Here is a 110,155-nt window from a genome sequence, read left to right on the forward strand (position 1 = left end):
TATGTCTAAATCTAGGTTTTTCTTTGTTTCAGTTATTTTATTATTTTTTTTGTAGAGTTTTTATAAAAATTTATTTGAGTGAAACAGGATATACCTGGAAGCAAGATCTAAACAGAAATAAATGTTTCAGAGAGCCCTAACTGGTTTGGCTCAGTGTATAGAGCATCAGCTTGTGGACTGAAGGGTCCCGGGTTAATTCTGGTCAAGGGCACATGCCCAGTTGTGGGCTTGATCCCCAGTAGGGGGCAGGCAAGAGGCAGCATTCAATGATTCTCTCTCTTCATTGATGTATCAATTTCCCTCCTTCTCCCTTCTTCTCTGAAATCAATAAAAATATATTTTTTAAAAAATGCTTCAGATAGTAACAGTTGCAGTTTCTTTTATGCATTTGAAATTAAGGAGGAATCAGGATGAAGGGGGATAGTCAGGGGGAAAGGGGCACATCTGTAATACTTTTAACAATAAAAATAAATTTAAAAAAGAAAGAAATGAAGGAGGGAAGGTATGAAAGATTATCAGAAGGTAGGAGAAAGCAAGGCTGGGGAATCTGGTTACAGAATAGTTAAGGTTATGTGCTCTCTGGAGAGTGGTCACACTTTAGAAGGACAGGTCTGTATTGGTGGTCACATATTTTAGAAGTAAGGTCTGAAAAGAGGTATTTCCAAGGTGCACAGAAGCAAAGGTCAGGGCTTGCTTGAGCAAAGATAAGTGTCTAACTAAAGAAGTTATATGTCTGGGGCATTATTATCCACCATGACATGCCTAGTTAGGACTTCATGATCAGATCACCCCGTGAGCATTCTTTTCATAGAACCCCCTTTTTCATCCACAATATTCTGTACCATACACATCTTGTATTAGATATATGTATGGGGAATGCTTTCTGCCTGTCATTGCTTGCTTTTTCATTTCTTTAATGATACCTTTGATTAGTAGAAATTTTTCATTTTGATAAAGTACAATTTACTATTTAAAAATTTTTATGGTTATCATTTTAGGACCCTCTGAAAATGGTAGAATAAGTAGACATATTTGGAATGAATAAATGAATAAATATTGAAATTGTAAACAGAGCCATGGACAGATGGTATGATGGATGCTATGTTCTGAACCGATAAGAAGTTGTCTTATAAAATCATTGATAAAATGAAAATCTTGTTGGCCTGTGTGAACCAAAGGGTACCGGGTTCAATTCCAGTCAAGGGCATGGACCTCAGTTACAGGCTCCTACCCAACTCAGGCCCTGGTCAGTTCTCCTGCAGGAGACAACCAATTGATGTGTTTCTTTCACATGGATATTTCTCTCTGACTTTTCCTCTCTCTTCCATTCTCTCTATATAAAAAAAAAAAAAAAAAAAAAAAAAAAAAAAAAAAATCAATGGAAAAATATCCCCAGATGAGCATTTAAATAAATAAATACTGCTGAAATTGTAGATATATATATAAAAAATATATATAAAAAATATATATATTAAAAAAATTTTAAAAAATAAAAATAAAAAAAGGAAAGGGAAAAAAGTTACCTTTTAAGGTACCTGTTGTGGGTGATTTGTTTCCTCCAAATTCATATGTTGAATTCCTAATCCTCAGCACCCCAGAATGTGACTGTATTTGGAAATAGAGTCTTTAAAAAGGTCATTAACTGAAAATGAAGTCATTAGGGTGAACCCTAATTTAATATGGCTGGTGTATTTATGAGAAGAGAAGACTGTGACAGGTAGACAGAGACAACATGTGAAAACAAAATGGCCAGGTGCAGATCAAGCTTTGAGGCCTTGGAAGAAACCAAACTTTGATCCTGGACTTCTAGCCTCTAGAACTGTAAGAAAGTGAATTTGTGTAATTTAAGCCACCTTGTCTTGGATATCTTATTATGGCAACCTTAGAAAATCACTGTAAGTACCTGTCTGAATCTCCTTAGAAAAGTTTATTTCTGTCTCTGCCATTCCCCTGACACTTCATTAATATTAGGAGTATCGCCCAAGTCACATGATATTATGGTTTAAAATGCCTGTTTCTTCTACCAGACTAAAGCTGTTTAGAGTAGATACAGAAAGTGAACATTTAAAAATATATATATTTTTCTTTATTTCAGAGAGGAAGAGAAACATCAATAATGAGAGAGAGTCATTGCTTAGCTGCCTGCTGCACATCCCCTGCAGGAGATTCTCCCTACTGGGGATCCAGGCACAACTGAACCCAGGTCCCTTCAGTCCATAGGCCAATGCTCTATCCACCGAGCCAAAATAGTCAGGGCAGAAACTGAACACTTTTGCATCTCCTAACACATGGCATAAAATCTGGGGCTTGATGGTACTCAGTTATTATTTGTTCCTCTGGATTAAATAAAGACATCTAAAATATAATTATTTCATGGGCAAGGCTTTCTTGGAGGAAATAGCTATTCTGAAGATTGTGGACAAACAGGGCCACCTGACAAGCTCAGGGGAGGCCTGTGTGGCAGTCTTGCAAACTCAAAGACCTAAAGTAACCACAGAAGACGGTCTGAAATTAAACTTGAACTAAAACCAGTTATGGTGGGCAGTTATGTCCTAGGTCACTATCTTCACTGACAAGGTCAACCTTTACCTTAATTGAGTCTACCTGTCTTTTTGCATGAATTATAATACACCCTTGAAATGTCTGGGTAACTTGTAACTTTCCTTTTGCTGGACCCCTTGGGGCACAACCAAATATGCTGGGTGCCAGGACAGATACCACTCATTCCTTCATTATTATGTTAATTGTTCCTGCACCACCTAAGTATGTGTCCATCATTTTACTTTTTTTTTTAAAATATATTTTATTGATTTTTTTTACAGAGAGGAAGGGAGAGGGATAGAGAGCTAGAAACGTCGATGAGAGAGAAACATCGACCAGCTGCCTCTTGTGCACATCCCCTACCAGGGATGTGCCTGCAACCAACGTACATGCCCCTGACCGGAATCGAACCTGGGACCTTTCAGTCCACAGACCGATGCTCTACCATTGAGCCAAACCCGTTTCGGCCATCATTTTACTTTTTATCCAATCCCAGAGGTCCCCCTCCCCCGCTATGTTTTATCCCACCTACTTAATCTATCACCAATGAATTTCACGTAACCCACCTATGTCCCTCCTTTGACTGCAATATACAAATACAGATGTAACCCGACATTCTCCTCGGGAGCATTATCTCAATTCCTTGAGATTCTGTGTCCTGGCATATGTTGACAGTTTGGCTCAAAGAAACTCACAAAAATTCTTTACAGGTTTCAATGTTTTTGTTTTGTTTTGTTTTTTATGTTAACACATAAAGTAGGAGAGAAAACCAATTTTTGTAAATTTCTATTGATAAAATTTAAAATATAACAAGCATATCTCCTTCTTCCCCCAGGTTTGGGGAATAACATTTAGTCTAATTTAGGGTCAAAATTACTGCTCCTGTCTTCATGTTGATTATATTTCTGTGCTGATCAAAAATGAGTTTTTATATATCTCATCTTGGAAAATGTTTTTCACATACATAGGTACCGCAAAATACTGATATCAACAACCAAGCATTAACTCTATGGTTACTTATATTTCAGTTTCAAGAACTTGAGTCCTGTAGTCCATGCTGAGATTTTGCTTCATCTCTTTCTATACACCATTGCCTCTAGGCCCTACTTTGTCATTGCTAGCATCAGTTCTACCTAACAGGTAGTTCTAGATTCAGCTTCAATATTGGATCTCCAGCCAAAACCGGTTTGGCTCAGTGGACAGAGTATTGATCTGCGGACTGAAGGGTCCTGGGTTTGATTCCAGTCAAGGGCATGTACCTTGGTTGCAGGCACATCCCTGGTAGGGGGGTGTGCGGGAGGCGGCTGATAGATGTTTCTCTTTCATACATGTTTTTAGCTCTCTGTCCCTCTCCCTTCCTCTCTGTAAAAAATCAGTAAAATATATTTTTAAAAAATATTAGATCTCCACTTGCCAAAGGACCAGCATCTGTCCTTCCTATACCAATGCCTACCTGGTTAACTTTCTGCTTGCAAGCTACGCTCATCAATCTCCCTGTAGGTTTTTTCTGCCTTTTCCTCATGATGGGTCCTTTTTTTGTAGTTGGCTACCTGCCCAGGCAATCCTCCTATGTAATTTGAGATCTCCGTGCTTTGATGGACTCCTTCCTGCCGCTGGACCTGAGCCTAGTCTCTGCCTCACTTCCACCACCACCCTCAGTGTGTCTTGATGCTCTGAACTTCCCCAGTCTGGCTTGTCCAACTCCCACCTACCTCTAGTGCTCCAACCAAGAAGGGCAGGTTTATGAGACTTAAGGAAGCAGATGTTGGCAGGCCCCTGGGGCTTTTCTCAGACAGCAATGAGTGAGTTTTCAATGCTTTTAGAAACGTTTCTTGAATTCAGTGGACACAGCGACGTGGTAGAATATAAAAAATATTTATGATTGGTGAAGGGGTGTAAGGTAACAACCGTAATTGTCTTTCAGAACACAGATGGTCTAGGCCATTAAACATTAAAAAAAATGCAGAGTGGAGATTTCAGAACCCAGAAGGTACAGTTCGTTCTAAAGTTAAGGGGAAAACAATTGTGAGGCTTCCGAGACTCAAGCAACTTAGAAAGTGCAGGTTCAGATCCAGGTGACACAGGCAGTCTATTTCAAAGTCTAAGTTGCATGGAGGGCGTGGGTTTGGCTGGTGTCCAAGGCTCAGGTGATCTATTTATTAGGAATAAATTTCTAAGACTTGATGGACTCAAAAGAGGTTGGGGAATTGCCATAACAGAAAATATGAGCAGAGACTGACAATACCAACATCTCTACTGCACCTCATGTAGGTTCTTTGAGATTTACTCACGTCAGGACCTGAAAAACTAAGGTATTTCTCCATTATAAGAGAAGTTATCTGAGATTACCTTAGAAATGAAGAATTTGTAATCAAGTCAATTAACTTGTGTGAATCAAAAAAGATAAGACTTTATCAGAGATTCCATGACTTACTAATTTAGTGTTGTTGGCATGCGTGTGTGTGTGTGTGTATGTGTGTGTGTGTGTGTGTGTCCTCAGAGATGAAATGGAGTGAGCAATGTTCTAGCTGTGAGGGAGGTAATAAATTATATAGTAAAAACATAGAGCCAGAGTCAGTGGCACCCTGGTAAACAGAGCTGGCCTAGAATTCAGTGACAGCAACACCTGCAAGTGCTGCTACAGTATCAGATAACAAGCATTTTGAAGTCAAGGTATACAAGTTACTACAGGAAATACCAAGGCAAGAAGTGGAAAATCAGGAAGTCAGTGAGAAACCCAGAGAATAGATTCTGGAAGTCCAAATAAGGTGGAGAGGTCAGAAAGAGGCCACATCTTAAGAAAAAAGGGGAAAATGGGAGAATTCAAGGAGTATCTTAGGGTTTTCCAGAGAAAGAGAACCAAGAAAGGAAATGAGACCAAGAGAGGGAGAAGAATTGGCTCGCTTGATGGTGGTGGTTGAGCTGGCAAATCCCAAACCCACAGGACAGGGCAGGTTGGCAGGCTCGTGCTGTAGTCTTGAGGCAGAATTTCTTTTTTCTCTGGTAAACTTGTTATTGTTCTGTTAAATGTGTTTTCAGAGAGGGAGAGAGAGAAACATCAACAGCGAGAGAGAATCATTGATTGTCTGCCTCCTTCATGCTCCCTACTGGAGACTGAGCTGGCAATCCAGGGATGTGCCTTGATTGGGAATTGAACTTGGATCTTTTGGTTAATAGGTTGACCATCGAACACAAAGCCACACTGGCCAGGCTGTTATTGTTGTTAATGCCTGCAACTGATTGGATAAGGCCTGCCCAAATGATTGAGGATAATCGCCTTTACTTATTGTAGATATGTGGACTGACCTGACTACATATGAAACCACTTGGAGGAATATTTAAAAAAAAAAAATTTGTGCTCGATTTAATGACTGGCTACTAGACCCTAGCCAAGTCCACACACAAAATTAACCATTGCACAAAGGAAGATAAAAATAGGAGCACTGGGAACCAGAATCAAGGCAGACTATAGATAGATTGTCATAAATGCAAATGGGCAATGAGAACCCAGAAACCCAGAAAAATGGAAGGCATGTGTCAGATGACTAAGCAAAAGCAATAAATTTTAGTAATCTCCTAATTTTCAAATTGTAATGTAAGCTTGATCTTTCTTTTAAAACAATTAGTATGACACAACGGGAGCAATAATAACAGAATACCCTGAAGTGGAAGCCTGAAGACCTGGTGAAATCTCACTTCTGAGATACCACTAACCAAGGTCTTGGGCAAGTGATCAGGTACCCATGGGATCCTCTAATCTTACCTGTAAAGTAAGCAAGCAAAGTGTACAGTCTGACTTAACTACATATGAAATCACTTGGAGGAATATTTAAAAATCTAGAGGCCCAGTGCACGAATCGTGCACTGGTGGGGTCTAGCCAGCCCGCCCCGATTGTGGCTGATGTGGCTAGGCTGGCCCCGGGGGAGGGATGGGAGGCCATGGGTGGTTGGCTGGCAGCTCTGCTCCCTGGTCAAACTCCCAGTTGAATTCCCAGTAGAGGGGACAATTTGCATATTAGCCTTTTATTATATAGGATACTACTGCCTTTAAGCAAAACTCCAGAAAATTCTAATTCAATTGAAGTGGAGCCTGGACTTGAGAACTTAAAAAATTTATTTAAGAAAAAAGAAAAGAAAATAGAAACTACTTGGGGTGCTTCAAAATTTATCCAGTGTAGAGAACCACTTGCCAAAGGTATTCAAATATATTTTTGTTTATTTGTGATTTTTTTATATGGAGGAATCTTTTTTTTTTTAAGTGCCATGACAGGGTATCAAACCAGTGACCTTTAGTTCCAGATATTGTGATTGTTAAAGTCCTGGTAGTCCATTGTGTGTGCAAGGAAAGAAGTTTGCAAGACCCTGGATTAGATTATCTTTATGGAATCTTCTAGTTTTATTTTATTTTATTTTTTAAAAAATATATATTTTATTGATTTTTACAGAGAGGAAGAGAGAGGAATAGAGAATTAGAAACATTGATGAGAGAGAACCATCGATCAGCTGCCTCTTGCATACCCCCTACTGGGGTTGTGCCCGCAACCAAGGTACATGCCCTTGACCGGAATCGAACTTGGGACCTTTCAGTCCACAGGCCTACGCTCTATCCACTGAGCCAAACCGGTTTCGGCCGAATCTTCTAGTTTTAAAATGGATTCCTTCTGCTGTGGAAATACATGCAGATGCTTTCTCTGGTTAGGCCTGTAGGTGTAGTTAGTGGAGGAATTCTGGAACAAGGAAGTGAAGGGGGAAAGAGTAGCACAAACCCTCACAGTCATAAAAGGAAACAAGTCTCTAGCCAAAACTGGTTTGGCTCAGTGGATAGAGTATCAGCCTGCGGACTGAAAGGTCCCAAGTTCAATTTTGATCAAGGGCATGCACCTTGGGTGCGGGCACATCCCCAGCAGGGCATGTGCAAGAGGCAGCTGATTGATATTTTTAGCTCTCTATCTCTCTCCCTTCTTCTCTGTAAAAAAAAAAAAAAAAAATCAATAAAATATGTTATAAAAAAAATAAAGGAAACATGGCTCTGTGCTACAGATTTTTCCCTAAGGAAGAAACAACAGAAAAAACTCCAATTACAGGTAAAGGAATTTATCATGATTTTTAGAAATATCCTTAAGATTTGTACATCACTGCATATTAGGGTAGAGCTTTCCCCCCCGCCCCCACTCCTTTTAGAGTCAGAATAGTTTAGAATGGTGTTTTCCAAAGAATGTACTGAAGCCTACAGTATTTTTCTAATTTTCACTTTAAAAAAAGAGTTCTCAAACTCTATTTGACCAAGGAGTATGTCATAGGACTAATGTTTCGTGGAAGTGAGAGAGATAGAGAGTTAGAAATATCCATGAGAGAATCATCGATCAGCTGCCTCTTGCATGCCCCCTACTGGGGATGTGCCCACAACCAAGGTGCATGCCCTTGTCCGGAATCGAATCCGGGACCCTTCAGTCCATAGGCTGACGCTCTATCCACTGAGCCAAACCGGTTTCTGCTTAATGGTCCATGGAATCACACTTTAAGAATTGCTGCCTTTGGGTCATTCAAATTGTAAGAACTTAACACCCAGTATGTACTAGAACTCTCTCTGTGCTGCTAGTACTTTAGCTTCTTTCATTGTAAGTGCACGTATCTATAGAAATAAATCAGTAGCTTGTTTAACTGGTTAGTAAAAATAGACTTAATATGGGGAGTTAAAAGACTTGCCTTCCAGTTCCTCTCTGGCATCCAATAATTATTTGCTTTGGGCTATATAAGCTACATAATTTAAATAATCAGATCTTTACTTTATTCATCTACAAAATAAGGATACAATGTTTGTAGGGAATGTTAAATTTGACATGAGATAATGTGCATAAAACATGCCAAGCTGGGAACCCTGTAAAATGCAAGACATACGTTAAGTACCGTACATAGTGCAGCAGAGTTGGAATTCCTACTATGGTTAAAGCACATTATTAACGTTAGTTTTCCACAGCGACATAACGTTTATGTAAATACTGAAACTCCCTGGAGTTTCTGAAATGTTATCTGAAATGTACTGGAAATAAACTTCCTTATCTCAACACTATTGTTATCACAACTTCTCCCTTCTCTCTTGATTGTCCAATCACTAACAGGCTGTGATCTTCCCAAACAGTTAAAAGTCAGTCACTCGTAGCTCCTAGTTTCTCTTTGGCAGACTAGAGAAAGGGAGGAGTAATCTGTTTCTGCTAAAACAAGTTTATGCAGCCAGAAGTCTGGATTCCCTGCTGACTTTATCAATGGAAGAAACTGTTAAGAAGAGCACTGTTAAGAAATATAAAATAATTTGTATTGTAAGTACAGTTTGTTTCTTATTTTACTTTATTGTAGCTGTGTCAAATGTTCAATGTATACTCCCTATGTATTTGTGTTACTATTTAAATGTAAAGTTTGAAGTAATTGTGCTCAGTTTTAAAACAGCTCTAAGGCAATTAACATTTTTAATCACATTTAACAAGTAAAAAAATTTGAGCAACAACAAATGAATATTTGATCTGCCTAAAAAGTGGGGATCTGTGGCAGAACACTTGGCAATATTTCTTTTAGGATGAATACAATTATTTCCCAATTCACATTTTTATTGCATGAATAATTTAAGACCAGAATTAACTAGAAAGTGGGAAGTTAAAATTACCGTATCTTATATTCTTTGCTGAAAAAAAGGAAAAGAAAAAGCTTTTCTTGATTTTATTACACTTTCTTTCCTTTTTTCCATCAAACTTTCAGAAAAAGGGGAGTTCCATCTGTTGCCTTGGTTTTCTCACGGCTCAACCATTCCCTGTTCTCTAGTTTTGCTTTTTCTGTACTGAAGTTACCCTCCAAAGTCCTGTTCTTTAGTCTTTATAACAATAGTACATAGATATTGCTGATTGTTTTCTTTTGTTTTCAATCTATATTTTTTATTGATTTCTGAGAGGAAGGAAGAGGGAGAGATAGGAGGCAGAGGATCAATGACTCTCTCTCATGGCTCCTCTGCCTCCTGCACACCCCTACTGGGGATTGAGCCCACAATCCGCCTTGTGGCCTTGATCAGAATCGAACCTGCGACCCTTCAGCCAGCAGGCCAAAGCTCTATCTTTGAACTAAACCAACTAGGGTTGATTGTTTTCTTATTTTGAATTATCCTTTCTTTTTGCTTCCATCATGGCATTTAAATTCCCATTTTATTGACTTCTTATCAGCATTCTTGATTGACCTTTTCTCAATGTAAACAGTCAAATCCTATTTATTAAATATCTTTAGACAATTTCACCTTTCATTCTTTTAAATGTGATATTATCAACAAAATTCCAAGTAAGGCTCTAGCTCTGATCTCTCCCTGAGTTTCTGTCACACAATTTCAACTGCCTGCTTGCTGGGTCCTCATTCCTAAGCCAAAACCAACTGCATAATTTTCCCACGCTTACCCTGCTTCTGTTTTCCCCTAAGTTCCTTAATTTAGTTTCTTAATGTCACCACCATTCTCTGTCACTCAAGCATTGTTGCTAGAAATAAATTAAACAATGTGTATAAACATTGAACCCAGGGATAATAATGAAATTAATTCTCAAGGTATTTTATTTATTAGTTGTCCTTCTGGGAACGTTGGAGCAACTCTTTTTAGCTCTTATGCCATTCATTGTATTTATCATATCTTATAAATTCAGGAAATTATAAACTCCTTGGGAACAAAATTTACGCATATTTTACACCCCTTGTATTCTTCTATTGGTTTATTAGTACATATAATAGAAGCTCAATATTTTGTAATCACAGTTTCAAACATACCCTAATGTTTCCAAATTTTAACATGTTTCATAAAAAGTGTGTTTTTTTTTAGGGTGTCTACTGTTTCCAGCACTCTTTATTCAGCCATGCTAAAGCCAAATGTTGGATTCTCAGTAATTTTTGGAGTCCCTGCTCCACTTTGTAAATAGCATAAGATGTTTAAGATATATACACACACTTCAATATCAAGAAGCTTACTCAGAATCACATAATTAGAATAAATAGTTATACGAGATTAAAAATGAACCTCCTTATTCTCAAGGGGCTTACAGAACAATGAGGAGAGCAAGCTATAAATATATAGAGCAAGTACAAAGTCAGCTAGGTGGTGTTCATACCAGCAAGTTTGAATTGCCAATGACAACAGATAAGATGTACACAAAAAGGTTACTTGTAAATCTATTATGAATGAGATTTACCACAGGACAGTTTCCCAGTGTTTTGTTTCTTTGTAGTATTCCTCAATGCCTCGGTCACTGATGGCTTTGAGCATCATAACAAGGGACCAAATGCTAATTATTCTATATAATAAAAGGATAATATGCAAATATCGGAACAGAAGAACAATGGAACTAACAATCAAAGCATAATATTCCAATGATATGCTAAGGCTGCTTAACTGCTCATTATGATGTACACTGATCACCAGGGGGCAGACAGTCAACTGGTCAACCAGTTGCTATGACTTGCACTGACCACCAGGGGGCAGATGGTCTAACTGGTAGGTTAGCTTGCTGCTGGGATTGAGCTGATTGGGACTGAGCAATATGGGCCGGACATGCTCTGGAGCCCTCCTGTAGCCCCTCCTCAGCCTGATCATGCACCGGTTGGGTCCCTCAGTCTGGCCTGCACCCTCTCCCAATCTGGGACTCCTCAGAGGATCTCAGAGAGCCAGTTTCAGCCCAGCTCCCAGGTCACTCCCCTTGGGAGGGCACCTGATGCAGGGCTCATGGCTGGTGAGCACTGCTGTGGGAATATGAGTCTCTCTGGATTGGGAGTGATTGGGTGCGAGCCCGAAGTTGGCACAGTGAAGCCAGGATGAATGGGAGTGGTAAGTGGGAGCTGCAGGCAGTGCTGAACTGCAGGTTTTAGCCCAATCCCAGCAGACCACTCAGAATGACCCCACCTGTGCATGAATTCATGCACTGGGCCCCTAGTATATAAATAGGAAGAGAGAGGGAGAGATAGAAACATTAGTGATGAGAGAGAATCATTGATCAGCTGCCTCCTGCACACTCCTCCCTGGGGATTGAGCCCTCAACCTAGGTATGTGCTTTGACCAGGATCAAACCCGGGACCCTTCAGTCCCCAGGCTGATGCTCTATCTACTGAGTCAAAACAGTTTGGGTCCTAATGATATTTAATGACTGTTTCTGTTCACCTTTTCCTCTGTACAGGAAAGAACACCTGCTGTAAGGTTAAATCGTTTATGTAGGTCTTCATTAGGTAATAAAATTTAGATGTGTATGTGTGTTTTTCCCCCATAAAAATGATTTTAAAATAGTGTATTGTAGTATAAAACAGCTTCCTATGTGATCTGTACATCTGTTGTATTCACAGTCTTTATTCATACGCTCAGTGGGGGGTGTCCCTCAGCGTGGCTTGTGCCTCTCGCAGTCCGGGAGCTCTCAGAGGATGCCCAACTGCCACAGAGCCAGGAGAGGCTCCCTCCACCGCCACTGTGCTAGCCAGCCATGAGCCCTGCTTCTGGCTGAGCGGTACTCTCCCTGTGGGAGAGCACTCACCACCAGGTGGTAGCTTCTGCATTGAGCATCTGCCCCTTGGTGGTCAGTACATGTAATTTTGACTAGTCATTCCACTGTTTGGTCAATTTGCATATTAGCCTATTATTATATAGGATACATTATTCAGGCTCTATCATCCAGCATGCTAACCATTAGACTTAGTGGATGGGGAAAGAAAGGAGTAGGAATTATAGAATTATCTTTAATTATATAACAGTTTAACTCTAATCATAGCATAAAGTCCACCACATGGAAGAACTTTGTCAGCAGTAGTGATAATGAATGATAACACACAATCTTTGGTCACACATCTCCCAAGTTACCCTAAATCATTTTTGTTTGAACTGAAGATCAAAGCAGATTACATGCCAGCTAATTATGTGGACACTGTATTTTTACATGTGCTAAATATCCTCATTGTTCTCTGATGGACAGAGTGGGGGAAAGACTTGCACATAGGAATGAGGTAGTTAACAATTTCACATTTTGGAAGGTTTTTAGATAAATAGTCTTCACTTAGGTATCTAGATGAGAAAGAAAAATGGGCAAAGGTAAATGGCTCCTTTGGTTTCATGCGGTTCACTCGATTTGGGATGAAGCCAACTGGGACAAATGTGCTTACATTTAAAGATTTGTAATAAATGGCATTTTAAAATTCTTCCCAACCCTTTCTAATGATCAGGCGTTAAATAAAATTATGTACCTCTGCCAGGGTTGGATATGTATAACCAGAACACTGTCTGCCCTTAACATTCATCGAGGGAGGCGGTTATCTGGATCTTTGCATATATATTTTTAAATTATAAAGGTCACTTTTCATTTGTTTTTTTCTTTTTATAATAGGTTCTTCTTGCTTTGCTGGTCATTGTGACACTTGGATTAGGCCTGAAGCTTGGGCTCACACAACGAGACGAGCAAGGTACAGCCCTCAGCATTATTTCTTCTTTCTCCTCACCTTCACTTGTTAAAACATGTGCTCTCCTCTCCCCTGAGTCTCCTCTCTGCTGCAGGTAGCACTCGCCTCGCTTCTCCTTTTCCCGACTTCCCTTATCTGGAACCCACCCCTGTGTTTAGCTTATTCTGTCAATGTTGGACTTGACCCTTTGCCCTCCTTCCTCTGCTTCTTTGAGAGTCATATCATTCCAGTGTTTCATCCTGACTTTCCTTTATCTTCATAGAGGACTTTGATATGAATATCTAATAATGAACTTGGCCTCAAGTCTTCATTGCTCTCTTCCCAGCAACTCCTGTCACCTTTCCTGAATCTTGATGCCACAAATTGCAATTTAATGCAAGAGGCATATACTGTATATACTAATCTCTGAACAAAATCTCTAGTTCTTTGACTTTCTTCCTTCTTTTAGTATACACCTACTGGCCAGCTTCCCAAAGTTATTGTTTCATATTCATTTCCTCTTACCTCAGTCTATCAGCCCTCATGTGGCCTCACTCCCTTCTCCCTCAGGGCATCGGTTTGTAACTCAAGCTCCTCTTGGTCAGTGTCCCTCACATGCTCATCCCTCATTCTTGCACTACACTTTCTTCTAATCCTCAACCCTGGATATTTTTCACCATTCTCTGCTCCAATTAATGCACTTTTTATGGGCAATGCTTTTTCTAGTGTGAGGTTTAAATTTTTTTTTATATATATACATGTATATAATTGATTTCAGAAAGGAAAAGAGACGGAGAGAAAGAAAGAAACATCAATGATGGACTCTTTATTCTGCAGGCTGACACTCTATCCACTGAATCAAACTAACTAGGACTAATGTGAGTTTTTAAAGTAGTTTTTCTAGTTTGAGTTTGTTCATACTTTTTACATATTCTTTAACAATTGAGCACTGACTATCTGCTAGGTAGAATGATTGCTCAACCAGTCATTATGAGGTACACTGACCACCTCCCTGTCATTCCTTCCCCTCTGCCCCTGCTGCAGGCTCTGATCCCCCTGATGGCAAACAGGGAGCTGGGGATGGGTGGTGGTGGGTGGTGGGGCCAGTTGCCAGCAGCCAGGGAAGATGGCCCTGACCACAGGCCAGGCCTAGGGATGGTACTCACACACAAATTCCATGTGCTGGGCCTCCAGTAAAATATAAATATGCAAAAATATGTAATACGATTAGGGAAATTGCTAAGGAATAAAAAAAAGCTTTAAAGAGGAATATTAATTATTTTTGAGTCAGGCTGGGGTGGGGCATGTGTGTGCAATAACTTTTAAGCAAAGAGCTGAAGGAGAACCAAGATATTTTGTTAAAAGAACATTCCAGGCAAGAGAAAATAAGTGCGAAGCCCAAAGCAGTAGCTTGCCTGCAACTTCCATTTCAAGAATGACAAGGTGAACACTGAGCTAGAACTAAGAAGACTAGAGGAAGTGTAGTCATACATGAGATCAACCAAAGAGGAGCCAGGTCAAAGAGGGTTTGAAGGTTAAAGTATGGTCTTCACCTTTCATTCCGAGTTTGATAGCTAGTGATTGGAAGTTTTGAGCAGAGGAATGGCATGGTGTGGCTTGTTTTTCCAACATTACTTAGGCTATTATATCATTAATAAGTGGCAGAGTGAAACCATGAGAAGCAGAGACCTATTAGGAAATAACTGCAATAATACAGACAAGCTTTATGTCTTGGACTAGGATAGTTAAGTAGTAGCATTGTAACTGGTGAGCTATGGTTGGATTTTTTAAAATATATTTTATTGATTTTTCACAGAGAGGAAGAGAGAAGGATAGATAATTAGAAACATTGATGAGAGAGAAACATCGATCAGCTGCCTCTTGCACACCCCCTACTGGGGACATGCCCACAACCAAGGTACATGCCCTTGACCAGAATCGAACCTGGTACCTTTCAGTCTGCAAGCCGACACTCTATCCATTGAGCTAAACCGGTTTTGGCTATAGTTGGATTTTGAATATCTTTTTTTTTTTTTTTTTATTTTTGACACTATTACCAATGTTCCCCATTTTCTCCCTCTTCGCCTACCTCTACCCAGTCTCCACCCCATCCTCCCCTGGCCTTCACCACACTGTTGTCTGAGTCCAAAGGCTATGCATATATATTCTTTGGTTAATCTCTTCACCTCCTTTTATCCAGTCCTTCCCTCCCCCTTCCCCTCTGACATCTGCTAATCTTTTCCATGTATCCATGCCTCTGGTTTTATTTTGTTTGGCAGTTTATTTTGCTCATTACATTCCACATATAAGCGATATCATATGGTATTTGTTTTCCTCTGACTGGCTTATTTTGCTTAGCATCATACTCTCCAAGTTCATCTGTGCTGTAACAAAGCTGCATAGTGTTCCATAGCTTTTTTATCTGCTCCTCTACCGATGTGCACTTGGACTGTTTCTAGATCTTGGCTATCAGGTAGATAGATTTTACTGACAGACTGGATATAGAATGAGAAAGAGAGGACTCAAGAAACCGGTTTGGCTCAGTGGATAGAGCATCAGCCTGAGGACTGATGGGTCCCGGGTTCGATTCTGGTCAAGGGCATGTACCTTAGTTGGGGGCACATCACCAGTAGGGGGCGTGTAAGAGGCAGCTGATCGATGACTCTCATTGATGTTTCTAACTATCTCCCTTCCTCTCTAGAAAATAAATAAAATATATATTTAAAAAAAAGAATGAAGTTAATATTTTTTCATGAATATCTGAAAATATGGCATTTTCATAATTAGTTGGGGAAAACTTTAGAATAAGTTGGTTTGGGAAGAATAATTAGGAGCTCAGTTTTGGATATGTTATATTTGAAGTACTGGTACCTACTAGGTATCCAGGTAGGTAGTTGGATATATGAGTCTGGCTTTAGAAGGGTAGTCTTTTTTTTTTTTTTTTTTTTTTTAAACATATATTTTTATTGATTTCAGAGAGGAAGGGAGAAGTATGACTGCAGGCTGACGCTCTATCCACTGAGCCAAACCAGCTAGGGCTAGAAAGGAAGTCTTAGATGGACATACAGTGTGGTGATTATCAGAATCATATGTGGGATTTAAAACAATGTTTGGGGGTATGCTAAAAGGACTGGGAAGAAAAGAAAAGCAAAGCACAGAGAACTAGGAAGAGAGTGGCCCAGAATATGGAGGAAAGGCACATAATTGTTGTATCCTGGAAGCCGAGTATGGAAAACTTTTCAAAGGAGGAGAGTGAATGTAAAAACATAAAGGCTTTTTATGTAAATGATACACAAACTTTTTTTCTTACTTTTTTTTTATTGAACATTTTTAAAGATTCATCTAAATTTCTATGCATGCATCAATTCATATGTGTCTATCTATTTACTATGCAGTACTTTTTGACTTGTATCCAACATGTCATTTGACTTATGCCCTCCCAAGTGCTGGAAATTCAGGTTGACTTTAGTACCTTAATTCCACATAAATTCTTCAGGTTCTCTTAGGCCTGCATGAGGTTTTCTTTGTCATAAATTCAGGAACTGAATTCCTTTGCATTTTAACCTGGGTAAGTAGTACCAGAAGATAGCTTTCTAGCCTACCTTACCTTCACCACACCCGATCAGTTAGTTCTTGAAATGATCCAGCTCTCTCATTTTTGGCAGTGTAAAGGTGGATATAGTGATACCATTTATTTTAATTTGTTGCTCTACCCTGCTGCTCTAATTAGTGTTGGTTGTTCTCTTGGTTTGTTTGGTGTATTATGATTGGTGTTTCCATAGCCTCTCCATTGTGCTAGATCTTGTTATTTTGGGATCTTTACTTCTGTTTTTCTTTTTTTTTTCTTCTCTCTCTCTTTTACTGCTTCATTTTGCTAAAAAAACATTCTTCATTAGCTTTCTAAAATAGAATGTGTGCAACATATAACTTGAGTTTTGGATAATCTAAAGACGTTTTTATCATCCTAATCTAGCGCTTGATAGTTTGGCTAGATATTGAATTCTAAGATGAATATAAATTCTTTCTGGAAATTTAAAGACATAGTTCCCTGTCTTCTAGCTAACAGTGTTGCTTTTAAGAAATTTGATGCCATTTTGACTTGTGATTCTTTATGAATTTGCTCATTAACTTTTTTTAGGAGCTTCCAAGATTTCTTTATCCCTTGGTTTGAGTTTTGCTCTGAGAAATTTGGTGGGCAATTTTAAGGTAATAATTTTTGCTTTACAATTCTGAGAAACTTTATAATATGATTCTTTAATAACATCTATATTGTTTGTTTTCACTTTTTGGTACTTCTTGTTTTTTTAAAAAAATATTTTTTATTGATTTCAGAGAGGTAGGGAGAGGGAGAGAGATATAGAAACAATAGTGAGGGAGAATCATCAATTGGCTGCCTCCTGAACACACCCTACTGGGAATCAAGCCCACAATCCTAATCAGGAATGGAATTGTGATCAGGTCAATGGTCAACTACTGATCCACGATGGCTGGTAACTCCTTGTTTTAATGTCAACTAAATAATAGCCTTAATTATATCCGCAAAATCCCATTGCTATGTAAGGCAACATATTCACGATCTCAGGAATTAAGGCATATAATCTTTTTAGGAAACATACCTCTGCCTGCCACACTTTTCTATATGGATTTTTAAAAATCTCTGCCCTTATATTTTTATTTCCTAGAGCAGCATGAATCTTATGTCTCTCTCTTTTTTTTTTTTTAAATGTAACTTTCTTATTTCATGGATGCAATATTTTCTCTTTTCCGAGGATCTCAATATTAGCTGTGCATGTGTGTGTATATGTGTGTGTTGTTGCCTTTTCAACCAAACTTTTCTTTTTTGTTTAGATCTTTGTCTCCCCCCCCCGCAAAAAGCTTTATTGTTTCATTTGGTCTAATACATGGGAGAGGGCTTCAGGATGGTTAAAAGAATGGCTAGTATTTTCAGGGAGAAGCTCAGGTAAAAGACAGACACCAGGGGGATGCAGAGGGGCCCCTCAAAGGCCTCTGGCCTCCACATGCTCCTAGTCCTGCTTCAGGGTGAGCCTTTCGAAGAGATCCTTGCTCAGCACAGCCCTGGGTGGCAGCCTGCACAGGTGGGTCAGGTGTCGCCCATCTTCTTGATGAGTTTCACCTCCTCACCCCGGAAGTGGTTTTGCAGGAAGTCCCAGAGCTGAGGGTCTGAACCCAGGGCTGCAGCTTCACAAGGGCCTGGTTCAGGGTCCTCTCCAAGGCCAGGGCGGCTCCCTTGGCGCCCTGAGTTTTGCCCACTCCTCTTGGGGAGGCTTTGGCAAGAGGAGGCGGCCACCACGCTGCTTTTGCATCTTTAAGAGACACTTAGTGCCCTCAGCTTCTTCTCCATCAACTCTCAAAAGAAGTGGCCCACGCTCTCAAGAGCTACATCATTGGTGGAAACAGAAGCCCAGAGAGAGGTAGGTGTGGGAGGCCACAGAGGCAGGCTGGCCAGGTGGTTGACCGCAGCCTCCCCCTCGGTGGAATAATGGATGAATTAGGGAGCTCATGGTTGTTCGGCAGTAAGGAGTTAAGGTAGAAAAAAACAGTGTGTTGGCTGGTGCCAGAGGTGGTTCTGAAGGTGATTCTGGATAAAATGCAGGAGAGTGGCTGGAGGCTGGGAGAGGCGGCGTCCCTGGGTCTGTTCCTTCGAGACCGATCTGGGACTGCTGAGGGCACTGCGTGGTCTTTGTCTTTTAAGGTGGATTATTATGCTATGCTCAAATGTCTGATAACTCTCTGTTTGGCATTGGAGAGTAGGGCTTGTTCATCTTTTCCCATCATAGCCATCCTCTATGTCTACTGTCTCTATTCCTCCTAAATTCCTCCAGATTTTGATCCTTCTGTTCTGTAGTGGGAATAGATGTAGTTACTGTTCCATACCTACACTTTCAATCAATTCCACTATATTCTAGCTTTTGCTTGTCCCTTCTACCCTTATCAAGTGGCACTTGGTGTCTCTGAGTTTGGAACCTCAATGGAGTAGTGGGGAAAAATTATTTATTATTTATCACTGAACTTACAGATCATGCAATAAAAACCACTTATTTGTCTGTCTGTCCTAGTCTGTGCTACTTCTTCTGTGTTCTTCCACCATCTAGCTAAGAGATGGTGAATAACTTCTAAGCATCGGTCTCCTTATTTCCTTCACTCTACAGGCAGCTGCAGGAAGAAATGCTTTGATTCTTCATACAAATCTCTGGATGGCTGCCGGTGCGATGCGGCGTGTAAAGACCGAGGAGACTGCTGCTGGGATTTTGCAAACACCTGTGTGGAACCAGGTATGAATTCCCAGCATAAATTTATTATTGTGTTGGTTGTGCTATCAGTAGCATGCCCAAATGTTCAACTATTGTATATTAGTTTGCTAGGACTACTATAGCACAGTACCAGTAACTGGGCAGATTAAACAACAGAGATTCATTTTCTCAGAGCTCTGGAGGCTCAAAGTCCACGGTCTAGGTGTTAACAGGGTTGGTTCCGTTTGGAGGCTGAGTGGGAGAACCCATTCCATGACTCTGTTCTAAGTTCTGAGAGTGGCTGGCAATCTTTGGAAGCCTTAGGCTGTGACAGGAAAACTCAAAATTTTACCTTTATCTTCACATGGCATTATCCTTGAGTTTTCTCAGTCCCCCTTGGTGTGTTTCTGTGTCCTAATTTCTCTTTTTCCTAGGGACATCAGTCATACTAGATTAAGGCCCACCATAATGACCTCATTTTAACTTAATTATCTGCAAAGATTATTTTCTAAGTAAGATTGCATTCAATGTCATGGGGGTTAGAACTTTCATTTTTGGAGGTGATGGACACAATTCAACCCATAACACTTGGTATACAGGGTCTGTTATTATCCTTCCCCCTTTTACAGGGATAAGCACAGAGTCCAGCCTCTAGTTAATGGAGTTTGAGGAATAGCCATTGTCAGCAGATGACATGCTATATAATTACATACCTTTCAACTGGAGTTTTGCTGTGACTTAAGTTTGTTATCTTGTTTAGTTTCATTTGTAGTCATTCTCAAATCTCAGGGTGCCTAAGAGTTACTAGGAAAAAGTTACTTGGCGATGCTGATGTCAGAGTTCCGTAGGACACAACTTGAGAAAAGCTGTTCTCAAGGTGGAAGAGGCAGTCTGCAATGTTTAGTTTTCTAAGAAATCATGGAAGATGGGGGGCAGGGGTCTAGTGGTTAAAGGAGAGGAAAGATTAGAACAGTGGAACTCCTACCTATTATGCCCTCTGAAAAGGCCAAGAGGAGGAGGAATAACTTAATATAGGTAAGCTTTGTATTCCATTCACCTAATCTCCAAAAATCGTTTCTTTCTAAATATTGGGGAATGGAGAATGTGATGCCTAAGGAAGCACACAGTGGTCACCTATTCAGCATATTTTTCTAAGCTCAGGGCTATGTTGATTTGAGTCACTGTTCCCTGGCAGGGTTCACTAGGAAGCAGCTTCAGTCCAGCCTTGTTGTTCTTGGCCCTGGGATTTATTGAAACTGTTTCTCATACATAAGTGCTTAGCCTGGGACAGCCCCAGCGGCATGGTGGAAACCTGGTCTACTATGTCTGTCACTCTCAGCTGGGAGGTTCCCTGACTTGCCTACGTTCTTATAGACCTGACTGTGTTCCTGTTACTTCTGTTGTTCAGAGTTCTTCCAAACTCAGAGATGTATCTGCTAAGTAGAGCAGAGCTACAGCTTATAAAGCTTGAGTACTATCTGCCAAACATGCCAAATGAAGAAAAGTGGTGGATTGCCCTTTATCTGTATTATGTATTTCCCCCTCCTCCTCCTCCTCCTCCTCCTCCTCCTCCTCCTCCTCCTCCTCCTCCTCCTCCTTCTCCTCCTCCTCCTCCTCCTCCTCCTTCTTCTTCTCCTCCTCCTCCTCCTCCTCCTCCGCCACCGCCGCCGCCTTCTTCTTTTAAAAAATTGATTTCAGAGAAGAAAGAAGAGGGAAAAAGAGATAGAAACATTAATGATGAGGGAATCATTGATCAGCTGCCTCCTGCATGCCCTCCACTGGGTTTTGAGCCTGCAACACAGGCATGTGCCTTGACCAGGGATCGAACCATGACCTCTTGGTTCATAGGTCGATGCTCAACCACGAGCCTGGCCAGCCAGGGTTTTTATGTATTTTCATTGATTAATGCTGATAAACCAAGAATTTGATTGTGCAATAATACAGGGAGAAAAGCAGGGAATTTATAATTTTGGTATTGAGTACTTACAATAAGTTAAAGGCTCAGAAACAAATTGTGTTATTTTGCAGCTCGAATATGGACATGCAATACATTTCGTTGTGGGGAGAGCAGACTGGAATCCAGCCTTTGCTCTTGCTCAGATGACTGTTTGCAGAGGAAGGACTGCTGTGCTGACTACAAGAGTGTGTGCAAAGGTGAGCAGAATTTGCTGACCCATTTTCCTCTGTGAGATTAGTGACCCTAGAGCTGGCCTAGGCTACAAAAATTAAAACAAGTCAGAGAAGTACTCCATATAGAAAAGAAGACAAAATGTGTTCAGTGTGAAAACAACAACAACGTGGTTTGTGCACTACGGAGAAAGGGGGCTCTAGCATAGACATAGGAACGAAGAGAACGCTTCCAGTTTCATATTTGTCTGTAAGGCGAAGGTCTTTTTCAGTCCCTGTCCCGGCCCTCGGGACAACAACAGGGGCACGCAGGAACCACCTAAGAGAATGAAACAAACAAGGAACGCGAAAGAATGAAGGCAAGACAAGGTTCTGATCAAGCCTCAGTTTTATTCTCTGAAATGGCTGTATTTATACAGCAGAGACAAAGGGGGGCAGGGCCGCCTATGCAGGGGGGGTCTTTGGTATGGCAATACAGGATTGACTAATTGCCAGAGGCGGTGTGACATTCCAAGGTGCAACATTCCAAGGCTGGGCTATCTAGGGGGGAGGATCAGGAAGGGGAAGAGGCAGGAAGACAGGAGATGCTAAGCCCCAGGTTAATCTTATCTTCTGGCCAAGCCCTCAGGACACCTCATAACTTCTGCTAGAAGGAACTTAATTCTATTTCCTTAAGACTGAGTTGCTTGCCTCAACTCTGCAGGCTCCCAACAAGTCCCATGGGACTAAGCTAGACATAGTTGTGGTTTGAGACATTATATGGCAGATCCTATGGATAAGACATCATAAAAGAGATGACTTGGCCCAATAATCAGTTTGTTAAACCAGTTATTATTATTACTAGTAGCCCTGAGCATGAATCTGTGCACCAGTCAGTCGCTGCTGCCCTCCTGTAGTTCTAGCTCCCCAGCTCCCCCGATTCCCCTTCCCCCACTCCCCGTTCATAGCTTGCTTTCTGCACCCTTCTGTAATCCTCCGCCTCCCGCTTTCTTCCTGCCCTGCCCTTTTTCATAACACCACACCGAACTGCGTTAACTTACACTTTGTAATTTTTAGGCAAAAAAGTGATAATTTTTGAATTCTGATATTTTTTTTAATAGGAGAAAAAATTTAAAGTAGAAACATTAACTATATAATAACTTAAAGAAATATAGGTTTTTGTACTAATAGTTCTTACATAAAATATAATTGAAAATCAGCTAAAAAGGGCAATCAGAAAGGAAAATATAAACTTGAAATGGAAACTGTTTTTAAATAACAATAGTTTGATATTTTGACATAGAGTTTGATGGAATAGATATTGTATCATTAAAACTTTCTCTAAATTTACAAGGGCAGGTGTAGTTTCTAGTTTTCTTATTTCTCTATTAAGTTCACTGACCTTATTGCCTCTGACCTCCATATTCTCCTGTCTTCAAACCCAGTTTTGTAACTCTTAACTGTTATCCCAAGACTGAGCCTCAGTTCATGTGGAAAATTTTCCCGTTGAGTTCATTGCATAATATTACACAATTTCACAGAAAGAAAAGTGATTGTTAGAAGCAGTGTTAAAGTTTATCATTACCACTAATTGGGCAGTGTTGAAGTTTACCATTTCCACCAGTTAATCATTTTAGTTTATTTTTTAAACAAAAGTAAATGTTTTCTTACTCTAAGAACGAACACACTATATTTAAAGATGTTAAGTTAATCTTACCAAAGTTATACACTCAGAAAATTATTTAGGGGGATTTTAATAATTTTTGTGCACCAAACCAGCTGGTGACTTTTTAAGTTTAAAATTAAAAAAAAAAAATTTATGATAAATGTCTAAATACAAAGGAGAGAATGGTATGATGTTGTCCCATATGTTCATCACCTAGCTTCAGCAATGATCAACTCCTGGCCAATCTTGTCTCAATGACACAGTATAATTTGAGAAAAGGTAAAAACATAATTTCATGAGAAAAAGTGAACATGTCAAAGATTTATTAAAACATGAATGAGATAACCAACTGGGATGTTAAACTGGCTCAAAAAGAGGCTAAGTATATATGAGACAGAAAGAATGCTGGAAAAAAAATGAGTAAAACTGTAACTTTAAAAAAATATATTATATTTTACTTATTTTTTACAGAGAGGAACAGATAGGGATAGTTAGAAACATCAATCAGCTGCCTCCTGTACACCTCTCATTGGGGATGTACCTGCAACCAAAGTACCTGCCTTTGACTGGAATCGAATCTGGGACCTTTTAGTCTGCAGGCCAACACTCTATCCACTGAGCCAAACTGGTTAGGGCTAAAACTATAACTTTTGATGGGTCAGAAATGATTTGCATTTCTACAGAACAATTTAAAAATTTTTTTTGTTAATTTTCCCCTGAGGATTTTTCCATTTATTTTTAGGGAGAGTGGAAGAGAAAGGGAAAGACAGAGAGAAACATGGATATGAGAGAAACACGTTGATTAGTTGCCTCTTGTATGAGCCCTGACCAGGGTACATGCCCTTGACCAGAATCAAACCTGGGACCCTTTGGTCCGCAGGCCAACACTATCCATTAAGCCAAACCAACTAGGGCTACAGAACAATTTATTTGCTATCAAACAAGAATCAGATATATTGCCATTAATGCTCTACCGGTTAACTGCTATCCTTATTGAGTTGTAAATTGAATGGTTAAAAACAAGCTAGATAAAGGTATTATTAGTATACTACTAGGTAATTGGATAACCCATGTGTGAGCTTTTTAGATAATTTTCAGTGTGATATTAAAATGAAATTTACTGATCAGTCTTCCTTGTACCTATTTCGCCTTTTGCCTATTTTCAAATTTCAGATTATTATTATTTTTTAAATAGGTTTTTAATTGATTTTTATTTATTATTACTAGAGACCTGGTGCACAAAATTTATGTACTGCAGTGGGAGGGGAGAGAGTATTCCTCAGCCTGGCCTGCACCCTCTCCAATCTTGGATCCCTGCAGGATTGAGTCTAACAGGCAGTTGAATGTTACTTTCCCAATCTGGGACTGCTGGCTCCTAATTGCTTCTGCCTGCCAGCATGATCACCCCCTAACCACTCCCCTGCCAACCTGATTGACGCCTAATTGCTCCCCTGCAGGCCCTATGGCTCCCAACTGCTCTCCCCTGCCAGCAATCTTGTGACAATGTGAGGGCAGCCATCTTGTGATGACATGGGGGTGGCCATCTTGTGAGGGCATGAGAGTCAATTTGCATATTACCTATTTATTATATAGGGTTATTATTATTATTTTTTTTAATATATATTTTCAGAGAGGGAGAGGGAGAGAGAGATAGAAACATCAATGATGAGAGAGAATCACTGATTAGTTGCCTCTTGCATGCCCCCGACAGAGGATCAAGCCCACATGGGCCTGTGCCTTTGACCTGAATCAAACTTGGGACCTTTCAGTCCTCAGGCCAATGCTTTATCCACTGAGCCAAACCAGCTAGTCTGTTTTTATTGATTTTTTAAAGAGAGAAAGAGAGAGGGAGAGAAATATTGATTGGCTTCCCATCTCCTCAGGCTCTCTCCTGGGATCAAGTCTGAAACCTGAGCATGTTGCCCTGACTAGGAATCAAACTGGTGACATGGAACAATGCCCAATCAACTGAGCCGTAATGGGCAGGGTTGGGCTGTTTCTCTTAACAAAATACACTTTTTACTTCCCCCAACCCTTTTCCCCAAATTTTAGATTATTTTGAAGCAAATTTTAGAGTTAATATAATTCATCTATAAGTATTTTCAGGGACTAAAAATGAATTTAACAAAATTACAATATCATTAACATATCTAAAATACAGTTCATGTTAATTTGCCATCAGATATCTATTGTGTTCAATATTTTCTGATTGTCTCATAATATTTATTTAAAAGCTCATCTGAAGTATGATCTAAATACATTCCATATATACTAACAAGCTGATACATTTCAAGTCCTTTAAGAGTACCTCTTTTTTCCCCTCTTGCAATTTAAATTTTGAAGAAATTAGGTAATTTGTCCTGCAGAATTTTCTATCTGGGTGTTGCATATTGCATCCTCTGTAATAGGTATCTTATCACCTCTTTTATCCCCTGCAAATTGGCAGTTAGAACGTGAGGATGGTTCAGATTCTGGTGCAATTTATTTATTTTGCAAGTATACTTCAGAGATGGTGTGTAATTTCCATCAAGAGGCACATATTGTCACCCTAACTGGTTTTGGTCAGTGGATAGAGTATAGGCTTGTGGACTGGAAAAGTCCTGGGTTCATTTCCAATCCAAGGCATATACCTTGGTTGCAGGTTCAAACCCCAGTAGGGGGTATGCAGGAGGCAGCTGATTGATGTTTTACTCCCATCGATGTTTCTAATTTTCTATCCCTCTCCCTTCCTCTCTCTAAAAGTCAATAAAATGTATTAAAAAGAAAAACAGGCACATCTTGTCTGCTTATCTTTCTTTGGGGAGATGTTAGCTATTGATGATCATTGCCTAGACCCATTAGAGTATGCAAATGATGACATTCATATTCTATTATTTATACTTTATTAACTAGCTGGAATGCTCTATAAGCAGAAACATCTATGGAATAAGAATTTTTAAGTTAAGATCTTTAAAATTAGTTCAAGTTCCCCCAATTTATATCAATTATTATCATTGGCTATTTATCTCTTTAATGATTTCTTTTCTCTCTCTCTTTTTAGAGTGTATATCTATCTTAATTAAACTTGTTTTTCTAATAGAAAAATAATGTTTTTGAGGGTAAAACCATTATTGATAAAAAGAAAAAAAAAATTGTCCCTTTTCTAAAGCTCAAGGAATTCCCTTTGTTTTTCTTAGTAAAGATGAGCTTCCTGGTATTCAGTATAGATCATTGCACTGAGCAAATCACTAGAGGCACTGACCTTGCCAACATATGAAATAGCACTTAACATGTTCTGGAAGAATTTTCTCTTTGGAGTAACACAAATTGTAGTTTGGAAAGATCATGTCCATTAAACATTTGTTTCTCTTTTCTTGTGGTGTGGCAGCAATCTAAAGATTTTTATCTCCCGCTTTTCAGGAGAAACGCCATGGGTGAAAGAACAGTGTGCTACAGCCCCGACGCCTCAGTGTCCGGAAGGGTGAGAATGAGGGGACATTTTCTTCCTCTTTAACAGGTGGCCCGTGGGAATGTCACTAAGGGGCAGGGTGGAATTTCCTCTCCTCTGTTTATATTTCAAAACAAAAAAAGTTAACATGAGATTGGGTTTCTTATGACTCAAACTCAAGTTCAGCAGATTTCATGTGAGAATTGTCAATAAAATAACGTCCCGTCTATGGAAAAGTTTTATAAGTTTATTTGAGCCAAAAGTTTGAGGACATGACGGGAAGCAAAATCTCAGTGGATTGAGAAAATACTCAGGAGAAGGGCAGTTTTGCAACTTATTTTATATATTGGAATCAAAGGAGATGTGAGGAGAGTTACATGAAATCCACCAGGGGTAGATTAAAGAGGTGGGAGGTTTGGATAAAAAGCAAAATGGAGAAACACATACTTTAAAAAATATTTATTTATTTACTTATTTATTAAATACCTACTTTTTTGTTTCCATGGGTGGGTGCAGGGTAGTTAAAAATTAACATTTACAGCACATAGCGCTGGTATGCAGGAACAAGGCTCAGTAGTCTTGTTCTCTGGGGCCTGTGGTTATACAGCCAGGGATCTAGGACAGAAAATTACTCTGAAGGTATTTTTTTCAAAGATATTTATCCTGGATGCTTAAGAAGAGTGGACAGGGTTCACTTAAGGCAAGGACTGACCTTTGCTAAGGAAGCTGTATGTCTGGAATGTGACTACCTGATGAGACCTGCCCAGTTAGGAATCAGTGATCAGACCATCCTGTGTGGCTACTCCCCCATAGCTTGTCAGGTTTATTACATAGCTCCTTTTCTATTCATTTAATTAAATCAACGTCTTGACCTCATAGATGTTTGATCTTGTTCTGAAGCTGCAAGGTTATTGTGATAGCATATTGATAAACACATTAGCATGATGTTAACAACGATAAAAATAAGTATTTTCCAATGCAAATTGCAATATATTTTAATTTCTTAATGATTTTTCTTTACATTACAGTTAAAACAGTCCCTTTTTTTACTTTTTGAGGCATAATTCACAGACATTGAAATGTTCACACTGATGTGTACAGTAAAATGAGATTTGGAAGTTCAGAAACTAGTGTAACTCACAGGTACAGAATATTTCCAAGATAAGAGACTATTTCCATCACCCCAGAAAGATCAAAGTCATGTTCTGATTTCTATCAGTACAGATTCCTATTGTTAATTTTCTTATAAATGGAATTATACTGTGTGTTTTTTAATATGTTATTTTTTCCATCATTATTTATCCCCCTATACTTATACTTTTCCACCTCTACCAACTCCCTCCCCATTTTTGTTGTTATTTTTTTGTGTGTGTTTCTTTTTCTTTTTTGTTAATCCTCACCTGAGGATATTTTTCCATTGATTTTTAATGAGAGTGGGAGGGAAGGGGTGGTGGGGAGAGAGAGAAACATCAATGTGAGAAAGACACATCAATTGGTTGCCTCCTGCACATGCTCCTACCAGGGCTGGGATTGAGCCTGCAACCAAGGTGTCTTTGACTGAAATTGAACCTGGGATCCTTCAGTCCACAGGCTAAAACTCTATTCACTGAACTGAATCGTCTAGGGCTGAAACTATTATCTTATTTTTAGCTGCTATCAGCATTTTGAATATTTTTTATAAGACTACTAGGGCCCTCTCTCTCATCTAGGGGATAAAATTGTTTTTCTTTTGGCGGGGGGTGGGTATGAAATGGATAAGTAACAGAAGCCAGACATACCAAAATACAAACTAAATGATTGTGTTTGTACATAAGTATAAAAATGGGCACAACTAATATATGCTGTTGGATTTCAAGATACTGATCAGCCTGGGTGGGGGTGTGGTTTGTGACTAGAAGAGAACACAAGGGAAGGATCCAGGATGCTGGTAATATTGCTTCTTGTTCTACATGATGGCTACACAGTGGCATTCAGTTAGAAACAGTTATAAACTATACATCTATATAATGTGTCTGTATATGGAATCCATGTAAAAATTTTAAAGTAAAAATATATTAAATAAAAAAAAAAAAGACTGTCTCTGGCTCTAATCCAAAAGTTATCTTCTATAATTTTTACTTAAATACTGGTCTAAAAAGAGATTATAATGCTTTAATATTAATATCCTGAGATATTAGAATAGTCAAAATGTAGAACTTTATTTATTTTTAACTTAGCTTTATTGTTGGAAGTATTACACATGTTGCCCTAGCTGTTTGGCTCAGTGGATAGGCCTGCGGCTTGAAGGGTCCCAGGTTCGATTCCAGTCAAGGGCACATGCCTGGGTTGCGGGCTCAATCCCGAGTAGGGAGCATGCAAGAGGCAGCCGGTCAGTGATTCTCTCTCATCATTGATGTTTCTATATCTCCCTCTCCCTTCCTTTTTGAAATCAATAAAAATGTATTTTTAAAAAAGAAGGTATTACAGATGTCCCTCCTTTTCCCTCCACTTGACCCCCTCTATCCTGCTCCCATCTCCATTCCCAGGCCTTCACCCCTCTATTGTCTATATCCCTGGCTTATGCATATAGGTTCTTTGTTTAATTTCTTCTTGCCCTCTCTGCCCCCTTCTCTCTGAGATTTGACAGTTTGTTCCATGCTTCCATGTCTCTGGATCTGTTTTTATTCATCAGTTTATTTTGTTTGTTAGATTCCACATATAAGTGAGATCATGTAACACTTGTCTTTCTCTGACTGTCTTATTTTGCATAACATAATACTCTCCAGGTCCCTGAATGCTGTCTCAAAGAGTAAGGTATCTTTTTCACAGCTGCATAGATTTCATTGTGTAAATATACCTACCACAGCTTTTTATTTTATCCACTCAACTACAGGATGGGCACTAGATAAGTGGACAGACAAAATGTAGAACTTTAGAATAATAAAACATCTCAAAAGCTACAGTTCTTAAATTTGTGTCATAATTATAATCAAAAGATGGTAGAATAATTGTAACTTCTCATGTGCCCTAGACTGGAATTTTTGAGTGTGAGTATTGAATTCAGTAACCATTGCCTTTGTCTCCTTATCCAAAGCCAGGACCATGAAAGGCTGACAATATAGATCCATTTTCTGGTCATGTGCTGTTAATGCTTTGCTTGCTTTCATGCTAGTAACCAGTATTGTAAAAACTACATTTAATTAGCTCCAGGTATATCTATTATTATAAAATACTAAATATACTTAAGGTGACACAGTGTACTAATGCGTTATATTTTAATGATTCCAATGTATTGGGTGAGTGGATTGGGATTAAGTTTTAAGAGATTAAGTAATTGCTTAGGGTTAAGAAAGTAGTAAAGAATGAAGTTGAGAATTAACCTTAAGTCTTTCTGAGGCCCAAATCCTTTCCCCCTCCTCCATAGCACAGTACTTTGTCATAAATTTTAGGGCTAGAGAAAATTCACCCATGATATACCTGGGTGTCATAGTTAGCCAATGCCAAGGAATAAATGGAAATAAAGAAAGCTGGTCAAACTGATTTAAACTCTAGAACTCAAAGGGGAGTAGATCTCAAATTGAAAGTCCCAGATAATTTATGTAATACTTTTTTTTTTAAAAATATTGTCTATTATTTGAGACTACTAAAATACCTGAAGTACAAATAATTAAGGGAAATAACAATTTTAAAAAATAGAAAGGGAAACTTGACCTAGAACTATTTTTTCCTTTAAGAATTTCTTAATTTAGAGAACAGAAAAGTATTTTTTAAACAATCATAATAATGATCTAATTTTTTGTTTTAGATTTGATCTGCCACCAGTTATTTTGTTTTCCATGGATGGATTCAGAGCAGAATATTTACAGACATGGAGTACTCTAATGCCTAATATTGATAAAATGAGTAAGTCTTCTAAAACCGGAAGCATGCAAATGATAAGGACACCTCGTTAGTCACTCTCTAGGTGGTGCACCTCTTTCTTACCTTAATGTTAGTGGTTTGTCTTAGCTTGATTCCTCTCAAGATCCTGATAACTTTGCTACATCATATCTATTTTCATACTTATTGGCTCCTACTCTCTTTTTTGTAGCATGTTCATCTCTTTGTTTACTTTAGATTGTTTTTTTTTTTTGTATTTTTAAATATACTTTTATTGGTTTCAGAGAGGAAGGGAGAGGGAAGGAAAAATAGAAACATCAATGATGAGAGGGAATCATTGATTATCTGCCTCCTGCATGTGCCCAACGAAATCTGAGCATGTGCCCTGACCAGGAATTGAACCATGACCTCCTGGTTCATAGATCGACACTCAACCACTGAGCCACACTGGCTGGGTTTGTTTTGTATTTGAATATATCTTTTGTCTCAAAACTGGTGTTTGTTAGACTTAGCAGAGATATGATTCTGAAGAAGTCTGAGTAGACTGGACAGTGCCAACACATACCAATACTCCAGCAGTGAATAGTCCAGTATCTATATCCAGTTCTTCAATCTAAGTACCTGGAATCTGGCTCTACCACTTACTAGTTGTGAGATCACCCACCTTACCTATTGGTATCGTCTTCTCTTCATCTGTAAAATGGTCATTTCCTATCTGATAGAAATACTGTGAGATTTAGATTTTCTTCTTTTTTAAAGCTGAATAAGTCCCACTTTTTAAAAAAACCTATTTTACTTTGTTTGTTTTGTAATTCATTTTTCTGCTATAATCTTTTATTTTTTAAATTCTTACCTGAGGATATTTTTTCCCCACTGATTTTTAGAGAGAATGGAAGAGAGAGGGAAAGACAGAGAGAAATATTGATGTGAGAGAAACACATCGATTGGTTGCCTCCTGCACGAGCCCTGACCAAGACTTGGGTCAAGGAGGAACCTGCAACCAAGGCATATGCCCTGGCAGGAATTGAACCCAGGACACTTTGGTCCACAGGTCGGCGCTCTATCCACTAAACCAAACCGGCTAGGGCTTTGCTATAATCTTTATTGTGTTTTTTTCTTCTGCTGACTTAGGTTTTGTTTGTTTTTCTTTTCTATTTTTTTGACGTACAAAATTAGGCTATTTGAAAAAAAATTTTTTTTAATGTAGGTGTTTATTACTATAAACTTCCTTCCTAGTACTACTTTTGCTGTATCTGTACAGTCTTCAGCTATTTCACCTACTCATCCATTTAGTCTTCTGTTCCTTCTTGTAATTCATAGTTATTATGGATATATGTTTACCCCACTTATATTTTCAAAGTTTTTGATTGGTACTTAAAAAATGTCTTCTTAAGGAGTAACCAATGCAAACTATATGCATTAAAGGGTGTACAGTAAAAAACAACCACCAACCACCACCAACAAAACACCCTTATTTTTCTTGATATTTTTATTTTTTCTCTGCAGAAGCAACTACACTTACTGATTTATCACGTGTTCTTTCAGAATTATTCTATTCAGTCACACTTTAGGTCCCTAACGTCCGGAAGAAACAATGGTAGGAGATCTTGTTTTCTGTGAGTTGTTCCTTAATAGCTGGTCTGAGACTATGGATCATTAGCAGGTGTGTCCTGTTTGAGGCATTTGAACTAGGGAGGTGTCATGTTTTCACGTTACCAGTTTAGTTTGTATTTTATTTATACTCTGTGCCTTTGGGTTTTTAAGAACTTTGCCGTGTCATTCATGTTTCAAGGAAATAAGAACAGAAACTGACTGTATCTCTGTTTATTGTATGATTTTTCTCACCACTTAAATTCTTTTAGTTATAAGTGGATTGCATTTTATTTCATTTCCTTGTATGACTTCTTAACAACATTAAAATTGTCTTTCCCTGATTGAGGACAATATTTACTTATTGGCGTTAGTGACTTTTAAAAAGTCTTTTAATCTCTTTTTATATTATCCCTTGTGAGTCAGTTTCTGCAGTAGGCCTCAAACTTAGGTACATCAGAACCACTTAGGGTGCTTATTAAAAAATGTAGATTTTTTTTTGAGCTCCCTTTTCTTCACTTTCTACCGAGTCCCTCATCCCCACCAAAGTCCTATTCAATAGACTTGATATGGATCCTAATAAGGTTCTGAAGGAGGAAATTTCTGGATCGTACTGGAAACCCTGGAATTGAAGTGGGAAGGAGATTAACTCCAAACATATTTGAGAAAACATTCGTTATTTCAAGCTGCAAAGTTTGTTACTTTCTGGATAACCATCGTTTTCACTTTTAGTTTTAGCCTAAAGAGAACCGTAATGGCGAAGCTCTCTTTTAGAGTTAGTGGACAGGATTTTAGGATGAAAAGCTTTTCATCTTCTTGTGTTTCACTGCTGCAGAGGAAATGGCAATGCTCTAATACTTCTGATGTCCTTGCACAGAACGTTTGCACAGACAGAAAACAACAGAACAATTGAAAGCAAAATTAATGCCATGCTTTGTGGAAAACAGATGACAGGAAACTTAGCTCACCAAATGGAAACTACTGAAAATAATAAGCAGCCAAGTGAGCTCATTTTGTAAACATGCTACATGGCATGGGCTGATGCGTTTATACAAATCAAATTCCTTTTCAGTTACCTCCTAGTTGTGTTGACTTTGGCTATATTGGATACTTTACATGTAAGAACTATTAGCTGAGATGCAAATGTTATATTGAAATTCTAATGTAATGGCCTGGGTTAGGAAGAAGGGAGCAGCAAAAACAATGCTGGCTGTGCATCATTTAAGGTGTGTAGTAATAGCTGAGGGATTAGCAAGCTGTGGACCATGGGCCAAATCCAGCCTACCCTGCCCATTTTTGAATGATCTGCTAAATGCTAAGAATTGTTTTTCATTCTTTTTAAAAATATATATTTTATTGATTTTTCACAGAGAGGAAGGGAGAAGGATAGAGAGCTAGAAACATCGATGAGAGAAAAACATCGATCAGCTGCCTCCTGCACACCCCCCACTGGGGATGTGCCCACAACCAAGGTACATGCCCCTGACTGAAATCGAACATGGGAACCGGAATCGAATTGAGTCTGTAGGCTGATGCTCTATCCACTGAGCCAAACCGGTTTCGGCTGTTTTTCATTCTTAATGGTTAGGCAAAAAGAAGGGAATATTTTGTGACATGAAGAAATTATGTGAAATTCAAATGTCAATGACCATAAATAAAGTCTTATTGGAACACAACCATGCTTTTTTGCTTAAGTATTGTCCATGGATGCTTTTGGATCTCAAGAGCACAGTTTGAGCTGTTGCAATGGAGATGATAGGGACTTGCAAAGCCTAACCTATTTATTATCTGGCTCTTTACAGAAAAATTATTTGACTTATCTCACCCCTCTCCTAAAAACGGAGATTCCTCGGAATTGAGGAATTATAGCTGTCAGAATTTCATCCCCTTTCCATCTTCAATCCACTCTAGCTAGTTTTCTATTTCTCTGGAAAATTTATGTTCAGATTTTTAGTTATCCAAAAAAAACAGCTTCTTAATTTCTCACTATACTTTGTTGCAGAAACATGTGGAATTCATTCCAAATACCTGAGATCTGTCTATCCAACCAAGACCTTTCCAAATCATTACACCATTGTCACGGTGAGTTCTTGGCCTAGTGGAAGACTGGCAGGTCCCAGACAGGCAAATGACCACACCACCAGACATACTTAGGCAGGAACTGCATGGAGGAGCATACATTTTACCAGCACATGTAGAGATGGTTCATAGCTTAGTTTGGGTTAAGAAAGGCCAGTCTGAGGCCAATCCAGTGCTGTGAGGTGACAACTATGAATGACTGCCCAGGCATTAGGTTAGCTCACCTTTACCATAAACCAGGTAGCCTCTTGGGTGTGAGAAATAACGTTGTCCTTTTTTTTTTTTTTTTTTTTTTTTTTTTTTTTAAATATATTTTATTGATTTTGTACAGAGAGGAAGGGAGAGAGATAGAGAGCTAGAAACATCGATGAGAAAGTCATCCACCAGCTGCCTCTTGCACACCCCCTACTGGGGATATGCCCGCAACCAAGGTACATGCCCTTCACCGGAATCGAACCTGGGACCTTTCAGTCCCCAAGCCGACGCTCTATCCATTGAGCCAAACCGGTCTCGGCAACGTTGTCCTTTTGATGAGCCACCACCTATCTGAAGGTCTGCTGGGAATGACAGGCTATTATTGAGGGCAGCCACTTTGATATGGGAAAGTTCTTTCTTTTCTTTCCATTCTATGTAGCTTGATAAAGTTGTGGTTTCATAAGTAAATTGATATTGACTATATCTCTTTTGATAAAGTAAATAAATTCTCTTCAATGTATGAAAAGATATAAATGATGAAAATGAACTCAAAGGAAAATTAAGTTATTTAACATTTGTAGATTTAAAGACTTCTTAAGGAGACCTCAGCCTCAGTCTTTATTGCCAAAGTCATAACTGTCTTTAGTACTTTGCATTCAGTCATTTAAAAAAAAATCTTATTCAGTGTTTTATTTTTTAAATATTTTTTTATTGATTTCAGAGAGGAAAGGAAAGGGAGAGGGAGATAGAAACATCAGTGATGAGAGAAAATCATTGGTGGGCTGCCTTAAACTAATTTAATATTATGTTCTGAAATACTTGAAAGTTGATACAATGCATGGGATATTATAGAAAATGTGTGTTCAAAGATTAGGGCGAGGGTTTAAGAATACAAGCCATATACTAGACTTACTGGGGTGAATACTTTATAAATTATAAAAATATCTAATCACTGTATTTTACACCTTAAACTAATTTAATATTATGTGGGGGAAAAATAAAGAAAATGTGTGGAATGATTGAGTGAATATTTGTGATTGGATTGAAGGAATGATTGGATTGATGGATGGATAAGAAGGAAGATGGATAGAGTCTTGGAAGGGTCTTTGTTAATGTGCTGGTGACACATTTTCACCTATTTAGCCAAGATATTTGATACTTAAAAGCTTCTGTGTAGTAAATTTTTTGACATCATTACCAACATAGCCAGTGGCTAATCCTTATTGTGGTATAGGAAACCCTAATTAACAAACAGCTATTATTGTTTCTTTTTAAAAATGTATTTTTTAATTGATTTTAGAGAAGAAGGGAGAAGGAGAGAGAGATGGAAACATCAATGATGAGAGAGAATCATTGATCAGCTGTCTCTGGTATGCCCCCTACTGGGGATTCAACCTGCAACTCAGGCTTGTGCCCTTGTTGGGAATCAAACCTGGACCCTTCAGTCCACAGGCTGATGCTCTATCCACTGAGCCAAACTGGCTAGGGCAACAAACAGCTATTAATCTCACAAGAATTATATTAACACCATCAACACAAACCACCTACTTAATATCATTCATTTACTGCTGTATGGTAGAAATATATATTTGGATTCATATTCAGGGGTTTTATGTTGAAATGTATATGATATTTTTTTCCAAGATATGAGTTATAGATTTTATGCTATTTCAATTTAAATATGTGCTTTATTAATGTGTTGGTTTATCTTAAATCTTTTTTTTGAAATTATTATTTTAGGGCTTATATCCAGAATCACATGGCATCATTGACAATAATATGTATGACGTAAACCTCAACAAGAACTTTTCACTTTCTTCAAAGGAGAAAGATAATCCAGCTTGGTGGCAAGGGCAACCAGTATGTAGCAACCGCCTGGGGCACTGAAGTAACCTCCATATCCCATTGTGACAGTAGATCTTCTTTTTTCTCCACTTTGCACTTCACATTAATTCCCTAATCCCTAAAGACAGGGGGTGGGAAGGTATTTAACCACTGTTTATAACATTCCAAGTATTTATGATTGTTCAACAAGATTTTGTTGAATCTTGGCTGCTGTATCAATTTAGAAGTTACTTGGAAAGATTATCTGTTAATTTTCCCCCTCAGTCTGTTTTATATTTATTTATTTATTTATTTATTTATTTATTTATTTATTTATTCATTCATTCATTTATTTATTTTTAAAAACACTTAAACATTTATTTTATTTTGTTATTATTTTTAAATATATTTTACTGATTTTGTACAGAGAGGAAGGGAGAGAGATAGAGAGTTAGAAACATCGATGAGAGAGAAACATCAATCAGCTGCCTCTTGCGCACCCCCTATTGGGGATGTGCCCGCAACCAAGGTACATGCCCTTGACCGGAATCGAACCTGGGACCCTTTAGTCCCCAAGCCGACGCTCTATCCATTGAGCCAAACTGGTTTTGGCTGTTTTATAATTTTTTAAAAGGGAAAGAGAAATGATAATTTACCAATTAAAAAAATACCTTCTTCCTTACCACTACATTTATTAATATTTATGTTTTAGGTGGATTCCTGGATAATTATGTTTTTTAACTGCTATAAATTTTTAATAGTTTAAATATACTTTAATAACTAAATACAATTTGAGGCTGTTAATATCATTTAGTTTCTAATAAGTGGTACCATTTCTAACCAAACTGATTATCCCCTTGACTTCTCCTATACTTCTCACTCCTTATAGATCTGGCTGACAGCAGTGTATCAAGGCTTAAAAGCTGGTACCTACTTTTGGCCGGGATCAGATGTGGCTATAAATGGCTCCTTTCCTACCAAGTATGCTGCGTACAACGGGTTAGTGAAGCACTTGCAGATATAACCTTATCTCCACAAGAGCGATTAGATTTTCTTTTTTTCATTTTCTGGTTTTAATCTTGATGCTAATTCTATTCTTTCAGTTTGGGGGTCCCAAATCTTGAAGTCATCATTAATTCTTTCTCTTACATCCCTCATCCAGTCTGGCAGTAAATACTTGTAGCTTTAATTCAAAATATGTGCTGTCTGAGAACTTTTAACAACATAAACACTCTGGTTTGAGCTGTCATCACCTTTTGCCTGAATTACTTTGATAGCCCTTTTATTTTTAAAACATATTTGTATTGACTTCAGAGAGGAAGAGAGAGGGAGAGAAACATCAATGATGAGAGAGACTCATTGATTGGCTGCCCCCTGTACATCCCCCCCCCCACCAGGGATAGAGCCCACAATCTGGGCATGTGCCCTGACCAGGAATCGAACCAGGACCTCCGGTTCATAGGTCATGCTCAACCACTGAGCCACCCCAGTTGGGCAATGGTAGCCTCTTTATACATTTCCCTGCTTCTATTCTTGTTCCCTATTACCTATTTGAAATCTATCAGCCAGAATGATTACTATCAATAGTACTTACAAAAAAACAAAACAAAAAACAAAAAACAAAAACCCATACAGGCTCAGTTAAGACATTCCTTTATACCCCTGTTTCACTCAGTGTAAAATCCTACAAGGCTCCACCGGATATGAACGCCACTGTCCCTCACCCCACCTCTCAGAACTCCTCTCTCACTACTTCCCTGGGCTCTCACTGTGCCTAGCCACGCTGACCTTCTTAGTGGGCCTCCACACACCAGGCTTGCTTCTGCTATTGGGTCTGAGCTGGCTGTTCTCTGTTTGAAGTAATCTCACTCCTGCATAGCCTGGTCTCTCACCTCCTTAAAGGCCATTGTTCAAAAAATTACCTTCTCAGTTTGTCTTGGCCTGATCACACTAAGATTGTAAACTCCAAACCACCCCACCCCACATTCTCAGAGTCCTTTTTTTTTTGCTGTCTCTCTCATATTCCATAAAATTTTAATTTTATTAAATCATATGTCTTATGTATTAGGTCTGTTGTTTATTACTTAACTTCCTCCAAGAGAATTTAATCTCTGGGAAGAAAAGCATTTTTGGTCTGCTCGCTGATAAATTCTCTTCAACATGAACAAATTGTGTTTGGCAATAGGAGCTTCATCTATAAATGCACAAGTGAATAAAATAAATAAAAATAAACAAATTAAATGAATGACTAATCATTATTGGTCTTTTATTTTAGTTGGGGGAAAATTGAAGGAGACAAAGATGAGAACGGAGGAAAATGATATTTGATTTATAGTGAGGCAGCTGTATATATGGTTATTGAAAACAGGAATCCCTTTCAGTAATACTGCACCCCTTTCAGTATTTTGATCATATTTGAACACAAAATGGATATCCAAAAAATATCAACCTGCCTTTCTGAGTAAGAATCTAGTGGATTATTCTTGACTTGATTAATTAAAAACAATTATTTACTCTACTTTGCAGTAGCGTCCCGTATGAACAGAGGATCTCTACATTGTTAAAATGGCTAGACCTGCCCAAAGCTGAAAGGTAACATCAGGGATGTGGTGGCACAATGGGATACTCATGGGTATAAAATGAAATTATTTCTTTACTTTAAATGACCGCTTTTGAAAAAGAAAATACATTTTCTTTAAATTGGCACCTTTTACTTTTTAAAAAATATATTTTTATTGATTTCAGAGAGGACGGGAGAGGGAGAGAGTGAGAAACATCAATGATGAGAAAGAAATTCATTGATCAGCTGCCTCCTTTACATTCCTACTGGGACTGAGCCCGCAACCTGAGCATGTGCCCTTAATTGGAATAAAATCCAGGACCCTTCAGTCCACAGGCAGACTCTCTATCCACTGAGCCAAACTGGCTAGGGCCCAAGACAGCTTTTAATGGCAAGAACAAGACAGATTTTGTTGCTGAGTCAGACCCATGCTTGCATCTGGAAGGTCTTATTTCATTCCCATTTGGAGAGTCTCCCTGCTGAGGTCAAGTGGAACCTCTGGACCTGGATGAATGTAAGGAGCCAGAGAAAAAGAGAAGAAAACTGCCACAAAGTTCCAGATTTACCACTGTTCCAGATCCAACCTATAAGTTTATTCCAAGTCAATAATGTCTTCCTCTGTTTCAATTTTACCCTTAGGCCCAGTTTTTACACACTATACGTGGAACAGCCTGATTCTGCAGGACATAATTTTGGACCAGTCAGTGGTGGAGTAAGTTTTTTGGTTTTTAAACATATAAATGTCATATCATTTAGCTCTAACTCACAAAATAAAATGGTGTTCTTTAACTCCCACTGAATGCAAATAAAGGTATTTGATGTATATACATGTGGAGATAAAAATAGTTAAAAGTTTGAAAAGGCTATCTGCCTTATTAACCATACAATAGATAGAAAGGTTATCTATCACATCAACCATATTTTGGCTCATTTAGCAAACACTTATTGAATGCTTAGATGTAGTACTGTTATTTCTTATAATGAAAACATCAAGGCTAGATATTACATCTGCCAATATAATATGTTTTTTATTTTTTAAATATGTTTTTACTGGTTTCAGAAAGGAAGGGAGAGGGAGGGAGAGATAGAAACATCCATGATGGGAGAGAATCATTGATCTGCACAGATGATTTCAAAACTGTGGAGAGTTTTGCAGCAGCAGAATGCCTGGTGCTGGGAGAGCACAGGGGTGGACGGGCTCTTGGTGTGGTAGGGAGGAGTGTGAAAGGAGACATAATTATGCCGTGACAGTAGGTAGAAACTGACTCTCACCAGAGTGTAAGGTCACCCCAAGAAGGAGGGTCAGGAAAACATCAGAGTTGATGGATTTAGCAGTTGATAAGGATGGCTTGAGTTCAAGTGCTGCTCTGTCTCTTATTAAAGGGCGGGCCATGAACATGTTATGAAATTCTTTAAACCTCCAATTTCCTGGTCTCCACAACTAGATGTTCCAGTAATACCACTCATGAATGTTTGCTGTGAGGATTTCATGGGGTAATGCACAAAAACTCTTAACAGAAATTGGCTAGTGGCATTCTTTATTAAAAAGTAAAAAAGGGAAATCATTGTTATAATAGTACCAAGAGAGATAAAATATCCCCCCCTCCCCAAATCCATGGCTATTACACTTTCTTATTCATGGCGGGGGGGGGGGGGGGGGGGAGGGGGAAGAGGGGGGGAGACAGACAAGATAAAAAGTTATTCATTTAAAACTTGTCATTTCAAATTTATGTGAAAAAAAATGAAAAAAATAAAAATAAATAAAACTTGTCATTTCAATGTACTATATTGATAAAGTGTAGAAAAATTTAAAAACATAAAAGAATATGGGCAATAAAATACTCCATTTCACTATTCAGAAACAACCACTGTTAATAATACCTTGATATGGTTCTTTTTCATTTTCTGTCCATGTGTATGCTTACTAAGAAATGCTAACTATATATATTAAAAATAAAATCAGGATTAGGAATATGTATTAGTGTGTATGTATACAATTTGGTTTTAATTTTTTTATGTTTGACATTGTAGTGCGAGATTTTCTTATGCCATTGTGCTTTTAAAACTATTTTTTAATGGCTGTTGAGTATGTCTTCTTAAAGCTGTGGTGTAATTTATTTATTTTTGTATTTAATGTGATGAGTATCTTTGTATGTAAATCTCTATTTCTACTCTAAATGTTTATTTAGGACAAATGCCCAGAAGTGGAATTATTAGGTTATAGGACATGCCCCCCTTTAACTTTCTGATTACACATGGTCTTATTGTTACAAGATCTTCCAGAATGTGTGTGCATATTTAGGTTCCCATATGTTGCTTCTCACCAATACTGGGCATTGTCATCAAACCTCTGCAGCTTAGTAATGTTTGTTGAGGCTGAACATTTTTCTCAGATATTTACAGAACAGTAGTTAATCTTCTTTTGTAGCGAACACAATTTAAACTTTTGCCTGTTGAAATGTAGGGAATTGATATTTGGTAAACGTGGTAAGCCAGGCACTGGTCTCTGATGTTCTATTTAAAATACCAGCAATTTCAGAGAAGAAAATGTGTTTTATTTTTATGTGATTAGATAATGATAAACCTTAATTCATGAAGACAATGTAAACTTCTTTTTTCTCTCCCCTTAGGTAATTAAAGCCTTACAGTTAGTAGATAACGCTTTTGGAATGTTGATGGAAGGTCTGAAACAGCGGAACTTAGACAATTGTGTCAATATAATCCTTTTGGCTGACCATGGTATGCTTTTTTTTTTAATTATGTTTATCATTGATTATATCTTACAAAAAGAGTAGTGACATTTTAAATTTTCTAAGACCTGGAAATTGCTGAATAAGGAAATAAAGTGTTTTAGATAGGCTTTGATGAATAGAGGACTGAAGTTTAGTTTAATTATTCTAACATTCTTTATGAAAATCCATTCATACACTTTTTTTTTTTTTTTTTGTAAAAATGGAGTTAGTAGTACTTAATGGATGTGGTTAGACTGTTATTCATTACTAAAAAGTGTTTTTGGGGAATTCTTATCAGGGGGTGATTTGTTCAGATAGATTGCCTATGTTGACTAGTTATACCTTGCCCTGTTGTTTTGTTTTCTTTTTTTAGTTACATAAATAGAATTCTATAAAGTCCTTGTCCCTTCATATTTGTCTACTTGAGGCCAACTCTTCAGAACAGCTGCTATACCCTCTGCCACTCATGCAATTGTAGAGTACCTGGCATTCAACATGTTTTTCAAGTGCTTACTTAATGCCAAGTATTGTATTAGAGATGATGTATTTGAAAGTACAGAAGGCAGACATGGACATTTTTCAGATGGGCTGGTCCTGTGGTTGGCAAACTGTGGCTCGAGAGCCACATGCGGCTCTTTGGCCTCTTGAGTGTGGCTCTTCCACAAAATACCACGGCCTGGGCGAGTCTATTTTGAAGAAATGGCGTTAGGAGAAGTTTAAGTTTAAAAAATATGACTCTCAAAAGAAATGTCAATCGTTGCACTGTTGATATTTGGCTCTGTTGACTAATGGGTTTGCTGACCACTGGGCTGGTCAGAATCCTCTTCTCTAGCAGGGTACTCAGTGTCCTCCAAAGGGTACGAAGGAGTCAGGTTTGGGCAAGGCGGGGGGGTAAAGGAGCATGTCTGTGGAACTTATTTATATTTTAGAACATTAAGATAAAATGAAACACAGTCGTAATTTATTTTTAAAATTTCTAAAAAGATGCCCTAACACTTCGGCCTATTGCTTTAAAATTAAAGGAACTAGCCGAGACCGGTTTGGCTCAGTGGATAGAGCGCTGGCCTGCGGACTAAAAGGTCCCGGGTTCGATTCCGGTCAAGGGCACGTACCTTGGTTGCGGGCACATCCCCAGTGGGGGGTGTGCAAGAGGCAGCTGTGGTTGATGTATCTCTCTCATCAACGTTTCTAACTCTCTTTCCCTCTCAATTCCTCTCTGTGTAAAATCAATAAAATATATTTAAAAAATTAAATTAAATTAAAGGAACTATTCTAATAAAATTAGATAAATATAAATGTAAAGAATGAAGTATTAAAAATTGAAACTTAGATATAGTCTGAAGAATCTTCAAATGAGTGGCTTAACTACTAAATTGTTTCTAGAGGACATGCTGCTTATATAAATTTAAATAATACACTTAGGAAAAGTGAACTTCCTCTAGCCCTTATTCTCTTTATGTATTGTTTCATGAAAATGCATATTACTTTTTTATTTTAAAAAATATCATGTTGCCTTAGGGACAAGTCAGATATTGTAAAATCTAATTTGATTCCTACAGATAATTTTCTTTGAAATTACTTTAATTGGTCCACATCGAACAAATGATCTATTTATAGTTTCTGTACAGTCTCCTCTTATAAAACCTTCTCTTCCTCTGCCAGGACATTCAGGGTCTGCTATTTTTTTTTTTTAAATGTATATTTTTATCGATTTCAAAGAGGAAGAGAGAAGGAGAGAGAGGTAGAAACATCAATGATGAGAGAATCATGGATCGGCTGCCTCCTTCCTGCCCCATACTGGGGATTGAGCTTTCAACTTTGACCAGAATCAAACCTGGGACTCTTCAGTCTGCAGGACAACACTCTATCCACTGAACCAAATCAGCGAGGGCTCAGGGTCTGCCACTTAGAGTATAGTAGTAGAGTAATCTGTGGAGGCTTTCACTAAAACTTGATTTGAGATCTTTAACATAAAATGTCTCCTACTTGATAGGATCAATATAAATATATATGTATATATTTAATTTCAGGAATGGCTCAGACTTATTGTGACCAGGTGGAATATATGACTGATTACTTTTCCCAAATAAACTTCTACATGTATCAAGGGCCTGCTCCCCGCATCAGAACTCGTAATATACCTCACGACTTTTATAGCTGTAAGTATAAAGATGCCTATACAGGGGGGAAAGGATAAAACTGTATAACCATAGCCTCCTAGTCTGAGGATGTAGGGTACTACCAGGCCTGCTTTCCCGACTTCTTGGGAAGACTACACAGAAGCAAATGAGAAATTTCTTCAATTAGTGTATACAGTCTGTGGTAATACCCAATATTTTTACATTACAATAATATATCTATTCCATTCTTAAATGCTAAAATAATTATTTTCTTGAAGCAACTTTTCATTGAATTTTACCAGATCATAGTCATTAATAAATGTCTGTCAAATTCACCCGAGTTGTTCACATTTTATGCAGTTATTAAGAATCCATTGTAATGTGATTTATATTTTTTTTCTTTTGAAACAGTTGATTCTGAAGAAATCGTTAGGAACCTCAGTGTAAGTATACAGTCTCCTAACACATATATTTAAATTAATGTAATGTCCTTAACCTGGGTGTTAAGAAATTTATATTCTATATTTCTGAGTCCTAAACTTCTGTCAGTATTATTTTACATGCATACAAGTTGCTTTTATTTTAGTTGTTTTCCTTTTGGAGTTGACATCACTACAGAAAATTAGTTTGGGATAATGGTGGCACTGACTCCTAGCTTTCACTGAATGGGCTGATGTTTCCTTCAAAGTGGCCATGCTAGTGAGCTTCAGGCAGCATCATCTTCCACATTTTTTTTTTTTTTTGTGGGGGCATTAATATTAGAACATAGTGAATCATAGAACCCTACAGATCATTTTTTACTGGTCATAAAAATCATCTCTACCTTTTAAGTTTAACTGCAACTGCTTTTTGTTGGTTCCCACATCCCAGATTGTAAGAAAATAAAGCGGGGCAAATTCCAGAAAAATTAAAGCAATCTGAATTTTTCAAGGTAGAATTATCTATACTTGGAAAGACCTGATGGTCTTGTGTGGTAGTTTTAATAGTTCTATATTTAAAGCATATTAATAAATATATGTATAGCTACTATATCCATGTATTCTAACTATTATATTCATAAGTTTACCACTGCTTGGGATGGGGCTAAATATTTTTAAAGTATAGGTGATATGCAATTAGAGAACAAACTGTCAGGATGAAATGTGAATTATTATGGATACACCGGGTGTAGAATAAACTTACTATAACTTATGACCCATTACAAGTTTGAAGTAGGAATGACCACCAGAGCAGAAATCCTTTAGATTGTTAATCACTACTTTTTTCTCCTACACCTTCAAATATTCTGATCCTGAGTAAGCATGCAAGACTCTCTCACCCCCTACTGGTGAAGGACATACATGCAGAAGGACATACATCATGATGATTGGACGGGCAGTTGAGAGTTCTTTAAATTTGTGGATTCTTTAAATCCATATATTGTTTTCCCTTTATCCCTCACCTCATGATCTGTATAGCTGAAGTCTTGCTGGTAAGATGAGGAAGGGAAAATCTCAACTAATTCACTGATGCAGGGGTTCGGATGTCATAGGCTTTGGAAATCCATTACATGGAATGATAGATATGGAGTAGATCTGGAGCCCTGAAAAAATAGACCATTTTTACACAAAGTAGTCCATTATGTCCAGGAAAATATTTCTTGTAGTAGTACAATACCCCAAGTACTGATGTTTCAGGGCCTGTATTGAGCTTATATTGGACAAACATAACCAAATACAAACTGGCCACTCAGTGAATTCAACCACATTCTGGATGAAAGACAACAGCATCAGTTTTTTTCTTAGAATAAGCAACCAAAATTTCATCTCAACTCTAGTGTCTTCATCTGAAATTCTCAAGTGCAAAAAGTAATAATGTACTTCTTCATGGGTTAGCAGTGTACCTCAATTTTTCTCTGGATTTATTCTGACTACATACTCATCCAGCTAGAAAAGTGTGACTTGTCAAATAATCTGTGGTTCTTATGAGCACATTCTAGTCCCTTAAATCTGAGGAAGCTGCACACTCAGCAGCTGCCATCATGTGTTTGCCTGGGAGTTACAAAAATGCTGGTTAAGGAGGAAGTAATAATAAATGGAAAAGCAGGGAAATAAACCTAGAAAAGATAGCAAAGTAAGCAAGAAAAAAAAAGCTGACAAATATCTGTGCAATAATTTTTTCTCTTACCCCCTTCATTCTATAACATATTTTGTTTTCCTGCTTTCTATACTTCTTCTAACTTTTTTTGTTCATAATGCCTTGTTTTTCTTGTGTAATTTGAGCATGAGATAATAGTGACACAGACTTGAAATATTTATGAAATGATTGAGGCTTAAAATAAATGAGAAAATAAAGAAGAAAAATAATTTCCTCATGTCTGTGTAAGAAACATCCAAATGTGTAGAAACATCCAAAAATGACAACAGTTGCTAAAAAACAAATTCTCAAGTGCCTCAGAGAATAGCAGGGTTGACAGTTTCATTTATGCATTTGAAATTAGGAGGGAACTAAGGATGATTGCAAAAAAAGTGGTAGAAAGCAAAGCAGAGATTGGATCACAGGATAGTTAACAAGGTTATGTGTTCTCTTGAGGGTGGTTTTGTTGATTTGAAAGGTGTGGTAACCTAGATGCACAAGAACAAATGGACAGGGCTTGCTCGAAACACCTTTTGCTAAAGAATTTATAAACCTGGGGAATAACTACCATCATGACCTACCCAGTTAGAAATTTATGATTTATTACAGTATCTCTTATGATCAGATCACCCTGGGAAGTGACTTTCTGTAGAACTCTTTTTGCATTCATACCTATATTCTTTACCTGAGTTATTTTTCTCTTCTCAAAAAGGTCATGTGGGAGAAAACGTTTCTTCATAGTCTATTTCTCATTTCCTCATTTTTAAAAACATAGATACCAGTTTGATTTTGATTTTTACATGGTTTTGAAATATGCTAGGTACAGCAGCAATAATTAAAGAAACAACATTACTTTCCAATTTGTAAGAAATTCATGAATATTTTGCAAATAGGGAGACTACTAGATATCAAAACCTACTGAGTTGATTTGAAAGTAAGCAAATGTGGGTGATTTAAAGTGTAAATGAGTCAATTGTAAAGGGATTTTTGGTGCAATTAAAGGAATTTTTTAAAATTTTACTCATTCTACTAATATAGTATATAATTTTCATATGTAATTTAGACTCAAAAGTACCATTCTAAATCTAGACTTATATTTATTCTATCTCAAAAAAGGAAAGGAAGTTTATGGTGTGTAAAGATAAAAGACATATAAAATTTAGAATATCAAATAATATAATTTATATCACATTTTAAATTGTAATCTAAATATTGTTGCAATAATAAAAATAACATTTAGGGAATGAGACCACATTGATAATAGGTTTAATATTTCTATTGTCTTAGCTAAGCTTGACTCTTGTGTGTTTTTTTATATATTTTTATTGATTTTAGAGAGAAGAAGGGAGAGGGAGAGAGAGAGAAAGAAACATTAATGCTGAGAGAGAATCATGGATCGGCTGCCTTCTGCATGTCCCCCTATTGGGGACCAAGTCTAAAACCCAGGCATATGCCCTGACTGGGAGTTGAACGGTGACTTCCTGGTTCATGGGCTGATGCTCAACCACTAAACCACACTGGCCAGCAAATCTTGTTTTTAAAAAGTGCTTAATAAATTGTTGAAATAAAATTGTTGCACTGTTGATGGGAATGAATTGGTGCAACCACTATGGAAAACAGTATGGAGGTGCCTCAAAAAATTAAAAATGAAACTGCCCTATGACCCAGCAATTCCACTTCTGGGTATATAATATTTGAAGAAACCCAAAACACTAAAAAGAGAGAATATATGCACCCTATGTTCATTGCAGCGTTATTTACAATAGACTGAACCCAGAACTCCTTCAGATGAGACTCTGAAGAAAACTTGGAAGCAACCGAAGTGCCCATCAATAGATGGATGGATAAAAAGGTGGTGTAATATAATGGATAAAAAGGTTGTGTCCCAAAAAATGTACACACACTTTGAATAATTATTAATTCCAATGGACTAAATCTGAAAAGAAAGAATCATTAATTCAACTATGAGATAAAGGTTTGTATACATTTTTGGGGACAACCTATATAATGGAATATTACTCGGCCATAGAAGAGTGAAATCTTAACCATTTGCACAGCATGGATGACACTAGAGAGTATTGTGCTAAGTGAAATAAGTCAGAGGTAGACAAATATTACATGATTTCACTTATATGTGGGATCTAAAGAACAAAATAAACACATGAACAAAATAGAAACAGACTTATAGAGACAGAGAACAGACTGATGATTGCCAGATAGGGAGTTTGGGAGCTGAGTGAAAAAAGGTGAAGGGATTAAGAATTACAAATTGGTAGTTACAAATAGTGTTGGGGGTGTCAAGTACAGCATAGGGAATATAGTCAATAATATTGTAATAACGTGTGGTGCCAGGGAAGTACTTGAAATATTGGGGAAAACCGCTTTGGAAAGTAGATGATAATCTGACCACTATGCTGCACGCCTGAAACCAATACTAAGTGATTTTGAATATAAGCTGGAATAGGAAAACAAAATTAAAAAAATTGTTATCTGTTTTTCAGTGCCGAAAACCTGATCAGCATTTCACACCTTATTTGACTCCCAATTTGCCAAAACGACTACACTTTGCCAACAATGTCAGAATTGACAAAGCTCATCTTTTGATGGATCGCCAGTGGCTGGCTGCGAGGTTTGTGTGTCCCTTTACTTATAATACTTTTAACAACCATCTTTCAAGATAAAGTTTCTTGACCTTACCCTGTTATTGTGATCACGTACATTTTTTTTTTTTTTTGAGCATGACATTTTCTTGACCTTTTTATATGCTACCCAGCACTTCTGTATTTGAAGTGGGTGTTATTAGGTCACTGATTTTAGCTTCCTAATCTTCACGATATAGATGAGAATGAGGAAGGAGGCTGAGATGGTTGATTGATTATTCCAGAGACTGTCAGTACCAATACATTCTAACCCTCCTCCCCGCCCCCACCCCCACTCCCAACTGTGGTCTCCTTTAGGCAGCAGACAGTATATAAAGGTGATATCAGTTGTCTTCCAGGCTGGCTCTTTAAGATATTTGTCATCTTTGTGGTTTTTGTAAAAGAACATATTTATGGCTGTAAAGGCAAGCCAATGATTGGCTGTTGCATTTTTTTTCTAGTTATTGTAATTCATGTTGATCATTAAGCCTTTGCAAAATATGTGTTTTTAAGGAAAATAAAAAATCATTCTGAATCACTACATCCCCAAATAACCAATTAATTCATTGATTTAGCAAGATGTTCCTGATACTTGCTTGTGCCTGTTTGGGCATTTGAGATACAGAAATGATTCTCGCTCTCTTGTCAAATAGAGAAGACTGATCATTAGCCAGTAAACAAAAGATACACACTTTCTGGTAGTTTAATGTTTCCCATTCAAAAATTTTATTCCCATATTTTTTCCAGGCATGTAAGTGGATATAAAGAGAATCAGGGTCATATTATGTTGTCTGGACTATCTTATTTGTTGTATGCTACTGAAAGCCAGGGGACATGCAGGGGCAGTGAGAATACTGTGGTTGAAAGATGTTAAACAAAGAAAGAAGAGATGAACGGAGACGAGGGAATTGGGCTCTAATATAAGTGTGTGCAGGATGAACAACTGGAGATTTGGCCTAGCGAAGTTTAAAAAAATATAAATATATATATATAGATAGATAGATAGATAGATAGATAGATTTTAGAGAGGATGGGAGAGGGAGAGAAAGAGAAACATCAGTAATGAGAATCATTGATTGGCTGCCTCTTGCATGCCCCCTACTGGGGACTGAGCCCACAACCCTGGCAGGTGCCCTGACTGGGAATCAAACTGTGACCTCCTGGTTCACAGGTCGAAGCTCAATGACTGAGCCATGCCAGCCTAATTTACAAGGTTCTAGGAAACCCAAGCAGGTTCATTGCTAGGCCAGAGAGTGCAGTTTCACACCTGGTCACTAGATGGCGCCAGCCTCTCCCTGATGTTAGAATTTCTTAACCTTTGTGTGCTTCCATACCTTGGCTGAGAACAGCATTTTCTAAATTTTAGAGTCTAAAAGAAGGATAAAATGTGTGAACAAAACGAAGCTTTACTAATATTAAACATATAGGATTATTATTAATGTATGTATGTAACATATAAATAAATATATGTCCAAATGTGGGTAAGTTCTCCAAATTGTTATTGTTGGAAATATGAGATCAAAGAAGTTAGGAGACCAAATGGGAAAGGGCCCATCCATCCCACAGCATGGCCTATGGGTTATAGAAGGAGAGTCCATCCAACAGAATATCTCTAGAATACCTCTAGAATACCTGGGTATTTCATGCACAAATACCCAGGCTCAAATGATGAGCTTTGTGTATTTAATAGCCAGCAGCGTGATGTAAAATAAAAACAGCAGCAGGAGAGTTCAAGACCAGGCTCTTCACCTAGCTTCTTGTGAGAACTTGGGCAAATTAATATCCCAGGACTCCGTTTTTCACACCTGCAGCCCAAGATGAGCCTGGTTTTATTATTTATTATTCTCTTGCTATTAGCACACCAATTAAACTAACGTACATGATAAAAAATGCTGAGTGCAGCCCAAACCAGAACAACCCGGGAGTCTCATCTGAAGGAGTCCTAAGGATCAGTCTGTTCCCAATGCTTAGCACCTGAGTCTCCGGATACCTGCTTTCTTACAGTATGCATCTGTAGCTACAGTCTTCAAAGTTGGGTGACTAGATTAGACTCCCATTTCAAAATTATTGCAAATCTTATCATTTTAGTGTAATCTAGTTTCTTCATCTTCCTCCTCCTCATCATCCTTATTTTACCCAAAATGTGTTATGTTTTATTAATTTGAGGAAACCCAATTATTTGAAACTATAGTTGAAGTGTTGTGAAAGCACCCTTTCAGAGAGACACAAATAGTAACTCTTTATTGGGAATATTTGTTGGAAATTAGCCTTATATTTATTAGAAGCTGACACATGTGTCCCAGGCACCTTTCTAAGAAATGGAAACAGACACAGTTCCCACACTGAAGATCTTGGCCCTTGTTGGAGGGAGACAAGAGCTGTAATCAGGTGTAACAACTGCCGCACCAGGAGCAAGTCCAAGGCACGGGTGTGGCCTGAGAGGCAGAGAATGCTTCCTGGAAGCACGATTCCTGCTTTGTGTTTTGAAGACTCGGAGTGAGCTAGGCTGGATGTTGCCACACACAGCGGTTCCGCCCTGTGTAGCGGTGCAGTCTGTGCATTGCAAGAGGCACTCGGCCAAGAAGATGGGTGCAAGCAGCTCACCAAGCCCTGACATGGGCTGGAGCTGGAGGAGGAAAGAAATATTTCCCTTTGCTGGAAGGCACCTGTCTGCTTGCCAAGCTCTGAGCACTGCCAGGCCTTGTCTTCTCAGAGGTGGTTCCTTCTATAAATGCTCAGCAGCAGTGCAGGGGGCGAGAAATGGCAGAAAGAACTAGACTTCAGCAATTGCAGGTAATCCTGTGTAGCTAGAGCACTGGGTGGACTGAAGCTGCCTTCTGCATGTAGGACCTTATCTGTCATGACGAAGGAGTGTGACTTTGACCCGGAAGAAAGAGGCCACTGGTAAATACCAGGTGGCTGGAGGTGAATAGAGTGGGACTCACATTTCAGAGAGCTCATTGCAGCCGCCCTGTGGAGGAGGATGGTCAAGGGAGTGGCAGGGAGGCCAGTTGGGAAGAGGTGTAGGGATCAGTGCTTTGGTCTATAACAGCCCCAAGACAGGCTGTGGGGCAACAATGGTAATGCATTATTAGGGAAGTAATTTTAGTGAACTCATAACTTACTAGGTAATACTAGTTCGTCACATTCTGTCCCACATTTGTGTTCATTAAGACACAGATTCCATTGGCAGCAGTGATAAAGAGCATTAAACAGGATTAGGGCTGTGTGTGTGTGTGTGTGTGTGTGTGTGTGTGTGTTTATAGGAAGAGTCTGAAGTTCTGAGTCACATAACCAATTAGGAAATTTGTTCTGATCAGAATTAATAAGGATCTAGCTTAGCAGGATGGCAGTAGAAGTGAAAGGGAAAATGTGGAAGATACGGTGGGGAGAGATAGAAATTGGCAACTGGGTATCATGAAAAGAATCTTGCTCGTTTCTTGATTGTGTCATTACCCAGCTGTGGTGGAGACCTGGCCTCGATCTCAGCTTTATTAATTAGACATGAAGGAGATTAAAAAGAATCTGTTCCAAAAGATCTTAGATAGTACTTGGAAGTTGGGCTAAATTATGACACATAAAATCAACTCATCTTTTCCAGATGACAGCTTTCATCTTCCCAGAGCCAAATTAATGGTTGGAAACATAAGCAGAATAGTTAGAAGAACAAGTTTCTAAAGTTTTCTCTTGCAATTGGAAATGATGCTTTTTCAAGCAATATTAAATATATATATTTCAGAGAGGAAGGAAGATGGAAAGGGAGAGAGAGATAGAAACATCAATGATGGGAGAGAATCACTGATTGGCTGCCTCCTGCACATCCCACAGTGGAGATGGAGCCCACAACCTGGGCATGTGCCCTGGCTGGGAATTGATCTGTGACCTTCTGGTCCATAGGACAGTGTTCAACCACTGAGTCATGCTGACTCAGATCAAACAATATTTTTTATATTTTGGTTCTGAATAAAGATTTGCAATACTTACTGAAGTTTTCTAATTGAGTTGGGTTAGGAGTAATATTAAGATTACTCCATACAGATTTTTCATAGATAAAGGATTACTTTTAGAAAATTTTACCAATTACTTGGTTCAAAAGACCATTTCTTACTTTCACTAATGAATAATCTAGAATTCCACAGATTATTAAAACCTTAATTATTACTAGTCAATAATCTATGCAGTAAGGATAGAAATAGTTTTTAAACAGCTTTTACCTTAGGCCAACCATTTTGTTGGAATTAACTAAGGTAAGGACACGGCAGGGCACTTTACAGTAATCAAACATAAACCCCTTATAAATAAGACTCCTCTTGCCTCCCCATTCCTGGTGGTACTTAACCTCTTCTTTCTTTCATCTATCGGGTAGAACTGAGTGTGGCCTGCTCAGTGTTGTGATTTACTTTTTTAATCTTATGATTTACTTTTATTTAAGCTGTGTGAGAGTCACATGAATTTTTTAAAAGTTGATTTTTAAAGATACAAATTAAAGTCCTGCTCTCAGCTGATCCTACAATTTAAAACCAAACAAAAAGATTGTGTGTGTGTGTGTGTGTGTGTGTGTTCGTCTGAGGAATGGGAGGTGGGGAGTGGGAAAGCAAATTAGAGAAATATATATTTTTAAATATATTTTTATTGATTTCAGAGAGGAAGAGGGAGAAAGAGACAGAAACATTAATGATAAGAGAGAACCACTGGGAACTGAGCCCACAATCCGGGCATGTGCCCTTGTCCGGAATTGAACCCAGGACCCTTCAGTCTGCAGGCTGACACTCTATCCACTGAGCCAAATCAGCTAGGGCTATGAGAGAAATCTTTTAAGTATGTCTTTCACTCCCCTATAGAGTTCTAATTTGAACCAGTATAAAATTGTTGCTTTAAAAAATCAAAGTTTATTGATTGCTGTATCATTTTCAATATAAAAATTAACTACATATAACATTATTGATACTGCTCAATTCAAAGATTAAAATACAAAAAAATTAGACAAAGAAACAAATTGAATTTGAAAAGTCATTTAAGTAATAGAGCGATAGTTTATGGAAGAAAATCCCAAAAGTTAAAAATAAACTCTGAATTTACAAAATATACTGGCTTGTTCTTACCAAGTGTTATAATTAACTTGCCTTGAGTATTCTTTTTTTTTTTTTTTTTTTTTTTATTGTTTTAAATTTCTGGGTGTTTTATTTATTTATTTATTTATTTTTTAATAAGTTTTTATTGTTCATATTATTACAAATGTTCCTTTTTTTCCACCCCCCACCATTGCTCTCCTCCACCAGGTTCCCACCCCACCCTCTGCCCTTTCCCCTCTCCCCATTGTCCTCATCCATAGGTGCATAGTTTATGTTCAGTCTCTTCCCACGCCCCCCTCTCCCCTTTTCCCCAAGAATCGTCAGTTCACTCCTCTTCCATACCTCTGATTCTATTATATTCAACAGTTAATATTGTTCACCAGATTTTTTAAATTTCCTTGGTTTTTAGATTCACTTGTTGATAGTTACGTATTTGTTGTTCATAATTTTTATCTTTGTTTACCTTCTCTTCTGAAAGAACCCCCTTCAGCAATTCATATAATTCTGGTTTGGCGGTGATGAACTCCATTAGCTTTTTTTTATTAGTGAAGCTCTTTATCTGGCCTTCGATTCTGAGTGATAGCTTTGCTGGGTAGATTATTTTTGGCTGTAGGTTCTCGCTATTCATCACCTTGAATATTTCTTGCCATTCCCTTCTGGCCTGCATGGTTTCTGTTGAGAAGTCAGCTGACAATCGTATAGGTGCTCCTTTATAGGTAACTACCTTCTTTGCTCTTGCTTCTTTTAATATTCTCTCTTTGTCTTTTGCTCTTGGAATTTTAATAATGATGTGTCTCGGTGTGGTCCTCTTTGGATTCCTTTTGTTTGGAGTTCTGTGCGCTTCCTGGACTTGTAAGTCTAATTCTTTCACCAGGTGGGGGAAGTTTTCTATCACTATTTCTTTCAGTATGTTTTTGATATCTTGCTCTCTCTCATCTTCTGGGACCCCCATAATTCTGATGTTGGTTCGCTTGAAGTTGTCCCAGAGGTTTCTTACATTATCTTCAATTTTCTGAATTCTCTTGCCTTCTAGCTTCTGTGGAGGAGTGTCTTCTGGCTCTTTATGTTCCAAATCTTTGACTTGATTCTTGCGATCTTCCCTTCTGTTTTTAGGACTCTGTAAAATATTTTTTATTTCAGACAATGTATTCTTTATTTCTTGTTGATCCCTTATCATTTCTTGTTGACTCCTTATTAATTCTAGTTGATCTCTTTTCATATCCTCATAGGCCTTATCCATCTTTTCTAGGAAATTCTTGAAAAACCTTGTAAGCATAGATTTGAACTCTATATCCAGACGCTTTTTGTCCTCCATTTCTTTCATTTGTGATCTATTTTGTTGTCTCATTTCGCAGTTACAGATGGGAAGGGGTTTCAGGGTGGAGCCTGCAGCTTTGGCTTCCGTCAGCCCCGCCCTATGCGGGTCCTTCAGTGCTCGCTGCTGCCGGCACCTCTGAGAGAAAGGTGCCCTCTATTTTCGCCTGCTGCCAAACAGTCAATGAGCCCGGTATTGGGGTTCAGTTCAGTTGGAAGTGGAGTTGGAGGTGGCGTTTAGAGCAGTCTGGAGCCCCAGTCTCCTTCCAGTCAGGGCAATCCCGCGGCACAGCAGACTGTCCCTCTCTGCGTGCAGTGTGCGTGCCTCCGGGACCTCCTTTCGCCTCTCCCCAGGGTTCTGCCTTACAGCCCGGCTCCCTATGGCTGAGCCTGAGTCCCCGGGGTCTGACCTAGAACTGGGGTTCAGAGCAGTCGGGGGCCCAGCACAGTCGGAGTTTTATCTCCTTTCCGCTAGGAAACGCCCGCCAGGCACTCAGCCTCCCTCCTCTCCGCCTGCTGCGTCTCCGTACCTTGGGCTTTTCCAGCTCCTCCGCGCCTCCTTCTGGTTTTCTCCTTGCTTCTCGCTGTAGAATTTCCAGTCAGTTAACCTTCCTGTAGTTCTGGGCAATGTCCGTTTTATATTTTAGTTGTATTTTATTGAAATTGTTGTGTGCGGCTGCGGCTAGGTGTTCACCTGGGCGCAGCCATCTTGGATCTCTCCTTGCCTTGAGTATTCTTTACACATGCTTTTATTTTATTTTCCTAAACATCTCTTTCATAAAATAGGAATCAATATTTTTTTCCAGCTTTAGCTGGTTTTGCTCAGTGGATTAGAGTGCCTGACTACAGATCAAAGGGTCTTGGGTTCACTTCTGGCCAGAGGTACATACCTCCATTTCAGGATCCTCCCTGGCCCAGATCCTGGTTGGGGCTCATGCAGGAGGCAACCAATCGATGTGTCTCTCTCACATCAATATTCCTCTATCTTTTCTTCTCTTTTCCACTCTCTCTAAAAATTTATGAAAAAATATCCTCAGGTGAGGATTAAAAAAAAAAAAAAAAAAAAGATGTTTTTTCCAGTTCCAAAAAATTATTTATAAAACAAAGTAACATATTAATCAAACTATTCTTAATAACACAGGCACTAATGTGTAAATGTACAGGGAAGTATGAAGACAAATTCTTATTTTTATTCTATCCCTATTTTATTATTCTTTGTCAACGTCAGAGTCAAAGGCTTTTGACTTCTCTTTGTAGACCCTGGAATTCTCCTTCGTTCTCTTCTACCATTCTGTATGTTCCTCTGGGTTATGGATTTGAGCATAAAAATAACTATATTTATGCTGTTGTTGACAGAAAACATTACTTATATAAAAGCAGAAGCTACATAAAAATCTACTAAAGCCTGCCGAAACCGGTTTGGCTCAGTGGTAGAGCGTCTGTCTGCGGACTGAAAGGTCCCAGGTTTGATTCCGATCAAGGGCATGTACCTTGGTTGCGGGCACATCCCCGGCAGGGGATGTGCAAGAGGCAGCTGGTCAATGTTTCTCTCTCATCGACGTTTCTAGCTCTCTATCTCTCTCCCTTTCTCTCTGTAAAAATCAATAAAATATATTTTTAAGAAATCTACTAAAGCCAAGTTTGCAAACAGATCTTATGTTGACAGATTGATCAGAGTGTAATAATATTATTTCTTTATAGGAGTAAATCAAGTTCATCCTGTGGAGGAGGCACTCATGGTTTTGACAATAAATTTAAGGCCATGGAGGTAACTTGCTGTTCGTTTGTTTGTTTGTCTGTTTTTGTGTTTTGTTTTTTTGGTCAAAAAATATTAATTGAGCACCTTCTTTGTGATAGGCAATGTTCAGGACTCCTGACTATATCTATAAACAAAACAGATGAAGATCTATGCCCTCATGAAGCTTTCTTTGTAAACAGGAGGTATAGATAATTGGTGTAATAAAGGAATATATTGTTTGGTATGTTAGGGGATAAGTGCTTTTGGAAATAAAGAAAATACAATATAAAGCAGAGTAGGTGAAAATTGGGGGTGTTTCATGATGCCATGGGGGCAATATGCAGCTGTAAATAAGGTGGAGAGGAAAGTTTTATTGAGTTGACATTTGAACAGAGACTTTAAAAAGATGAAAAAAAGAAAGAAACTTTTAAGGTACAGGTGACCCAGGCAGAGGAAAGTGCAGTGCTAAGGTGGCTAGGGGGGAATTTGTCTGATGTGTTGGGGGGTGTGAGAGCCTTCATAAACTATTATACTGTGGCTGCAGCTGATTGGAGAAGAGGTGAGAGTTCAGTTGGACATGTTAAATTTAAAATATGCATTAGACATCTAAGTGGAGAAATTATGTAGGCAATTAAAGAGAAAGTCTATCCAGAGATGAAAATGTGAATTCTAGATATAGAAACTGTTTAACAGAAATGTGACCAGATAAGATCCTCAGAGCTTAAGTGTAGACAGAGAGAAGGACCAAAAACTAAGCCCTATGCACTTTTACTTGAAGAGCTTGGGAGAAAAAGATTACCAGTAAAGAGACCTGGAAGTAGAATCAGGGAGCAGGGAAGACAACCAGGAGCATGTGGAATTCTAGAAGCCCAGGAAAGAAACCGCTCCTGAAAGAGGAAGGAGTCCAGGAGTAAGTGTAGCCAGTATTCCCCCACAGGTCAAACTTGATGATGTGTGTGTACTGATTGTCTTATCTAGTTCCATTTGTAATACACACATCACATCCACCTCTCTCTCTCTCTCTCTCTCTCTCTCTCACACACACACACACACACACACACACACACACACACTTCTAGCCTCCTTTCCAAACAGAGAAAAATGTGTTAGGCTCTTTATGAATCTACTTCCTCTTCACATTGTCATGATGAGTTATATGTTTTGGTATATATTTTTTAAAACCTCTGGAGACAGAGCGCTTCTCTATCAATTAGGGCACTATTTGATAAATAAAGTTAATTACTTCAAGAAAAATCTATACTTCCAATTCTCTGCTGATTAACTTAGAAAATTATATAGATTCCTGTGACCAGAAAAAAAAGCATTTATGTATGCTTGATACGTTCTTCTAATTACTTGCAGTCTAAAGCAATTAGGTTTGTTATAAATAATGAAATTAACATTACTTAAATAAAAAATAGATCATTTCACTCTAATAATAAAAGAGATAGATATTTGAGAAATCAATGGATTAGTACAAGTTGTGCAAAAATGTAATCCTCAGGAACTTCAACATTTTTGTCAAGTATTAACATATTTGAGCAATGATAGGGAAGGAATATGAAAAGAGTATTTAATGTCATATGATGAATTTCTAATTTATATTGTCCAGATGTAGGATTGGGCTGGCTTTGGTTGTCCAATGTTGCTTATAGCCTCCTGGTCTGTTGACATATGAGGTGCTGTGGAAGTAGTTAGCTTTAGAAAAAGTTTACATAGTATGGATTATATTTTATTGGGGTTGAACAACTTCCAGGTGGAAATAATATAAAAGTAATTTTTAAATCTGAAAAAAAACCCACCCTCATGGAGGTGTTAATACAAGCACGAGAGCTGTCACAAAAGACAATTTTGTCACTTCCAACATCTGTTTTTGAGTTTACATTGCATCTAGTAATAATAGAATTATTACCACCCAGGCTATCTTTTTGGCACATGGACCCAGTTTTAAAGAGAAGATTGAAGTTGAGCCATTTGACAATATTGAAGTCTATAACCTAATGTGTGGTAAGTACACCTACATAAATTCAACAGAAAAATTTGGCTATAATTTAAAATGTATTTTGAAATTGTGCTAAATTGAATCCCAGAGGTGGAGGCTGTGCACTCTATAGACAGAAAGGAGGAAAAATGAGAAAGAATTATTATTCAGAATTATTCATCCTATAAGTGAATTCTTTTTTCCCCCCTTTTTTCTTGTAATGCTAAACATTAGATCTCATACCAGCTTTTGTGTTAGTTAGGCACTAGATGAAAATTGAATAAAACTTAGATGAATAAAATGACTCAACTTTTCAAAGCAGGAAAAATACACTTAGAGACGCAAGTATTTTCTTACAATTATAAAGAGAATGTTTCTGACATAAAAGGAAAGTAAGAAAGTCCTATTTGGATAGACACTTATAATTAGTTTTAGGGAATCTAACCTACATTCCTGATTACATGCTTACCTCAGATCGTTGTATTAACAAAATATTTATGAAGGCAAGGCAGTAAGTAAGTTAGCTTTAAGAAATCAGAAATAAATATGGTCACAATGCCATTCTTTAAAAAAAAATACATATTTTTATTGATTTCAGAGAGGAAGGGAGAGAGAGAGAGAGAGAGAGAGAGAGAGAGAAAGAGAGAGAGAGAGAGAAGTAGAAACATCAATGATGAGAGAGAATCATTGATCAGCTGCATGCACACCCCACAGTGGGGACTGGGGCCCCGACTGGGGCATATGCACTGACTGGGAATCAAACCACGACTTCCTTGTTCATTGGTGGATGCTCAACCACTGAGCCACGCCTGCTGGGCGACACTATGCCATTCTTAATCTTACCAAGGCCTATGGTAATGGAATCTGACTTAAAAACCAAAACATGTCCATTTAACAATAACGTGTCATTGCCTTAATGATTAAATTTTGGGTCCCACGCTGACCGTGGTCAGGGCTGCTGGCCCTGCATGGGGAGCGTCTGGAGAGAGATTTGGTTGTTCTCAGCAGGAGCCACTTTAACGCGATGCTTGTAAACATAATTTGTGTATGTTGCTTGTATAGAAAAAATTAGAGAAAGTTCTCCAAATATTAAGCAAAACTCATTAGTTTAACTTTAAAAAAGTACCTGTCATTAGAGAATCTTCACATAATTAAGTAAGTATATTAGAAGTAAAATTACTTCTTTAAACTTGTTTTTCCCAAAGTATAGATTTCCGTGCTAGAAAAACAGGATATGCTTAAAGGAACAAAGTGATCCTTGTAGCAGGGATGCTTTTCCTTGGAGAAACAAAACATTCTGGAAAGTTCCCGCAGCCCATCCACAGTAACCGTTCCTATTCTCTAGATAGAAGTACTAGACCACAGAAACTCTGGGGGAAGAAAGTCAGGAACCCTAACGGCATAGGCAGCTTGCAACTGCACCACAGAAGAATTTCTTAAAGGAAGCCAACAGTGGGTGTTTGTGTTCTTCTGTCTCCCACACAGAGATGTTGCCTTCCAACTTAAATCTACTTTGAACTCCTTTTTTCAAAACAGATCTTCTACACATTCAACCAGCACCAAACAACGGTACCCACGGCAGTTTAAACCATCTCCTGAAGGTGCCTTTTTATGAGCCATCCCATGCAGAAGAGGTGTCTAGGTTGTCAGTTTGTGGCTTTACTGCTCCACTGCCCACAGACACTTTAGGTTGTACATGCGCAGCACTGTCAAGCGTAAGTAATAACTTACTTATCTGTAAGAATGTAAAGGGGGCAAACTAATCTATGAGCAGCGGAGCTGTCAGCCAGCTGTTCTTCTAGCCTGGGTATTTACTAGATAAATCTATGTGCGCTCATCTGGAAATGAGAGAGTACGCAAGATTAAGTACGAGAATTTGCTCTGTAAACTGGAAAAGCACTCTTTGGAAATCATGAATTCCCTTGTGAACTAACTGTCCCTAACCCATTTAAAACAGTAGAATCTAGAAGCTCTTTTGATTTCCCTCCTAAACCATCTCTCTTCTTACATTGTAAGTATCAGATGGCGCCGAAACCGGTTTGGCTCAGTGGATAGGCCTGCGGACTGAAAGGTCCCAGGTTCAATTCTGGTCAAGGGCATGTACCTTGGCTGCAGGCACATCCCCGGTAAGGGGTGTGCAAGAGGCAGCTGGTTGATGTCTTTCTTTCTCATCGATGTTTCTAACTCTCTATCCCTCTCCCCTTCCTCTCTGTAAAAAATCAATAAAGTATATATATAAAAAAAAGAAAAAGAAAAAAAAGAATCAGATGGCCCTGGATGGTTAAGCAGAGCAGAATTAGCAGGGAGGGTGCAGGGATTGTGAACTGGGGTGCTATGGAGTCTCCTCAGCCAAAAGCCTACCATTCAAAACGGGAGGTAACAGTGAAAGCTGTCCTTCAGGCATTACTTGGAGGCTGGCTGACAAACAGTACAGCAAATGAAATTCCCAGTTTGGTGGGCTGGGTGACTTGATGAGTTCAGGGGCAACACTTTAGATCCCAGGAGACTTTTAGCAAAGGGAGATTCCAGTTCAAGAAATGGCCCCCCAATTGCTCGGAGTCAGTACAGGCGGATAAAATGCAAGGACCCAGCCTATCTGTGAGAATTAGAGCCCAGGAGTGGGGCTCAGATTTCAGAATGGAATGGGAGCCCAGTTATTAGGAGACTGAAGCTAAAATGAATGTCAAAGGGCCAAGTTCAAAAAGTGCTCATAGAGCTAAATAAACCACCTGCTGCCTCAGGTAAGAGTTTATAGCCAGGAGTCAGCAAAGACTTTACATTCTCCAATCCTCAAAATAACATTACACCACATATGTAAATAAATATACAAATGACCAATAAAAAGAGGCTTCAAGGACCAACAATCCAGCCAAGCTTCTCAATAAAAAGCAAACACACAGCGAAGATCAGAATACAAGTGTGGGCTTTTTACCGACTACTTCAGATAACCTCAATGGAATTGCCACTTAAAACAATAATGATCATAAAACATTACAAAGCAGACACTTTAGCCCCCATTTTAAAGATAGAAGGCTCAGAGAAGTTAGATAAATGGTCTAAGGTCACAGCAGTTTGGTCTACTTAACTGCAAGGCCAAGTTCTTCTCTTTGCTATTCAAACTCCCACGGGAGTAGTACTTCCAAGGAGTAGTACTATATTTCTGAGTAAGTGGCAGAATTGGACTTTAAATTCAAATTAGTTCAGCTTCTTTGTTCAATAGTAAAGCATTTGTGTGATTCCTGCAGAAAGAATGTTGATCACCTTCTAAAATGTGTGTTACTTTCTTGACTGACTTTCCCCCCTCACACATTATCTTGCAGAATGATGATGTAGAACGGGTGAATCAAAGGCTAAATCTCAATCAAGAAGCAGGTAAGTCAATAGAATGCATGTTAAGTCTTTGGCAGTTTGACTTCACAGAATACAATATTACCTTTTTGGAATTCTTCAAAATAAGCTCACTGGGACTTCTGTTCATAAAGATTTTATTGCCAATGTAAAGAGGAAAAACAAACCAACAAACCCAGAACTAATAACAGCAATAGCAACCTGGGCCAAATCATGTAACCTCCCTGTGCCTCTGTCTCCTCATCCATAACAATGGTATCCACCTCATGTAGTTTTAGTAAAAGAGTTAATGCATGGAAAGAATTTAGAATGGTGCCTGGCCTATAGCAATGTTATTATTATTACCTAATATCTTTTTAGAGTTCTTGTATTAAACTCACTAGGCCTGTTTCATCAATTATAAAATGGAGATATTTACTTTATAGAGTTGTTTTGAAGATTAAATGGGTTAATATATGTGTGCTCTTAGAATAGTGCCTGGGACACAGTAAGAGTTCAGTAAGTATGCTAGTTGTTTGATAATCCTATAGTCTGTTGAGTGTTATTTCACAGTACAAATACCCCATAGGTTTTTAAAATATCAACAATTGATATAATTTTAGAGTATAATAGCAAATAAGTAAAAATAAATACATTAGGGTATACCTATTATACAATTCCAATATCTTTCCTATGACAATTATTAAAATAGATCCTCTTTGTCATAAACTTTGTATTTTGATTTTAAGGTTTTTATCTCTTTAAGTATGTCCTGTGAGCTATTAGCTGTGTGGCTAAGTTACATCTCTAAATCTTAGTTTTGTAATCTGTAGAGTAGAATAATAATGCCTCATAGGGTTGTTATAAATATTAAAAGAGATTAAAGCTCAGCTGGTGTGGCTCAGTGGTTGGGCATAGACCCTTGAACCAAAAGGTCACTGGTCTGATTCCCAGTCAGGGCATGTGCCTGGGTTGTGAACTGGATCCCAAGTAGGGGGCATGCATGCAGGAGGCAGCCAATCAGTGATGTTTCTCTCATCAATGTTTCTATCTCTCTATGCCTCTCCCTTCCTCTCTCTCTAAAAATCAATAAAAGCATTTTCAAAAAAGAAGTTAAAGATGTAAAATATTTTCAAAAAAGAGGTTAATGATATAAAAAACATTTTCAAAAAAGAGGTTAAAGATGTAAAATATTTTCAAAAAAAAGGTCAATGATGTAAAAAAAAAAATTTCAAAAAAGAGGTTAAAGATGTAAAATATCTATTAGAGTACCTGGCACATAGTAAGTCATCTGAGAATGGTAATTATTATTCATAGAAAGATGCTATTTGCTAATTTCACAAACATTTTTATTTTGTTTTTATTTTAGTAACAGCAACAAAGAAACTAAACTTGCCCTATGGGAGGCCCAAGGTTCTGCAGAAGAACAAGGAACACTGTCTCCTTTATCACAGGGAGTATGTCAGTGGATTTGGAAAAGCTACCAGAATGCCCATGTGGAGCTCATACACAATTCCAAAACCAGTGAGTTCCTGTGTCCCTTGATCCACACAAGCTGGGGGGAAATTGTAGTTCACTAGTATTTTAAGACTTAAAATTTGATTTTTGATAGAGTTCTTATCGGCCTGTGTTTTGTTAGAAAATGCCCCAGGTATTGTGTAAAGGTATTTATAGGTCATGTGTGGGTGCAAAAAAGGAACACAGTGTGCTTTGACTGGAGAAATTGTTTACAAACCAAGTAGCCAATTGGTAAGGCAGGTAGAAAAGATTTCAAAGAGAAGCAACAGGAAGTACAGAGGCACACTATTCATTTCATGTATTCTAAGTACAGGGTGGGGCAAAAGTAGGTTTGTATTTGTTTGCATGGAAAATAATGCAACAATTAACAAATAATAATAATACAAGGATAAACTCTGTTTTGCATGCTCACAACTATAAACCTACTTTTCCCCACCCTGTATATGGTGGATGTACCTAGAAGGGATGGTAACTAGATTATAAAAACCTTTGTATTTATTTGATTTTTTAACAGATACTCTGCTATCTGCTGTGTACTACAAGTAATATAGTGTGAATAAGAGGTGATTCTTCCCTGAAGGATCTAGCACTCTAGTACTGGATTAATGGATTAATGGATTAATGGATTAATTTGACTATATTAATGTGTTACAAAAAGACAAGGTTATGGAGGGGACAATATATTTGCACTGCATATAAGAAACAATATGAGGATCCAGAATAATAAGTAGGCTCTAGAATAGCAAACAAATTTCTACCAATAAACAAGAGAATGGTAAGTATCTTAGTTAATAAGTGAGCAAAGGATATGAGACAAGAAAGAGAACCTCATTAGCAATCAGACATTTAAATTAAAGCAAAAGTCAAAGTCTGACAAAAATCAGTTGAAACAATTCTTCAGAGCAGGGGTAGTTTTATTTAATACTAGAGGCCTGGTGCACAAAATTCATGCACAGATAAGGTCCCTAGGCCTGGCCGGCAATCAGGGCCGACCTGTGGGGCCATTGGGGGACCCTCTGCTGGCACCTACCTTGGGCGGCCTGGCATTGCTTGCTGGCCAGCCCCGCCCCTCGCTGCTGTCCACTCACCAGCCAGCCCTGCCCCCCACCACACCACTGCTGATGACCTCCCTCTGCAGGGCGACTGGCAGAATGATTGGAGGGTGGAAGGGGCCCCCTGGACCTGCCATGGCTGGCCTGGGCCCTGTGGGTTGGGGACAGCTCTTGCGTTGAGTGTCTGCCCCCTTTGGTCAGTGTGTGTCATAGTGACCAGTCATTGCACCAGCTGTTCTGCTGTTCAGTCGATTTGCATTTGAGGCTTTTATTATATAGGATATCCCCAGCACATTGGAGTTGACCCAGTAAATGTTTAAGAAATAAATGCATTGGATGAGTAAATCCCAGCCAGTATTTTTAAAGACTTAAAGACAAAGCAGTGCTTTTAAACAGAAGGGTAAAGAAATAGCCAGGAAACTGTTTTTATAGAGAAAAGTATTTTAATCCAAGGATTCTGATGACAAACTTTAACCCATTACTATTCTTACTAAGGGTACAGATGTTCTACTTCTTTTATGGAAGGGAAGTGATTGGTTGTATCTGATTTATTTACTCTTGTTCCAATTCAAGGTTTTTTGGGAAAAAATAAGCATGGCGTTCCATTACTAATTAGAGGTTTGTGTGTTCTGAACGCCATCTGTGCTGCTGACAATGGCTTAATTATGGTCAGTGGTAGAAGAGCACTGATGTTGATTCCCAATGTGGGCAAATATTTTGCAGTTACCTGAGTTCATATGTGTGGTTAATGGTGAAGGGGTTTAGGACAGGCCTTCCTGAGATATACCACGTTGGCATCTGAATTATTTTTATGTGAAGACAAGAGAGACCCTGCAAGCTCATGAGAAACGTTTAGCTCTCCCTTTAAGAACTTAAATTAGGGGCCTTGTCCGTATTAAGAGTTATCACTAGGACTTTTTTTTTTTTTTATAATATATTTTATTGATTTTTTACAAAGAGGAAGGGAGAGAGATAGAGAGCTAGAAACGTCAATGAGAGAGAAACATCGACCAGCTGCCTCTTGCACACCCCTTACCGAGGATGTGCCCGCAACCAATATACATGCCCTTGACCAGAATCGAACCTGGGACCTTTCAGTTCGCAGACCGATGCTCTACCACTGAGTCAAACCGGCTTCGGCTCACCAGGACTTTTTATGACCTATCTGTAGAACAGGGCAAGCTTCTAATGACTGAACATCTGCTCTTAACATCCTGCAGATGACCTTCCCCAGATGAAGCCCGAAGGTGCCTTACCTCACCCTTAGCTCAGAATGCAATATACCACCTCCTTTTCCCTTTCTGTGTCTGAGCCTCTCAGATATGAGGGGTTCCCACACGGATACAATTGAGTTTGGTTGTTTTCTCTTGTTCATCTGTCTGATGTAGATGTAATTACTAGACCCGCTGAAAGAACCTAGAGAGGTGGAGGAGAGTTTCTTTCTCCCCGACAGGGCAGCATCACTTCCTTAATATGCACAATGCTCAGTTGCTTGTGATTTTCTTCAGCATACTGTGACACATACCGTGAAACATACTAAGAAATGACAATATGAAGTTATTTATTCCTTAAAATAGTACCTATTTGTTTCTGTTTTTGAGGGGGTCAGTATATTCAAGGCCAGTCTTCATATTCGGTTCTCTATTTGAAAAAACCCAGGTATCAGGGGTTGTTTGGAATATTCATGTCTTTAATACGTTCCCCTGCTATCTTGTATCCCTGAATTTCTATGAGTTTTGGTGGAAACCAAGGGCGGAGAGATTTTAAGTGGACTCAGACTAAGAGTTTAGTACAATTCTCTTTTGTTATTGTTTTCAAAGTAGCTTCTTTGTTACCAAAAGTTCCTGTCCTTTCACTGATCCCACGGAACTGCCTGTGTATTTCTCCCTACATGTGACAGGATGGAATTCTAGCAATTTTCTGCTTTCTAATTCAGAAATTACTTTGTTAGTATGTTGTGGCTCAAGAAAATTACACACAAGGATGTTTTGAGATTCACCTAAAAATGTTGTAAATCAGCTCTGTGTTTGAAAAATCAGACTTTAAATAAGCACTTTATGGAACTTGGGCCCAATTGGCTTGTGCCTTTAAGTTTTATGGAACTTTTGTTTGTGGTTTGGGTGGGTTTTTCTAATTGTTGTTATCGCAGAAGGGTTCTGGGGGAATAGTTGTGATTTGAAATCATGGTTCTAAAATGCTTCAAAACCATTAAGATTGGTCAGACTGTATGTGGGTCTTGCGTCTGGGTCAACTTGGAAGACATGAATTGTTTTTTTTTCTGTTACTACGTGAAAATTTGAAAATAAGAGCAAGGATTATGATTGTTATTTAGAAGCTATACTTTATAAATATTTTTTAACTTTCCTTTTTTAATTGAATTTATTGCAGTTACATTGGTTAATAACATTATATATGTTTCTGGGGTACAATTCTATAATACATCATCTGTTTATTGTATTGTGTGTTTACTATCCAAGTCAAGTTTCCTTCCATCACCATTTTATCCCCCTCTACTTCCCATGACTACACTTGATAAACTTAATGTGAAATCAAAGGGCTTTTTCAGAGAAGAAAATCAAGAATACTTTGAAAAATGACTCCCTTTCTCTCTCTTTATCTATAAAAGTATATATCTCCCATATCATTGAAGTTTTTTAAAAGCCTTTTTTTGTCGTTTCTAATGCTTGTTAGCTCCAATATTATAAGTTATGACCCAATTATGTTTATGTAATGTCTCTTTAAAAATGAGGAATATTATTGTGTATTGTAAATGTTTTTATTTTTAACTATAAGAAATATTGTCCCAGTTAAAAAAATCATATTACATGACCAGAAAAATAATTAAAAATGTATATAGTTTTATTATTCTACCATAAGGCATGATCACAACTACCTAATCTTCAATTACTTTTAGCTTTGATATTCAGTCTACAGGTAAAGAGAGTCTATACCTTCAATAGAAATATTTTTATTCTCTGTTCAAATTTAATTTGATTCCCATGCCAGATTAGAAATGGAAGCATCTAGATTTCCTGTATATGCTTATCAACTTTTCTTCAAGAATTTTGAGAGAGGTCAGGTTTTACCTGAGTATTAAATTCTATGTATTGCTTTCTTGACTTTCTATCCCCTGGCTTAAAAAACTTTAAGGAATTCTGAGAAGATGGCAAAATTGGAGCTATTCACATGTGTGTGTGGGGGGGGGGGAGGGGAAAGGAAGGGGGAGTTGGTAGGTACCCAAAGACTCAGAATTGAAGTGACCTCACCTCCTTTCCATTCTCTTAGAGGGCTGCCTGTTGCATAATCTTACCTTTGTAAAGGAGGCCACACCCTGTCTTTCTTAGTCTTGATGCACTTATTATATTTCAGAGTTGAAGTCTGCTATGTAAGATTTTCAGTTAGCACAGAACATGTAACCCTTTTGCAGTACTTTCTGGCCAATACCATACTAGTCTGTTTCCCTTAATCCAAAATTTATGCCACTTGGAGAAAATAGTAAACATTTTGGCCCAACTTCACAGCTGCAGTCTCATGGAAAATTATAATCAGCTTCCTTCCTTAACATTTTTATAATTTTAACTCTTGAAGGCAACCATTTCATTTTCCTCACATTATGGAAAATGCATCAATGGATGCATTTATGTATTGTGCATTTCTTCAAATAAAACTTAAGCATACGAAGTGCTAGAGTACAATGATAACGACGTGTGATAGGAAACATCAACTTACAATATTCTGCAGTCTGTGGGGCTAACTCAGTCAATGATCAATAGTTCTCCCATTTTACCACATCTTTGTGTGTCCATTTATGCCAACCAAAGAAACTTGGCCATTCAGAACTGTTTGCTGTGATGGATTTTTTTTGAAAGACTATAAACAAATGTTTTTAGCTTTCTGGTATCTGCCACCAGGAGAGTGAAATACATGGTGAGAGTTAATCCATTGCCTCTAACACAAATATCTCCTCTGCTGGCTTGGTCACCCCTAACTGCCCTCCCTTTCAGGCTTGATCACCCCCACTGACCTCCCTTGCAGGCCAAGTCCCTCCCAACTGCCCTCCCCTGCTGGCCATCTTGTGGCTGGCAAGGGCAGGGGGATAGCTTGGCTCCCTCCATTGCTGGGGAAACCCAAGCCTCCCTTCTGCTCTCAGTGGCCATAGCCATCTTGATTGGGTTTATTTTCATATTCAATCCTGATTGGTTGGTGAGCCTGGCTTGTGGGCATGGCCTGTGGGTATAGCAGAGTGATGGTTAATTTGCATATTATTCTTTTATTATAAGGGATATATATTATTAGATAGGATATATATTATTAGATATATATAGGATATATATATTATAGGCCTGGTGGCTGAATTTCTCCATGGGTGGGGCTGCCCAGCCTGGCCAGGGGAGGGGACATGGGTGGTTGGCAGGCCTGCCTGCTGGTCAAACTCCTGGTCGAGGGGACAATTTGCATATTAGCCTTTTATTATATAGTTTATACACTAAGTGGCCAGATTATTATGCATTCAGAGATCATAATAATCTGGCTAGTCAGTGTAGGATAATTTACTTACAACATTGTGAATGTTTGATAAAATGATTACTGCATACATTTTATACTCAAGAGCTAATTTTTGCTTTTAGTGCAAAGCAGTAAATAGAAGAAGGATATGGTAATTTAAAATTATTTTATAAATTATAAAATTTGTTAAGAAATATATACATTGTAGGCAATTGAAGGCATATAAGTCAAAATCTCTGGAAAAAAATAAATGAATAGATAAATGAATAGCAAAGTGTTTACTTACTCATGATTATATGCTAATCAAAATATAATGATAACTTAATACTATATTACCTTAAATATTGGTGTTAGCACATTTATAAGATACTTACTAGTGAATACAGTATGGTATTAGAGTTACAAAGAAAAATTATTTTAAAAATCCTCATATTTCATGATGAATAAAGCATAAGTAAAATTTATTGAAATCCCCAAGTAAGTAGGTTTAGACCACTTACAGCTTCTGTGAATTAATATTAGGTTCATTGACATTTTTGCCCAATTGAAGAATAATATCTTTAGTTCAACATGTATTTTTTTAAAGTTCATATTTTATTTTCAATTTTTATTTGTAAGTACAATATATAGCACCCCCCTAAAGTTAGACCCTGAGAAGGATTTTGTTTTTTAGCAGCAGCTCCCATTATTCCTCCGCTCTTAATTCAGGTTTTATGCCACGAATATTCCTTTCTGAGGTGTATTTGATTTGTCCTCTTGGTGTCCCTCACCAGAAGGGAACCACAGAAGAAAACACCGCTGAAGACATCCATTTTCATTGCTTGCGTAGACCTGATTCACTAAGAAAATAGGAAAAAGGTTAAATGAAAAACATTCTAGGGAAGTTACAAACCATATAAGGTGATGGGTGAGCCGCAAGTGTGGGCGTAATTTTTTTTTCTTCTTCTTCTTTTCTCTCTTTCAACAGGGAGACACATCACCTCTTCCTCCCACTGTCCCAGACTGTCTGCGGGCTGATGTCAGGGTTGCTCCTTCTGAAAGCCAAAAATGTTCCTTCTATTTACCACACATGAATATCACCCACGGCTTCCTCTATCCTCCTGGTGAGTAGAACTCTTTTTTAGAGCAGCAGCTTAGAAAGCCCTCATCAGCTGGATGTGGGCTTGTGCCTTAAACATATACTCGCCAGCGAAACTATCTGCTTGGGCTGCAATAGCTGCCCAGCAGGCTTACAGCGGTTGTGGGACTGGCCCGAAGCAGGGTAGCAGCTATAATAAAGTCTAATAAATTTTGCAGCGGGAACCACACACGAGCTCTAATCTGGCCCAGATGTTCAGAAAGTTCGGCAGGTTTAAGTTTAATTTTAAAACGGAAGATTCTTTGGAGAGGGACGCAAGCGTCTGAAAAAACATTTTTTCTGGCTGCTGCCCAAGCATCAAGGATGCAGCTGTGCCCGTGAAAAGAAATCCGGCTGGAATTCAGGCCTCTCACTCCCTCACGCTGTATATCCAACCATTTCAAACTGTGGATTAAGCAGCAGAATGAACTTTAAGGTTTTTTGTTTGTTTGTTTGTTTTGTTTTGTTGTTGTTGTTGTAAGAAAACATCTCTCTTGGGAATATGCAAAATCCAGTATGATTTTTCTAAAACTCGCCTCTCTTCCCTGCTCAGTGGGAAATGTTATTTTAATTAATTCACCAATGAGATTTTCAGCTTCTGGGAATGGGTTTTCTCCAGATATTTGGCTCCATTTTTCTTTTTGTTGTTACTCCTCGCCGGATGATATTTTTTTATCTTAGAGGAAGTGAAAGAGAGGGGGAAAGGACTGAGAAACATTGATATGGGAGAGACACCTGGATTGGTTGCCTCCCACACACACCCTGACCAGGACCAGGGATTGAGTTTGCAACCTAGATTTGTGCCCTTGACTGCCAAAATCCTTCAGTCCCAGAATCCTTCAGTCCGCAGGCCAATGCTCTGTCCACTGAGCCAAACTGGCTAAGGCTGGCTTCATTTTTCTGGACGCCATGATCAAAGAGGTCAATGTAGAGATCTGTAATTTCAAGATTCTGAAGTTAGTCGTCGGAGGAAAAAGGGTTAATGACAATAAGTAGCATTACAACATAAACTTATAGCACAGAATTAGGATAAGTAAATTGATATATTTTATTAAAATATCTAGAGACAATCAGAGCTACTGAATTTATGCAAACCCTAGGATAAACCTTAAAAGACTTGAGCAATTTACTAATAAATGTTTTTGAATTGGCATATAAAATTGTATCTGTTAAGCCATGGGATGTTGGTTAGTACTTATATATGTTTGCCTCAACAAGGAAATGAAATTATTGTATAACTACATATTAAGGATAAAATGAAACTTTCTTCTAACTCTCCACTATAAATTTTGTTAAAAATGCCACAGTAAGCTAATTCTTATGGTTGTCTTTTCTCCTCTCTGAAAATGTAATACTGCTATATTGCCCTCCCAACTTTCAGGGCTTAGATTAAAAAGTAGAAGAGCCTGATAGGAGATCTGAGGACCGTGAATAGCACGTCAAGTAAACCAACTTAATTTTCCTTGCCTTTTGGTACCCACCCACTGGCCTTTCGTTTCAGTTTTATTTAAGATACCCCAAGGTCATTTAAATATAAAAGGTATTCTAATGCACATGTATGTCCAGGCTTGCAGCATTTTTAGCCCTCAAAGTACTTCCATTGGATAGGTGCCATGAGACAAAACAGAGGCACGTAGCACTTTGCTCAGGTCGTTCAGCTGGCATTCAGTGAGTGGGGCTCCAGAGCACACACCCAGGGCTCACCATGCTGGAGTCCTCAGAGCCAACCATGTAGAGTGTCATCGGCAGTCTTCATTGAGTTAAAACTCACTTTTAAAGGAAATTTTATTTGGGAAGGGTCTTTTAGAATCGCATTATTGTTTTGTGCACGTTCAATAACTACGCATTCCTATTGGCATTATATTGATACTATAATAGTTTCCTGGAGCTGCTGCAAGAGACTTGGTGGCCTTGAAACAACAGAAATGGATGCTCTCACAGTTCTGGAGGCCAGAGGTCCAAAGTCAAGGTGTCAGCAGGGCCCCGCGCCCTCTTAAGTAGAGAAGAGAGAGAGGAGAGAACTCTTTACCTCTTCCAGCTTCTGGGGGCTTCCCATGTTGCTAGGCTTGTAGTTGCATCCCTCAGATCGCTGCCCCAGCTTCACATGGCCTTCTCCCTGCATCTCCCCTCTTCTCAACCTTCCTCTCTTTATAAGGATTTGAGTCACTGGTTTTAGAGTCCACCCTAAATCCAGGATAACTTCATCTTGAGACCCTTAATTTGATTGCATCTACAAAGATTCTATTTTCCTACCTATCAGATTCACAAATACAGGAAGGTTGTTATCAAGTGCCTAAAACTGTGTGTATTAGGGATGGCCCCTATTGGAGAGTACTTAGTGTTTTTGTTAGTACTATGGATTTACATTAGTATGTAATAGTAATTTGCCTATTATGTAGTATGTCATATTTTTCTCTTGTAGCTAGATTTAATACAATGTATTTGTTTTGCAGCATACAATAGAACTCCTGATAGTCAATATGATGCCTTAATTACAAGTAATTTGGTCCCTATGTATGAAGCATTCCAACGTAAGTATATGTTTAGATTATTAATTTAAAAATACTGAAGTGATTCTTTAATATTACAAACTAAACACATCTTTTATTGAAATTTGTTCCTGATACTGAGTCATCTCATTTTAATGTTTTAAATGTAGGAACAAGAAGCTCTCTGACATAATTTCTTTTTAACTTACTTCACCTTTAGGTGACTTGTTAGAATTTTATATTTTTATTGATTTCAAAGAGGAAGGAAGAGGAAGAGAGAGAGATAAAAACATCAATGATGAGAGAGAATCATTGATTGCCTGCCTCCTGCATTCCCCCTACTGAGGATCCAGCCTGCAACCCCAGGATGTGCCCTTGATCAGAATCAAACCTGGGACCCTTCAGTCTGCAGGTCAACACTATACACTAAGCCAAACTGGCTAGGTCAGAATTTTGATTTTTTTTTTTTAATCCTAACTTAACTGTGAAGAACCATTCACAAAACAACATTTTATTGACACCATAAATAAATGAAAGGTATTTAACCTTAATCAGAAGGCAGTATGTGTATTCTGACTTTTTTTTTTTTTTTTTTTAATATTCACTGTCTCCAAAGCAACAGCCCTGAGGAGAAATTTAGAGAGATATTTTTATGGTAATTTCAAAACTGTACTACATTCACAACAAAAGGCTTTTTATCAATAAGGCTGTTAATTTATTTATTTTAATATACTTTGGTTTCAGAGAGGAAGTAAGAAGGAGGGATATAGAAACATCAGTGATGAGAGAGAATCATTGATCAGCTTGCCTCCTGCATGCCCCCTACTGGGGACCGAGTCTGCCACCCACGCATGTGCCCTGACACGAAGAGGAACCAGGACTTCAACCACTGAGCTGCACCAGCTGGGTGTGGCTGTTTATTTTTGTTGCATGAATTATTTTGCAGAATTACCCAATTAGCACTGAAGCAGAACTTGATGCTATTTAAAGCACATGTCTATAATAGAAAATATTTGCATGTTCAATAGAGGTAGATATTTTTAACACCTTATTCTTTTATTTTTAGAAATATGGAATTACTTCCACAGTGTTCTTCTCCAAAAATATGCCAAGGAAAGAAATGGAGTAAATGTTATTAGTGGACCAGTATTTGATTATAATTATGATGGTCATTTTGATGACCCAAGTGAAATTACAGAGTAAGTAATTTGAAATCAAATGGACTCTTTAATTTAGCAATTGAGCATCATGAAGGGAAGCCTCAATATTTTAAATAAAAGCTCAGTATTCTAAATATTACATAGTATATTTTCATATCCATGTCATTGTTGACTGTTTTTAACTAAATATTTAGCAAAAATTTTATATGGCAAGAATTTAAACTAATGGGCAGAGAAATAATGATGTCTAGGAAAAATTTAGCAAAATTTATATTGGGAAAAATTCTAAACTAATGGGCAAAGGAAAAATGTGATTTTGTAAAGCTTGAGATGGGGAAGATACTGTATTACTGATAAATATAGAACCAGTCCAGCAATAAATAAATAAATAAAAAACAAGTAGTGATAATTCATAATATTGTCCAATAGTAGATGACTCGTAAAAGTATCTTCCAGGAGAGGCTGTAGGCTTCATGTTGAAAGCTAGTCCTACTTCACTACATTTTTTTACTAAACCTGGTCATAATAGGTTGCTAAGAATTACCTTTGAATGCAGCACAGAGGAATAGAGAGATTTAAAACTTTCATCCATTACCTCTCTTTATTATCAAAACGTATAAAAGGCCAAACTTAACAATTGTATTGTCTAAACCTAGATCATGTATGTAAAGCAATGGTTTCTACCTATACCTTCTGATAAAGTAACATATATGATTACTCAGTATGTGGCCTTTTTGTGTTTTGCTTGCCTTGTCCTTATTTCAGTGTTTATCAATTGCATGTTATACCATTTTGTAATTCTGCAGACAGTTGGATAGCACTTTACTACCCGCTAGGTGTTTTCTGAGCACTCACATATATTTCATTTAGTCCACAAAATATCCTTTGTTAGATTCTATTAGCCCCCATTTAGAGATGAGGAAATTGAAGCACAGAGAATTAAATAACTTGAGTAAATTCCACAACTGGTAAGTGGTAAAAGCCAGAATATAAAATCAGGGTAATGCTGAGTCCATGCAGAAATTCTAAGTCACAATCATATGTTACTACCTACACCAAATCATATTCCTTTTAGAGGACTCATATTAGCTTAACTTTATTTTGCATTTAAAACTTTCTAAGGCACCTTCATGTTTGTTATCTGAAACTGAAGGAATGTCACATCAGCTGTATGGATTTATCCCCATGTCTACACTATGAAGTTGAGGAAACTTAGTAAGTCATAGGATGCTAGAGAATTCGAACAAATCCAGACATCCAGTGGGAGTGCATAGCTAGAGTTGGAGCCTGTTTCGGGCTTCTTTCTCAGCCCCTGCTTTTAGACAATGTCACTATAAAGCACAAAGTCAACACAATTGGGACACACGGGTGGCATGATATCACGCTCTACTTTACTTTGTATTCTGATGTTTCCCCATAATGGTAAAATAACCAAGCCTGGACGTCGATAGATCTCTGTTCTGCTCATTGCCACCTAAAAGTACATGGTACGCTTTTGTACTTCCTAGTCATTTACTTTGGCATTTCTTTAAAATACATATCAAGGCATTTATAATCTTTAGAGGTAAATGTATCACATCAAATCTTTTCAATTATGTTTTTAGGTACGTCAACAACAGTGTTCCTATCCCAACACACTACTTTGTGGTGCTGACTAGTTGTAAAGATAAGAGCTACACCCCCGACACCTGCCCTGGGTGGCTGGACGTCCTATCCTACGTCATCCCTCACAAACCTACTAACGTGGAAAGCTGCCCTGTGAGTATGCAGCGCGAGAGTCCCTGGGACCTAAGGAAACAATTAGAGCTCATCTGGGCTCTCATAAAAGTGGCTCTGATTACAAATATATTCTATTAGGTGTTTCGTGGGTGGAGTTGTATGAAAAATACCTAACTGAAAAGCTTTTCCTTAGACTATTGGTCTTCATGTAATTAATAGCATGTATGTACCTATATGAACATGAGTTTATATATGCATATTTTATGCATTTACACATTATTCACATTCACTAATAAGGGGAGAGATGATGTCTTATTAATACTTTAATTCTGAACACAAACTTGAAGGTTCTGTCCCAGAGTTGGCACTAGATTAATGTTTCTTGAATGAATGTGTAAATATAAAAGCTTCATCTACTTGAAACACAATACCTGAACTTAAATATATGTAAAAATATAAATATACAAAATAACTTAGTTCACGTAACATTACTTATTGTAATAGAAAATTTTAGAATGCACAAAGGAGGAATACATTGTCTCTTCCCCTAAGAAGTTTACATATAAATTTGATATGTATGTGAGACTCATAAATGAAATATAAATAAATATAAATGGAATATAGACATGTAAATGGGCAAGTTGATAATAGAAGAATTATTTTTCAAATTAAAAAGTAAGAGATGTCACAAAGTTAGAATTAATTACCAAGTATGGATTTAGTGTTTCAAATTCACATTTGAAAAACACATTTGGCTGGGGTGATCAATACGGGTAACATAAAATGTGGTGAGAGAAGGGCTGGGCCCTGAAGGATGGGCCAAACTTGAACAGACTCAGGGATTAGGAAGAATCTTTCAAGAAGGGAGTGGAGAATGGAGAGGATTTGCTTTTTTATTGGATGTAAGAGCCAAAGGGAAGGCAAGAGAGACTTAAAGATGAATCAGAGATTTTAAATGTAGATAATTATGAAAAAGAAAGAGGGAAATTAGGAATGAGAACTATTTGGGCAGGTAGCTAGAACAATTAAGTTCAGGCATGTCCAGTTTCATTCACATGGAAAATCTCATAGGTAAGTAGAGACTGGTAAGTAAAGCTTAGATTCTAGGCCAGATTGGGATTCATCTCTGTTCTTTCAGATGTTCACCACATAACTGCCTTCACTATCCTATGTATAATACTATGGGAGACACACAGATACATCAGACATGCTTTTATCAAAAGGGATCATCGTCTAACACTTAGAAGCATAGTCAAACAGAAGAAAAGATCAGTGGCACACAGTGGGACTGACCAAATTGATATAAGATTTCAAAGGAAAAATACTTCCTGATAGGGCAGGTGACATTTTAACAAGACCTTGAAGATAGAATTTGAACTTGCGTGTTTTAAGTGGCCTTTTATTGACATTGGGTCACTCATAGTCCTAGACTGAGAAAGCATTTCCAAACTTGATGCTCTCAGGAGATATAGTTATATAGAGACTAGATATAGTCTAGTCTAAAATTGCTTCCTATTTTTCTTGTCAAGAGTTTTATCTAGTTGAGATAAAAGTAAGCCATTAGTCTTCACTTCCTTCCCCAGTGGGTGACTGATAGAAAGAGGGTGGTCCCCTTTATTCCTGAATGAGGAGTAGATTATTTATCACATGGGTTATAGGTAGCCATTATGGATTGATTAGAATGGGTATGCAAAAAAGGAACTATTTGCTATCCCTGGTCTAGGCCCTTATCACCTTCTGAAAATCAATCTGAAGTGGCTGCATTGTCTTTTGTCCTACCTCCTCTTCACCTCTGTACACCACTACCAACTTACTTAAAATTTAGTTTTTTTATTATCACATACCATACTTTCTTATACCCAAACTCTATCTACCTCAAATAAAAGAATAAACAAACACAAATCTCCCAACCTGTACACAATTTATCTTCTGTTGACCCTTGCTGGGCCTACTAAAGTCCTTGACATTACCTTAATGCATCTTGGGTTTCCCTACCTTGACATCATTGCTCATGCTCTTCTCTCCTCTAGAATGCCCTTTCATTTCCCATCTTCTAAAATTTTTTACTTATACTCTGAGGTAGAGTACAAATAATCAGCACTTTCCTTGATCATCCAAAGTAGAGGTGATCTCAAATTAATAGGTTGTCCTCTCTATTGAGTAGGACATCATCACTAATGAACTGGACATTTTCCAAAATATTGAGGAAGTTGCATTATAGTAATAAGAATATAAAATCTATAAAGATAGTTATGAGACATGATGGAAATAATTTAGATCGGTTGAAGAAATCTCTACTTTAAATACTCGTATAAAAAAACAAACACAAACAAGTAAGTCATCAAACAAGTAGTTAAAGTTATGGAAATAAAAGGAGGAATTTTCAGAAGTTTGATGTGATCATCTATAATTAAAAGATATAAAACAAAAATACACTCAATTAGTTCTTCTTTGACAAAGCAGTTTTGTTAGTTTGTTAGAAGCAATAACCAGACTATAAGTGGTTAAGGAGAGAGTATAAGAGAGTGGTTAGGGGAGAAAATTACTGAAACTAATGTTGCCTCAAAAAATTAACAAGTGAATAGTATTTGGGAGATATAAAATACTTCTATTTATGAAACAGTTCTAACACTCATACAATCAAATATATATAAATAAATTATATATAATCAAAAGTGTGCATTTAAATACAGCTCATAAAATGTGTGTATGTGTAAGGCTGCTTTCTGTTGGGATGTACTGGTACAACTAGAGCAGTGCCTATAGCTGGGTCTCTTCAGATTGGTTGGTGCTATTGAACTCTCTGGTTTCAAAGAGCTTGAGTATCACCCCTGCAAGATAAAGCTTTGTGTTATATTTTCAGACCACTTACTTGTAATTTTAACAGAGGGCAGACTGTGAGATGTTCAGTAAACATTTAGCTGGATGGATACCCAATGAGCCAGGAGAGAGAAGATTAATATAAACTCAGTGGGAGAAAACTTTATGAAAAAAGTCATTGCCCTAGCCAGTTTGGCTCAGTGGATAGAGCATCAGCCCACAGATTGAAGAGTCCCAATATGATTCTGGTCAAGGTCACATACCTTGGTTGCAGGTTCCCTCGTCCTGGCCCTGGTGGGGGTGTATGCAGGAGGCAACCAATCGATATTTCTCTGACTCTCCCTCTCCCTGCTACTCTCTCTAAAAATCAATGGGAAAATATCCTTGGGTGAGGATTAACAAACAAACAAACAAAAAAGTAATTAAAAAATATTAAATGCTACTGAAATGTGAAATAGTAAAGGCAGGGGGGAAAAAAGAATGAATTAGAATCCCATTGGAAATAGGAGCTTTAATTGTTACAATGCCTATTTACAATACTTAAAAATTAACTTATATTATGAATCTCACACAGAGAAATGCTTTAATGGTTAGGAACATAACATAATTTCCTCTTACACTTCCTCTGGCTCAAGTAATAGCTGCCTACTTTGAGCATGCATATTTAAAAAACAAGTATACCACTGTGCTAAAGTCAAGTGAGAGTTATTAAGACACACTCATCTAATTAAACAGACTTTAAGGCTTCCTAACTTGAAAATTTTTAACTGAAAATTACCAATATGATATGAATATCAGAAAATAAATACATAAAGAACATGGGACTTCCTAGAAATCTATGAGTCTAAATTACTGAACTTACTTTCGCATAGTAAAAAAAGAAAAAGAAAAAACACAACAAAAACCTATTTAAAGTCAAATGGCCAAGAAATATCTGAAAAGATACCTACCTGCAATAGCAAAGGGATAAAACCCCATTTCACACCATGGTTTGGGGAGCATGAGGGGAACCATTTATAATGCCCAAAATACTATCAATATGGCGATAAGAAATAAATAAACTGTGCTATTACAAGACTTAGCTAAAAACAGATGATTTAACTAGATCTAGCTATATCACTATGAATAAATTACAAACATAATGTTGAATTAAAAAGTATCAAATACCACTTATATTATTTATGTAAATTTGAAAACCCATAAATTAATAATATATATTGTATATTGATACACACCTACTGGCTTCACAATGACTTACAAAATAATAAGTTCAGAGTAGACTTAACTTCATCTATAATATTAACTTCATTGGGGACTTGACTTTATCTGTAATATTTCATTAAAAAAATGTACATCTGAAGTGGATATAAAATAGCTAAACTTGATGACTTTGTGGTGGTCTGTATTTGCTGTAATATACTTTGTACTGTTGGTTTTCTTTTTATTTTAATAAACAAAATTTAGCTGTATCAAATTAATATTTAAGGCAATAAGAACCACAGGAACAAATATCGAATTATGTTGTACACCTGAAACTATTAGAATATTGTATGTCAATTACACAAATTTTTTTTAATATATTTTATTGATTTTTGTACAGAGAGGAAGGGAGAGAGATAGAGAGTTAGAAACATCAATGAGAGTCATCGATCAGCTGCCTCTTGCATACCCCCTACTGGGGATATGCCCGCAACCAAGGTACGTGCCCTTGACCGGAATCCAACTCGGGGCCCTTCAGTCCCCAAGCCGACGCTCTATCCATTGAGCCAAACCAGTCCCGGCCAATTACACAAAATTTTTAAAAATTAAAATAAAAGTCACAGGAAAAAGGACACCTTCTAAGTAATGAGAGATCTTTCTATTAATTAAAAAATATGCCCCATGGAAAATGGTCTTCTGTTTCTTCTTTTTAGGAAAATAACCCGCAAGCTGTTTGGATTGAAGAAAGATTGAAAGCTCATGTTGCTCGGGTCCGAGATGTGGAACTTCTTACTGGGCTAGATTTCTATCAAGAAAAAGCACAGCCTGTCTCTGAAATCTTGCAACTAAAGACGTATTTACCCACATTTGAAACCATTGTTTAACTAAACATAAAAACAAAGTTGTTTTTTTCTGTTGAGGAATCATAAAATAAAGTTTCTATTTTTCCCTAATTCCTCTGGAAGTCATATTTTATTATTTTCATTGTTCTCTTTTATCTTATACTAGTACTTCTTTTGGAAAATGTGTCGCACTATTTTATTTTTTAAAATATATTTTTATTAGGAGTGTCAATTAGGGGGGAAAGCAGATGTAATATGTAATACTTAAAACAATAAAAAATTTTTTTTATTGATTTCAGAGAGGAAAGGAGAGAAACATCAATGATGAGAGAGAATCATTGATTGGCTGCTTTCTATTGTACATGCCCCCCTCTAGGGATCCAGCCCACAACCCGGGCATGTGCCCTGACCAGGAATCAAACTATGACTTCCTGGTTCAAAGGTCTACATGACACTCAGCCACTGAGCAACATAGGCGAGGCCATTGGAATTAAAAAAAAAAAAAAAAAAAAAAAAAAAAAAAAAAAAAAAAAAAAAAAAAAAATCAAAGGTTTTTTTTACTTGTAGAATTTAGTTTTAAAATTTATGCAGTGAAAAATATGCAATACAGACAGTCTAAAAGACAGGACACAAACTAAAAACTATTTCAGCTATATGGTAAAATGTGGAGATAAACAATGTTCCCCTGCCAGACTGAATCCTGACACTAGATAAAATCACCCAGAATTTAGGTCCCAGTATGGGGAGACAAATGGAGAAGATTTATAAACCTGAGCTGAGTCTAACTGGGTGTCCTCTTTGCTTCTCAGTTTCTCTAACAGTGACTAAATCATTTCTCTAAATCACTTTAAAATGGTTACTCAACCAATAAATAAAAATTTCAGTCAGAAAAATTAAAATTACATTTTTCACAGATATTGTGATATTCTATTTTCCTTTTGTATACTCATTAACCCCCTAAAAAGAAATATTTATGTGTGAAATTATTCTGAAAGAAGAATACCAATGATTTAAAGGTCATGAAATTACAGATTTGTAACTGCTACTTTTTAACTTTTAGTAGGTAGCCTATTTTTATAATGAGCTTGTTTTATTTTTTAAATTTGAAAGTGTTAATAAAGATAGTCACATTTAAAAATATTTATTTAGAAACAATTTAAAAGATACAGGAAGTTTGCAAGAATAGTTTCAAGAACTCTTGTGTAACATTCACCCAGCTTCACTAATTATTAACACTCTGGCTATGTATCTTTATGATATTTTTATTTTTTCCCTAAACTTTCTTAGAATACATTGTAGTCATAATGCCAATTTATCTCCCCCCAAGCCCTCCTCCAATACATCAGTGTATTTCCTAAGATCAAGGACATCACAAAACCACAGTCAGGAAGTTCAATCTGGATACAATACTATTATTTAATATATAGCTCTAATTCAAACTTTTCTCATATTTTCATTAATGTCCTTTATAATTTTCATTCTGGGATCCAAAACAGAATCATTCATAGCATTAAGTATTTTTTTCCTTTGGTCTTTTATAATGCACAGCAATTGTTGACATTTTTGAAGAGGGCAAGGGATTTATCTGTAGACTGCCCTTCGATCTGGGTCTGTTTGACATTTCTTCATGATTTGATCTCTGGTGTTTTTGGCAAGAGTACTACCTCAGTGATAAAGTGTCCTCATTGTTTCATGTCTGCAAGCACGAGATGTTCATTTGTGCCACTAATTTTTTTAAATCCTCACCCGAGGGCATTTTCCCATTGATTTTTAGAGAAAGTGGAAGGGAGGGGAAGAGACCAAGAGAGATGTTGATTAATTGCCTCCTGCATGCCCTGACCAGGGCCAGGGATCCAGCCAGCAACGGAGATACATGTCCTTGATCAGAATCTAACCCAAGACCACTGAGCCACGCTGGCTGGGCTGCCTGCATTTATTTTTGAAAAAAATAAAATTAAAAAATAGATACTTTAGCCTGGCTGGTGTGCTCAGGGGCTGGACTATATGATAACAGTATGTTTAGTTTTCTTTTCTTTTTTTTCTTTTTTTCTTTTTTTAATTTTTAATTTATTTATTAAATTATTCTCTGTGTATATATTTTAACATTGCCCCTTCCCCCATACATACCCTCCCTCCCCAGAGTTTTGTGTCCATTGGTTGTACTTAAGTATGTTTAGTTTTCTAAGAAACTGTCAAGCTGTCTTCCAAAGTGGCTGTGCTATTATGCATTCTCACCAGCAACAAATGAGAGTTGTGCCACATCCTCACTAGCATTTGATGTTACCTGCATTAAGGATTGTTGGCCATTCCAATAGTTGTGTCATGGCCTCTCGTTGTTGTCTTCATTTGCATTTCCCTTATGTCATACAACGTGGAGAACCTTTCCGTAGGCTTACTTTCCATCCGTATATCTTTGGTGAGGTGTCTGTTAAGGTGTTTGGCCCATTTTTAAAATCGGATTGTTTGTTTTCTTACAGTTGGGATTTAAAAATTCTTTGGTTTTGATTTCTGATCACATCTCAATTTTTATTCAGAAAACTGACCTTCCTCAATCTAGCCCTTTACAAACAAGAGCAAAATGACTCCTAATTCTTTTTTGTTTAGTTTTAGTTGTTTAGTATGCTAACCTCTAAGAACTGATAAGCGCTCAGTACCAGGCCTGTGCTCGAGCTTTAGCTTTCAATGTTCTGACCATCCATCTCATGCTGGCTTCTTTGTAAGTTTTGCATAACAGTCCTTTGTAAGGAGTCTTTTGCAAATATTTTCTCCCATTTTTTGGCTTGTTTTCCAATTCTCTTGATATTTTCTTTTGCAGAGTAGAAGTTTTTCACTTGAAAGAAGTCCAGCTTAACAATTTTTTCTTTTATAAATTGTGTCTTTGGTATTATGTGAAAAAACTCCTCACCAGCCTAACCAGTGTGGCTCAGTGTTTGAGCATCGGCCCATGAACCAGGAGGACATGGTTCAATTCCTAGTCAGGACACATGCCTGGGTTGTGGGCTCAATCCCCAGTGTGGGGGCAGGCAGGAGGCAGCTGATCAATGATTCTCTCTCATCATTGATGTTTCTATTTATCTCTCCTCCCTTTCTCTCTGAAATCAATAAAAAATATATTTTAAAAAATCAATAAAAATGTATTTTAAAAAACTCATCACCAAATTCAATATCATCAAGATTTAGGCTTCTTCCGAAAGGTCGTTCAACTGTCCAGTTTAATTAGCATGTTATGCTTTTATTATATATATATATATATATATATATATATATATATATATATATAATAAACTATCACATATAATTTTATCAACCAATGATTCTAACTATTAAAGACTACTGACCCACAGCCCCTGGGAATAGCTTTCCTTTACCTGTAATATTTGAACATGATATTTGAGGAAATGCTAATCCATGCTCCTTTGGTTCAGATTCAAATGTTTTGTTTTCTTTTTGCCTCAGGGGAACTTCAAATTACTCAGGAAAATACTTGTGTTTTGGAGATTTAGAAAATTGTTTTTATAAGAAAGTGTAATTTATTGGAGCAAGTAAGAAAATGACTACTTGACATTTCAATAAACATCTTGATTTTTTTTTTGATTTTTTTTTTTACAAATTTGTATCCAAGAAATGTGTAGCTGAGAATTAATGGAGAGTCATGTGGATAGTGAACAATCATCACCCCAGTCTTCTTGAATTATTATTATTTTTACTTTTTATTTTTGGACAATAGAACTATGCCATCTCAAATGATATAATATTTTTACTTTTTATTCTGCTGACATTGAAATATTGATCAATTAAATTTTTGACAAGTGTTTTTTATATACATGATAACTTATTGTAACAGCATTTCATGCTTATAAGTAGAGAGACCACATATTATTGCTATTTTTAGGTATATGTATTTTGGTACACAGGCATATAAGAGGGACATTTTTGTGAGTTCTAATGTTACTGAATCAAGGATTATAATTAATTCTTGTTTGTAGAAAGAGAACTTTCCAATCAGAGTGAGGTCAACTAAGGTCTTGGGAAGAAGGAAATTCTAAATGTTGGCTTATTTTGCCCACTTAGTTAAAATTCTGGAAATTTATTTTCTCAATTCACTTGTTTCTTTTTCTTTTCCTTTTTCTTTCTTTCTTTCTTTCTTTCTTTTTATTTTTAAAGTAAATGTTCAGGGTATTTAGTACCATAGCTGGAATTAAGATAGTTCAGTGTCTGCTTTAGGAAATATCAGGAACAAATGAGTTTTCTGGACGAATAGAAGTAGATAGATGGGGATGAGTGGAATAAAGAGGAATCATTGGCACACCTATTGATGTGCCAATGATTCCTCTTTAGCCACTAAGTTAGCTGGACTATAGTATAAGAATGTCTGTCAGTGTTTGATCATTTTGGAATAAGTAAATGGAATTTCTTAGAGTCTGTATTTCTTCTTTTAGGTTGGGCTGATCCTGATGCTATAAGTCTCATCTGGTTTTGGCATTAGAGTTTGTTTCCAAATTGCACTTGAGTTCTTTGAAAAGCCTCTTGCCCTGGGGAAATCTCTTTCCTTCCTCCACCTCCATCCCCGCCCCTGCATCACCACTACCCCACCACCACTACTTGTCATCTGTTTACTTTGGGAGGGCTGGGCATGGGAATGGAAACAGGACATAAACCAAAACAGTTTTCAAAAACACAAACAAGACTATTGGAAGACACGACTTCCTTTTTACACAGCAGCCTGGGCAGACCACAATCACTCCCTCAATCAGTGGACTCACGCTTGGACAAACTTCCAGACAGGAACAAACCTCAGCCTTCCAGTGACAGAGAATTCGTGTTCTGACTTGTTCCAAATCTGCAGTGTAAACGTAGCTGATGACAACCAGTAAAGTGCGACACCGGACTTAGAACTAGGCTGGTTCAGTTATCCTAAGACATTATGTTTCTAAATGTGTAAATTAAAGATTCACAGGTTTAAAAGAAATCTGGAGAGGCCAACTAACCCATTTCTTAACGTTCACTTTATTAAAGAACTAGAGGCCGAATGCACAAAATTCATGCAAGAGTAGGCCTTCCTTCCCTGGCTGCCAGCACTGGTTTCCCTCTGGCCACTGGCAGACATCCAGGACCCAGGCTTCCCTCACAGACCTATCTTTGTTCAGAAGGTCGTCTGGAAGGACTTCGGGAAGGATGCCTGGTCTAATTAGCATATTACACTTTTATTATTATAGATAAGGTTTTATATCTCTAAGGCAAAGGTGGAGAATGTCTAGCCCATGGATCCATAAGACCCGCAAAATAATTTGGTCTGACCCTGCCAAGGCATTAGAGGTGAGTTAATTAAATGTTTGACTAACTATAGCAGGCTAATTTTGAAGTTGGTAATTTTGTATGGCCCTCAAATGATGTTATAAATATCCAAATGGCCCCTGACAGAAAAGATGAACAAAGACTTTAAACATTTTTATATATTTCTTGAGATTAAAACGTTTTGTCTAATCATTAGCAGTGTCTACTTAATGTGATATCTGTAAAGTTTGTGTATAATGGTGTCCTAATGAATCTTTTTTTTTTTTTTTAATTTGAATGTGACAGTAAATTGATAAGAACACGAGTTCCTAGTTACACCAGGGTTTAAATCCTGGCTTCTAAGCTATGAAAACTGGAGCAAATTTCTTAAACTCTACACTTAGTTTTCTCATCTGTGTGAGGAGGCTCATTTAGTACCCACCTCACAGAGCTGTTGTGGAGATTCAGGAAGTTACCAGATACAGAATATGTACAACAGAGGCTGTGACATGGTAGCACTGCCCTCTCTTCTTCATATTGAAAGCATCCTCTTTGAATTACCCAGGCAAATGTTTCTGCTGCACTTCTGCGTAGGCACAATTTCCGTGACTTAAATTTGTGAATTGTGTCTGGTTGATCTTTGCCCTGTGATTTGGAGGATTGAGTCCTATATTTCCTGCCAGAGGAGTTAGTCACATTAGTGGCATCCTCTATCATGGTTTGTGGTTGCCCCCAATCTTTAAATATGGCCTCTGATTTTACAATCTCTATTCATTGGTTAGGTCCAAGAATATTTTTATAAGTTATGACCACATTATGACCAATTTAAAGTGTGTGGGTGGGGTGGGGGGCAACCCTGGCATGTCTAATCCCGTTACTCTGGAATATTGGGGGAAAAACACAAACATGTAGAGAAATAGATTGGCCACAGTGGCTCAGATTAACTGGCCTTGGCAATAGATTCATAGCCTTCATTTCTCTCGGGATCTCATTTCAGAAAATGGGTTCATTCTGCAGAGATTTCATCAACTATCACTTCACATTCTGACTTCAGCATCTTATTGCACTTAAGTAGAGTTTTTCACAAATTAAGAAGAGAAATTTAAAACGAAATCTTTTAATCATTACTTTGATACTAAATGTCTTTCTTGCTGTTCCTTTGAATCTGAAACTAACTTTTGCTAGCCAATCAGCAACATGTTTGACTATTCAAGATCTTCCTTGAGAAGGTGAGATTGAGCAAAGGCTTGGAGAGATGAGATGTTAGGTACATGGAAGCTATCAAGGCACATGCCTGATGTGTTCAAAGATTAGTAGAAAACCAGCATGGCTGTTAGAAAAAAAATTTTTTTTTTCTTTTCATAGCTCTCATAACCATTTCCTAAAATTCACCTTAAGAATAAAAAACTAGGTAACAGAGATAGTTTTAAAAATTGCATCCAACTCAAAGAAGTGATCAATTTTTTTCTGTTATTGTGTTTCATAGTTACTCTGGGTCATCCTGTCCCAAAATAAAATTTCTTTGTAGTTAGACACAAATGATAAATGGGGTATATTAAGTTCTACCTGGCAATAACAAGTTTGTTAGCAATAATCCAAATATAACTCTGCATGTTACCTTCTAGTCAAATTATAATATTAGGATAAGCCATATGAAATTGCCATTCTTATAACTCAAAAACTGTTAACCATTGTCCGTTTTATATGGTTTAACTTATACCTCATTTTGGTAATATTAAAATAATGAAAAGTGTGTTGATTGTCAGAGATGTACTTTGGCATTGTCTTATTTTGGAGTTATGATTGCTTTGTGAAACATTTTTTTCCAATTAAGTATCAAACACTTTCATATATCTCCTTATTTAACTCTACAATCTTTTGATGCAGGTTTGATTATTCTCACATATAACAAACCTAACAAGAATGGAGTTTGAATTATTTATTAAACACAAAGTTACTAGAGTGCTGAGCCAGGGTAATATACATTTTCTTTTACCCCACATCCAGTGCTCATTTTATTGTCCCAGAATTACAGCCTATTACTATCAGTTAATCAAGATATTTAGGGAGAGACAAGAGTTTCAATTGCCTGTAATCCACTAAAGCAGTATTTTCTAAAGTGAGATCCTGGAATCCTACTCTCCAGGTGTGATCATTAATTGTATGTGTTAACTTGGCTGGACCTATTCTGGATGCTTCTGTGAAGGTGTTTTGAATAAGATTTAGATTTAAATTGGTGGACTTTGAGAAAGGCAGATTGCCCTCTATAATGCAGGTGAGTCTCATCTAATCAGTTGGAGATCTAAATAGAACAGAAGGCTGATCATCCCAAGCAAGGGGATATTTTTCCAGCAGACTTCCTTCAGATTTCACCTGCAACATCATGTCTTTGGACTTGAACAACATATTGACTGCTCCCTGGGAGGAGCCTTATGTATATATGTATATATATGTGTATATGTATATGTATATGCCATATAATAAGTATATATATTATACACATATACAATAAGGTATTTGTTTTGTTTCTCTGGAAAACCTTGACTAATAGACCTGAGATGTTTAATTACAAAAAGTTTATATGTTTGAAAAGTTCTAAGCATTATTTGTTCTTTGAAAAGGCTCTAAGAATAGTTCTTCTGTTTAAAAAAAAAAACACTTTGAATTTATTTAAAAACAAAAGGTACCAGCACCCTGTGCATACATACAGTTGTAGTGTTCTAAAGAATACACTTTTGTAAATGTGGAGGAATTGAGCCAATCTGTACAAACTAATACCTGGAAGGACCTGCCAAGTGCTTTAGGAAAAACACAAGGAAGAGGAAGTACAGCACAGTGGTTAAAGACAGGGCTCTTGTATCACCTTGCATAAACTTCGTGTGGTTTATGTTCATGGGTAAAATTAGAGAGTTTAATAGCTGTTGTAAGGATTAAACGATATAACAACAAAAAAAGGCATACTTAGAACAGTGATAAGTGCTCTGTTTATAATGTTACCTGCTCTGAAAATTACCATGAACTTATATACCTCAATGTGAAAAGAATTTAAACTAGTTCTTAAAAATTAGATTGCAGAGAAGGAATGTATTTTATTGAAACTATAAAACAATTCACAATTTTTAAAATATAATTTTTTAAACAACTATGGATGTGCTATTATAAGACATGTTATAGATTCAGTTACATTGTTGGCAAGAGACCTAGTAAAAAATAGCTAATGGATTTTGTTTTGTTTTGTTTTGTTTTGTTTTGTACCTTAACTTCAGAACTTCTGTTGACATCATTGCTCTTAAAAGTAATTTTGGTGCATATATTGCACCACATTTATGTAGATGCTTGTGAGCAATTTGAGGGAAGGAACCTTGTCTTATTCACCTTAATATCAGTAACTATCAATATTTATCATTGAGAATGAGCTTAGCAAATGCTAAGTAAACTTATCTGTCCCCATTTAAGATTAATTATAAAAGCACTAAGATTTTCAGTTCTACTGAACTATGCTTAGAGAGACTTATGCTTAGATGGAAGGATGCAATAACATGAATTATCCTGCCATATATTTAAATCTGAGTGAGAACAAATCCTGCTTAATTTTAATCTTTCTTCTGATTCATTCAATTCCTTTTCTGGGATTTTGTGCGATGATAGTAGCCTGAGACCTGTTGGTAAAACTTTGAGGATAGGATGCTGATAGTGGGGGAAGGATCAGGAGAAAGAGAATGCGGAGCAGTCCAGGGCCAACAGATCTGCTGTGAAAAACATGCATTCATTAGGTATGTCTAGGACAACCATGGAATGTGGCCACCTTAGACAGGGTGGGTGACTTAGGTTTTGAGAAGACATAGCAAATGAAGAAGTCACATGAAATCTAAATTGTGTCTTTCTTTTAAAATGGGAATAACCTAGATAATATGCAGGCATAAATTTTGAAATCCCAACTCAGCAAGGATGAAAGTGGAAGAATTAAACTCTCTTACGTTTCAAAAAGCAGTAAGAGAAAAACACGTTAGACTGGAAACCAGCTGTGTGGGGGTTTCAGCAGTGCCAATGAGTAGAAAAAGTTTCCATATAATTTTAATAACCAAGTAGAGTCAGCGTGACTCAAGCCATGTCTGGAGTATAGACTTATTTGATGGAAACTTGGTAGGCTGGCTTTTCCTCTTTCCCCACTCTGACTTTACAAGCCAGAGCCCACATACTTGGAAAGAGTAACTGGGCAATTACTAAACGGTTGCTGAGTGATGGGGTAAACAGTTAGAAAAAGGCTTGAATTTGAATTTATGACAGCTCTCAAGGTAAGTCTTCTTACTCTCATGTTATAGACAGTTTTCTATGTAATAGGAAACATACTATTAAAGGAATGCAGAAGTTTGCTATGTATTTCCAATGAAAATTCATCTTGATCAGTCAAATGTGTTATACAAAAGTACAGAAAGTTTCTTTTTAGGTTTTCAAAAAAAGTTTCCTTAATAAAATACTTAAGACTCCATGCGTTCTCAGAAGCCACGGCAATGTGCTTTATGAGAAGAAAGATAAGAGAGACTCTTGTTTGCTAAGTCCAAAGAGCTCCAGTCCTGTCACCAGGGGCTCCACAGCTGACCAGCTCGTTTTCATCAGAAGCCAAAGCTCAGGGCAAAGGCAGGTTGAGAGCAGAATTGAAAGAGGCCTTGTCACAATATTTTATATTTATTCATATGTGTTTAGGGATATAGGGCTATATTGTATATTTATCCACTTGGTGAGAATAATATTCTCTTAGCTGAAGAATTTCACCACCACCACCACCATGCATATTCCTGTTTGTATGGTGAATCTTTTGATAAGCTGCTTGAGATGAAGCATAAGACACTCACAGGCCAGACTTAACTAACACTAGTTATTGATCTGTTTTTATTTTATTTTTATTTTTATTGTGGTGTTGATGGTTGTTGTTTGTGAAGAATATTATTGGTGACCTGGCTGGGTATCTTTTTGATAACTGAAGAATTCAAGCCAAACACTAGATTTGTAAGTTAGAAATATAAGGAAAAAAAATTTTTTTTGATTGGCAGGCAAGAGAAGAGACTGTGGGACAAACTGGGAAGATTAGCTTTTATTAAGTTTTTCTAGGTTATATGTGACATAATTTCTTTTTCTAATTTCCTCTAGAAATCTTTGGTAATATTGGTTATTACTCAAGAATACATTGTAGTATTAGACTTTGAAGATGTGGCAAAAGCCGAGTTTGGCTTCAGATTAGGCACAGGGTGGAACAGAAGCCAATGTGGAATTTCAGGCACATCTGGGTTACCTAGACTTTTGGGTAGTGATCCAACTCTTAATAAAAATGCCATTACGATGATCATGTTGTTTGTCATGAGTATTTTCCCTCCAAATTACAATTTTGAAGCAAAAAGATTTCTTTCTTAGATAAAAAAGCATTTTCTCTCATATACGCTTTGTGATGATATCTGGATGTCACTAACAAAAATTTAAACACACGTTAAACTCCTAATGGAAAAATAGGACCCATTTTCAAATGGGTAATTTGGACTATTCAGTTAACAGGGACATTTGGGGTGTAAAGAGAGATGAGTTAATACATGCTTGCACTGAATTTAAAATATTATCTTTAAAATTATAAACCACTTCTTAATTTTTCTTGTTATAAAGCTTTAAGTGTCTATTATAAACAGAAAATGCAGATAGGTTAAAGAAATAACACTACCAAGCAGAAAATCACTGCTAATATCTGAATACATAGCTTTCTAGTGCTGCCTGTATAAGTGTATAGTCAGTATGTTGATTTATCTATCTCTTGTATCCAAGTACTTGCTAGGTACTCTATATATACTATTTCATTAAACCTCTTTTTATACGATGAGGTAAATGATATTTTACATTTGTGGAAATATTTGGCTATATTGCCTTTGGGAGTTCTCCAGAGAGCAATCCTCTTATTTATCCATGGCTAATGACAAATTTCATAGGTAAGCTACATTGTCATTTATGTTACAGCACTTGCCATAACTTTAGCTGTCCAGAGACTGGCCTAAGTTGAAGAATTTCATAAGGATATTTCAGGAATATGAAGAAAACCAGATCAAAACCAAACCTTTTAATCTACTGAGGAAAGAATTCAGGAATATCTAATGTACTAAGAGTTCTGTGTTCATTGTTTGGAATACAGTAGAACACATTCTCACACTTGGCCTGTTTTCAAATATGAAAGTATTAGGATCACTGGAAAAAATGCTGAGCCATCACAAATAAAATTGTTGTGTTTGGACATTATGTATTTTTGGTATATTTGTTAAAAATACTTAGCACTCCCCTAATTAAAACAATTATTGATAATAATTATGGTTTCAAAAATGAATGTAGATGAGTGTATGCTGAAGTGAAAATAGGCTACAAAAAGTATATAACATTTTCCAGCCATATTTAAGCCATGTACTGGTTTATCATGTTTAAAATTCTTAACAGACATTATCTATTTGGAGAAAGTGAAAATGTTGTTCCAAATGAAATTGTTAAAGGCAAAGCATGTGAAATATGAGTCACCTGCCAGACTTCCAAAAACCAATACTCCTGGGATTCCTTACACATGGTGATTCACTATTCCAGGATGTTTAAGCAGATGTCCTGGAAGGTGGGTGGCAAAGAAGAGAAATCAAAAACAAGACCAGGAATTAAAGAATAGACTGTTTTATTTTACATATTGTTGTTTCCTACCTGAAACCTGAATCTATATCCTTGGCATTTTCACCTATTTGGGAGAACTAACTTTTCAGACTGTTGTCATCTCTCTCTGGGCTATTGCTTAAAGATGGATGACACAGGCCTGAAAAGGTGGGAAAGTGGAGGACTGAGCAGAAGAGAAGCAATGTAACAGTTGATTACTCTGGAGGGATAACAGGATGTGGAGGCTGATAGAAAAGGAGGAGTCAAGAGTGACTTTAAGTTTCTGTGTGGAGTGGATCGACTGCCTGCCTCTCAGAGGCACAAAAGAAAAAGCAGATTTGAGGAAAGGAAGGAATTAGGTTTGGAAATGCTGAATTTAAAATGTCAGTGGCCCATTCAGATGACAATATACAGCAGGTCATTGGAATTCAGATCCAGAAGTCAAAATTCTGGGTACAGAATTCTGGGTTGCTGATTTGTGAGTCATTGGCACAGTGTTGTCTGATAATGGTCATACAGGAAGTGCACATTAGGGTACGAAAGGAGACAAGACAGACCTTATGACAACTCTTATATTTAAAGGGCAAGGAACAAAAGAGGAGCAAAGAGGAAGAGAAGTGATAGAATGCGATGCCACCAAAGAAAAGGGAAGTTGAGAAAGAAAGGTAGTGACTTCCCATTTCAGGTGATAAGAAGGACCAGCTAACCTGAAAACATCCTTGCTAAGTAACACGTAAATATATTGGGTAAAAAATAATAAACATGCTTTAAATGTGTAGCTAAATTCCAAAAAGTGAGAGACATTCTCATGGTCTCCACATTGAGAGGGAGCTCAACACCAGAGAGGTGAGTGTGTGAGTTTGTGCTGTTGCAGCCCTCGGAAGTTTACCAGTCTGGGGTGAGGGGCTTAGTTTCTGTGAAGAAGCAGGAAATGAAATCCTGTAATTAAAAATAAAATTAGAAATAACCTATATAAAAAGGTAACTGTGTAAACAAATTATAGCGTGTACGTATGATGGCATACTACCAAATGCAGTTTCAATTATGACGGCATGTATTTGTTGGTGGTGAAATGGCACCAGTGTTGGATGTCTGGAGACCCTGGTTTAGCAGCCTCAGTACTTGAATTTTGGCTGAAAAAGAATTCAGAGAAGAGTTTCAAACTTTAAGAGAAAATATATTTAGAAAATCACAGAGGTAGAAGTGAGCCATAGAAGAAATGGGCCCAGGAAACAAGTTCAAGAAGAAGAGCCCTTGGAGCTTAGGAGAAAGAAAACATGCTTGGGGGGAGGGGTAGGGAAAGGCACTGGGGTGCTCCATAGAGAGACACAATGCGTGTTACCTATAGGTCTCAGGGGAGAATCAGTGTGTTACCTATAGGTCTCAGGGGAGAATCCAATAGAATATTCATCAGCTTTCCAGGTGAGTCCTTGCAGCGTTGTGGTGTCTACTGATTGGTTGGCACTGGGCCAGGACCATTCATCAATGCGGCTACTCCTGACAACAGCCAAGATGCCCCTTGTCTGATTTTTCTGCTTTTCTGTGCCTGAAGCTGAAACATGACTGATGCCTAGATATATTTGATGCCGGTCAGCACCTCATTGTCCTGGGGGCTTAATGCTCCAGGACTATTTGCCAGCCTCCTTGTTTGTTCCCCCTCTAAGGGGGTCTAATCCATATGACTAGCGACATGCCAGAAAAGGAGTGGTCAGGGGAGGGTCTGAGAGCCACATGACCAGTGATATGAAAGGTCATGGGGTCTAAATCACATGACCGACAATATGTTGCTGGAGAAAAGGTTATCCCCTGGGGGCAAGGTGCTTGGTTTTCCAGTTTTGACCAAGGCTAGGCATCCGGGATTTTCTTGCCCTGGTGACCTGCATCTGGCCCATCGTCCTTGCTCTGCTCATGCCTATCTGACTGCCTGCCACAGTATCCTCATGAGTAAACCTGGAAAGCAATGTTCAAATAATAAGGAAAGTCTGAGAATGATATTCCAGTGTTCTATTTAAGGAATAATTTTAATAGTACAAAGGATTAAATAGTTTATACATGTATAAGTAATAAAAAATGTAAACCATATATGACATAGTCATGTCAATGGTCACCTTCAGTGAGGGAGAGAAAGAAAAAGGGTTAGAGAGGTGTCCAAAAGTTTCTATGGTATTCATAGTGTTGTATTCCTCTAATAAAAGTAAAAACTTGAGATAAACTGTTATGATTCGTCAAAGCTAGGTGGTTAGTATATGGGGCCTTGTGTATGCTAGAGACATCTTAACATAATATTTTAATAAATCAGAAAAAATTTTGAGATCTCAGCTATCTACTCTAGAAGCCAGAGGGAAAACAAGATTGAAGGGTGTAGGTGTGTACATGGATACATACGTGTGTGTGTGTGCATATGTGTGTGTGTGTGTATGTGTGTGTTGAGAGAGACTAAGGGCATTTATGTAAGTTGGGTAGAAGGTGTTAGGGCAAGTTCTCCCATATGAGTGAACACATGAATAAACGAATAAAAGATGGCCTTAATTTTCTCTGTCAACTGCGGAGAGAAAAGAAGCCAAAGAGCTTGAGATGTGGTGACATTTGAGGATCAGTGCTGTTGTGTGTGGAAGAGGAAGCTGACTGGAGGTAAGTTAGTCAATCAATCAATTGGTCAGGTGGTCTTGAGTTCTGAAAGATGAGTCCACCAGACGGCTGCATTCAAAATCTATGAAATATTATAGTATATGTGTTTGTGTAGATATTTACCTTCAATCTAACTACCTATGTGTTTTAATTTGTCAGTGTTCTTCTTTATATTTCTGCTTGGTTTCGGTGCCTGTTGCCAGCTCATGGAGACCAGGAGGTGTGACGGGAGTGGAGAAGTAGAAGATACATGTTCCTGTCCTGCCTCTCTTATCTATACACCCAAGTGACCATAAACCATAAACAAACCATTTAGCTTTTCTAAGCTTCATTGCCTCCAAAATTTGTTGTTTGGGAAATTCAATGGTATGTCACAAGGCTTTGGAAAGTAGAAGGCCTTGCCCAACCGGCGTAGCTCAGTGGTTGAGCATCAACCTAGGTCATGGTTCAATTTCTGGCCAGGGCACATGCCCAGGTTGCAGGCTTGATCCCCAGTGTGGGTGTGCAGGAGGCAGCCAGTCAATGGTTCTCTCTCATCACTGATGTTTCTATCTATCTCTCCTTTCTCTGCCTCTCTGAAATCAATGAAAAAAATGTATATTAAAAAAAGAAAGTAGTAGGCCTTAAATGGTCCAATTTACTAAAGGAGAAGTTAATGTGCCCAAGAAAAGGAATAGTTAAAATTAATAAATGGCAAATGAAACTGGGCTAAATCGGGTACAGGGAACACGTTGTTATCTAAAATCATTTTTAATGATCTTGTATGACTCTCTGTGCATAAAGTCCAGTTTTTGTTCTTTTTTTTTCCTGTGACAATACCAGTTGAAGGGTGCTTCCTGCTTGATTGGAAAATTGAATATTTGCTATCCTGCATATGTGGGAGCAGTTGCAGGTGTTCAAAGTTGGGTCAGAGTTATGCCCTGGTAGGCAACATTGCTTTGTGGTTAGATGCACAGGCTCTAGAACTAATTCCAAGTTATTTACTCTCCATATGTGAAATAAGGATAAAAGTGGTATCTGCCTTTTTATAGGGTTATTGTGAGAATGAAGTACTTTGAGATTTATAAAGCACTTGGAGTGACTGGTGCACAGTAAGTGCTGTCTAAGTATTAGATAGTAAGTAAGTTCTGTACCTCTGAGCTTTTGCCAGCTACTGCAGACTCGTGTTTTATACCTAATGCTGGTTCTGTTTTCTCACTGCACACTGCAAAGGCCCCTGGGATTCTGCATTGTTTTGGGATAATAATCTAACTCTACTCCTGTCTCATTTTACACGTTTGTGGTGGGGACAACAGAGTGACAATCATTCACATTATTTTAGTGATGTGTGAGGGCTGGGGAGTGGCTCCTGACAAAGCCGTAAATTATTTTCCTTGGATTATTTTGGAGCTCCTTGGTTTGCTATGCTGAAGGCTTTATGATACTTGCAAACATTGCTTATGAAATCAGTGTGGGGTAATCTTTCTGGAAGACAGTGGTGTCTCAGAAACCTTAATACACTGCTGGCTTAAGCTTTGACAATTTATTTTGAGGTAAAAATTGGCAAGGGCTTAAACATGTTTGTATGATTCCATAATGTTGTTGCTAAGTGTGATGGTGAAAAGGAACTAACTACACAGTCAACTAAACTGATTAATAAATGATGGGATGCTAATATATTTTAATCTGTAGGTGGTAAGAGAAATTTTTACATAAAAAATTCTTCGTGGCATATTGTTAAGTAAAAAGCAAGTTACAATACTGTGTAGAATTTTATCCCCCTCCCTTTAAAAAAATGAAACTTTTATATGTTTATATTTGAATAGAAAAACCTTGAAAGATTGATTTAAAAAAAATAGAATGAACAATAAAGATTGATTTAAAAAAAAAAAAAACCTTGGAAGAATCTGTATGAAATTATCAATGGCAATTATCTCTGAGTAGTGGTATTTTAAGTAATTTTAATTTTACCTATTTTCTTTTTATCTATATTTCTAAATTTTCTTCAATGATCATGAATAGAATGCATAAAGACAAAAAGGGAGAAAAATATTTTGAAGAGACATGTCATCACTTTGGCTAGTTTATGTCAATAGTTATTTGGAAAAACAACAAAACAAAACAGTTTCCATGCATTCCAAGAGGGCTCTAGGGAAAGATAAACTTCATTTCACCTCTTAGGTTCTGTGGCTGAGCCTACGAATTAAACTGACAAAAGGCAGATTAACAGGAGAAAAGCATACACATTCTATTTGATATTTTTATGCGTACATGGGAGTCTTCAAAAGAAAAACCTTGAGCAGAAGAACCCCCACAGCTTAGAGCTATTTTTAAACAATAGAATGGTAAGTTGGGAGGAGGTAATAAGACAACGGGGGTTGGGCTGGGGGCTGTGAACTGTGAGACAGCGAGGAGAAAATGCTTCAGGGAAACTAGTGGAAGCTAGGGAGTGTTTTAATAGGTTTGTGCACTAGTCTCTGGTGATAAGAATGTTCTGTCCCTGGTGCGGGGAGAACACCTTTCTAATGGGAAGTTTTATGGTCTGTTTTTAGGTATAAAGGGAGAGGTCAGAGAGCCCTTCCTGCATCTCCTATTACTCCAGTGCCTGTAGCTTTAAATAATCAATATTTTGGGTTGGCCTCGCTGAACCCTTTCAAGGCCATGGCAGGCTTTAGGAATGTCATGGTTTCTCCTGACAACACTTGCCTGTGGGTTAAGTGAAGGCTGGTGCTGTGAACATGAATGCTGAGAAATGGTTCCACGGACATTTAGCTGCTTGCCACCTCCGCCCCTTCCTCCCCACGTTATTCTCAGTGGAAAGAGGATCTCTATGCACAAGGTCAAAAGTACTTCACTATCTAAGGTCTCAAGAGGGGGGAAAAAGGAGAGAACAGTCCTTATCTCGACCTAGTAATCAAAGGTGAACTCTTAAGCCACAATGACTCCCTTGCTCAACTAGTGATCTTTGTTGAAACAATACCTTTGAGTTACTCCCAGCAGACCAGTCCGAGATGCGGCGAGGATTTCACACTTTTGGCTAACAACTCCTAGGGGAGTTGCCAACAGGTCTCCTAAGACTTTGCTGGCAAATTGCCAATCCCAGAAATCTAAAAAGATAAAAAAAAGAAAAGGGACAGAAAGAGACTGGATTCTTTCCTCAGCGCATGTGCAGCTACCCTCCAGCTCTTCTTCCAGGCTGAGGCCGAGGCCTTGGCTGCACAGGAACCAGCCAGAATAGCTGATCTCACACCTGATACTCACTGTTTCTCCTGCCAGAACGTCCTTTTTAATTTTTATTTTTCAGTTACAGTTGATTTACAATATCATATTGATTTCAGGTGTACCACCCAGTCATTAGACATTTATACAATTTACAAAGTGATCACCTCAGTAAGTCTAGTAGTACCCATCTCACCTATACATAGTTATTATGATATTATTGACCATGTTCCTTATGCTGTACTTTACATCCCTGTGACTATTCTGTAACTACCAATTTATACTTCTTAATCCTTTCACTTTTTCACCCATTCCCCTCAAACCACCTGCCATCTGGCAATTGCCAACATGTTCTGCCCCAGGGTTCCTTTTGTTGTTAGTGGTTAGAGCTTCTAGGTGCCATGAACTCATTCCCTACCCAGGATTCTCCTCTCCATTAGAATGCTTGAGATTAAATTCAGTCCATGGACCTACACTGCCAGGAGTGTGTCTGGGAGAGGCATTTTTAGTCTAATAATGAAGAGTCACAGCCCTGGGCCTGAGTTACCACATAGCAGACAATTGTTAGGCAGAATTCCTAAGCCCCAGTCTCTGCCTTGGTAAAAGGAGACTAAAAATAGTATCCACTTCAAGAGGTTACTGTGAGGATTAGATCTCACTGTGTCCTTAAGTGCCGGCATGTAATAAGTATTTGATAGAAGTCAACGTGAGCTAAGAAGGAGTTAAGGATTTGATTCTGGTTTCAGAGGCAGCGAAAAGGCAGATTGGATTGAGTTTATGAATTATTCCCCATAATTCCTTGAGTTGGGGAATGTGACCACCCCTCCCTCGCCCTCGAGGAGAGTCATCTAGGCAGTAACTTTAGTAAAAGTACTTCCTTCTATTCCAAAACCCCAAACCCTCGTATTTAACACAGCACTACCACTCATGAAGGTGCTGTTTTGGATGTCTGTTTTCTTGAGTCGTTCTTAAATTTATGTCCTTTAACCACAGAACTCAGAGGGGCTGACATCTGCTGGGAACATTACCCGGGGGGGGGGGAGAATGCTTCTTCTCATGCTGTCAGTTTCCTTATAAGGGGAATACCAGGAAGCTCAGAATGTTCATGTTATTTGAGAATAGTAGGGGGGGGGGGGGGAAATCAACTATTAAATACGAAAAACCCCACAAAAAAACCATTGAATCTACTCGAACCAATCACTGCAGCTGGCAACCGTGCATTGAAAGTCAGTTGCAAAATGTGATAACTTTCAAAGAACCTTTTCATATACTCTCTGAGGTCTCTCTGAAAGGATTCCTTTCTCCGCGAACATGGCTGTTTAGGACGGCCTCTATAAGCTAAGATGAATTTGAAGGTAAGCATGATTTTTAAAGGAATAGAAGCTTGATTCAGAAATGTTTCATTTGGGGTGGTAAACATACCATCCAATATACAGATGAAGTATTATAGGAACAGGATTTGGGGGTGGTCGAGGTTGCCTCTCACCTCCAGGCCTCACCTCTTTACCTCTGTCACCTCATCTGCTCTGATCACCCTTCACTGACGATGCTCCAGCCAGATGGGCCTCTTGGGCATCCCTCCGACAAGCTCCAACCTCAGAGCTGCACCTGCTGGGTCTCTCTTTCTGGAACACTCTTCCCCCAGAAATCTCTCAACTCCTTCAGGTCTCTGGTTCAATGCCACCTTCTCTGTGAGGCCTTTCCTGGCCACCGTGATTAAAATGGCAACCACCTCTCCCTAAGATACTTCCTCCTTCTCTCTGCGCTTTTTTCACCATAGAACTTACCACATGAAGCAAAATATCGAGAAAGTGCTGGCCACATAATGCTCTACAGAGTGCCACTTGCTTACCCTCTGGATGGCGTGGCTGATAGGGAACTTTGGCTCACTGCTACTGCCCAGCATCTCAAGACAGAATCATACCTCATATTGCTAGCCCAAGAAAAGAGCTAAATACAAAATTCCAAGTATATTGCTTTAGCAGCACCATGACGTCAAAAAGAAGATGAACTATAGTAAGTCAGGGACTGTGTGTAGAGGTAAACAAAGCACTAAGCCAATCCAAGGCATTCCCAATGTAGTAATCATGTCTTTTCAGCATCTGCTGGTTGTTCGTGGGATCTGGAGGCTTTGGTTTCTGACATCAGAGTCTAAGTCGATGAGAGCATAGAAGAGATTCGGCCACTCTTATCTGATGCCAGATCTGTGCTTCCTAAGGCTGGGGATCCTCAGGATTCTCAAGAGATTGATCTATTTGTAATAGGAGCTTTAAAAAAAATTAGAGAACATAGAGACCACATAGACTTTATTCCTCTGGAATCAACATTGATTGAAAAGAAATTGAAATATTCAGTAAATCTTAGGTATAGAAAATCTATCCAATGCATCATCCTTTTTGTCAGTTCTTTTAAAAATATATATTTTATTGATTTTTTTACAGAGAGGAAGGAAAGGGATAGAGAGTCAGAAACATTGATGAGAGAGAAACATCGATCAGCTGCCTCCTGCACATCTCCTACTGGGGATGTGCCTGCAACCAAGGTACATGCCCTTGACCAGAATCTAACCTGGGACCCTTCAGTCTACAGGCCGATGCCCTATCCACTGAACCAAATCATTTAGGGCCTTTTTGTCAATTCTTGTTGGTTCCTCTGTGTGGTAAGCTGACTCCCATCTTTATTTCTCCATAAGAAATAATTAAGATTATGTGACTATATGTATGCATTAGTATTTCCCGCATATGTGATTTTAACTTTGTCCCTAGGTTTTCTGAGAACTCTTAGTGCATTCTCAGTAACAGAGCTATATTTTAGAGGAGTTGAAGACTCTCAAGCAATTAATCACGAGAAATTCTTTCCGGTTGCAGTAATGAAGTCTGGTTTCAATGTATTTTTCTATGGTTACTTAGCAAAACACTTAAGTAAGCCCGTACTGATAAATGTGACCTGGGTTTCCCTCCTCTATCTTTCCTCCTACTTTTCTCTCAGGAGACTGGTAAGGAAGGAAACTGCTCAGTCTGGGATGGCCACCTTCTGGTATCCAAACTCTCATTCCGAGCTCCATCAGCTCACTTCCTAGACACATGGCTTCAGTTTCACGTGGGGCCTGGGCACTGGGTTCACAGTTTCTGCAGGAAAGCTGACCAAGGAAAAGAAGGGTGGGACAAACACAGGGCATCTGACGAGGGCAGATTTCTCTCTTTTGCACCCTGGGAAGCTGGTGGTCTTGCTGACATCAACTCTCAGTACAGATGCTGGCTCTGGCATGAAAATCAGGCAAATTTTCACGGGAGCAGAAAGGATGAAAAAGCATGAACATCATTCAATGTTTTGAAATCCATCTCCCATTTAGGAAACCAAGTGAACAACGACAACAAAATTTCAAAATAAGCATTTTTCTTTGGTTTTCCAAATACAAAATTGCTTCATAATATTGATTTTTTGGGGGCTGCTTTCCTTCCCCCTGAAACACACATGCCTCCCTCAAAATGTAATATACCCCACAGAAGATCTTAGATCTGAAAATATGGGTGATTTCCTCAGGGGTCCTAGACCCCATAGAGTTTGAAGATAAGGTGTATAGAACCACTGGAATGCCCAGTTCCCTGCTGAGCAGAGGGCTCACTTTATAAACGATCCTGGTATGTTGGTTCTACCAGGAGTGTGTGGCGTGCCACCCAAGGGAATGGATTTGGCAGTTATCCCAGTGCTTTGATTAAGGGAGCAGCCAACTGAAATAATTCAACTTGATAAACATTATTTTCTTTCTCCCCTTCCAGTTTGCCTGATATTTTTAGAATAAACTGGACGATACCCAAATTTATTTGTCCATAAAACTTGTGGACAGATTGGTCCTAATAGTGGTGAAAAATTAAAAAATATATGGGATGCTGCACAAGCCACATAATTATTTTTTATGAACTTAATTATTTCCCATTGTAAGCTTGTTATTATGCAGGAGAATCACGTTAAAAGACTGTTTCTTTAGCAGAATGATATCCTTGAAGGACTTCTTTCTACCATGAGTCAAAGAGTAATCTAAAATCTGCAAAACCTTCACTTCACATAAAAATTATAATGATACAATTTTCTATTATTATATGTAATTATGTTATGTATATCATATAACAATAACATATCTCTGGGAGGAAAGAAACAGGAGATACTAAGGGTGGGGAAAGAGAATCAAGGACTGACTATCTAGAATCTTTCTTATGAAAGCACTAGAGGCCTGGCACATGAGTTTTGTGCATGGGGGGGGGGGTCCCCCCAAGCCCAGCCACCAACTGCCCCCCACCCCCAGCGTCAGCCTGGTCTCCCTTCTCTGCTGCCCTGGTTGCCCTTCACTGTCTCTCCCCCCATCCTCCACTGGCCTGGTTGCCACTAACTGCCCTCCCCCTGCTGGCCTGGTCACCCCTCACTGCCCCCTCTGCTGGCCTGGTTGCCCCTGACTGCCCCTCCTGCCAACCTGGTCACCCCACACAGTTGTTACTGTGAGGGCATCCTGACCAATTTGCATATTACCATTTTATTAGTATAGATATTTGAATGCTGCTTATTATCTGATGTCATTTTGGAAGAACAGACTCAGAAGAAGTGGCAATAGGCCAGGATATAGTAAAAATAATGTTAATCAGCAAACAAATCTGTGATTTCTTTAGAAATGAAGATCATTACAGCTGAAAGGAAAGAAGGTTAGAACTGTTTACTTCAACATATATAACAAAGACACAGATTTTTCTTTTTAAACTCAAATTTTACTTTGAAATAAAGGGTCATCTTCTTATATAGTATAGGATTTTTCATACTTAGAAATTTACTTTTGATTCTCAGACATATGTACAAATTTATACAAAGAATACCCTTTGGAGCAATTAAGAAAAGCCCATTTGCCTTCTCTGTGGTTAAGACCTGCAGATTTTTTTCCAGGGTAAAAAAAAAAAAATGTTTTTCAATAGTCATGGTAGGAAATGAGAAATGAACATTAATTTGAACATACAATGTTTACAAGTTATTTTTACCAATACATATTTAGTTTGAAACACTAAAAAATAAAAATCCTAGGAATTTTAAAGGAAACAAAGCCCCACCCCATAGTGGCACATTCACACTGTAGGAATAAACAGTTTGCCTTCCATTTACAACTATCCCATAGTAATTACAACAGGAACATTGTCACAACCCAGATGGGACTTTAAAAATTTACAAAGGCATCATGTCCAGAATATTAGTTAATACTTTAACAGCCACTTTTTTTTTTTTTTTTTTTTTTTTTTTTTTTTTTAGATTGGAAGCTCTCATAGCATTATTTTCCTCACTTTAAAAATGTGGAAACCAAAAGGGAAAGAAGTTAAGTGACTTGGCTAGAGTGATCCAACTATTCAATAGAGAAACTAGGACGTTAGCAAAGGTATACTGAATCCAGAGCTTTTCTCACCACAAAATATTTCTTCAACTACCTTTATTTACAAACAACCACAGATCTCCTGCCTCAATCCCCAAATAAATTACATTGGGTATAGTCCAGTTGGGACTCACTGATATTGGTACAACCTAAGCATGTACTTCCTTCCTGCCTCCTCCTCCTCTTCTCTTCACCCGCTCTTCAAACAAAACTCTCCCAGTATCCTGGTAGTATGGCTCAGTCATTGAGCATTGGCCCATGAATTGGTTCAGTTCCTGGTCAGGGCACATACCTGTAGGCTTGATCCCCAGTAGGGAGTGTGCAGGAGGCAGCCCATTGATGATTTTTCTCTCTCATCCATGTTTCTGTGTTTCTCTCCCTCCCCCTTTATCTCTTTCTCTCAAATCAATGAAAACATATTTTTAAAATGTCCCAATAAAATATCTGCTATGAAAGGAGGAAGTTGTGTGAGTAATTATATTTTAGGAAACAGATTTTCCAAATGCTGAAATCTGAGAAACATTTATTTAAAAATATATATATTTGTATTGATTTCAGAGAGGAAGGGAGAGGGAGAGAGAGATAGAAACATCAATGATGAGAGAGAATCATTGATCGGCTGCCTCCTGCAGGTCCCCTAATGGGGATTGACCCTGCAGCCTGGGCATGTGCCCTTGACTGAAATTGAACCCAGGGCCCTTCAGTCTGCAGGCAGATGCTCTATCCACTGAGCCAAATCAGCTAGGGTAAAACAATTATTTTTTTAATAGGTTTTGTGATCATCCTAAGAGTCCATATAAACAGATAGACACATAAACACTTAGGATGTTTTCAAAACATCTTAGGAATGATATAAACAAAACTAGAAAATCATGTCAAGTATCTAAGCAGTAATTTAAGCATCCTGACTCAGCAATATAGTTTAACATTCTTCCCAGAGATGACCAGAAGAATTAGGCAACAACTTTTAATATGATGTGTCTGTATTCTACTTTGGGTCCATGACTCTCCTCTCAGAATAATTTATCTTCCTATTCTTCAAAAACTACCTGCTCTCTGATGGAAAACAGGGCTCCAAATAAGCAGAATGAACTCATTCTTCCTTTTTAAAGGAAGTATTCTCTCCTTGTAGATGATGCTGAGGTCTAGAAAAACAAAACATAACAAAACAAAACAATACACGTCCACCTCAGGATGTAACCACCCCCTTCTACCTCCACACCTGCCAGCCAGACCGATAACTAGGGGAAATGATATCTAGCTGGGGAACTGCTGGGCTTCCTGGGGGAGAAAAGGGACATCACAATATATGCTAACATATATTGGCAGTTTCTAAGAGAACTCTTGGGAGTGTGCCAAATCAGGTGGGATGAAATATATAATATTAATGTGGTAAAATAAGAGTTTATTGATACAGGAACCCCCTCTCTTGACATGGGATTTAAACGAGCAGGGTCCACTGAAGATGGTGCTAATACATTGCTAGACTTAGGCTGGCTTTGGAGACTTTGGGGATATGATGGCTCACATTCACTTAAGCAGAAATTCCGGAAGTTCGTGATAAAAGGTTGAGCAAGGAGTCAAAAGGCTCATAGATGTGGGCATGCTAGAGTGAATATACTCTGTGAGGCCAGAAAGCCCATCCACTGTGGGAGAGTCCAGAACAATGCATTTAACTAAAGCCATAAAGAATGCCTGGCTGAGGGTGCATCGGTGTTGTGTAGAGCTCAATGTAACTTTTTTTCTGGAGGCCAATCTTTCCTAAGAAAGGGAACAGCTTTATAGAACTGGGCTCCCTGAAAGCCACATAAAAAATGAAGCCAGATAATGGCATTTAATTCTTTGAAGCAACATGGGTGCAATTATCACAATGAGCAGCATGGTAGGATTGGCAACGGGCCACCAAGAGTATGAAGATGGTTAATGGAGCATGATGTTCCTAGGGCAAGATAGCTGGGCAGGCAACAGGGTATTGTTCAATGTAAACTACTAAAACAATAAAGAAGAATTAATTGGGAGGGTGAGGGCACAGATCCCAATAAGATGTCACAATCCCTCGCCTAGTTTCCAGAACTGTAGCAGTTTTCAGATCCATAAGATATTGACTGAAGGAGAGTCTGGGTCCCCATGAGGAGTGACCACTGTAACACCACAGTAAATGGATGCATTGATGACTCTTTCCCAAAGGAATCTAGAGCCATTTACTAGTGAGCATAGTCTGGGAAAGGAGCTATTCATATCCACACATTTTGAGAACTGCTGAACCTAAAGTCTGGCTTGATTTTGATAGTCAAGGACCTACCAGAGAAGTCTCATCCGGTCTTCTCTAGTAGAGTAAGGTCCTATGTTGGACAAAGAATGAAGTCCTGGGTCATGTCTGGCTCATGGGGATCCTTGGATTAACAGAGTGTTCAGGTCCCTGAATGTATAATTGAAGTTGGCAATTGTCAGATGCTCATTTGGACTTCTTGGCCTGCGTGGGAAGAGTTATCTCAAAACTTGGAAAGGCCAAGTAGAAGCTCTAGAACTTCCTTCCTCCAGACAAAATACTAACTTATATTAAAACAATTTCACACCCCAGCCGAAGTGGTAGAAATTTGTGCTGCTTCTAAGGACCTAAAGGACTTCTGGGTGGTGGTCCTTTCATGTCCCCTATTAATTTACCGGCAATTTAAGTGAATGGTCCCTTTGATCAATGTGAACTACTAAAACAATAAAGAATGATTAATTGGGAGGGTGAGGGCACAGAGTCCACAGCATCCGGGACCCTTTGGTCTGCAGGCCAATGCTCTACCCACTGAACCAAACCATCAAAGGCTGATTATGTGAGTTTTATTTATTTATTTATTTATTTATTTTAAATTTCTTCATTGATTAAGGTATCACATATTTGTCCTCAACCTCCCATTCCAATCCCTCCCCCCCGACTCATAACTCCACCCCCCCTATTGTCCTTGACCACTGGTTAAGCTTATATGTATGCACATAAGTCTTTTGGTTGATCTCTCTCTTTTATCCCCACCCTCCCTTTGAGGTCCAACAGTCTGACCCATGGCTTCTTATCTCTGGGTCTGTTCTTGTTCATCAGTCTAGTGATTATGTGAGTTTTAATGCTCAAAAGCAAAGATACAGGGTCTAAACAACTGTGTTCATTTATTAAGGCTGCTTTAACAAAGTACACAAACCGGGAGGCTTAAAACAAGAATTTATTCTCTCACAGTTCTGGGAAGCTGGAAGTTCAAAATCAAGGTGTTGGTGTCAGTGGAGACACGCTCTCTGAAGGCTAGAGGAGGCTCCTTCTTTTCCTCATCCTCACTGGTGACTCCCAGCAATCACTGGCATCTCTTGCCTTGCAGAAACGTAATACCCACATCCACGACGGCCTTTCTTGTATGTCTTCACAGCCAGATGAAGAGATACATAGGGGGAGGGTCCTGAATGGATGAGCTTCCGGCTCTATGAGTTGGGTGTGTCACCCTCCCAGTCCATGGATGTGCTGACCAACCAGGAAGCTCTTCAAATCCCTTCCCAGTAGGATTTTGTATTGAGGCTTCCACATGTAGGCAGGATCCATTTGTAACTCCATCGCAGCCTCTCTTCTTTCTTTGGCGAAGTGGGAGGGCACGGCTGAAAACTGTAAGCTTCAAATGATGGTGACAACGGTAAGCTTCAAATGATGGTGACCAGCCCCCACCAAGGCCCATCCAGGAGTCTTCCTAGAGTCTCCTCATTAAAATAAGAAATGCTCCTAGTGCTCTTATCACTTAGGAATTTACAAGGGTTTTAGGAGCCCGTGCCAGCAGAGACCACAAATTATATTAACCATTATCTCACAGGCTGAGCATTTCAACCCTGTAACCATTGCTTGGTCTTTCTGGTGGCCAGCCCCCATCCAGGAGCCCATCGGGAGTCACTTTCTATCTAAAACATGTTACCAATGGGGTGAGGGACAGGAACACTCATGCATTGCTTGTGGGAGAGTAAACTCATGTATCCTAAGTAGAGGGCCATTTGCCAGGACCCGTAGAAATTAAATACGTGATAACCCAGCATTTCCTACAAATGTAGTCACACATGTGAGACATATGGTACATGCCGAGGTATTCATTGTATCGTTGAAGTAATGGGATTAGAAACAACCTGACACCCCACTCCATCCACAAGGAATTGGTTAAAAAATGTGGTTCCTTGGAACAACTGAATATTGTGAACCTGGTGAAAAACTTTTCGTCTCCTCACCAGTAAATAGAGTTGATGAGGCCTGCCTTCTGCCTGTGGGTGGCGGCGGCACAGCTTTCCAGCTATTGCTGGTTTGTGAACAGCAAAGAGAAAGGCTCACAGAGCATCTGCAAAGGGCACAGCTCAATGCCTAGCACACTGTAAATGCCCCTAAGGTGGTACCAAGTATCATTTTACAATTTGCCATCATTTATTTTCTCTGTGTAATGGAGTCACGCCATAACAAGAATCTTTGAGGCGCCTATAGTTGTTTGTGTCAGTGCCTGTCAGAGATACCATTGGCTTTGAGCCTTTGCTCAGGAAGAGAACCTCCATGTCTCGGCTGCTCGCCTGATAGGTCTGTCAGCAGCAGCTCTTTTCCCAGCCAGGCCCAGTCATGGTTTACTCCCCAGAGCAGGAGAGCATGCCTGAGTGAATCCCTAAAGTCCTTTTTGTCTCCACTTAGGGTGACTTCACTTGTGTTTACAATACAGCAGCTGCTAGAGACCAGGGTGGCCCATTCTGTTCTTGTGGCAGCCGCTGCTCCAGGCTGGGAAGCCAATTGCTTTCTTGTGGACAGTCAGACAAAGGCCTAAACATTGTGGCCCACAGTGTCCACATCCCCTTGCTTGGGAAGACACATGATAATTTACTAAAATGAAATTTTGATACATTTTACAACTCCATATTTATAAGGTTCAAACATCTCTATTCTGGAGAAAGTGTAAAAATAACCAAAATGAATCTTTTTGTTGCATTTTTTGCTTGCATTCATTCACATGAAGTGTCTTTGTAAGTTTAACTTTATATGATTGAGGAGAAAAAGCACAAGACATTCAATTTCCTATTATAACCTATTATAGGCCATTTCTTTATTTTTTAAAAATATTTCTCTATTGATTTCAGAGAGGAAGGGAGAAAAAGAGATAGAAACATCAATGATGAGAATTATTGATCAGCTACCTCCTGCACGCCCCCTAATGGAGATGGAGCCAACAACCCAGGCATATTCCCTGACGGGGAATCCAACCGTGACCTCCTGGTTCATAGGTCAATGCTCAACCACTGAACCAGGCCAGCTGGGTGGCCGTTTATTTCTTACAGTGTCTCACAACTCAAGTTAAATAAAAATAAAAACATCTTACTTACTTCTGTCCTCAACATCGTTCTGTGACTTGTCTTCTTTCTGAATCTCCTTTGTATTTAATGTGACTCTAATTATTTTCAAAATATATATTGGATCCTATGTTGAAGTATATATTTTACCTAATTTATGGTCTCTCTTCCTATTTTCAAAATGTTTATACCTGAATTACATTTCAAATGTATATTACTATAATCCCTTTGGGAAAAAATTTAACTTGTTAATTCAAGTATTTCCTACTTTCTGGATATGAAAACTATTTCTGGCAATGTTGAGTTGGGGGGAGGGGCAGAGGTTCTTGTTCTCATGTATGAGAGAGAATGAATAATGTTGGTGGATTAAGGACTGATAGTCTCCAGTTTATGACTCATAGTCAATCTATTTCATTTCTTCCTATATACAGATCTTACACAACCAACAAAAGCCATGTTTCAAAATCATCTGGCTCTGTGGTCTTAGTTCCACTTCCTCTAGTTAAGCCCTACTTATCTCAAATCTTGGCTTGAGTCTCATTTCTTCAGGGAATTCTTCTCTGACCACATCCTACCCCTACCACAGATTGGTTCAGACACTCATCCCAGCCTCCCATACATTTTCACCACAGTATTTATTATCATTTGTTATTATGATTTTCAGCACTTTTGATTAATATCCAGCTCCCTTCACTAGATTGTTTAAGTCCTTGAGAAGAATGATATTCCCTTACCCTTGAAGACTGAGCCTAGAATAATTCTTGGTCCATATTAATGATTCAATAAGTATTTAATGAATAAGTGAATAAACAAATGAAAGAATAAAGAGGTAAAACAAATTGATGAGTGACTGAAGTTCATAGAACCATGACCAATACACTTAATAAAATGATAGTTAGCGTTATTATTGTTAGTTTCCATTCCAGATCAAATCAGTTTGCTGAGTATTTTAGTTTGTTGAAGACCTGAGTATGATTTTAGAAACTGAAAGTTAGGTGCTCCTTCAAGTATGTTGTTTTCTATAGTTTAGTTGCTTTCTATTGTTGTGCAATAGGCAGGTTCTATATAATAAAAGGCTAATATGCAAATTGTCCCCTTGGGAGTTTGACTGCTTGCTATGATGTGTGCTGACCACCAGGGCGTAGTGCACAATAAAGGAAGGCCCTGGCCAGTAGCTGGCAGCTGGAGAAGGAAGGCTGTAGCTGGTAGCCAGAAAACCCTGATTGGCCCTGATTGTCGGCGAGGCCTAATAAATTTCATGCACCTGTACATCTATAGTATGTATATAAAGATAAACACGTGTGTGTGTAAATGTGAATATATGTTAACAAAGAATAAATCAATATTTTTAGATGTAAAGAATCTGAAATAATCTTTTTATTTAGTAATCATGAATATATTAAAATTTATATTCACCCTGGTTTTTCTTAATTTTATTAAAAAACAGTTAAATTTTTAGTATAAGTTTTATCAGTTATCAAAATTTCCACAATCAAGAACTATATAACATAGAGTAAACAGTTAATTATTCACACATTTTTTGAAACTTTGATTTTCTTCATTTTAATTTGAGTACTTTAATGAAATTTATAAGTTCAAGACTTTCATTTTTCTTTAGTACAAGTATAGTGATCACAATAATATGGGAATTACTGGATAATTAAT

The 110,155-nt window shown here is 38.0% G+C and overlaps 1 protein-coding gene across 1 annotated transcript; it reads left to right on the forward strand.

Moving 5' to 3' along the window:
• The first annotated feature begins 8,702 nt into the window (after window positions 1-8,702).
• On the forward strand, window positions 8,703-80,100 carry ENPP3 (ectonucleotide pyrophosphatase/phosphodiesterase 3). The gene is made up of 25 exons (XM_036414952.1): window positions 8,703-8,858; window positions 12,921-12,996; window positions 19,143-19,265; window positions 21,252-21,377; window positions 26,395-26,455; window positions 30,207-30,304; window positions 33,873-33,952; window positions 35,885-36,004; window positions 36,858-36,967; window positions 38,495-38,560; window positions 39,168-39,240; window positions 41,159-41,267; window positions 43,291-43,419; window positions 43,792-43,823; window positions 47,997-48,124; window positions 56,222-56,288; window positions 58,178-58,265; window positions 59,776-59,954; window positions 61,560-61,611; window positions 62,936-63,090; window positions 69,610-69,745; window positions 72,213-72,290; window positions 73,315-73,447; window positions 75,013-75,166; window positions 79,861-80,100. The coding sequence occupies exons 1-25, from the start codon at window positions 8,805-8,807 to the stop codon at window positions 80,029-80,031; spliced, it is 2,598 nt and encodes an 865-aa protein (XP_036270845.1). The 5' UTR covers window positions 8,703-8,804; the 3' UTR covers window positions 80,032-80,100.
• The last annotated feature ends 30,055 nt before the right edge of the window (window positions 80,101-110,155 follow it).

The sequence above is a fragment of the Pipistrellus kuhlii genome, unplaced genomic scaffold (assembly GCF_014108245.1).
Source record: "Pipistrellus kuhlii isolate mPipKuh1 unplaced genomic scaffold, mPipKuh1.p scaffold_m20_p_5, whole genome shotgun sequence".
Taxonomy (NCBI): Eukaryota; Metazoa; Chordata; class Mammalia; order Chiroptera; family Vespertilionidae; genus Pipistrellus; species Pipistrellus kuhlii.

Coding starts and splice junctions, on each gene's coding strand:
- ENPP3 (XM_036414952.1), top strand. CDS start 8,805: ATGGAAGAAACTGTTAAGAAGAGCACTGTTAAGAAATATAAAATAATT. Junction 26,456..30,206: donor ACGCCTCAGTGTCCGGAAGG/GTGAGAATGAGG, acceptor TTTTTGTTTTAG/ATTTGATCTGCCACCAGTTA. Junction 36,005..36,857: donor CTTGGTGGCAAGGGCAACCA/GTATGTAGCAAC, acceptor CACTCCTTATAG/ATCTGGCTGACAGCAGTGTA.